This window comes from Mixophyes fleayi, chromosome 4 (assembly GCF_038048845.1).
Source record: "Mixophyes fleayi isolate aMixFle1 chromosome 4, aMixFle1.hap1, whole genome shotgun sequence".
In the NCBI taxonomy this organism is placed as follows: Eukaryota; Metazoa; Chordata; class Amphibia; order Anura; family Limnodynastidae; genus Mixophyes; species Mixophyes fleayi.
The window spans coordinates 122,614,555-122,758,733 of record NC_134405.1 but is presented as its reverse complement, the minus strand read 5'-3'; the positions used below and the strand labels follow the sequence as shown (position 1 = coordinate 122,758,733).

At 40.0% G+C, this 144,179-nt stretch overlaps 1 protein-coding gene across 1 annotated transcript; it reads right to left on the bottom strand.

Annotated features, from left to right (window-relative positions):
- Positions 1-31,213: 31,213 nt before the first annotated feature.
- LOC142150736 (proprotein convertase subtilisin/kexin type 5-like) lies at positions 31,214-141,904 on the bottom strand. Its single transcript, XM_075205931.1, has 16 exons — positions 141,573-141,904; positions 135,876-136,079; positions 123,218-123,286; positions 120,842-120,884; positions 119,283-119,428; positions 118,866-119,060; positions 106,978-107,064; positions 96,768-96,966; positions 94,370-94,593; positions 86,312-86,554; positions 68,694-68,939; positions 65,921-66,116; positions 63,702-63,907; positions 59,167-59,267; positions 49,082-49,253; positions 31,214-33,655 (listed from the first exon to the last, which is right to left on the bottom strand). The coding sequence occupies exons 1-16, from the start codon at positions 141,754-141,756 to the stop codon at positions 33,240-33,242; spliced, it is 2,931 nt and encodes a 976-aa protein (XP_075062032.1). The 5' UTR covers positions 141,757-141,904; the 3' UTR covers positions 31,214-33,239.
- Between the last annotated feature and the right edge of the window lie 2,275 nt (positions 141,905-144,179).

Sequence of the window (144,179 nt, the reverse complement as noted above, 5' to 3'; positions counted from 1 at the left end):
GCAGTCTTTTTGGAATATTTCTGTATTTTTGCAGAAATTTGGGTATACCGATGGGGGTCTCGAGGCCTAATTGTGGTGTATTCGGGAGTTGTAAAAGAATAAAAAAAACAATAAATCTATGCCTACCTAAATTTGAAAACAGACAGGAGTTAGCAGAGATGTGTACTGTTACATTACTTTAAACTGACAGCAATGTCCAATGGGACGCAAAATATGTCAGCATGTTGGCTTAATAGTTAGCACTTAAGCCTCCCAGCCAGAGCCGGATTTAGACCTCATGGGGCCCTAGGCAAGATACTGGTTTGGGGCCCCCTCCCTGAAAAATCCATAGCACTATAGCTTTTTAGCATAACATATACCCCTCTTCAGGGGCTGGTTGACAGACTTTACCCCGGGGGGCAAGTATATAGCACTGGCCCATAAGTAGCGGCCCATTTTTAAAGGGTGGTCTCACAGCTGGCCCTGAGAGGGCCCTCTGGGGACTTCTGGGCCCTAGGCAATTGCCTAGGTTGCATAGTGGTAAATCCGGCCCTGCTCCCAGCATTGGGGCCAGGAGTTTGAATCCCAAACATGCCTTATTGGTTTGGAGTTTGGGCCTCAATCATTACGGAAAGTAAATGTCCCACCATAAAATTATGATACATGTGCCAAAGCATGTCACATTGGAGGGGGAGTTACATTTCTAATCTGGAGTCAGATTGATATTTGGGGTAGGCCACCTCCTTGGCAAACTTTGAAACTATTTATAAAAATAAAGCAAGTATTTGTATTACAGTATTTTATCAGATTAATAGAGAACTCATGTCTTACTATCTTGTCCCTCAGCTCCATCAAAAGCTGGGGCTGGAACTGCGTAGGTTGTTCCAATGTCTCTGAAGTTGCACAGCCATGCGCCGGCAGTTAAATCGCCACCAGATTTAGCAGAGCACCCTCTGGTACTCCCGCACTTTGAGTTCATTTGAAATGTACCGACCAGAGGTCTTGCAATCCATACTCTCGGTCAGCACTCTCAACTCCCGTCTTGTGAACATGCTGGATCACATTTTCTCCTTCTCTCAATCACAATCCAGTACTCTACTCTGTGATTGATTCTTAGAGCACGTGTGGGCAAGCTCACGTCACTCGCGGATCTTTTCTATACCTGTGTGTAAAATGTCTGCCTGTCATTCAACCATAGTATGCAAGCAAGGGGGGTGTGGACATTGTTATGTGCGTATCGTCGCTAACCAATAACGATTGTCGAACCTCGATTTGTGTTTCCAAAGCACAAATATTTATTCGCAATAAGTGGAATAATATGCTCAAGCGAAGTAATAGTAAATACAGCCGTTACTTATCGCAGGCGCTCTGGATCCAGTGCAGTCATTCAATCCTGAAGTCTGGGGACAAGATGTCTGCACTCTGGATCACAAGCTGCTGCTTATATACACAATCAAATACAGTAATACAATGAAGATGGTATAGCTTGCATCTATTGGTCCGGGTCTCAGGAATGTCCAAGGGGTCGTCAATCATTGGCTGGTTCATCCTAAGGAATCCAAAGGAGGGGGTCATCTCTGCAGGGGGTATGCTCTGCTCTTCCCGCCAGGATTCCTTAGTCTTAAGTAGTTCATAATTCCCTATCATTCATAACTTGCGTATACACTCTGCGATTCCCTTGCAGAGTGAACCAAACAGTAGGATATGTAATAAGGTTCATTATGATACCACTCATGATGTTATTCCTTTAACCCGTTCCGTGTATTTCACTAATATGCATGTAACTCTGATATAACATATAAATACTACTATGTTTCGACATAACCGACTATGTGTTGCAACTACCATTAACGTGTACTATTTTATAAGTATGCGTGTTTGTGCGAATGTATGGTAAAAGACCAATTACTGTTGTTGCCACGTTTAGTGGATGCGTACGCCCTTTCACGCCGTAGCGTGCCCTTGTACGTCGATGCGTACCGTACGCATCTTTTCAGACAAAGACAACCAAGTTTGCTAGACTTTATTTGAAATGACTTTATCCAATTTGCTGACTTCGACAGCTCCACCCTTTGATAGTGTAATAAACTATCACCCAATCACCGTTTCAAGTTCAGGATTATACAATACTTCTTCACAGACCATGATCTCAGTATCTGGTACCACCCTATCAGTCTCTTTCTCAGTGTTACTCCCATGAGACCGTTTTCCACACTTCAACACAGTAGGAACACATTTGACAACTAAACCAATTGCTAAGATGACACCCAGTATAAGGAGAAGGAGCTTACCTACACTAGCAACCATTTCCTGTACCCACTCCCCCAGACCGGAGAACCATTTTGCTGGGTTCAACCATGATAACCAACCCGCCACTTTTTCCCCGACCTCATATAACGAAGAATTATGGCTCTTTCGAAATTCCCATTTCAGCTGCAAAATTTCATCCATCTTCCGGTCTATAACCTCTTTAGGGTCATCCGTATTATTAGTAATGTAAGTGCAACATTTGACACCGAACTGGGTGGCCAGTGTCACACAGTACCCACCAGTGATAGAGGTGAGATAATTTAGTACCAGTCTATGTTGCACCAACTCCTTCTTGTACGCTTGTAGCTCCCTTCCAGTATACCTGAAAGTGTCATCATACATCTCGGTGATATTATCTATTAATTTGGCTAGGTCTTGGATATATTAAAAGTTTAATGTTCCCCGAGCGGTCCTGGTGAGATCTAGAGCAACCATAACTTGGAAACCAGTAGTTTCACTAATCAATTTTGTAGCTATGGGTTCCTCACCAGGAATCATATTTCTCTTGCCACGGTGTTCATACTGTGTGTGTATGTATAGTGGTGATGTAGTCTTGTGAATATCAACCATTTCTTCATGAGTAATAGTCATGATTTCAGGAACCAGTTTAGCTAAGAAACACAAGCCCTTGGAACTCGGAGTCACCCAGGAATAAGCTTTTCTTCCACAAACAAAATACACATCCTCAGGGAGAACATAAGGGACGGTATGCCCATGAGTTATGTCACACAGAGTTTTGATAAAACTACCCATGCCTATTGTCTCCATCTGCTCTAGACATGTGTCGGCATTAATGACATTTTCACATTTATCTGTAGAGACTTTTCCAATGGATACCTTCTTATGTTTGGTTATACGCCCTAACTTGTGACTTCCATCAACATTCCTGCCTAGTAGTGACCTTGTGAGTCTCTCTCTAAAATGAGTGTGGCGAGCCATTGTCTGATCTGATAGGTCAGCCTCCCAATTCTCCAGGCGCTTTGCATGAGATATGTTTAGGCACAGCAAAGATCTGCCTATGGAGTATTGTCGAAGCGTCAGACTAGGGGACCTAGTGTTATTGTACCTCCCTTCTATGGGCCTCCCACCCCTTAATTCGAGTACTTCGGATATGTTTAGCGGGAATGGCACTAGTCCTATGTTATGCTGCCCTTGAGGCACGTGAGAGCACACCCAACACTCGGTTTGGTTTAGCACCTTACCCACCAGGGAGTGATAATCCTCCAAAGGATGCCCGCCTATATTCAGAGTACTGGGGGACTGGCATCGTTGGATGCATCTCTCTTCAACTAGGGAGTTGCAGAACTTGCAGATACAATACTCATCAGACAATAGCCCCTCACACTGCCTCCGAGTTCCTGAGCTAGCAGACCTTTTCATAACCCCTGGAGCCCCAAGTTTGATAATGGGCTGCTCAGGATATTCTATTAACTTTTCTTCGGCCTCCATTTCATCCGTATCACTCCCAGAACTCTCCTCCATCCTCCATCCTCCTTCACAAAAATAGAATGTCCTAGAAAAAGTAAAAACAAGGAAAATCCTGGAACAAAAGAAAAACAAAAACCGCCACTCCATCGCTGGAAAGATAGCTCTGAGGCAACGTCTCTGGTTCAGGTGTCTCAACTGCAGGCTTTAGGTCTCCCGGAACAGGCTCACAAGTGACAGCTCTATGTCGTCGGTCTGAGTCTTGTCTTGCACTGTCTCCGGATTATGGACTCTCCTGCAGTGGGTGGAATGGACCCAAGTGTCTCTCTCTGCAACCTTCAGTGATGTAGTACTGGTCAGCAGCACTTGGTACGGGCCTTCCCAACGGTCTGTTAAACAACCTGAACGTAAGAAATTGCGGATCATAACATAGTCTCCAGGTTCAACATCATGACAGTTCGTCTCTGGCATACCAGGTGACAGCATTTTTAGTTTTTGTTGTTGTTGTTTCAGCTGTCTACTCATTCTTATAAGATATTGTACAGTCACTTCATTATTACACTTTAAGTCGTCTTGTGGACTCACGATCAAATGAGGTTGCCGTCCGAACAGTATCTCAAAGGGGGACAGATTAAGAGGAGGTCTAGGAGTGGTTCGAATGCTGTGGAGGACCAACGGCAAAGCCTCAGGCCATGCCAACCCAGTTTCAGCCATTATCTTACCTAGTTTGTTCTTGATAGTACCGTTTACTCTCTCCACCTTACCACTGGCTTGTGGTCGATAAGGGGTGTGAAGTCTTCTACTGATTCCCATGAGTTTACACATATTTTGGAAGATATCACCAGTAAAATGGGTACCCCTATCACTTTCAATGATTCTAGGGATACCGAACCTACACACAAAGTCTTGTACAATTTTCTTTGCAGTGAACACAGCAGTATTAGTGGCTGCCGGATATGCTTCTACCCAACCGGAAAACAAATCAATACACACTAACACATACTTTAGATTCCTGCATGGTGGTAATTGGATATAGTCAATTTGTATTACCTGAAAAGGTCCGTCTGTAGGAGGGATGTGGGATGGCTCAGTTGGAATAGTTTTCCCAACTTTTTCCTCAAACAAGTAAGACATGACATTGCTTTCTTACCAGCTTGAGAGGAAAATCCGGGAGCACACCAGTATGCTCTCACCAGTTTGCACATACCTTCTTTACCCAGGTGAGTCAGGCCGTGTGCTGCTTCAGCCAGGCTTGGATAGTATGTTCGGGGAGCTACAGGCTTACCTTGTCCATCCCTCCAGAGTCCTGAGGACTCTTGACCACATCCCTTCGCCTTCCAGACCGCCTTCTCCTGCAGGGAACACAAATCTTGCATTTCAATTAATTTCTGCGTGTCTAATGTCTGAAAAATCACCATAGTCTCGGTCGATACAGTCATAGGTTGCCCTGCTGCCCATTTAGCCGCTTCGTCTGCCCTGTTGTTGCCCAATGACACTGGGTCTTCTTCAAAGGTATGGGCTTTGCACTTTATGACGGCTACTGTTCTGGGTAACTGTATCGCTGTCAGAAGTCCTTTTATGTGTTGTGAGTGTGCCACTGGTGTACCTGCTGCTGTCGTAAATTTTCTAAGACGCAAAAGGGCTACAAAATCGTGCACTACCCCGAAGGCGTACCAAGAGTCAGTATATATATTGGCTGATTTACCCTCTGCCAGTTCACACGCTCTCCTTAGTGCTACTAGTTCCGCCACCTGGGCTGAGTGAGGTGGACCAAGGGGTTCAGCTTCTACCACATCCTGATCGTCTACAACAGCGTAACAAGTACATAGCTCTCCTGTCTCTGTCTGTCTATGGCAACTTCCGTCTGTATAAAACGTAAAATCTACATTTTCTAAGGGGGTGTCACGTATGTCGGGCCTTGCAGTAAAGGTCTGATTCAGGTGTTCCATACAGTCATGCGTGTCAGTATTCTTGCCTAACTCATCATCAACCAGGGTCTCCTCACCTCCCACCCTTTGTGTCTCTTGAGACACATACGGAAGGTATGTAGCTGGATTTAAGGTGTTACATCATTTGATGGTGATGTTTGAGGGTGCCATCAGGGCTAGTTCCCATTTTGTGAATCTAGCTGAAGAAACATGTCTGGTTTGGGCTGAATTTAACAGAGCTGATACAGCATGGGGTGTATAGATGGTTGAATCATGACCTAATACTACATCCTCGCTCTTACTTACTAAAAGGGCCGTTGCTGCTACACTTCTGAGACATGTTGGGAGTGACCTTGCCACATTGTCTAATTGTGCACTGTAGTATGCTACCGGTCTGCTAGTGTCACCATGTTTCTGTGCGAGGACACCTGCTGCACAACCATCAGCTTCTGTACAAAATAGCTCAAAAGGCTTTTCATAATCAGGTATTCCCAATGCAGGTGCTCTTGTCAGACTATCTTTAAAGAATGCTTGCTCTGACTCTTCTGTGTGTACAACACGTTCTGGTTTTGAGGAAGAGACTAGCTCCTGCAATGGTAATGCCAGAATAGAAAAACCTGGGATCCAGGACCTACAGTATCCACACATCCCCAAGAAAGTACGAATCTGCTTCTGGCTCTGCGGCAGGGTCATGTGTTGTATGGCCTCAATTCTGTCGGTTGTCAGGTGTCTTAGCCCCTTAGTGAGGCAGTGTCCTAAGTATTTGACCTTAGTCTGACATGGCTGTAATTTATCCTTTGCCACCTTGTGCCCTGTTTGTGAAAGATGAAGCAACAACAATTTAGTATCATGCAAACATGACATAAAAGAATCAGAGAACAACAACAAATCGTCCACATATTGAATTAGAACAGACCCATTGTGGGGTTGAAAGGATTGCAAACAGTCATGTAAGGCTTGGGAGAAAATACTGGGGCTGTCAATGAACCCCTGGGGTAGTCTGGTCCATGTGTATTGCACTCCCCTGTAGGAGAATGCAAAAAGGTATTGGCAGTCAGGGTGAAGAGGGACTGAGAAGAAAGCAGAACATAGATCAATGACAGTAAAATGACTGGCAGACGGTGGAATCTGCATGAGGATGACAGCTGGATTCGGCACTACGGGGAATTGGCTCTCAACAACTTTGTTAATTCCCCTTAAGTCCTGGACTAATCTATAGCCCCTCCCCCCACTCTTCTTCACAGGGAAAATGGGACTATTTGCTGTACTGGCTGTACGAATTAAAATCCCTTGTTGTAACAGCCTCTCAATAACAGGATATACCCCTAGTTCCACCTCCGGTTTTAATGGATACTGTGGGATTTTTGGAGCTATCCTACCACTTTTTAGATTGACCATGACAGGGGCTACGTTTGCCATCAGTCCAGTGTCCTGTCCATCTCTGGTCCATAGGGAACCTGGTATTCCCAGCAACATCCCCTTTACTTGAGATGGACTTTGTTCTATAACAGGAGAGTGTAACATTAACCTTTGAGGGGTGTCCAATATGTCCTGTACCTCATGTGCGACCTTCTCCAGTATATCTAAGAACACACCATCAGAAGTACAGTATATGACACATCCCATTTTACATAACAAGTCTCTCCCTAGCAAGTTAGTAGGAGCTGCTGCAGCCAAGAGAAACGAATGCTTAGTATGCAGAGGCCCGATATTAACTTCGGCGGGTTTAGTTAGAGGATAATATAGCACTTTTCCCGTTACCTCCATAGCTGTAATAGTTTTACTGGTCACCTGTAGGTTGAAAGGAGAGGTTATCACAGATCGGGCCGCCCCTGTATCTACAAGAAAAGTTTGTTTCCTACCAGCTATGTCAACTATCATTGTTGGTTCTTCACTCTGACTCTCAGTTAACCTCACTGGCTGTAGACTACAGGTATGACCTGACCCCTACCGCTGACTATTGATTTCCCGCGCAGCATTTGCTGCCGTAATATGCGCGGGTAGATGTGAGTCTTCTAGTCTATGTGAATCCCTCCTTGGAGGATATCTATGTGACCCACCTTTCTGTGTATTGAGTCTTTCCTTTTTACACTCTCTAGCGTAATGTCCTTCCTCGTTACAGTTGAAACACCTGATCACTTTAGTTTTCCTGTTATATGGGTTGTATGCTGGTGGTCGTGTATGCACCCTTTCTAGAGCCTGTATACTTACCATCATTAACCTATCACTTTTCTCCTCCCTTTTTCTAAAAAGGTTTTTGTCATGCTCCACAGCAGACTCCCTAAGAGAGTCTACCGTGACGCCTCTCCAATTAGGTAATGTGGTTTGTACTCTCGTCTTTAAATTTTCTCTAAGGCCATCCATCAGTACCCCTACAGCTACCTCTCTGTGATGTGGGTCCTCACTTATGTTGGATATCCCAGTAAATCGTGCGATCGCTGTTATTGCTCTAGCAAAGTAATCTAAGGCAGTTTCACTATCCTTTTGTTTAATGGTGAAAATCTTACTCCAATTTACTACTACTGGAAAACAGATGGCTAAGTGTTTGACAATTTGTTCTATATTCCGTTGGTTAATCTCATCAGTCAAGGTGTCACCTTCCTCCAACAAACAATCTTCAATAAATTTTTATATGTTAGTATTGGGAGGAAGATACGCCCTCAACACTACCCGCCAATCCTTACTGGTTGGTTCGTGAGCATTTCCTAAGTCATTAACAAATTTCTGACATTTAGCTAACTCCTTTCTAGGGTCCGGGAATTCAGTCATAATGGAACGTAATTCTGATCTAGTCCAGGGACAATGCATTGTAACATTTCTTAAAGGAACTACACCATCCTTATCCGGTTTCCCATTGGGAACTGATATTGTGCGGACCGGGAACGCACCCTCTGGTACACTGACTTCAGGAGACACTACAGGATTTACTGGTCCTAGATTTAGAACGCTTTCACTCCTAGTGATCACGCTACTCTCACCTATCTCAGCCATTTTCTCATACTTGCGCTGAGCCTCTAGTACACTAACAGCATGGGCAATGGCCGAAATCACAGTGGGTTCATCTTCACTTTCAGATACACTTGATTTAAACTGGTTTAAAACAGGATACAACTTAGCAATTTTTCTATTTTCAGTTTTAACAACGGCTGTACTTATCCCTCCCGCCACATAAGGTGCGGGGGCGCGCTTGCGCTGAGTTCGCCACGCTTCGCAACGGTTACATCCGCCTTGCGCGCTTTTCGTCACGCCTACTTCCGGTTTGCATTCGCTGCTCTGCCACGTGTTACTTTCCATTTGCCACAATTTTAAACAATCATTATGTTTATTCCTCACTTTCGTTGAGGTAATCAACCATACTTTATCTTTTACGGTATTTAGTACCTCTGCATTAAAACTTCCTATTGTTGGGAAAGGCCTATCACAAGTTTTGGTCATCTTGACCCACTTGTCACAATACACAGTTGCGTATGCACCATATTTCTTACACATGAGAAACCTCGCTGAACCAATAGGGCCTTCCTTAGGCAGTACACTGACCATCTCTAGCGTATGCTTAGCACCCATGTTGAACAATATACCTTCTACCCGGAACACAGACACACCGCAATGCTCTGTTCCTTCCGGCCAAATGTGAAATACAGACACACCGCAATGCTCTGTTCTTTCCACCTAATAATTTCAACTCTGTTGCTACAATCACACCTAGAGATCTCTAATGCTCGGTGAACGTATTTCCTTTAGCCGCGTTCACTCGCTTTTCTCGCCCCTGGCGAGGGTCCCTAATACAGAAATATCACTGTGGGCCCCAAGGGCTATCAGCTCCTCGATACCCTGGCTCAATCACAAAAATCTGCTGAGTTTATTATCGCTGGGAGCGCAAGTTAATACAATCAACCTGCCTTTCCAGTGTAATTCCTCCTAGCTGCTTCACCAATTCGCACTAACGGTGCGATCGGATCGCACTGCCTACCAATACTAATTATTAGCAAACCTTGCGATCTATTGGTAGCGCTTTGCGAAAACCCGGTTTTCGCATTCGGTATACCTGCCCTATATACCGTCCTTCAGTTGGGCAATCCGCCTCGTCAGACAGCAATTGAGCACAATGAATAATGAACATTGTATCTACGTTACAACATCACACACTATACACCTTTTCTGCGCAGAAAATCAAAAGTTCCCAACAACAGTAATAATATCTCAGAGGCTTTCACAAGTAATTATACTATACATGTACAATAACTATCAAAACGATTGTTTAACCACGTGGCAAGTCTACCGGAAGTTCGCGTACGCACAGCAGGAAATACACATACGCTAAGCAATGTAATGCAGTTAAAACGCACAATGACAGAAAAAAGAAACAGTTTTCTCTTTTGTCCCTAGGTTCTAGTTAGCGTGCCCTAGATAATGCAAAACGGACATTCGGTTTCACAACACAGAGTAAAATTCAGGTTTTGAACACCATGCGTTCTTACCCGTTTATGTCGCGTCTCCACCCTTTGTTGAGGAACCGAAATCCGTTGGTCTTGCGTATCATCGGCAACGAAACCTCCAAAGCTCACGAGCCCCCAAATTGTTATGTGCGTATCGTCGCTAACCAATAACGATTGTCGAACCTCGATTTGTGTTTCCAAAGCACAAATATTTATTCGCAATAAGTGGAATAATATGCTCAAGCGAAGTAATAGTAAATACAGCCGTTACTTATCGCAGGCGCTCTGGATCCAGTGCAGTCATTCAATCCTGAAGTCTGGGGACAAGATGTCTGCACTCTGGATCACAAGCTGCTGCTTATATACACAATCAAATACAGTAATACAATGAAGATGGTATAGCTTGCATCTATTGGTCCGGGTCTCAGGAATGTCCAAGGGGTCGTCAATCATTGGCTGGTTCATCCTAAGGAATCCAAAGGAGGGGGTCATCTCTGCAGGGGGTATGCTCTGCTCTTCCCGCCAGGATTCCTTAGTCTTAAGTAGTTCATAATTCCCTATCATTCATAACTTGCGTATACACTCTGCGATTCCCTTGCAGAGTGAACCAAACAGTAGGATATGTAATAAGGTTCATTATGATACCACTCATGATGTTATTCCTTTAACCCGCTCCGTGTATTCACTAATATGCATGTAACTCTGATATAACATATAAATACTACTATGTTTCGACATAACCGACTATGTGTTGCAACTACCATTAATGTGTACTATTTTATAAGTATGCGTGTTTGTGCGAATGTATGGTAAAAGACCAATTACTGTTGTTGCCACGTGTAGTGGATGCGTACGCCCTTTCACGCCGTAGCGTGCCCTTGTACGTCGATGCGTACCGTACGCATCTTTTCAGACAAAGACAACCAAGTTTGCTAGACTTTAATTGAAATGACTTTATCCAATTTGCTGACTTCGACAACATTAAGCCATTAAGCGATGAGACGTATACTCCATGCTTAGCAATTAGGATGAGAGATGTACACCTGTACTCGCATTTCAATGTGTATTTAGAGGCAGCTGTGCTCTTCATTCAGTCCGGCTATTTGTGAATGTTTTGTTGCAGGGACATATGTTGTTTTTTTATTTCTAAGACTTACAGTGAGTACTCTTCGATATGTCTCACTAGATATTACATAGTTGGTTAGTAATAGGGACATAACTTGTTCTATATAAAGCAATGTTAGTGCTATAGCATTGTTGGCCTGAATCATTGAAATGTATATAGTGACTAACTTTTGACCCCAAAAATCATCACTATCAATAATCCTTATGCCTCTTTTTTGCCCTTTCCATAGATTTTTGGACAAATTATATATTTGTGTTTTGTGTGCTGAGGAACCCGAGTTGGATATTGGTGAGTACTCTGTTCTTTAAACAATGCAGATTAAGTAGCTCTAGAAATGGAAACTGTCCAACTGTCTTTCATTATTCATGTCCTCAGAAAAGGGGTGAGGGTTGTTACAGATGTATGAGAAGTGTTTGCAATTACAGACACCTATATCTATAACGTTAGGAAACTTTCTTGCGGTGAGTTTTTTACTGATTCTGTATAGGTTAGTCATTCCTTTCCTATTTTCTGATGTTGCATTTGGCAGGTTTTGTTTATTAAAACAATCTGGGACTGATTACAATGTAATTTAGTTTGAAATGTGTTTTTGAAGTGCTTGTAAAAAGGTGAATCTCTGACTTAAACTAAGCCTCTTTTTAACATGTTATAAACATTAGAGGTGTAAAATTCTAATGCACAAGCATTGATATACTAATATGCATGTACTTGCAAATTATGTAGGAGCCTGAGGATTGCATTGTTTAGCTTAAGCATGCAATCAATTGTGGGTGATTTTACATTTTTTTCCACTATCTTGATATTATAGATGAAAATGTCAGATGCTGGAACAAGTTCAGCTCATGGAGAAAGAACAAGGCATCGGCCTAATTTCTCAGACAGAGAAATAGAATTTTAGTTGATCTGACTATTGACAAATTTTATTCAGGCACAAGACACCTGACAAATTCAAAGAAATTGAAGCACTGGGAGGAAATAACTGCAGAAGTTAATGACATTGTTCCGTTTCGGAGGGTGCCCAACGAAGTACAGAAACGGTAATATTAATAAGTTTTTCAAACCATCAATTATTTTTTGTTTAGTGTAAACATAGTACAAGTCTGACGACTGTTACCTTGACACATATTTTCTCAGTGTACGTCATTAATATTTGAAGACCAGATTTATAGCTAGGGAATGTCCATTGTGGTGTCAAAGTGTAGTCATACAAATTTACATGTTACTTTCTTACAATTATCCACCAAGGACAAGGCACACACATTTAGCAGTGTGTGTGTGAGTCTGATTTATGTGTGTAAATTGAAAGTTTAAACTATTATGTTATGGGGGTTTTTTAAAAGCATTTTCAAACTAATATATTTTTCACATTTGTACAGCTGGGCTGACTACAAAAAGAAGCTCCAAAAAAAAATAAGTCAGGGAAGAAGTCACACTCAAAGAATGTGAATTGCTATAAACACCACTTGAGGAGCGAGCAAGCATGACCATTTCAGAGGAATTTCTGGTTGGGTTGGGCCGAATTGATACCAGCAGCGACCCACCCCTAACACAGGCATTATCTCCCCTAGGTACATTTTGACTATATACTATTTGTGTCTCTTAATGTTTCTGTTGTGTTCAGGAATATGTGGCACCTCTATCAGTATGCACATCATAGTGACTCTAATTTAAACACTGATTCTCAAATGTGTAAATCTTTTGTTAAAATCGAACCCTAAACATAAATAGGCCTCTTTCATTATTACAAAACAACATATACTTACTTTACATGGGTGTTAGGTTGGAATACCAATGCATGTTTGTTGCTACATTTCCTAGAATCAGACATCTGACATTAATTAATATATACATTTTTGAAATTTAAACCTAAACATCTGCTTTATTTTTATTTTTACAGAGCGGGAGGAGGAGGAGGAGGATAGACATGGTTCACACCATGACATACAACAAGAGGTGGCGGATACCCGTGATGTTGAGTCCCCTCGGAGGGAGTATGCACAACTCTTGAGGCAGCAGACATTTGCGCACATAAGCCAACAATTTGAACCTGCCACTCTGTCAATTGAATCTCACGTTTGTAATATGTCCAATACCCTCATCCGTAAAGGGCACAAATTGGACGAACACATGACCACTTTAAATTCAACCCTCACAAATATGTGCACCCTCGTGTCCCAAATCTTAATGAATCAGAAAACTTCACAACTTCCTCCACTAAAAGTCACTCCTTCACCTACCCCAGACCCTCAGCTCACTAATCCTAATATTTCACCACTTTCTATTTCTCTGCCTCCTTCCTCTTCTCATCCTCCTTCCCCTTCTCATCCTCCTGGCCTTTTTTATCCCCCCACACAACCCTCGGCACACCCCTCGGCACACCCTGCCTATCCCTCTGCCTTTCCCTCTACCTATAATGCTGCCTACCCCCCTGCCCCTTCGTCACGCCTTTGGGCACACCCTGCTGACCAAGAGAGTTCTGATACTTCCTCTGAGCCCTCAACATTACGGGTGACTCGAAGTCAGAGCCATTTAGCCGCCACAAAACGTGTTAAGAAACGGAAAAAAAATATATTTTTTTTGCTATTGGTTTGTGTTGTGAAATTTCTATTTGTTTTATAATTTTCCTGGAGTCTAATGATATATAAATTAGACGTACAATTTAAAATGTTTGTTTGTAGTTTGTGTAAATATTATGCAGAAATGAAAAATGGAAACATGTTGTTTGTGACTACACTGTTAAATCAGTACACTGAGTCAACATAACTTAAAACACTAATATCAAAGCACCAAAATTACAGTTTACTATACAAATGGCCCAGCAATGTGTTTGCTAAGTTGAAGTCAATTCATGATTGCTGTCTAATTATTGGTGAGTGTAAACAAACACATACACAAGCATCCCCCCCCACACACACACACAAAAAATACCAGCAAAATCCAAGGTACATTATAAATGCAAATCACTAATTTAAAATTGTTTGAGGCACAGAGACAAGTGTGTAACGTAAGAGTACACTAGTACTTTGAAAAGTAAGAAGCATGGATGTTTAATGGTGGCTTTTCTTTCAAATAAAGATACATTAAGAGCTGTCTATTCCTTATTGCAGGGTCCATAAATATCATACATGACAAACTTTTGAAGCTGGCTTCCGGGAGCTGGGGTAGGGGGGAGAGGTGGGTGTGTGGGGGCGGGACTTAGAAACGCATAGTTTTAGTCCCTCCACCACTATAAAATGCCAAAATTCATGGCACTAAATAGAGGGAGTGGGGCTTAATCGTGTCATTAACCCCCTGATATTCAATGTTTGTTTATTTTGGCAATTTTTTAGGATCTGGGAGTTGTGCCTATTCTTCTGGTAGAGTAGGCAAGTATGATAAATATGTGTGTACCTCTTAATGTAGAACAAGCAAAGGTTTATTGACCTGGGGTCTGTGTTGTATGTACAGGTTTTTTTTTTGTGCCCTTATGTGGCTAATTAAGGGAAGAAATGATTGATTTAGGCAATACATATTGTATTGGAGTGCGCTTTAAATTTACAATGTGTTGTGTAAATGCTTAAAACATTACGTGAATTGTGAAAAACAGACATACTGTAATTTTTATACAAGATAGAGTACTCATTTAAACCACTTGCAGTGTAGCATGGTTTGATTTTTGAAATTACTTGTAGTAGATTTTTTTTTATAAAGAAAGCCTTAGGTAATCCAGGGAAGATTATGAGTAGGGTTAGGGCTTGTCCTAGTATAACTGAACATATCTTAGTTTGGTGCTTTGGGTGGGCTATTAGCATTGTTTGTTTATTTTCTTTGAAATAACTTATTTTATTCACTCTTGCTTTGTGACATGGTTGTGCAAAGTTTCACATTGTCAAATTGGTAGTGCTTTCCTTTCCTTTACAACTCAGTCCCTCTAGGTCACAGCATGGCCATGCAACCAACGCATATTCCTCACCTAGTACTACTAGTACTACTTAGGTAAAACCTGCTCATCCTGTGTGAGGACACTTTAATTGTTGTATGATTGTTATGTTGATATGACTGTGCAATAATGGTAATCAATTGGCAAGTTGCTTCCAAACTTAAAATTTGAACACATGTTAATGCTGGGTTTGGTATTCCAATGGTAACATGTGGCCATAACTATTATTTACAAACAAAATTTTCAGCTGATGCTTGCAGATATTACCATCCAGATTCTGCATTGTCCCAGGGCCATCTTTTCCATCGGGCACAATGGGCAGGAGCCCAGGGACCCCACAGTCAATGGGGCCCCATTGGCAGGGCTCTTAATTAGAATAAGTAATCCTGCAAAAAAAAAAAGCACCTGTATAAAAAACCTTCAAGGGTCACTGAGCAAGTACATCTATCTATGTATGTATCTCTATCTCTATCTCTAATATATATATGAAAACAGGGATACTCTGCACTCTCCAAACACATAATTAATGCTATATCATGTTCTGTTCTATATTAAAAACAGGGAATGTTAGTTCCACATATTGCAATATATGTTTAAGCTGACCAACTGACGCCAAAGTCTTTAATATATATATATATATATATATATATATATATATATATATATATATATATGGGCCCCGGTGCACTGCTTTGCCCGGGGGCCCATAATGTTGTTAAGATGGCCCTGCATTGTCCAGTGAAATATCAATGCATTACATTAATATTTCACTGAACAATCGCTATGTTAATTTGTAATAAGATCCATTTCCACTACTTGCAAAAATATCCTATATAAGAGCTGTTTTTTTTTACATTCAGCATGTCCTAATAAACTGGTCATGTGATCCGGTTTAAACGTTAACACTGTATATTGTGGATGGTAAAATCCTTTCCACTATTAACTACAAAATAAACAAATACATATAAGGTACACCCAATACAAGCAGACCAGAAAATAATGGGCATTAACCACGTGGATAATCATATCTAATAAGAATTTACTACATGTAAGAGACAAACTGCAGTTTGGCTGTGATTTCATGTGGTTTACCGTGACAATATTCACCAAAATGCTAAGGTTACATGTAGCACAGACTTTTTATCGCCAAAATACAGTTAAACATATGACTGGTGTGTGCAAGCGGTGACAGATTGTGAAGTGTCTACCACCACCATTTAGTATGTTTTGAGGTGTGTATATATGTGTAACTTGAATGGAACATTGCCTGAGCTTCCATAAATCAGTATTGCAGATGTTGAAAAATTCAAAAATGTTAGTTAGTGTCAGTGCTTTACTGGTGGACTCAAGTGGACTGGGAGCAAATCTGGGTGTGAGGAATAAAGCAGAGGGCAGTCTTGCGTATGACATCAAGGTTTGGGACTTGATTGTGTTTAGTTTGTGTTTTGGGTTGGCGTATGCACAAGTTTGTTAGCAAAGTGCTGATTGTAAGAGGAGTTTCAATATTTTTAATATGTCCTGTCATAGGAAGTGTTGCCACATACAATTCTAACATTTAATGACCCTACTTTGTCCACATTTACAGAGGTCAGGTGAAGATAGATAGAAAGATTTGACTAATATCAGCTGACATGTGGGAGTAGAGACAAATTCACCTAATGCATGGCCCAAGAGAAGAGGGGTTAAATATTAACATCCAGAATATACCTACTGCAAGCAAATTTGGAACCACTAAATATAGTGTGAGTTAAAAGGTGGATGTTGCTCAATCCAAAACAATAAAGGATGTGTAAGATAGATAGTAAGTCTAAATATCTCCCAAAGGACTATGGAGTTAATGGTGTGCAGGATCGGACTGGTCCGCCAGGGAGCCGGGGTATTCCCTGGTAGGTCCTGACCCTGATGGCTCCCCTCTTTGAAGGGGGGGGGGGAGCGGGTACCTTAAAAAAATTAGATAACAAAATTAAACAATAAAAAAAAATACTCACGTGATCACTGCGCTGGTGCCCCTCCTTCCTGCTCCGTTCGCACTGAATGTCGGGCTTGATGGCGTCATGCCTGACATTCAGTGAGGAGCGGCACAGAGAAGAGACGGCGAGAAGACAGAAGACAAGAAGAGAAGGATAGAAAAGAAAGAAGCCAATAGAAAAGTAAGTGAAAGAATAGAAGTAATGGGGAGCAAAGGCAGCATGGCAGAGTGTGAAGGAGAAGCAAATGCAGCATGGTAGAGTGTGAAGGGTGCCAAAGGCAGCATGGTAGAGTGTGAAGGGGGGCCAAAGCAGCATGGCAGAGGATGATGAAGAGGGGCCAAAGCAGCATGGCACAGGATGATGAGGGAGGCCAAAGCAGCATGGCACAGAGTGATGAAGGGGGACAAGGAGAAGGGGGGAGCAAAAGCAGCATGACACAGGGTTATGAAGGGGGGACAAAGCAGCAAGGCACATGGTGATGAAGGGGGGCCAAAGCAGCACAGCATAGGGTGATGAAGGGGGGACAAAGCAGCATGGCACAGGAAGATGAGGGGTGGCCAAAGCAGCATGGCACAGGATGATGAAGGGGGGACAAAGCAGCAAGGCACAGGGCGATGAAGGGGGGCCAAAGCAGCAAGGCACATGGTGATGAAGTGGGGCCAAAGCAGCATGGCATAGGGTGATGAAGAGGGGCCAAAGCAACATGGCACAGGATGATGAGGGGGACCAAAGCAGCATGGAACAGGATGATGAAGGGGGGACAAAGCAGCAAGGCACAGGGTGATGAAGGGGGGCCAAAGCGGCATAGCACAGGGTGATGAAGGGGAGCCAGGAGAAGGGGGAGCAAAAACAGCATGGCACAGGGTAAAAAAGGGGGGCCAGGAGAAGAGGGGAGCAAAAGCAGCATGGAGGGCGCAGTGTGATCATAAGGAGGCACAACATGGTAATGAAGGGGCGCAGCAATGTGTGTGGATGATGGCACAGTGGGCTTGTGGCAATGTAATGTGTGTGTGTGTTGTAGGTGGTGGCTAACTAATGGGTGCTATTTTGTTTGTGTGGTGATAGTGGGGCAATTTAGTTTTAAAGTGGGGACTATTAATTTAAGATGGGCTGTTTGGGGGGCTATTATTTTAATGTTAGGGCTGGAGGAAGGCCTAAGTGTTAATCGTGGGTCCTATTGATTTAACGTTGGAATTTTCTAAATGTACCCATTTTTTCTTCCAAATAGGGCCCCAAGTTTCCAGGATCCAGACAAGCTGCAACTAAAGAAACCAGCAGCCACAGGTGGTGAAAGTGACAATAACAGGTAGGAGTTAGCAGGACAGTCTGTCAAATGTTCTAATTCTAGTGGGGCAATCCCGATTTTTGGTGACTGTTCTGCCCAATCTAAGGGGCAGGTCAAGACTGTGTACTTTTTACTATTGTGCTAGCTGTTCTTCGTGGGCTGACCACTCCCCCTCTAGTGTCTGTCTCGCCTCCATTATGGCTGGCCACACCCCCTCTGGTGGGCCCCTAGCGTTGCAGTCCCCCGGTGGGCCCTTCATGCCCCAGTCCGACACTGATGGTGTGTATGAGAAGAGGATGTACAGCAGTGTACTAAGCAGCAGAGAGATCATTAGGAATGGTTGCTGAGACTATTGCATAAAAGTTTTAATATATATGATACACTAGTAAACAATTCAATCACAGTACATAGAAACTAAGACAATGCTATTTGTTATTTCATTCCTTGGGTGATAACAAAGCAATAATGGCTAATTGAAGAAAAACATAGTCAGGATTGTTTGATTTTCAAGGTAGTTCAACGTGTAATAATACAGGATTCCAATACAGGATTCTTTTGCTGTTGGGAAAAAAAAACATTAAATGAGCTCAGAGATTACTTTAAGATTACTTTAAGGTATGTACTTTCTATAACCATTAGTACAGAAGCAGGTGCCCAGTGTAACAACATGTAAAGTGTTGCGTTATGCTCAACACAGTAGTATTCAGAATAGGCTGTTAAAAATGGTCACACATTATTTCTTTGACGAATGTTGCATAGCTCTCATTTACATCGAAACACTATCAATATGTAATTTATTTTGCATTTGTACCACTGTCATCATTGTGTTTGGTAACAAGTGTTAGCAATTAATTTTGAAAACATGTTATTGCCATTGCCTGCAAATAACATTCTGAGATTTAATCAATTGATATTATTAACACAGCATATAGGTCATGAAAGAAGATTTGCAAGCTAAGCCTGAGCTTTTAAACATCAGGCGTTTTTTTTGTTTTTTTTTAAACATTCAACATTGGTGAGATTATAACTTCAAAAAATACACTAAGTTATTTGGTTTGTTTTGCAGTCAAAGTGCTTGCAATAATTAACTAAACTAAACTAAGGAGAAATTGGCAAACATGTTTGAGTTGTGTAGTAAAGTTTGTCTCACCTTACACTCTATTTTTCTAACATTTATTATGGATTCCCTTTCATTTGGACAATAATACATGTATGATTTGCTAAACGTTTGTGTCCAAAATCTGTATTTTTAAAATGTTACTTTTGTCATTTTAAACTTGTAGAGCATTTGTGTATTATACATTTGACATTTGAAAGGGAACACATATGCTAAGTTTTACTTACATTAAAAATATGTGTCAATCACATACTGCCTGAAGTTGGCACCCTCATCCGTCTCCCAAGGTCTGTGTTAAGGCTCCCCCACTTCGTCCATCCCAGCAACCTCATCCTCCACCCCTGGAGCCCCACTCCGGATCGCAATATTGTGAAACACCACACACACAGCTATGATGTTGCATACTTTACTCGGCTCATACATTAGTGCACCACTAGACCGGTCCAGGCATCTGAAACGTGCCTTTAGAAGGCTAAAAGCCCATTCAATGACCGATCTGGTGACTGCATTAGCCGAGTTGTATATACGCTCTGTGTGTGGGCTCATCATCGGAGTGAGGAGCCAAGGGCGCAAGGGATAAGCTTTATATCCTATGTAGATTGAGAAGAAAGACAGAACAACCACACATTAATACACTATTAGACTAACATATGTTCGACCTCCATATACTAACATAGAAATATGTAGCAAGTACATTATAGTAAAGGCACATTGACAGGTAAGTCTTGAATATTTGCTAGAAGAAACAATACATTATTGTTTACTAATGACATTTGCCAACCCTCAAATAATAGGTGGCAGAAGGCTTTTTACAATGTGCTTTCTACGTGATATTGGGGGATGTCATGGGCAAGATGTAACTTACATGTAGAGAATACTTTAAAAATAACCACTTCTTTAATAATGTAACCTACCAACATATTATATAACATTTCGAAAAGACACTAATTTATCAAAATCTTGACTTAGGTATATGGCCTTCTAGAGTTTGATAAGTTTACATTGAGGTTCCAAATTGGCAATTACAAAAAAAATGTAACCTTAGATTTGATTTATCTGTTTACTAAAGATGGGTACACACTACAGAAATTTCGACCAACTTTTTATGCCGAGCGATTTTACATGCGATCGATGGTCCGATTGCTCGGTCCATGGACTGCATACACACTAGCCTTGTTTAGAACGATAAAGGAAAGAGCGGACGTCCCTTTAGCGACTTTTTATAGCCATGTTGTCGTGAGCAATGACTGTAATTTCATACTCACTGTTGTGGATCGGTCGGAAGTTTATACACACTACACAGCGGAAACGAGATTGGAACGAAAATATTAAACGGTAGGACCAACCAAATGAGGCGACAATCGTCCATTTGGGCAGACTTTCGACCATCGTGTCCCTGTACACACTGACCCGATTTTTGAACGAGCGGTCGTATGTCGGCTGATTCAGCCGATTATTGGACGAAAACAGTGTAGTGTGTACCCAGCTTAAATCATGGTGAATTAACTTGGAGAATTTACAAACGTGTTCAAACAAACCAACCAAATGTTTTTACAAAAATTAAAATAATGCCACATGCACTATATGACCCAATGTTGAAATACAACATCCGAGGATTAAGATCACATTCAGAGTAAGGTCACTTTGAACTTAATGATTGTAAAAAAAAGGTTACCAAGAAATTTAGTCAATACATTACTCTAATTACCAAGAAGCCACGGGTCTCCATGTGGCCTTGCACCCCTTTGCCTCTCTTGCAATCGGTGCCACGTCCCTGATTGCCTAAACGCAAAGGAGTCATGAGCCACCCCATTTGGCAACCAGGTCTCGAATCTGGAGAGACGGGTCACATATAGCCTGGAAATGAATCAAGTGAAAATGCTTCCTGTTCAAATACAGAGTAACATCCCCACTCAACAAGAACCAAGGTCTCATGCGTCCCATCTACTGCCCCTATGACATTCAGAAAGCCGGCTATGGTGGCAAATTGACGTTTAATGTGCACAAGGGACTCCTCATCATGAGGCAGATGTATAAATTGCGAGATGCGCGATATGAATGCCCTGAGCACAACCTTCAGAACACGATTGAAGGTGGCCTGGGACATACCTGCCATGACCCCCACTGTGGTCTGGAATGACCCAGTCGCACAGAACTGCAGTACCGCCAACAGTTTGGCCAAAGGCAGTACTGCTGTCGAGATGTTGCGCATTGGCTCAAGGTCTCTCTGCACAATGCTAAGGGTGTCCAAGATTACATGAGGAGTAAGCCGATAGCGACGAACAACCTTAGCAGCTCACATCCCAAAGAGGCTGATATGTGACCTGAAGACACGCTCCCTTGGACGGCGATGTTGTACCAGTGCTGGTTTTGATGGTGTGGAGAATCATCCTCCTCGAGTAACAGATCCTCATCCAACTCCAGAATCTCCTGTATGTGCAGGCGCGGACTGGCAGATTTCAGCCCTGGGGGCGCACATCATTGATGACGCGGCCGCATTGCGTGTCACGTGATGCGGCCACCTGTGCGCTGACACAGTCGCATCCCGTGTTATGGGATGCGGCCGGCCGGTAAAAACAGGAGAAAATTTATCCAGGGGGCGGCCTGCCGACCTATCGCCCGGCCCTATCAGCGGTAAGACTGAGCGGCCAGAGTCATGTACGTTTCTGTGAGTTTACTTGAATGTGTCACTTATAGAAGAGGACACTAGTATTAGTATATGTTTTGGGGCTAGCTCTGTCTCTAGAGTATTGTACCGTTCATGTATATTAATGAATGTGATCTATTAGCCGTTGATTTCGCAAACAAAAATGTGTGTGCAGTACTTTATTGTTTATTCTTAAACTTTAATGTTGCAAGTAGTGCCTGTGTTGTGTTGTATGATTTTTAGGAGCACTATTACCTTGGTTTCTGTTTTTTGTACTCACTTAATAGAACTTTCAGACATCGTGGAAAAACTTTCAGACGCGGTGGTTGTCATTCAAGTCATTGTGTATTCTAAGGTATGTAATGCTCGATCTGCACGTTGGCTTAGTGGTTAAACAATCCACTTTTCATTATTGGGTTTATGAGTTCAATTCTTGACCCATTTTGTGTAATATGTCTAAATTGCATGTTAAAATGTGTGCAGCTACAACACAGACAAGCAGCTGTTCAAAATAACTTCAATCCAAAGAAATAGAAAATATCCACAGATAAAAGCAAAAAAAACACCTACGTGGCAAAAAAAAGAAAAAAATGTCAATCAATTGAAAGTCCAATTATTATTATTATATTACGCATGAATGAATTTCCAAAGCCAAATATTTAAACTGTCCATGCACCAAGGATTTATGACTATAGTATTTCATTGTATAATTATTGACATTAATAAAATGTCACACACCAGACTCTCAGGTTCTGTCACTTACCTCTTTGCTGCCTTTCCAAGTTGTCCCTGCAGTTCTCAGGCTCTGCTGGTTTCAGACCTCTCTGTAAGATGCTGTCCAGTCTGTCTCCACTCCAGAGATCCCTCCAGTATGAGAGTATGGGCGTGGCCATCTTGGATTCAGTCACATGATTCCTCTCAGCCAATTAGGTGATAACACCATCCATTTCAAATTCCCTCCAAGACAAGTTCATGGGAGCTGCCATCTTGAATATAGTCACCTGATCCATCTCAGCAACTCAGAGTGCTGCTTCTGTCCAGCTGACTGCAGTCTCCAATCAGGAATCAACGACATCTATAAAAGGACATCCTGGAGCCTTTACCTGTCCAGCTCCCGAGACACAACCTGGTCTGAGTACAGATAGATCTTCAGGCATGACAGAAATTTTTTAAAAGAAAATAAACTTGTTATGAGAGAAGTTCATGCTCAGCTTTTCCTTCTAGTATATATCATACACATATTGTTTCCACCTGCATGTTGGCTTAGTGGTTAGACAATCCACCTTTTAACAGTGGGCACCTGAGTTTGAATCCTCAATCACAACCTTATCTCTGTGGAGTTTATATATCCTTACCATGTTTGTGTGGTTTTCCTATGTGTCCCATATACAAGCTTTAAGTTCGCACAATTTATCCGGTCAATTTTATCCAATTAACCTGTTATTTCTTTCGCATTATTATTAGCGTATTATTAGTCATTTTTTTACAATATCAATAAAGATATAGACTATTATATATTACACATCAACCACTTTACATTGCAATTTATTACAACTGTAATGTTTATTGTTTGATATTAATATATATTAAAAAAATGAAGTATATTAAGATGTATGTTGTGCGTATTTAATTGTGAGTGTTTTAAACGAACAATGTTTAGTGTTGTTATTCAGCACAGCTGCTATAGCTGCTTTGGACTTAAACATGATCTTGAGCTTCCTTCAGTTTAAGCAAGAAGTTAAGAAAAACTCTAAGCATTTCTTCTTAACTATACAACAGATCTGTAGGTAAATGCCTACTCTTCTAAAGTCAGTACAATCTCCGCCCATTCCCCCTCCCATTCCCAACCTTTTTATCTTTAGTGTTTGGAGAAGTTCTTAAGTGCACTTAAGCAGGATTTTCTTCTTAAGTTAAAAAATTCTTAGCTTACGCAACAGATTTTCCTTCTTATCTCCCTTTTCTGGGCATGCGCAGAGAAGATTTTCATATTAAAACGCCAAATAAGATCAATATTGACTCAGGCCCAGTATATGTAAATAGATGTAGCAATTGAATTCATTTTTTTCTTTTAATCATGAACTTCCCAGATCATAATCATAGCATTATCACTTATAATTATTTCACATTAGTTTATATACTCATATTCAGAGCCGGATTTACACCTCATGGGGCCCTAGGCAAGATATTGGTTTGGGCCCCCCCCTTCACACACACAGTGGCCCCTCACACACACATAATACACACACATAATACACACACACAGTGGCCCCTCACACACACATAATACACGCACGCAGAGGCCCCTCACACACACATAATACCATGCTTGCCAACTCTCCCGGAATGTCCGGGAGACTCCCGCATTTTGCGTGAGTGTGGCAATCTCCCGAATTCTGCCCACTTCACTAGGAAGTGCCCCACTTCCTAGTGAAGTGGGCAGAATTAGGTCCCAAACGCCACGATTCCCGATGGGGCTAAATGACGCAATTTTGGCTGCCCCGCCCCCCTCACGCCCACCTCCCCTGGCAGGCTCCCGGAAGAGAGCTGAAGAAGGTTGGCAAGTATGCATAATACACACACACAGTGGCCCCTCACACGCACACATAATACACGCACACAGTGGCCCCTCACACACACATAAGACCCTTAATGAATCAGGCCCCTGGTGACTTAAATGTAGAGAGTGCTGTAGATGAAATAGTTTGTTCATTTGTTCTGAAAATTTTGTTTCTGGATCACAGAAGCTAACGAAATTCGTAAAGGACATGTGGATAGCCATAACAAGGCGGTTTTAATCATTGTGATAGGAATGAATGAGTGACTATTCTGCTGTTATTCTCTAACTTACTAGAGGACCAGATGAAGAGCACAGATCTGAAGGTAAATTGTGTCAGTGTGAACACATGAATCGCCCGAGCGATCGGACCTTCAGTAGTTGGTAAAATCGTTGTAGATAATACGTCGGTCAGAAAATTCTTCAGTGTGTACCTAGCCTTGGTGAGCCAAATAGTTATGTACACAAACCTCAGCTTTTCATTTCCCCCAAGCTTAGTCCATCCGTCAGTTCCAATACACTTCCGTTTTTTGTGTTTTTCCTTTCAGTATGTCTGTCAATCTCCCAGTCATGTCTGTGAGTTTCTGCAATATTTGTTGCTTTTATGATGCAGAGTGGTAGTCTACCACCAAGCATGGGTATGTAAGTTATGTCAATTATATTTAAATTTTATGTAGTAACTAATATTGACTTACCTGAAACACACTGTATTGTAAACACAGCTGACATAACCTTTTACCCTTTTAAATATGCTACTAGTCTCAATTTTGTTATTATATAACATGGTGTAAATAAGAAAATCTTTGTGACTCAACCATACTTGTTATTAACATGCAGCAACATGACAACAAAAAAAAGTGACCGTTGCTGGCTGATTGTGGCAAGTTTTTTCTTTTTATGCTTTGATCCTAAAATAATGGGTTTGGAAACCCCTATGCAGACATCCTGCATTTGCCCTTGAAATGCATTCTAAAAATTGGAATGCAATACAAGTGAAACCAAGAGTAGTTATGGTACCATTAGAAACAATGGTTGTTATTGTCATAACCATTTACATGCGGTGTACTATCTTCAAAAGTGCTAATAAATCACATGTAATTAAGTGATTGTGGCATATCACATTGTGAAAGTCAATTGGATAAAGTAATTTCAAATAAAACAATAAACATTGAATTAATTGGTTTTATGTGAAAATATGCGAATAGCACGCTACGGCGTGGAAGGGCGTATTATGCAATAAGCACTTGCGAACCCTTCTAAATACATTTACACTCACACATACATTTGTAAATAGTCCACTTTAATAAAGTTCCAGTATATAGTCTTTTATATTCAAATATAAGATTTAATAGTTTAATATAATAATGTTAAAACCACTTTTTTGATATCTAAGGTTCAGGATATAGGAAATGTATCATGTCTAGTGTCCTACTAATCCACCTTTACCATCAGACATCCGCTAAAATTTTCTAAGCGATCGCACCCTGCGTATGCAAGTTATGGATGATAAAGAATTAATGCTCAAAATGATATGTGTTTGGAATGCTAATAGGCTGGTATTTCGGCAGTTTCCTGAAGGAAGACACCTAGGCAACAGTTAGAGAGTTGCCCCCCACCCTTGGAGAGTATCGTTTGAACCGACCTATGACCCTCATTGTACTGGACTGTCCTAAATCCTGAACTTATGGAAATACACTATGACATCATCACTGTTTATTATCTACCACAAACTGTATATAAACCAGGCACTGTGACCATAATTCAGTCTACTTTGACCACAGGCTTCAGGACTGAATGACTGTATGCTGGATCCAGTGCATTCAATGTTGGACTGGGGCATGAACGGCCCACCGGGAGACTGCAATGCTAGGTGCCCACCAGAGGTGGTGTGGCCAGCCATCATAAAGGCTAGACCAGACAATAGAGGGGGAGTGGTCAGCAGACGCAGGACAGCTAGCACCGTAGTTTAGGATATAAAGAATGCAGTGTGTATATAGAGAATACACAGTCTTAACCTGCCCTTTAGATTGGGCGGAACAGTCACAAAAAATCGAGATTGTCCCACTAGAATCAGAACATTTGACAGACTGTCCTACCTGTTCTTGTCACTTTCACCACATGTGGCTGCTGGTTTCTTTAGTTGCAGCTTGTCTGGATCCAGTAATGTTGGGGGCCCTATTTTGAAAAAAAGATGGGTGCATTTAGAAAATTACAACCAGGCCCGGCATTAAATCAATAGGGCCCATGATTAATACTTGTACCTTCATCTTCATCACTCTGTCCTCTTCTGCTGCTCCTCTTCTTCCTCACTCTGTACCTTTGTGCCACCCCTCTTCTTCATCACTCTGTGCCTTCTCCCCTCCTCTTGTTCACAGGGCTGCCAAGAGGAATTCAGGGCCCCGGTACAACAAATTCATGGGGCCCCCCTTATAGTTGAGTATGCAAAACTTTACGGAGGTGTGGTCATGGATTTGGGGGCGTGGAAAATGCGCCATTTGGGCGTGGCTAACACATCAAAATCACTAGGCTCTCAATTTGCCGGAGCGTCACATATGTCCAAGCACCCTTGGCTTTCAGGACATCTAGCACCACAGTGTAGTATAGAAAGAATGTAGTGTGTACACAAAGAGTTCAGTTCCCCACACAAACTGGGGAACAGAAATAAAGTCAGTATTCATTTGCGTACTTATGATGCGTGTGCATGGTTGTTGCTTATTAGCATTTATTGGCTATGTTTTGAAATATATTATTTTTGACTGTAACGAGCAAGATTGTTATAATGTTGTAATGTTAAAATAGTGTGAAATTGTACTATACGCTCTACACACACAATAGCCCCTGTTTATTATGTTCTAGGTATATTCACTAATTACAATTACTCATGAAGATACATTATTCCATCAATATCAACTAATAATTCTCACTACTACAATTTGTTTTGGTCACCCTAGATAACTATTATCAATTATAAAAATGTATCAAATAGTTATAGATAAAGTCTGACAAAATATTGTTTCTATTTATTGCTATACATTCATAGATCTCCACAAGTACCAAGGAACACCAACATTACCAGTTTGTCTAATCCTATAAACCTTACTCAATATTACACATAACTTACAGTCCCAAGGGGCAACCAACAAACCAAATGATTCGTCATGCCATATTCTCTCTACATATTTGAACCATTTTTACAGCCAATGATTTGTAATATGTCAAGTTTCTTGAAAGATAACTAGAGTTAAGTTCAGGTTGTATGTGAACATCCTCTTTTTTATCTTCTGGTCCCCCGTTCTTTAACCCCTCTGCGGCCCCCCCCCCGTTTTCCTCCCTTCACTTACCTTTTCTTCTCTCTTCTTTTTGGTCTTCTCTGCTGCTCTGTGCTCCATTGCTCCAGACTGACTGAATGCTGGGCGTGACATGATGACATCACACCCGGCATTCAGTCAGTCTGGAGCAATGGAGCACAGAGCAGCAGAGAGGAGGGAAGCCAGCGCCGCGATCAGGTGAGTATGGGTTTTTCGTTGTTTTTTAACTACCCTGCTCCCCCCACCAACGTGACCTCCGCCCCCCCGACGCAGGAAAAAAAAAGAAAAGAAAAAATGTAGTTTAAAAAAAAAAAAACCTCGGCGCAAGGGCCCGTGCCAGGCCCCCTGTCATGCCTGGGCTTGGGTAATTAGTACCCGCTCCTCCCCCTCTCTGCGGCCCTGCTTGTTCATCACTCTGTGCCCCCCCTCTTCCTCATCACTCTGTGCCTCCCACCCCCCTCTTCTTCATCACTCTGTGCCTCCCCCCTCTTCTTCACCACTGTGTGCCTCCCCCTCTCTTCTTCATCACTCTGTGTCCCCCCTCTTCTTCATCACTATGTGCCCCCCTCTTCTTCATCACCCTGTGCCCCCCTCTTCTTCATCACTCTGTCCCTTTCTGTTTCCTTCCCCTTGTCTCCATTCTTTTACTTACCTTCCTATTGGCTTCTTTCATCTCTTTTCTTCTCTTCTTGTCTTCTGTCTTCTTTCTTTCGTGCTGGGTCTTCTCTGCGCCATTCCTCAATGCCAGGCGTAACTTGATGATGTTACACCCGACATTCAATGCGAATGGAGCAGAGAGGAGGGAGGAGGGGTGCCGGCGTTGTGACATGGTAAGTATGTATGTTTATATATATATGTATGTATACATATATATGTATGTACATATATATATATATATATATGTATGTACATATATATGTGTGTATATATATATATATATATATATATATATATATATATATATTGTAACAAAAGGAGGCATTTAGCTGGCAATATACAGAGAAAGCAGGGAAGTAGAGTAAAACATTTGTGCAGTAATGCACCTAGAGTGAAGACTTATGTATGAAAAGCAATAGTTTAAATTTGGTTAAACTTACATGATCTGAAATCCTTCCTCTCAACAAACAGACAGGGCGTGTCTGGTTGTGCAAACAGAGGCAGTGATGGGTGTTTTCTTTTAAAGAGAAGGTGGGTGTGTCACCTGTCCATCAAGCTAAGGCTGGGGGAGGAGCATCATGTATAAAAGCTTGTTTGTTTCATTTGTTCAGAGAGACCAATGCTGGGTGAGCTGGCTGGTCCTGATAGAGAGATGGACTATGTATAGCTAGTGTTTAGGGTCTCCATGATTGCTGTACAAGTATACGGTGTCAAACATTTACCATCCTGACAATAAAGCACCATAAAAAGGAAGTTGTTGTTCGCGTGTGCTTCTGCAGTAGCGGGCTCTTGCCACAATATATATATATATATATAAAATAAGTTTAAAAAGAACCTGCTCCCCCACCAACAAAGGGGGCAGAGTTTACAGGGGTCGGGGCCTACCAGGGATAGCCCGGGCTACCCGGAAGGCTAGTCTGACCCTGAGTGCATTGCATATGTATCAGTTGTACTTTATTTTATTTAATTGTTATTTGTTACATCTTGCTATTAAATCTCTTTTGTGCGTTGGAAGCAGCGGACAATATTCATCATCATCATCACCATTTATTTATATATTTATTGATAGCGACTAAATGAACATACCAACACAAGCTGATTCTCAACTAAACTTGGCCCATCTGTACAAGCAGTACAAATCACAAGTGAACATCATCTGTATAAGCACTAAACTCCACTTCCATAGATGCAATGCTTGTCAGGTGGGTATTACTTTCATGAAAGCAGTAGATCTGAGAAGAGATGATAATATAGCAAGTGCCAGTCAGTTTAACAAATATTTCGTATTTTCATATTGAAAAGCAACACACCATAGGGTCTTTTATCTTTCAAATTAAAACTGTGGCATATTAACCCCCCCCCCCTTGATGTAATGATACAAACTTGTAGCAGGGGGAGGGGCTCAAGTGGTACGATTTCCCTGAGAATCGCATCATTCTGGCTCTAATTCTGCCCACGGATGCGGCAGACTGCTATACTCTCCTTGGAGACCTTTCCGGAATTCGGGTCTCCCAGTCATATTCCGGGACAGTTGGAAAGTATATTCTTCATCAAATATCCAAGATTCCCTTTTTTTAAAAAGAGCTACGTCAGTACACTCTTCTAGATATTGTATCTCCTGTAGATAGGTAGATAGTTGAAAGAAAACACGAATGACCTAAAGACACAATAAGCAATCCCAAATTGTCTGCAATGTTACTGCAAGCGATAAGATGGTCTGACATGAACACCAATATCAGTGACATTAAAGGTTTATTATTCCAGGTTAATAATAAAATGTTGCTTCCTTAATGAGTAATATAGTACTCCATGTCAATAATAAAGTATACAAGATTGAGATGACGTTAGATAAGTAGAGTAGAATGTGTTATTTTAAAGATGGAATGTCTGAAAGTGGACAGGCACTTTAATCCTTGACCGCTCCGAAATACTTCTGATAGAACTTGCTGGAGAGTAGCCTAATATTCCCACTGAAGCCAGGTGTATGATTTCTACACATTGGAAAAACATAATTGTCAACTTTAATTAAATCTGCATTATATACATGGATTATTGTATAGTAGTTGCTAATGACAAGTTAAGTTGAGTTACTGTATCTCACTGACATAGTATGAAATGCGGTGCACAACATGCGATAACAGAGGTGTTTGCTGGTGAAAAGAGAAAACTCTGCACTAAGCTCTCAGATATGAATTTTCTAAATGGTAGTTATTTTTAATTATCTTGCAGAATATATTTTGTAACTGAAATGTTTATAAAATAGTAAGAAATAAATTCTGTAAGTGAAAATTTCCTCCACGCGATGTTTGAAGCTTTCTCTAGTTATTAATTATTTCACTACTGGATATTTTTCCCTACTTCATCATTATAGTGACCATTATAATTATAGGTGAATTGAACGATCATTGCAAATATTTTACTGTAACTTAAATACACATTTTGCTAACTCCTCTCAATAATTTCAATAAACTTTACATTTATTGTCAAAGCAATGATCCACGATTATATATTATATAATTCAGAAAAAGAAGGGAACAGCAGGAAAGTCTTTATTTCAAGAATCATACATTTTAAAACTTATTTACATTGGTTAATGAAAACATCAGTCTGTGCATGATTTATGTCATGTGCCTAAACAGAGCAAATAATAGTCAATAACACTAGGGGGTAAATGTATCAAGCTGAGAGTTTTCCGGCGGGTTTGAAAAACCAATCAGATTCTAGCTATCATTTATTTAGTACATTCTACAAAATGATAGCTAGAATCTGATTGGTTGCTATAGGCAACATCTCCACTTTTCAAACCCATCTGAAAACTCTCGGCTTGATACATTTAGCCCTAGATGTTGTTAAAATCTGACCCTTTTTCATAACTAACGAGTTCTGTACAAGCATGCAAAATCAGGAATGTTTTCAAATATCTTCTCCTCTAATTGGTCAATTACTTAATTGCTTAATTACAGTAGATGCTTAATCCAGCTAAAGTATGGTAAAACTTGTAACTATAGCAAAAAAAAATAATAAAAAAAAAATCCCAGGAAAAGATGACACTTTGTCACACAAATCTACATGTGTTGGTGTGGGTGGGGTACGTTTTTCCGGGTAGAGTAATGCCACAAAATTGACACTGACGTAAAAATTCAGATTAATATAAGGGTGACAAGGAGTAAATACTGTATAATGTAGTCCAGACGGCGGGTCCACCCATTGCTGCCTTAAAACCGTCAATCTCACTCTGGCCATTGTAAGTAACGTCATTTGGACTGGAGACATCTTATAGAGTCGCAACTTACATGTTGTGGAAATGAAGCGTCTGGGGAATGTTGTATGTCTGTTATATGGTAAGTCTCTATTTTCTCCTTGTCACTTTTATACTGATCGGAATTTTTACATTGGTGTAAGTTTTGTCAGCATTATTGTAGTCGAAATAATGACTACCACCAGTTGGTGTAAACCAGGGGTGGCCAACCGGTCAGAGATTAAGAGTCAAACAATAACAGAATATAGAAACTGCAAAATATCATGAACCTCGGACCTCTACACATGCCCATCTGATCTTCCCACATTTCCTTTTCATACCCATCAGACCGACTCTCATGCCCCTTACATGCCCATCACATCGTAACAATGCAGCAAATAAGTCAGATTGGGAATAGCTGCCTGGGAATTGCATCTTCTATTCTTCAGAGTGTGCTGCTTGGCTGTGATGTCATCGCCTCACTACACATCTTAAAAAATTACAAACACAAAGGTGGAGCAGCAGCCAGCAGATTCACAAGTAAGAAGCCGTTTGCTGCTGCCGCTCCATGTCAGCGGCCAGCACTCAGAGTGGGGGAGCCAAGCTGACAAGCAAGACACAGAGGGGCTGATGCATAGTAGGACCTTCACCGGTTTTCTTAGCAAGAAATCATTCTGCTCATGCCCATAAAGTGGGCGGTGGCAAATATGCATGTAAAGATTTGCGCATATCTGGCACTGCCCCCTGAGAGGTAGGATGGGGGAGGGAAGGGGCATTCTAACATGGACAGAGTACAGTGAAGGCATGTTTATGCAAATGCAGCTCATGCAGACCTGCAAAACAAGCACATACAACTCTTATGAGGTGCCAGTTTTGCATCTGCTATAGTGCAGCTGCAAAATCGTGCTACTGATGATGATTTGTCATAAACCAGGCACATATGCTGTTGATTCAAAGGCAGACGCATCACAAGATGCATTTGACTCTGCATATGTGCGGAAATACGCTTGTTTTCCATGCCCTTTTTTAAAGAGTAATTTACTCCCTTTATGCGTCCAACTTTGCATCAGCCCCGAAATAAGTAAAATTATGTCAACCATTCAGTGTTTTAAGTGCCCCCTACACACTGGTGCCATAAACAACCGCCTAGTTTCACCTAGTGGTGGCACTGTCCCTGCTTGTGCCATCATTTTGAAAATAAATGACTGTCTCTTATCAGTACATCTCTTTGATCTTGCTTTAAACCTACACCTGTATACTAAGACACCAGAGACTAGCCTGTTGAATGTTGTCTGGCAATCACATACTTATTAGTAAATAGCAGAAGCAGCTTTGTGGTGTTATACTTTGTTTATACAATCCAGATCATGCAGCATTCCTCTGTCAGCTGGGCTTAGCTTGAAGCTAAGCTTTTTGTACACAGTCCCATCTCTAGTGCTATATACTATGTCACATTCATCCAAACTGTCTTCTTCAGTGTCAGATCCCTTCTTGTGAACAATGCTGTCCTTGTGATAGTATGACATATCCTGGGAACTGCCTCTTAGCCTTTCATAGCTCTGTTTCCAGCACAACATCTTCTTGGATTTCACCTTCCAAATGCTAAATATTGCAACTGCCACGATCAACAGCAGCAAAGCCAAAACAGGAGCCACAGTAGAATAATGAGAGACTATTGGAGGGAAGTTGGTTTCAAACTTCAAGTTCTTCAGAGCAACTTGCTCGGCTTCAAGCTGTAGGTGCTTTATGCACAGCACTACAAGACAATGGGTAGAATTAGTGATGAACAGTGTTTTCTTGTATGACCCTTTCTTTACTAACCCATGCGTGCATACTTGTCACAGTAACATAGTTATAGATAGTGGTCAAAGTACATATGCCCCAGACACACTAGGATAGGGCATGCTTAGAAGACATTGGAAGGCTGGCAGATACAACATGTGTGCACCAGACATCGGATTTAGAAAATCAAGCTCAATTTCAGTGGAAAGTGAGACTGTCTAATCTAAGATCTGAATACTTTCACTGTGCTCTGTGATGTGCCAAAAACATTAGTCAGAAAGTTCTCTGCTCTGTGTCTCTGCTCCCTCCACTTTGAATCACTCACATGGGAACAGATACAGTGCGATTTAAGTGTATGCTTGTTCCAGGGGCGGATCTAGAGAATACTGCTACCTGGGGCGATGTAGGGGGGGGGGTGATTTAGGCCCCGCCCCCTTTTTGACATCTGAGGCTGCCGGCGGCTGCATACTATGTGCAGGTCCGTTCAGCAGTGACAGGCAGGGACAGTGTGCTGCCCGGATGCTCTGATTGTGTTTAAAACATAGTCAGAGCGTCCGGGCAGCACGCTGGCCCTGCCTGTCACTGCTGAATGGACCTGCACATAATGTGCAGCCGCCGGCAGCAAGCCCCTGCTAGGGGGGGCGATCGCCCCAATCGCCACCCCTGGATCCGCCACTGGCTTGTTCAGTACTCTGCTCTTCCATGTATTTAATCTAGGGAGCTATGCTGGGTGTTGTGAACTACACTACTATTTTAGTGCAATAAGCACTTTGCCCAGGTTACTCTACACTTCAGTGTGTATGTTATATGCAGTTACATATTTTTCTATATTCTATATAGTGCACTGTATTTCATTACATAAGTATCTGTGTATGTGTTTATATTGTTATATAGTGTTAAAATGACCATTGTTATTATCTTTTATTTATAAGGCACCACAAATATTTTTCGGCGCTGTACAAAGGGGTGAACAGAGTACACAATTACAATATTACACAATCAGCTGTGAATAATACATAATTACAAAATACATTATTATACAGTGAACAGACAGCTACAAATTAACAGAGTATTAATTAATTAATATATTCCCTAGTATTGCAGATTAATCTACTATTTAGATTATGAGCATAAGTGATAGGTAATACTCACGTGATGTAGGCTTGTGTCCAGGAACACAGGCTCGAGAAACAGACCTGGGGAAACAAGCCTAGGTGTGCAAGGAGAGAAGGGCAAGGCCTTTGTCCGCAGAGACTCAGGGAAGGGGGATAAAGTTGTAAGAGTAAAGGGGGTGGATGCAAGTGGGAAGAGAAGAGTGCAGACTTTGCTAGGTAGAGGAAATGGGGACAAGGTTGGAAGACTGGAGGGAAATATTTGAGTGAGGAAGGCCTCAAGGAAGAGATGTTGTGATGTACGGACTAGATTTTGGAGGTGAAATGCATGGCAAAGTCAAGAGCAGAGAGTGTGGAGGGGGACAGGGGATTGGAGGACTGGGAGGAAACGAGAGCCCTAAAGTAGGAGTGTTTAGAGAGTGATGGGGCAGAAGTGTAAGAGGAGAGAATTAAGCTGAAGTGTAGGAATTCAGTGAGAGCACAAATTCCTTGTACTCAGCGGTACATGGGCATTTTTATAGGTAGCGGGTAAGTTTGAAGTGGGGGCCCTCGAAGGCTGATAGTGTCAGTTGGGGTATGAAATTTCACCTTTCACTTTTCTACTTGGTCTAATGTGGCAATTATTTTTCCATGTAATTTACTTCAAGATTTTCTCACGACCACATATTGTGTCACCTGGGCGGATTACATTTCTTACTGTATAAAACTTCCATTAAGGGTACCCGATTTCCCTTTGTGCTCCACCCCCCCCCCTCTAAAGGCAGTACATCTTACACATTCCAATACAACGTCAGTGCAGACAGTTCAACCCTGTCCTTTTTTAAAGATGTAAACCAACCCATATTATCTAGCTCTGGGTTTGGTTTTGGATTTGGGGGAGTGACAGTTTGCTGCCATTTTTTTTCCATTATTTTATTTTATTATATTTTTTCATTTTAAACAGATCACAATACATCATGTTCTATTACAGGTGAGTTGTGCACCTGTAAATACGCTTCTTCCCTGAACGAATCTCATTCAAATTGTAAGCAGACTTTGAGCACTGTAATAAAATCTTCCCACACACAACAGTGACATATGTAATAATAACTCTCCTCATATCCCGTACTCATGATTTCTTTTTAAGCCATAATTAAGGCTAAACCGAATAGTATTTTAGGAGAAAAACTGAAAACTTTATTCAGTTGAAAGAGTAGGTACAAAAGGGGTTAGAAGGCTGAGTTGACATTTATATACTTCTGCAGTGCATCTCTTAAATGTTTTTCTGCCTCACTGCACATTGAGGCGCACTTTTAGTTTGAGGAAGCTGATCCCAGTGCAGAGAGGAGGTGCAGCTGGCAAGTCTGAGAGGCTACCAGCTCAGATGTGAGTGAGAATGGCTTTAGCAGCAGCAGGTAGTCAAAGCTGCAAGAACAGGTAAGAGAGAGCTACTTTTGCCAACTGTTGCGATTCAGGTGGGAAAGTCCCGATTTTGCTAGAATGTCCTGCACAGTCAGGACTTTGTCCTGACTGTCCTAGTTTACACTGCTCTGCTCAATAAGTGGCTTGCTGTTTGCACCTAACAGTAGATCTAGCTGTATTTCCATGGTGTTTGATGGAGAAGGGAAGGGGATAGGGTTCGGTCTAGCACAGAGATCTCCACGCCCATTCATGATATAACAAAGATTGATAAGAAGACACAACATTCAGCATGGACAGCATCCAGGGAGGGAGGTAGCTGGAGAGAGGTCTAGCTCTTGTAAGGGGCTAGGCATGCCCCCATAGTATGACTCCCACAAAGAGTAGAAGGGGAACAAGTATTCACTCTCATCCAGGGCACTAAAACATCTAGTTATGACTGTGAGGAGGCGTGTACTTTTACGTGTACTAGGTAGACAATTAAGTGCAAAATCAAGGTGTTTGGTGGTTATTTACTAAGTGCACCACTAAAATTATAATTTCTTAAAATAAAAGTGTTACTTTTAACATTGTGGTGAAAATGTATAGTAACTCCATGAGGGTATGAACCCCTTAATGCAAAATTATATTTACAAACTTCACATCTGCTGGTGCTGATTAACACCACAATCTATCTCACAATTGTGGATGTCAGTTACAGGTGGTGCGATAGGGCAAGGACCTGTTTCTTTGGTTCTTGGCCAAATGACCTTTATAAGCAGCATAAAAAACACTAGTTGTACAATGTGATAGCACTGGAGTGCTATTTCAATGTCTTAGGAAATCAGCATGTACCATCACTAGGGATTTCCTCCAGGTCAGAAGGTCTGGGCCCTTGATTAGGATTACTGAAAAAGCTGTCCCATGCAAGGCATTACTATTAGATAAATGCCAACATGGATCGAATACTAACTGCCATTGTAGTTACTTAAAGATCCATTTGGCATAGGACCTATTAGTAATAAATATGAGGAGACCTTTTGGATTCTCTGATGACTCCTAAAGGTCTCTCCTAGTTAAAATAAATTAATAAATAAGATTAAATATATCTGTTTGGCATCCATATACTAATGATAAGTAGAAACATGTATTTTAGAGTGATTTTCTGGGTTTGCTCTGAATTTAAGAAAGTAATCCTGGGAAAAATTATGGAAAATATATTTTGTGATTTTTATCTACTTTTCTCTAGCTAATGGACATATTTATCTATATATTTCTACTGCATTATAGTACCAAAATATACCCCTATATGTCTTGAAGAAATATATAAAATTTGTTTGGGTAGAAAGAAAAAAAATTTAAAATTAATTCCTAGCAAAGTAGACGCAACGCAAAATCAAGAAAATGGACCTGGTTGTAGAGGTGTTAATCACCTCAGGTCTTGAAGGGGTTAAAGTATAATTTTTCTTCTACCATATCTAGTATATAGTAATATATCATTATTATGCACTATCTCGTTTGCTGTTTCTGCTCCCTGAACCCAAGGTACAGAAGTATACCAAGCTGTTTAGCAAGGAGAAAGCACTTTTATGCACTGTGTGTCACAAGCCGTGTTTCCCAATGCTTATAAATCCCCTCAAACTGAAGGATTCGATAGATTGTAAGATACAAAACAAGTTAATAGTAACCAAATTTGTTCACTACAGGGCACTCAGTGTAATCAGAGAAGTAATACATTCTGTGTCATCCAGGTACGAACCTGGGTCTGAGAGCCACTGGGCAGGAATAATAACATTGTTTTCACTTTCAACCCTTTAATTGTTTAATATATGAATGTGACTTTATTATTGAACGTCTTCCTGTTCATTTATAATGTAATGCCTTGCATAAAAGGCTATAAAACAATCTCTTTATTTCAGCTTATCATAAATGTCCCAATAAAGGTGGAAGGCTATTAAAGGTTTTTGGAATTTCCCTCACAATATTGCTTGGGAAATTGGAGAATACAAAATAAAAGGTGCTCAAGGAAGTCGCATATAAAACAGTTAGTAGGTGATACTGTCATATTTTTTTTCTCATTCCCAGTTATTAGACTTTTATAGGTTTATACACTTTTACCTTCACTTTTTTCAATTCCTGCTTGTGGAGGTACAGGGAATGAAAAATATTTGGACCCTTGGAGTAACAGCTTTGCCAATCCAACGGTTCCAGTATAATTATAAAGGGTCCAACAAGATCCCTGCCCAATATCGTATAAGTAAGTACATTTAAAAAAAAGAATACATTTTTAATAAAATAAAAACTCACACAAACCCCTCACTGTCCACTTTATATATTGAAAAATACAAAAAAATATTTAACTTATCATAAAAAATATTCTTTATTTATAACCCAATGGGGGGAAAAAACAAACCCATAACTAAATGAATGTGTCCTGACCAGTGTCATTAGCTGTCCAGCTAAATCAGAAGCATTTCCCCACATGTCAACCAATCATATCAGAGCCATCATGGGAAAACGGATGAATGGTTGAGCGGATTTAATTTTATATAAAAGTAGCGAAAAATAGGTGAGTATTTTATTAAATTAAAGTTTATTTTAAAACGTGTATGTGTTTGTCTATTTATCCTGTTTTGTATAATGGTAGAGGTATTGGAAATCCTGTTTATTATACTGGAAATACAACTACTGTGAAGCTACATATTCCAGCATACACTGGCAGCCATTGACAGGCTGGTACTTGTGGTTCAATAAGCACCAGCATAACCTTCCACTAAATGGTTGTCAGTCCATGCTGGAACATGTAGTTCCACAATAGCTGGAAGAGCAAAGCTGCAGAAAAGACAACTTTTATTTTTGCGTCCAAATTTTAAGCAAAGTCTTGATACTAGGCAGTTTAAATAATGGGTACATGGGGCACAATAAGGGGTAATTTGGACGCTAAAAGGTATGCTACATTTTAATCCACAAGCTCCACTTATTGCACCAAATTGATATTGCCACCTGGTATCCCGTTCTTCCTATCTGCCTCCAACTTTGCCTCCTTTTTCTCCTCCAAAATTGAGGCCATCAGACTCGATATCTCCTCCTCGACTTACCCTCCTGCCACCGTCACAGATCCTCTTTCCTCCAACAAACAACTCTGGTGCTCCTTCCACCCTACCTCGTGTGAAGAAGTCCATTCCCTCATCCTTTCCACTGCCCCCTGTCACGGACACTAGGAGTCTTTACCCAAAGATCAACAGATGATAGACTTACAAGAGCAGTATAGGTGGTAATATGATACTCTGGTAGCGGGGTGATCACGGAACAGGAGACAGCAGGTGATAAGAGAATGCTCAAGGAAAGTCTATGACTAGCAGCACTGGTAATAGGTAGATAACTGTACACGAGGAACTGGATGGACAAGGAAATGTGAGGGTAGTCAGTGGTCTGTGTATAGCAAGTTGTACCACTGCTATAGTGAGGAGGAATGTCCAGGAGTAACGAGGAGGTGATGACAGTCAGCGGTCTGCGTATAGCAAGTTGTACCGCTGTCTGGGTGAAGGAATGGAATCCAGGTGAAGGTATCCGGGGAGTCAGTGGTCTGCGTTAGCAAGTTGGACCACTGCTATGTGAAAGGATACTGGAAACTGGTGATTCAGAAAACAGGGAACAGTGGTCTGCCTCTAGCAAGTTGTACCACTGAAATATATAAGTGAGGAGGAGCACGGGGAGATAAATGCAATGCAGAGTATACACGGGCACACTGAACTTGATCCCACGATGATATGCACACAAAAATAATAACTGAGCAGCACTGCACAAATATACAAAGTCACTAGAACTATCCAGGCTAAAAGGTAACACAGTCAAATGATAGCAATAGTCCCAGTGGATAGGAAACTCCGGAGGAGAACAACTCAGTCCAGCTAGATATGCAATACACCAGCACAGTCAATGAGAAGTATGCATACCGTGGTTCAGGCTGTCAGAGAGAGGTGCAGGGATACCTGAACGGCTGGAGGCCGGCAGGATGCGAAGTCCCAGGAGGGTGGAAGCGGTAACCAAGTAGGTGCAGCGCACGGTAGGTAGACCAGCAAGGATGTAAACAATACTCAGGAAGCAGTAGTATATAGAACTGGACACCTGGAGAACACGGGAGAGTTGAAGCGGTCTAGCTGAGATGAAAGCAGCGGAGCGTTCATCCGGTGCAGACAGGTGAGTTGACACAAGCAGGAACGCTGTAGAAGCACGGAGACAGCGGATCGGCTGGCTGCAGACACGATGAGTACTAGAGGGTTGCGATGAGCAGGACACTGCAGATACACGGAGGCAGCGGATAGGAATCAGCTGGTGCAGTCACGATAAAACACGGGAGAGTTGAAGTGGTTTGGAAACTGTAGAAGCACGGAGGCAGCGGATAGGAATCAGCTGGTGCAGTCACGATGAAACACAGTAGAGTTGAAGTGGTTTGGAAACCACAAACGAACAACAGGAATCAGCAGGAGCTGAATACACGAGGAAACACAGAAACACCTTCAGAGGCTCATGGGGAATGAGACTCCAAGATCAGGCAACGAGGTATTGACCACAGGTGCTTTAAATAGGGAGTGTTGCCTGATCAGCCAATTAACTAAAAGGAACATGTACTGAAGGTTTGAAAGGGCTGCACATGCGCAGACCCTCAGGATGGTGGACGGCCACGGTTCCTAAACACACGAGAAGTAGCACTTACAGTCCGGTGAGTGACAGTACCCCCCCTTTTAAAGGTGGGCACAGAACACCTGGAACCGGGTTTGTCCGGAAACTTGGAATAAAACTTCTTAAGAAGAGTTGGAGCGTTGAGATCTTCAGCCTTGATCCATGAACGCTCCTCAGGATCAAAGCCCTTCCAATGAACGAGGAAACGGAGAACTCCTCGCGAAATTTTTGCATCCAATATATGAGTAATCTCAAAGTCTTCCTCTTGATGAATTTGAACTGGCCGAGGTGCTGAAGGAGGGGCCGAGAAACGGTTGATGATGAGAGGCTTGAGTAAGGACACATGGAAGGCGTTGGAAATACGAAGATTCTTAGGAAGTAGAAGTTTGAAACAAACTGGATTTATCACTTGAATGATCCTATATGGACCAATAAAACGAGGAGCGAATTTCATAGATGGGACCTTCAAACGAATATTTTTGGTAGATAACCAGACACGATCTCCAATTTTCAGTGGTGGAATAGCCCGTCTCTTTTTATCTGCAAAAGACTTATATCTGGCAGATGTCTTCTTTAAACAGGTTTTGACCTGAGACCAAATATTTTTGAAAGTTTGACAAACAGTCTCTACAGCAGGAACTTGGGTGGGAGGGAGGGCAGGAAATTCCGGAAAAGACGGATAGTGACCGTAAACCACAAGCACTTGACTTTTTGAAGATGACTCCTGAGGTCCATCTTCAACGTCCGAGGACGTCACGAACGCCCGATGAGGAGGAAGGCGTTCAGACAGAACCTTATCGCATAGATCCGTAGATGAAGGATCCTGTGGAGGGAGACCTGGTGGACCCGGTGAAATAGACGACTGCTGTATTTTGAATGGAACAACTTGAGAGAGACAACGATGATGACATTCAGCTCCCCAAGACGTAACTTGAGGAGTGCGCCAGTCATTCTGGGGAGAGTGACATTGAAGCCATGGAAGGCCTAAAACAATCGGACTTGTAGTAACAGGAAGAATTAAAAACGAAATTTCTTCTTGGTGTAGCACACCAATCTGAAGAGTTACTGGAGACGTACTCTGGGTGATGAGACCATTGATAAGACGTGATCCATCAATAGCAGTCACAGTAATAGGTGTCTTCAGGGTAATCACTGGTAGGGACCATTGATTCACGAGGGATTTAAAAATAAAATTTCCCGCAGCTCCAGAATCAATAAGTGCTTGGGACTCAAAGGATTTGGTAGCGAAGGAAATTGAAACATCAAAAGCACAGACTTTTAATTTCGTAGAACAAGGAGAGGACTCCAGGAACCCTAACCTTATCTCCCCAGTATTGGTTAGAGCCCGGCATTTCCTGGGACAAGAATTGAGCATATGCGTGGAATCAGCACAATAGATACAAAGTCTATTTTTTACTCTTCGGTCCCTCTCCTCTGAAGTTAATTTGGAGCGACCTATCTCTATGGGTATCACCGGAGATGAAGCTGGGCGAAATTGAGGTACCGAGCGAAGAGGCGCTTTGAAGGAAGTTACTTTTTCGGAATCATTCTCACGAAACCTCATGTCTACACGAAGGCAAAGGGAAATCAAATCATCCAAAGAGGAGGGTACTTCTTGTGAGGTCAGTGCGTTTTTAATTTTATCGGAAAGCCCCTGCCAGAAGGCGGCGATCAGTGCCTCAGCGTTCCACTGAAGTTCAGAGGCTAGTATCCGAAATTGAATGACGTACTGAGCTACAGTGCGAGATCCTTGGCGAAGACGGAGAATGCTGGATGCAGCGGAAATAACACGACCTGGTTCATCGAATACACTTCGGAACTTGGAAATAAATTTGGCACTATCCTGTAATAATGGGTCATTTCTTTCCCACAGAGGGGATGCCCATGCGAGAGCTTGTCCGGAAAACAAGGAAATGAGATAGGCCACTCTGGAACGATGAGTAGAGAAATTTTGAGGTTGGAGCTCAAAATGAACTGAGCATTGAGTAAGAAAGCCCCTACAGGTTTTGGGGTCTCCATCATATTTTGACGGAGTAGGCAGGTGTAGCACGGAAGCAGTAGACACCTGAGATGACACAGGAGAAGAAGATGACGACACGGGAGGATCAACAGTGGCTGCTACATTTTGCACAGAAGTTACTTGGGCGACTAAAGTCTGATAACATTGCAGCAACTGTTGTTGACGAACATCTTGTTGTTCCATACGAGTAACCAGATACCGCAGCATCTCTATAGCTGTTGGTTCCGATCCTGGGTCTGTCATGGCCTGATCTTACTGTCACGGGCACTAGGAGTCTTTACCCAGGTATCACCAGATGATAGACTTACCAGAGCAGTATAGTTGGTAATATGGTACTCTGGTAGCAGGGTGATCACGGAACAGGAGACAGCAGGTGATAAGAGAATGCTCGAGGAAAGTCTATGACTAGCAGCACTGGTAATAGGTAGATAACTGTACACGAGGAACTGGATGGACAAAGAAACGTGAGGGTAGTCAGTGGTCTGTGTATAGCAAGTTGTACCACTGCTATAGTGAGGAGGAATATCCAGGAGTAACGAGGGGGTGATGACAGTCAGCGGTCTGCGTATAGCAAGTTGTACCGCTGTCTGGGTGAAGGAATGGAATCCAGGTGAAGGTATCCGGGGAGTCAGTGGTCTGCGTTAGCAAGTTGGACCACTGCTATGTGAAAGGATACTGGAAACTGGTGATTCAGAAAACAGGGAACAGTGGTCTGCCTCTAGAAAGTTGTACCACTGAAATATATAAGTGAGGAGGAGCACGGGGAGATAAATGCAATGCAGAGTATACACGGGCACACTGAACTTGATCCCACGATGATATGCACACAAAAATAATAACTGAGCAGCACTGCACAAATATACAAAGTCACTAGAACTATCCAGGCTAAAAGGTAACACAGTCAAATGATAGCAATAGTCCCAGTGGATAGGAAACTCCGGAGGAGAACAACTCAGTCCAGCTAGATATGCAATACACCAGCACAGTCAATGAGAAGTATGCATACTCAGGAAGCAGTAGTATATAGAACTGGACACCTGGAGAACACGGGAGAGTTGAAGCGGTCTAACTGAGATGAAAGCAGCGGAGCGTTGATCCGATGCAGACAGGCGAGTTGACACAAGCAGGAATGCTGTAGAAGCACCGAGACTGCAGATCTGCTGGCTGCAGACACGATGAGTACTGGAGGGTTGCGATGAGCAGGACACTGCAGATACACGGAGGCAGCGGATAGGAATCAGCTGGTGCAGTCACGATGAAACAGGGGAGAGTTGAGGTGAGCAGGATACTGTAGAAGCACGGAGGCAGCGGATAGGAATCAGCTGGTGCAGTCACGATGAAACACGGGAGAGTTGAAGTGGTTTGGAAACTGTAGAAGCACGGAGTCAGCGGATAGGAATCAGCTGGTGCAGTCACGATGAAACACAGGAGAGTTGAAGTGGTTTGGAGACTGTAGAAGCACGGAGGCAGCGGATAGGAATCAGCTGGTGCAGTCACGATGAAACACAGGAGAGTTGAAGTGGTTTGGAGACTGTAGAAGCACGGAGGCAGCAGATAGGAATCAGCTGGTGCAGTCATGATGAAACACAGGAGAGTTGAAGTGGTTTGGAAACTGTAGAAGCACGGAGGCAGCGGATAGAAATCAGCTGGTGCAGTCACGATGAAACACAGTAGAGTTGAAGTGGTTTGGAAACCACAAACAAACAACAGGAATCAGCAGGAGCTGAATACACGAGGAAACACAGGAACACCTTCAGAGGCTCATGGGGAATGAGACTCCAAGATCAGGCAACGAGGTATTGACCACAGGTGCTTTAAATAGGGAGTGTTGCCTGATCAGCCAATTAACTAAAAGGAACATGTACTGAAGGTTTGAAAGGGCTGCACATGCGCAGACCCTCAGGATGGTGGACGGCCACGGTTCCTAAACACACGAGAAGTAGCACTCACAGTCCGGTGAGTGACACCCCCGCTACTTGCCACCTGAATCCCATGCCTTCTCATCTCCTTTGCTCCCTCTTCCCTACTGCCTGCTCTCACCTTGCACACCTCTTCAATATGTCACTGTCCACTGGCATTGTCCCCTCCTTCTTTAAACATGCCTTTATCTATCCCATTCTTAAGAAACCCAATCTTGACCTCACCTCACTCACTAACTACCATCCCATTTCACTTCTTCCCTATGCCTCTAAACTACTCGAGCAGGTTATCTGCAACCGCCTCACCTCGCATCTCTTGGACAACTCCCTCCTTAACCCTCTCCAATCTGGATTCCGCCCTTCCACTCTGCTGAAACTGTCCTGGCCAAAGTTACTATTGACCTCCTCTCTGCTAAATCAAAGGGCAACTTCTCCCTCCTCAACCTCTTTATGGCTTTTGACACCGTGGACCAACCCCTCCTGCTGCAGACTCTTCTTTCTCTTGGCCTCTCTTACTCCTTCCTTGATTGGTTCACCTCATACCTCGTCCACTGCTACTTCTCTGTTTCCACTCCTGACTCATCCTCACCTGTCTCTGCCCTCCCTGTAGGAGTCTCCCAGGGCTCTGTTCTTGGCCCTCTACTCTTTTCACTGTACAATACATCACAAGGGTGATCTCATCTCTTCATGCGGCCTCCAGTATCTTCTAAACTTCCCCTCCCTCCTCTTTTGTGTATCTGACTGCCTTTACGCCATCTCCTCTTGGATGTCCTCACGTATTCTTAAAATCAACATTGCCAAAATTAATCCCAACGTAATCTCTCTATCACTGTTAACAACATCACCATCTCTTTGTTCCCCAACTCCACTGCCTGGGTGTCACCCTCAACTTCTCCGTCTCTTTTGCCCCCCACATTCAATTTCTTGGCCAATACTGTCGCTTCCAACTACGTAACATCGTCTGCACCCGGGCCTTCTTTTCTTAGGATTGCCCCAAATCCATCATCCATGCACTAATCCCATCTAGATTTTTGTAACCTTCTCCTCATCGGCCTCAACCGCTCTCAACTTGCCCCCCTTCATTCTATACTCAACGCGGCTGCAAGACTTATCTTCCTTTCGCGACACTCTTCCTCTACTTCCCCTCTCTGTCTTCACCCTCACCTACAAGGCCCTCTGCCTCTCCACTGCCCCCTATAGCTCCAATCTCCTCTCCATTTACACTCCCGCCCATTCCCTGCGATCGGCCAATGATCGTCACCTCTCCTCCACTCTGATCACCTCATCCAACGCCAGAATTCTAAATTTCTTCCGGGCTGTCCCCCTCCACTGGAAAAACCTCCCTCGCTCTATCCGATTGTTCCCTAACCTGTGCACCTTCAAAAAGGCTCTTAAAACTCATCTGTTCTTCATAGCCTACCAGCCATCTTCCTAACCTTCTCAATGCTTGTTCTTCTCACCTCCCTTCTCCCCTATCCCTGTACGTGCTTCTCTTGCACTTCAGCCCCTTCACTGATTCCCTTGTGTGCCTGCTGTCTGTTTGCCCTCCCTTTAGTATGTAAGTTCTCGTGAGCAGGGTTCTCTTCCCTCCTGTCTCTACTTCTGCTCCAGCTACAAGGATTCTGGTCTTGCTTGGAGCCTTTGAAATCCAAGTACTACTTGTTTATTGTGCTATGCTCTTTACCCTGTAAGGTCTATTGTTTGTAATATGTGCGGCGCTGCGGATACCTTGTGGTGCCTTATAAATAAATAAATAAATAGAATATTATTATTATATAATAATAATAATAATAATAATAATAATAATATTAATAATAATATGACCCCTTGGAATTTATTTACTTTGGTTTATTACTTTAGTGTTATCAGAGCTGATTTTAGAAGAGTTTGTCTGTGTTATAACCAAAGTATAGTGAACTTTAGTCTATAATAATCATTTTATCTGACTATTACCCAGCAAATTCAATTTGTAAAATGGATGGGAAATTTGGAAAACCAATGAGAAGCCTCAATGTCCACTCACACACACCAGGTTTTCAGCTTGGCAATAAGATGGAGGCGGGTTAACAACAAGTCAGCAGCCAAAGTCTTGAGTCAGGGTCAAACAGAAGCTTTATTGTGAGGGTCCACAGCATTACACAGCAATACATGTGAACAGCAAACCAAAGCAGAAAGTTCAGACGATATAGGTTCCTCCAGTGGAGAGGTGTGAGATTTCCACCCTCCCCAAACACTAGCCAAGATTAAACTGAATTTGAGCCCTTAAATATGCCAAAACACCTCCCCTATGAGGAATGGGTGGGAATTTCTCCTAAATCCCAGGAGGTTAACCCTTTTTTCAGATGTAGCAGTTTCTCACCCTGCCACACAGGTAGAGTAGTTAATTAATTGCATGTAGTAATGCAGCTTTAAATGTTTCTAATGATTAGGTTTTTGTCTCCTATATGTATACCTAGTGCTCAAGTGCATGAGCTAGTCCTGAGGGCCAACAACCTTGTTGTTAGTCTTAGTTTTGTCAATTTACAAATTGCAAAAAATGTGCACCCGCAATGCCTCTTAAAGCGTTCAAGGGTGCTTATTTGTTTTTTATTTTTCTCCTTGAATGTTGAGTTTATCCTCATTTATGTCTCAAATTTATTATGGAAGTGAAGGGACATCAGGACTATATTTATTGCATGTGTCATGTTTGTGTGTTAGGAGCTTTCTATTATATTGAAGGTAGTGTGCCTAGAAATGTGCCTAGAACAGTGCTGGCTAACCTGTGACACTCCAAGTGTTGTGAAACTACAAGTCCCAGCATGCTTTGCCAATATATAGCAGCTTATTGCTGGAAGGGTATGCTGGGACTTCTAGTTTCACAACACTTGGAGTGTCACAGGTTAGCAAACACTGGCCTAGAAGTATAACCAAAAAAGTGCAAGAGGCATCCAATTATAAGTATCCGGATGAGGCTTGATGTCTAGCTCCTCAGATGTGCAGGAACATTGAAGTTATTTCAGAGCAAAAAGTAGGTACCCTTGTGTACCTATTCAATGTGTAGCAGGAAGTGGCAACCCTATCTGAGAGCACCTTGGAAGCTGCAATGGGATAGCCATGTAATCAGCCCAATTTCTCGATTCAGGCAGCGCAAAGTTTTTGCATCCCTGTGGACGACTCCACGGGGACCCTCAAATCCATGCACTTCCCATGAAACAGTCCAATTATGCAAAATTAAACACATGCCACTATACAAACCCATTTACACTGCAGATTTTGTTTTTCTGCAGTTTGTAAGTAACCCTTAATGTTTTTACATATGATTCAGTTTAACTGACTTAATACAAAGGACGTTTTTTTAGGAGGGTATTTCTTTAAATATAAGTGTGTAGCCAAAGTGAATCGTCCAATAAAAGTTTGTGTGTAATTTACAATAATTAGAAATTACCAGTCATTTTCAGAAATGTGCAAAGCTATATGTTCCAAAACATCTATAATTTTGTCAGCAGCAAATTATAACAAAATAACTGTTCCCTCTTGTGCCTCTTATTTTGGAGGAACATTGGTTCAGATCTCCCTGTCTGTCATTTCTTCCTAATGTGCATCTTTTGTGTTTTAGACGCTAATTCACTGACTCACAAAAGTTTATATCTGGTTCCTACATTCAACATAAATGTGTTGGCCCCATGAAATGGCTTATTTGAATAACAGTGCCAGTTCTTGGATGCAGACTTTACAGACCCCTTGGTATGGGGAAAGACGCCCATCAGACCTCCCTCCCATGCACTTTACATGCCCACAAGCCTCTCCCACATGCCCCTCTGACCTTCCCCACATGCTCATCAGACTTCCCTACATGACAATCAGAACTCCCCACACGATATTCAAATCAACCTTATATGCCTATCCGATCTCTCCACATGCCTCTCACACTTCCTCAATGTGCTTCTGCCCCACTTTTACTTACTATACCAGCTGGAGTCTGCAGAAGAGGGAGGGAAAGCATGTGGTGCAGAGCACATTGCAGTCCCTCCTCCTCTGGTATGCTGTGTGACCCTCCCTGTGTTGTGCAATGAAGGTCACGTGAAGCCAAAGTTGGCTGCTCCTGTTTAGTCTTATTCTCTGTCTTGTAACCAAGCAGAGAATAAGTCAGATCAGCAGCAGCTGGCTCGGTACCACAGGTGAAGAAGGCTTGCTGGTCTGTTGGAGCCCTTGGGCCGCCGTTTTCCCACCAATGATTTTTACTATTGCAAATATCAGCAAAATAGTCTATTAAGAGTAGATTGAGATTATTGCATATTATTAGTACATACCAGAATTCACATCGCAAAAGCAGCAGTCATTCTGATCAGTCTGTGAATCACAACAGTTAAAGCACCTCATTTCCTCAGGAGACCAGGCGGTATTGATTTTGCATGATATGCAATGGTTGGCTCCAGGACCAGAGCAGTGCCTGCACGAGGAATCACAAAGCTGGCACACATTCTGCAGCAAAAAAATACAGATGAGCAAATCAGACAACATTGTTTCTAAGAATTATAAAACTAAATATGCATATTTTAGCTCAATTAAAAGCAAGGGTGCCTAGAGGAAGCAGGTATAAAGACAATGGGAGAATCTGGTGTTATTGTCTGTATTCAGACTCTTGCTATCAATTTAAGGTGGGGAGGTGGGACTCAATGAAATTCAATGCTGGGATGGTTTGGGGGGTATTAATGGAATGTGGGGCTGAGTTGGGGGCTGTAGGGTCTATTTATTTAATGATCAGCTGAGTACGAGGGAGGAGCCAAATTTATTAAATGCAAATGCTATTAATTTACTGTTGGGGCTGGTTGGGGGAGGGTGGCTAGAATGTTCACTCATTCTTTGTCTTTTCAGAAGGTGTTTATTATTTTTTTCTCTTTGACAAACATGGCCACAACATTCCAGGATCCAGAAAAGCAGCAATGGAGCTTAAATCACCAGATGCAACAGGTGATCAAGGCTGCAAGAGCAGATAGGAGAAGAGCATATTCTGCAAACTGTTCTGAATTTGGGGGACTGTCCAGCATCTCCACATTTCCCTTTTAGAAGGTTTGATTAATCTATCCCTTTGTCCCTTTGCGTCCCCCAGGTTCACTCCAGATTAGCTTCATGTGCTTTTGCACGCATATGGCTAATCCGACTGCAGCACTCTCTCCTCTGAGCAGAATATGTACCGGATGACAAATTGCTGGTGATTATAAAACTCTATGATAACAAACTTGCTCGCTCACAGCTTAGCACCTATTAAAGTCCATCACATCTAAATTAATTCAATGCTTCCAGTGCAACAAACTGTAACACATACTAAGTTATGAATAGGTAAATGTGTCATCATTGGAATCAATGATTGGTAAGACATCTGCATTTTACAAGCAGATTTAAAATGCTTTGGCTGCGGGTAACACATGTGACTAGCTGTCTAATGTAACCAAACTGTGACAAGAGCAGAGACTTGGGGGCTAATATAATCTTTAGCTTTGGTATCAAAGTACTATGCCCCTAATTATATTTGTGCTGCAAATAAAACAAAGGTTGTGGCCAAATTGCAGTGTTGTAATCAAGGTGCTGTGACATGTGCCCCTGCCCAGCGTGCCTACTATGACACACACCAAAACGTCATTGTGCTCTCTCACACAAGGCATGTTCTGTGTAACTAACATAGTTTTATTTGTAGCAGTGTAGGGTGGAGGCCTAGCACTAGGCTCACCCCCAAAGAGGCGCAGCCACACTCCAATGTGCCATGGCCATGCATCCAAACACAAAGTGACCAGAAACCCTCCAGTGGAACGCCCGCACCAAAACTATGTTCTAAGCATCTAAGGAGGGAGGCCCAAGAAGTTGCTGTATCTAGGCCTCAAAAATGTTTGTCTGCATACTGTCAATCGGCCCTGGTTTCGGTCTCAATCCCCCCCCTTTACCCACCTACTCCCCCCCTTTCTCCTTCCTATCTCTTCCCTACCCACCTTATACATCGTCACACTTCTATACTCTTCTCCACGGCCTTTTTCCAATTCTGTGCTACTATACCCAGTATATATGCTTATATTATGCAAATATCCTAATCGAGTTTGGTCTTTTATTCTTGCCTATACTGTAAGGTATCATTTGTTTCTGCTACCTTTTGACCATGTCAGTTGTTTGTATTTTTATGTGACGAAACTTAATAAAGTCTATAAAAAAAAAGTTTGTCTTTTTTGTCAAATTAAATAAAATTACTCCCATAATTGCACCATGCAAAATGTATTGTAATTATGATAAAGCAGGTATTGTACTGTTTGCATAGCAATTTGCCTAGTATAAATGATAGATATACAATACAAAAAGCATCCTAGTGACATGCAATGCAGAGAGCATCTTGAGAGCATCCTAGTCTCCGATATAAAATACAGAGACCATCCTATGGACTGCCATACAGTTGTTCAAGCATATTTCAAATATTATAACTAATCCAAAAGTGAAATCTCATACTGCAACAGACAACAACAAGAGGATTTTTATACTTACCATAAAATCCATTTATTTGAATCCATTTGGGGGTCACTGCTTCACAATGTGGTATAGAGGGCATTGTGCTAGGAGTAAGGCTCTAATCTACACTAGAATATACGGCTTCCCCACTCTATACCCCTCCACTGGAATTAATCAGTTTTTAACTAAAAAAAGCCCACTGCACTCATGATACAACAAGAACAACAGTCAATTGGAAAAAGAGTGAAAAAGATAGGGGGTGAGACCACAGAATCCCCCACATTCCTGGATTCAGAGAAATGGATTGTATCCTTTATATATACTGCTAAGGGCAGCAGCTAATATCTGGGCATCATGGATTGTAATTCCTCACTGACCTGCTCAGCCCACCTCTCTACCACTGATTACCCAAGCAACTACAAGAATTGGTCTGGGCAATGTATATGCTGCAATAAATATGGATTTCAAAATTCCCTTGCATTTCCTGCCTGGGCTATCTTTTAAGGAAGCAGTGGTTGAAATAGGAATAGTGTTGGAATTTGCAAGATGGTCAACAGAGGCATTCTGGGTAGAATCCCCCATTTTCCTGTATCCTCTTCTGAGAAGGGATAGGTGAACTGGAACCTAAAACCTTCTATCCAATTTCTGCCAGGCCTTCTACAAAGGTTCAGCCAACTGCAGGAAGGAGGAAGGAAATTAAGCTGTCTGTTTCTTTGAACTTTTAACTACTCTCAAGCTTTTCTTCTCCTACTCCTTCTCTCATAGCCCTTTCAGAAACTGCGCTCACAAGGGTCGCCTCTCCTTCACTCACACTCCCTGTCCTGTTGACAGACAGTGTCACCAGATTGCTGGCTCCATGGCTTTGTACCACTTCTTAGGCTCCAATGATGGTCCTCCCTCCTCACTAACAGTGGGTGAACAGCACTTCCAACTTAGAAAACTTTCAGTCATGTGATCACAAGTTCAAGTGCGGGACATTCTAACTTCACTATTTAAACATACACTGAAGACTGATTCAGTGTCAGAGCAATAGGTTTCCCTACCACAGTTTCTGACTTCCTTTTCTCTGTTATACTACTTTCCTGCTTTCTCATTGGAACCCCTGGTTTTATCTTGGCTTGCTGTCTGACTGACTACGCTCTTTGATTCTGATTTGGCACCTCACTAGCCCCTCACTGTAAACTAACAGCTGCAAAGGCCATACCACTTTGTTCATTAGACTCTGTGCCTCCCGACTGCTAGCACAAATTCTGGCTGACAATTGTTATCCACCCTAATAAAAATGGTTCATTACACTGTCATAGTGATTTAGTAGGCATCCTACTGTCTTCTGGCTGTACCTACAGTGTCTTCCCCCTGAACACTCTCTCTCTTTCTCCTCTTTCAAAGATCACTTAATTTGGCTGTTCTTTACTCTTCACATCCTTGTTGCTGTTATCTACGGCCCCCTGGTCCTCTCTCTCAATTTCCAGAAACTTGGATCTCCCTTTTCCTCTCTACTGACCACCCCACTCTTGTTTTCATGGATTTAAGCATCCCCATTGAAACTCCTTTCAGTACTGCTGCCTCTAAACTCCTCACATTCACTTCCCACTGCCTAGTCATCTCCCACATCTCCAACTTATCCAATTTAGTCATCTCCCTTTCTCATCCATCACAATCTCCTTTCCTTCTTCCCTAACTACCGCCTACCCCCCACCTTCACCAACAGCCACACACACTCAGCAACAACTTATTGGCTTCAACCCTATCTTCTTCTCGACCTTTCTAGAGCCCCTCCTTGTTCCCATTTCTTCTCAGTCCTTCCCCAACACTGCATCTCTTTCTATAACACCACATTCTCCAATTCACTTGATACTGTAGCCCCATCCACCCCATTTCGTCTCTGTCACTCCAAACACCAACCCGGGCACTCCCCACAGACTTGCCACCTCCAAAAGTGTTCCCATTCTGCTCTGCAACAATAGAGAAAATCCTGCTGCTATGCTGATTTCATCTACTTTAAATTCATCCGTTCTTCATACTAAACCACTCTCTCCCTTGCCAAACATGCGTACTTCAAATCCCCAATCTGTTGCATGTCCAAAAAGCACCACTGCCTCTTTATTACCATCAATTTGCTTCTCTGTTCTCCATCACATGCCCTCTCTTCCTCACTCACCATTCAAGACTTTACCACCTTGACACTATACACCATGACATCTCCTCCTGCGATCTATCCACCCTCTCTACCTCGTTGCCACCCTCACTCTCTTCCCTCCTGTAACTGAGTCTGGGATCCTCACTATCCTCTCACCCACTTCACCAACAACTTGCCCCCCTGGCCCTAGTTCCCGCCAAGCTTCTCTGTTCCCTCTCCCACAATGCTTGCCTGCACCTCCCTTACCTCTTTAACCTTTCCTTATCTACTGATTTCTTCTATTCTACCTTAAAACATGCACTTTTTTCCCTTATTCTTAAGAAACCATCTTGACACTTCTTCTCATTCCAACTGTTGCCCCATTTCTCTGCTCCTCTTTGCTTACAAAATACTTAAATAACTGGTCTTCAACCATCTAACCCAATCTCCTTTCACTCTTCATTGACCCTCTTCAGTTTGGCTTCTGCACTCGTCACTCTACCGAAACTGCCCTCACCAAACTGACCAATGATCTACTCCTTCAGCGTCTGTACTTTAGACTCTTGCTCCCCTCCTCTTCCTTTCTCTATTGATGTTCCCCAAGGCCCTGTTTTTTCCCTCTTCTCATCTCTATCTACAACATACATTCCTTCGCCCTCCACTACTACCCCCCCCACAACCTTTCACCCTATTAGTACCCCATGTATCCAATTGCCTTTAAACCATCTCCACCTGGATGACCTAATTCTTCCCCAAACTTAACATTCTACTGCTAATGCCACAACTTTACACTCTCCCCTTTTCCCAGATTCAGTGAAATGGATTTTATGGTGACTACAAAAAAACTCTTTTCTCCTACATCCCATTTGGGGGACACTGCTTCACCATGGGAGCAATTAAAAGCTGCACCTAGGGGAGGGTATGTTCAGACACAGCTGTGTTAAAAACTGGAGTTTTTTGGAAACAAAGACTTTGAAGCTGTATCTTGCCACTGACCCAAGAGTTTCAAAGAAAACCTGATCCACTGGTTACAAAAGACCAAGATACAGACCCCGAACAGGGATCTTTCTGGATGGGCAGTTACTGTTTTTCAAAAGGTTTGGAACCAGGACTCCTGCCCTGCAAGTCCTGCTTATGTCTTTGGTGACCCCCATGTGGGGCAAAGTTCCTCTTGTTTTCTCTAAGAAATGAAAGGACTGAAATCTCTGTTCTCTTGCCTTTGTGGCATTAACCAGGATGCCTAGGAGATGATCCTGTCTAATTCAGGACAGAGGAGAACAGTCAACTCAAAGGGTAACACTTCCAAAATCCTTTTGGACTCCATATCTGCCTCCAATGACCTAAGAGATAGAGTGTGTCTGGCTGCTACTGTTAAGCCCAAGGTTCTGGGGATACCTAGCCCGACATCAAAGACAGTATCTCCCAAATACTTTAATGCATTATTTATATGGTCCGTTAAGGACATCAAGTCCGATCTGGGCATCATGGATTGTATGCCCTCACTGACCAGCACAGCCCACTTCTCTACTGCTTTGATTACCCAAGTGACTGCAAGATCTGGCCTCCACTTCTACCTCCCCCAACCTCTAACCCTTTTGCTGTCCTCACTATCCAATTGCCTTTCTGCCATCTCTACCTGGTTGACTTAATTCTTCTTCAAACTTAACATGTCAAAATCTCTACTTAGGTAGCTGGTCCTTGGGGATGGGCCAAACACCAGGATGCAGACTAATCAAATAGCCCGGGGTCAGTCCCAATATATCTGAGCTGACTTGAAACCCCCCAGGTGAAATCTAAATTCATACTTTTTAATAATCCACCACCATGCAGCCATATGAGTCCTCCGAACCACTGTGAAAAGTCCTGGTAAGGTCTCAAAACATTGTCTTTCCCCATTTTCTTGACAGTTCATAATTTGGATTGTGACACTGTGAAGAGCTGGGATTTATTATCCTTGTGTGAGTTATATTACAGAAAATTATTCTTTGTACTTATTTAATCCTTGCTTAATTGCAGAGATGGACAAAACTGCTGTAAAATTTCATGCAAACTAGGTTTTGTGGCTGATTAAGCCATTTCACAAAGGTACAAACTTCCAGAGATACAAACTTCGAGTTCCACTTTCTGCTTTACCAATCCACACTGTATTTGTAAATATGCATTTCATGGAATTTGAAGTCTATGACTAGAGATGGGACAACTTAATTCATTCTGCTGTGTGGTGTAGTTGAGGTAGAACTGAGGAGAATTAAGAACAAATTCTGTTGGCGATACATGCAATATTTTGCAGTTAAATGCAGAATGAAGCCATTAATTTGCAACTTTTAAAATGTTAACTGTCTTCTTCTAATGGCCATACAGAATCCCTGGAGTAAAGTGGTTAGTACACAGGAGGCAGTGTTTACACTTTGTGGGATACCAGACCTACTCTAAATACTTCTGACCATGACCTAAACACTGTTCCTGCTACTGAGGCCATACTTGCCAACTCTCCCGGAATGTCCGGGAGACTCCCGCATTTTGCGAGAGTCTCACGGACTCCCAGGAGAGTGTGGCAATCTCAGGGATCTTCCTAGTGAAGTGGGCAGAATTAGATTCCAAACGCCGCGATTCACCCGCTGTCAAATTTGCATCATTACATCACAGGGAGGGGTCCAAAATGACGCGCATTTTGGAGCCCTGCCCCCCATCACGCCCACCTCCCCCGGCAGGCTCCCAGAAACCAACTTTCTAAAGTTGGTAAGTATGACTGAGGCCATTTATGAAAACTAAAATTTTGGTATATTTGAAAAAAAGAAGAAGCATTAACCCCATAAAAGATAAACTGCCAGCACCAGAATATGCACTAGGCTAATCTCCACCTCTTATAATATCACGACTTTTAGGTGCAGGTGGTGCAAGGAATAGAAGATTCCCAAATAGCTTCTTTATATTAATATAGAGCTTCATTAATGTTACCTGCTAGGCTTAAAAATTAGTAGTCTGAATGAAAATGAAATACAACAATATAGACTGGAATTACAATGCCTTTGAAAAAACTGGTAATACAGAAATACAACTAAAAAACATGTGGCGTATCAGTTAATATAGTGCACCCTCTAGTGGAAAACTGATAGTAGAGATTACTATTGTGTGTATTTTAAAACATACCACTTTAAAGCAATGAGCAAAGACAAGCAGCTTAAAAGTAACATATGTCCTAGATAAGAACTATCATTTGTTTTTGTTTTTTAAATTATTCATTTTAAAGACACACTCACAATTCAACAATCTTTCAAAACAGAACACTATTACTTGAATCACAATCCTTTCTACATGAACAGTAAGGGCTTTACTAAAATTGCTTAGGAGGCAAACTGCCTTTAAAGCAGGGATGTACAAACTCTTTTGGTCTCAGGGTCACATTGGAAGATTGTAGTCATTTGAATGGGCCACAATAAAACTGCATAAAAATTTAAAATATGCTAAGTGTACTACAGGAAAAGAGGAATCTATTTGCAGTCAGCCCATACTTATCATCATTGTTAATAAAATACCTGCAGACATAGAATTATGTGCTCCGCCACTCAGTGGTGGTGCCAGAGGGGGCATAGTCACCTAGCCGCCATCATGTCAAGTAGGTGGTATGGTCACATTAAGCAGATGGGCAGCATGTGGTGTGTCTTTGTGCACGTTAGGGAATAGGGAATTGAAACTGTAAGCTCCAATGGGGCAGGGACTGATGTGATTGACAAATATTCTCTGCAAATATTCGCAGCACAATTAGTGGCATTATATAAATAAATGGTGATGCTGGTGATAGGTAGCATGGTCACGTCATATAGGGGACATTTCCTGTCCCTCCCCTGAAAAATATTTGGCCCCCCTCACTTATATAACATATTTCTTCCCCAACCCTCCCCTGTTACATAACAACCCCCCAGTAGTAACTCCTCCCCCCAGCACCTCTGTAGAAACACATTTCTTCCCCATCAGTCTCCTGTAACACACCCCTAACATTTCCACTTTACCTCTGTAGTAACATTTCTTCCTTAATTTTCCCTCTGAAGTAACACCTCTCATCTCACCTCTGTAGTAACACATTTTTTCCCCATCTCTCCCCTGTAATACACCCCCCTATATTTTCCCCTCACCGCTGTAGTAACATTTCTTTCACATCCAACCCTATAGTAACACATCCAGGGCCGGTGGAATATGGTAAGTTTGGTAAGCGTGGCAGAAAGGCACCGAGATTTTCGGCACCGACAATATACTACTTTATATTCAGAGTCCCTGCTAGGAACTAGTGCACGGGTATGTGGGGGAGGAGGGCAATTTGCTTCACTTTTATAGTAACATATCCACCCTGTATTAACACATCTTTGCAATAACAGATTTCTCCCACATCCCTCCTATGTAACACTGGAATTACAATGCCCTTAAAAAACTGATATAACAGCAGTGTAGTAATACTTTTCTTTACCTTCCCTCCACTAAAAAAACTTTCTCCCCACCCCCATAGGAAGACATCTCTGTAATAACATTTCTTCACGTCCCCACCCTGTAGCTCATTCCACCTCACTCCCTGTAGTAACACATTTGCCCCCTGCACTTTCCCAACCGTTCCCTGTGATGAGGGGGCAGGAATCTGTTTTACGGCCAGACTAATCTCACTGATGAATGGCTGAGTCTCACTGTGCCTGCAGGGGTGTGGACTGGGAGAATCACCACCCCTCAGTGTCAGTGAGACTGAACACAAGACACATACTACTATAGTAGTCCTATATCTGTCCTGCTTCCCACAGCGGGCAGGTCGTACATCAGTGCCAGGGGCTGGCTGGCAATTTTAGCCTGGAGAGCGAGACTTGGCTTAGCAGCCAATTAGGAATACTTTAAAGGAAAAAATTCAGGTAGCCCAGTGACTCAGGCCAAGGTATCCCACTATGGGACTGGCCCAGGGTCAGATTCTCCCAGCCCTGAACAGTGATTTAAGTTGTCTTATGTTCGCAATATCTATTGGATTTCTGATTTAGGAATGACCAAAGTTCAACCATAATGAACTGTACACATAAAACACAGCTTGAAAGGAAAGAAACAGATGTTGATAGCTATGGCATAGTGGTATTGTGCAAAAATCATGTTGTGTATAGTATAGAGTTCTCCAATTATCACCAGTAACATACACAACTACTTGCATAGTTACATGCAGTTATGTGCATACACTAATTTTGTTCATTCCATACTTTTCCTATCTCAATTCTATCATTATTTCAATTTATAACTGTGTCCCTTTTCCCATAATTTTTTAAGCTCAAATGCAACCTGATCCACCCCATCCAAAATACACTACATGGCCAAAAGTATGTGGACACCCAAACATCACATCCATATGTGCTTGTTGAATATTATTCCAAACCATGAATAATAAGAAGTAGTTGGTTCCCCTTTGCTGCTATAACAATCTCCACTCTTCTGGGCAGTTTTCCTCTAGAGTTTGGCATATGGCTGGGGGGATTTGCAACCATTCAGCCACAAGAGCATTAGTGAGGCAGGCACTGATGTTGAGTGATAAGGCTTGAATCGCAGACCATTCAAGTTCTTCCACATCAAACTTGGAAAACCATTTTTTGATGGACTTTGTTTTGCACACAGGGGCATTGTCATGCTGAAACACTGAAAAAATTGTGGTCACAAAGTTGGGAGTATAAAATTCTCTAGAACTTAGTCCAATCCTGTACCAAATAGTTATTAATTTAACTTAAGTAGGTGCTCTGCTCTACAGTTATGAAAATATAGAAGATAACTTACATCATCGTCCAGGTACCGATGCTCCTCACACTGTGGATAACAGACTCCTCCTTTAAGGCTACTTCCTCTGTCACAAGTCTTACATCCTAGAACTGATGAGTCTGTATAGAGCACATTGGATTATGGATTATAGTTCAGAAATTTGAGGTTTCCATAATTATCCATAATTATTATTACTATTATTATTATTATTATTATTATTATTATTATTATCATTGTTATTTATTTATTAACTCTCATGATGCTTGGCATGTAGTCGGTCAGCAACAGTTGTGGAACAATGCGATATTTCCCCAGTGTATAGATGTACTTTGTTTCTGTATTTACATTTCTCAATAAAAACATTTTCTACAATTGGGATCTGGCAGCAAAATATATCTTCTGCAACAGGAAAATATACCACCAGCTGCTGATAATAGATAATATATTTTCATTAGACTGTATAGAGGTTATTCTATAAAAAATAACTTAAACCAAAAGTTAGTAAGTGACTTAAAAAGTTACTTTAGCTACAATTCATATTCAATATAAGAAAATCATGTCAAACTAAACTTCTATGACATGTAAGTTAAAATGTATGGTAAATGTTTACTTTACCTTTACATAGGCTGTTTTTAAATAAATGGATAAAACACTTTAAATGCAATTATTCATATATTACAACTTAAAAAACAAATTCTTTATTATAAAAAAAACATTTTTGTAACCTATCATTATTTTATCATGACCGAATTTCTCTAGCACCAAAAGCTAAGAAAGTCTACCATAAAGAATAATCACTGATCAATTTGCTTTAACCTATTTTTATAGAATAATCTCCCTAGTACTACTGTCTCCCTGGTTACTGAGACACAAAATAACATAGCTTTAATATAAATATTAAGGACTGCAAAATAGTTATAAAACACACATACCGAGCCACCAAGAAAAATATATTGTGTGAAGTTGATAGAATATATTGGACAATGCTTCCTTTGCTGTAAACTAAAAGGATGGTCTCATGACCATACTACGTTTACACTAGTTACCAGTTATCCAAGGAGATTTCTAAAATTATTCTTCAAAGTAGACTGCGTTATTTATTGTAATACATGAGTAAAGAAAAACAATTGATTTATCTGGCTGATATGGACCTGGTAATATAGGTGTTCATCTAAATCTCACATGATTTTAATGAACAACAGAATCGGTGTACTAGGCAACTAAAGTAAAAAAATATTTTATTTTACATGTGGCCAGGATCCCAGAGACAATATATGGCTCCATACAAGCTGTCCAAAAATACCCCACTAGCTACCCCCCCCCCTTTCCCCAAGATGTAGCACAACTGCTAAATACACTATATGGACAACAGTATTTAGACACTTGACCATTACACCAACAGGGACTGTAATGACATTGTATTCAAATACATATATTTTAATATGGAGTTGATCCTCCTGTTTCAGAGATAACAGCTTCCACTCTACTTGGAAGGCTTTCCACAAGTTGTTGGAGTGTTTCTGTGGGAATTTGTGCCCATTCATTCTGTAGAGCATTTATGAATTCAGGCACTGATGTTGGCCTGCAATCTCCATTCCAGTTCAAGCCAATGGTTTTTGATGGGGTAGAGGTCAGGGCTCTGTGTGGGCCAGTCAAGTTCTTCCACACCAAACTCATCAAACCATGTATTTGTTGTCCTTGCTTTGTGCACTGGGGCACAGTCATGTTGGAATAGAAAAGGGCCATCCACAAACTGCTGCCACAAAGTTGGAAGCATAGCATTGTCCAAAATGACTTGAAAAACAGCCCCATATCGTATTCCTCCTCCACCAAACTTCACAGTTGGCATAATGCAGTCAGGTAGGTAACCTTTTCCCGGCAACCGCCAAACCCAGACTCGCCCATCTGACTGCCAAACAGAGAAGCGTGATTTGTCACTCCACAGAACACGTTTGCACTACTTCACAGTCAAGTGTTAGTGTGCTTTACACAACTCCATTCGATGCTAGGCATTGGACTTGGTGATGTGATGCTTGCATGCAGCTGCCCGGCCATGGAAACCCATTCCATTAAGCACCCGCCGCACAGTTTTTGTGCTTACATTAATGCCAGTGGAAGATCGGAACTCTTTAGCTATGGAATCAGCAAAGCGCTGGTGTCACGGGCACTAGGAGTCTTGCCCAGGATTTCACCAGTTGACAATACTTACCAGAGAGGCGGAGTTTGCACAGCGGTCCTCTGGCAGCAGGGTGAATAGTGGAACGTATATAACAGCAGATGGAGAGAGGATGCCAATGGAAATGATGATAGTCAGTGACTTGCAGCTATACTGGTAAATGAATCAGCGACTTGCAGCTATATTGGTAGATGAGTCAGCGACTTGCATCTATAGTGGAAAGACAGGTTTGAACCATGGAGACCAGGTTGGATGTGAGCAGGTGAAGGAAGGTAACAGGAGAGTCAGTGGTCTGCGTACAGCAAGTTGTACCACTGCTATGGTGAGAAGACTTGTCCAGGTGCAGGTAGGTAGCAGGGAAGTCAGTGGTCTGCGTACAGCAAGTTGTACCACTGCTATGGTGAGAAGACTTGTCCAGGTGCAGGTAGGTAGCGGGGAAGTCAGTGGTCTGCGTACAGCAAGTTGTACCACTGCTATGATGAGGAGTAGTTCAGGTGTGGATGAGTGGAGGCATGCAAAGAGTCAATAACGGTATGAAGACACTGAGAGCACAGAGGAACTTGTTCCAGACAGATATGCAGCGATTACAGCTAATAGTCTATAACGGTATGTATACCGCTGCTGAGTAGAGAGGCTTGCACAGAGTGGATATGCGGGATAATAACTGATAGTCAATCACAAGTATGCATATCACTGCTGAGTAGAGAAGCTTGTTCCAAACAGATATGCAGCGTAACAACAAATAGTCTATAGTGGGTATGGATACCGCTGCAGGGTAGAGAAGCTTGTCCTAGGCGGATATGCAAGGTAACAATTGATAGTCAATAACAAGTAAGCATACCGCTGATGAGTAGAGAAGCTTGTCCACGAGAATATGCAGGCACAGCAGGGACGCTGAATGGCTGTAGCGGGTATGGGAACTGCAGGTGAGCAGGGCAGGCAATCAGAAGCCAGCTGAGGACCCAAGCAGGATACAGGAGACTGTAGCGGGTATGAGAACCGCTGATGAGCAGAGCAGGTAATCCAGTAGCCAGCTGAGGACACGAGTAGGATACAGGACTCAGTAGCGGGTATGGAAACCACCGATGAGTAGCACAGGTAATCAACAGGAAGCTGACGACACTAGCAGGACACAGGAGATACCTTCAGAGACTCACAGGGAATGAGACTCAAGATCAGGCAATGAGGTAATGAGCACAGGTGCCTTAAATAGGGAGAGGTGCCTGATCCACCAATGAGATTAAAAGCAAAGGTCATAAGTTCTTGGATGCTGCGCATGCGCAGTGCATCAAGATGGCGGGCGGCCGCGGCTCAGGACAGACGCCGGCAGGAAGGCTAGGGAACCACGCACCAGCGCAGAGGCACTCACGGTCCGGTGAGTGACAGCTGGCAACTTTTGCGCACCATGCACCTTCGGAGTCGTTGACCCCGCTCTGTGATTTTATGTGGTCTACCGCTTCGTGACTGAGTTGCTGTTTTTCCTAAACGCTTCCATTTATTAATACTATCACTTACAATTTGACCGTGGAATATCCAGCAAAGATGAAGTTTCACAAACTGGCATCCTATCACAGTACCATGCTTGAGATCACTGAGCTCTTCAGAATCACCCATTTAGTATTACAAATGTTTGCAAATGTTGACTGCATGGCTAGGTGCTTGATTTTATACACCTCTGGCAATGAGTCTCATTGAAACACCTTCATTCAATAATTAACAGGTGTGGCCAAATACTTTTGTCCATATAGTGTATATTATCTTTCACAAGGTCTGACAAGACTACTCATGTATCATATTTACATTAGAACTGTTGTGGCTATAGATGCAAATACAGCCATAAATAGCTACATTTAAAAGGTTCAGATTGATTTGGATAACATGTTACCTGACATCCCTAATAGATGGATGACTTAAACACCATAACAACCACAGAGATGAATAATTCTTGGAGTTTTTTCTTTCAAAGACTGACCATAATTTAGCTGTGAACTCTTATCACCCAGAGAATCATAATTACTTTTCAGAGAGTGTTCTCTTTACTTCTTGTAATAAAAATTTGCAGACAATAGATCATCTCACCTCTCTAGGGATTTAAATGACACCATTCTGTTCCAACTATCATTTAACAGATTCATACCAATATATTTTTCAGAGTATCATCCCAAAGCAGAACTACTTTTCATCCATTAGTATCTTTATTTCTGCAAACATTTTCTTGCAGAAATTGAGTCCCCATCTGTTCACTTTTAGTTAAGTTTGCAATATATTAGAATATAATACATAGCAGTAATTTAAGGAAGAACCATAGCAAGTTATTATCAAAAGCCAAAACATGTCTGGCTAGGGACTAGCAGTAACAATTGCATGAATTACTTACCATTACAGGTTCTACAGCTTGGGTGACACTTCATGCACTTATTTCCATGCAAGTAGAACCTCTCAGGACACACACTGACACAATGTGTGGTACCCTCTACCTGCAGAGTGTTTAAAGGACATTCTAGGCAGGAATCTAACCCAGGACCTGCACAAAGCTGGCAGCGAGAATCACACTTTTCACACTGATTGTTTCTTTTGTAATATCTGGCAAAATGAAAGTTACAGAGAATCATTTTATGGAAATTAATAAAAAAAATAGATTAGGTTACAGCAGAGACATAATGGCTTTTCACATCTCTATGACTGGGCAACCAATTTGAAAGTTAAGAAAGTGTACCTCTCTTTCTGATGTGCTTAGTGATGTAACTGGTTCCTACTGAATTCATAGGTGTCATTCCCATGTATATTGGTTTATAATGCAAAACAGCTAGTCCTACAGTATGTAGAAAACAGGTCCACTGTAAAGCTTTGAAGGTAAAGGAACATTCTGATGGAGTAAGGTAGAATATTTAAGAGTAGAAACTTAGAGGTGGTAATAAGGTTATCCTCCTAAGTGTATACAATGCTGATTGATTCCTGGATTTGGACCTCAGCTTTGTCTCCTGGCTTAGGTAATTATCTATCTTCCTGACCTTGCTTTTACCTTAATAGTATGTCTGCCTGCTTCTAGCCTTTGGCTGTTTTCTGGATATCAGCTAGTCTTGAGCTATGGAGCTCATTTTATTTGTTTGTCAGCAGCCTCCTGGTAAGACTGCTATGTGGCCACAATCTCTGATCATTCTGTAGCATAGTTCTATTCCCCTTGTATAATCCTCTGCTAAAAAACAGAGAAGACATTCGGCTCTACGATCTGATCATATCAGAATTTGTCTGGCAGGTGGAAAATCAAGCTGGGTGATCGGGATAGCAGCTCCACCAACAGGGCAGGTGTATCAGACACGTGGCCTAGATAGGTTGGGGCGAAGGCTCATGTGTCTAATAAATTGGTAATGTTAAGAGGTGTGAAATAGATATTATAATAGAATGGCTAAAAGGAAAGGCAAATCGGGAAGCACAAAATCCTGAAAATGGAAAAGTAGTAATACATGGAGATAGAAATGAAGAAATATATACATGTATGAATTAATAATAATATATGTATTTCGGATCCATGTTTTATATCAAATAGGTTTATTGCTACATTAAATTGGCAATAAGTGGCAAGAAATTTTACTTTATGCAGCTTTAAGAAACATTATTGTACTTGTAGACACCTCTCAATGAATACAATGTTTTTTGATACCGATGTAGTTTTATCCTTGTTGGTAAGGGCTGACCTTGTGAATTAAAGTTGGAAGACCAGAGATCTAGAGAAATCCGTAAGTGAAACTGTAGAAAACACAGTTCTTTATGTAGGAAAGACAAGCCCACTTCAATAAAAAACTTGTGGAATTTGTGAGAAACTGAGAAGGATGCAAGTAGGGTATCATGGTAGAGCACATGTTAGTTTCATGAAAAAGGGCACCTGAACCTGACCTTAGTGAGAATTGGTCATCAAGAAGGTGGGGGCATAATCTGAGGGGCTTGAGTGAGAGCTATTAGAGAGAATTTAGTCATCCTAGTCATTGGGAACACACAGGCAGTTAAAATAAATTACAAAGAGTTATTTAATATTTACTACATAAATAAATGCCAAATAATGTATTCACCTCAGAAGATGACCTGATGCTACACTACATCTGCCTCGCCTATGTCTCATTAATATTATCTGATAGCCCACATTAACAAACATACCATATGGTGAGAGAGGCTGAGCTATAACTGGATGGTCAACCTAATGGCATTACCAGGTAGGTGTCATGGAGGACACACTATCACATCACATGCAAACAGGGGTTACATATTATATTCTTCAAGGTGTACCTGCTGATTACATATAGTGTAGGCTGGACAAATGTTTACAAATATACAGGCTATGAATTCATTAGGAAACAGTGCCTCATGTATATTTCTTATTAGTTCCTAAGTGATGTCATTTTTTTTATTGAATTGTTAGGCAACATTCTCATGTTTGCCAATAAAATATTAGTGATAATATTATGTAGCACAAAAACAAAATGGTAGCATCAGATACTACACTGTATTTAAACAAGAAATAGTTATAATAAAAAATAATAATTAACAAGCATGACAACGCACTTGGTGAGTGCCTGCATGGAAGCACACAAATATATTTACCCAGGCGGACAATGTAGAATGCAAAGGTGAAGCAGTTTGTAGTACCCAGATGCACACATAATGCAGTCTTTAGCTGAACCACCATGACATGTTGAACATACTTGGTGGCAAACTGAGCAGAAACCAAGTGTCATCCCATCTGCGTCTTCACTAGTATTGTAAGTCCCACTGGGGCATTGCTTTACACAAGTTTTTCCTGCAAGATACAAAATAAAGTAAAACTATTTATATATTGAGATAAATGCTTGAATTATAATATGTGTTTTCAATTCATTTTTCATAAGTTACCAGGATAACACTGGCTTAGACTAATCTCCCAGCTTGTTTAGCTAGCGTCATTCAAGTTTTGAGTTAAGATGTGTTTGCTAATCAATACATGAAAGACAATATTTTAAATGGAGATCTTAAATGTTCTTATTTAGTGTTGTGCCACTGTATATCACCCACAGTTATCCACAGCATTTATTGAGTTTAACAGTGCTGTCATTTCAAAGGTGGGAAGTATGGATCTATTTTCTATATTGAACAAATAATCTGCTCAAATAAATCCTATATACTGCCTGACGATGGAGAAATGAGAGAGTACTGTTGGCTTTAGAGAAGGAGCTGGGCTTTAGAGGGCAGTACAAAAAATGGGTCTACTGATAAATACGGACCTGCACATGGACACTTTGTGTACCTTCATATTTTAGCACTTTTCCTATCCTATACTTTACCTATCACATGGTCACTGGTACCCACTCTGAATGATGCCAGCAGCATTTACAAAGCTTATCAGCCCTAATGTGACTGCAGCTCTGCATTCTCACTGAGAGCTATGTTCTGGAAATATAAGTGCTGATTTTCAACGCTACTGACCCAAGACAAATGTGTAGATACAATGCAACAAACAGGGAAACATTTACAAATATATACATTTCTATATTTTAATACAGATCAAAATATAACAATATATTAATATAGTTATAAAACAAAATATTATTGATGCTTGCTTTTTTTTCAATTAGAAAAAATATTTTCTATCTATATTTATAGTTTTGATATAATCAACAACTTTTAAATACTGATTAAACATCTCTACAGATAATGACTAGAAACAGTGGCACTTGCAGGATTGGCTGATCTGTTGCAAATCTGGCAGCTCCCACCACTTAAACTTTCCCCCACGCACACATTTTAGAGTAACTTAAATATGCCATTTTTAATGTTATCATTTGTTGTCAATGTATCTACTTTTTGTAATTTTGCAATGTCCAAGTGTCTTCTTTTTTATTTCTGCTTTCAACTAGCTCCATTACTTGGCATGTCAAAAGGGAAACTCTAAATAAACACACTATATAGTATATATATTTGCAATGAATACACTACACTCAAAAAAATAAAGAAGAACAGAACACATTACAAGCAGGACTTTTGGAATTACAAATGTATTTGGGACATGGTCAAGCAAGGACTTTTGGAAGTACAAATGTATTTGGGACATGGTCAAGCATGGACTTTGGATACAAATTTATTTTGGACTTTGGTGACATTTTGGTATTAAAAGCTGCTGACAACAGAGGAAAACTTAATTGGTGAGTATAGGGGATTTATTATTTTTAATAAAAAATATGTGGTGTAAATGAGGATATTTACTCTCTTTATTGTGGGTTTATTATTTTTAATAAACATTACTGGCTTTAACCAGGGTGTTGTGATTTTGTTAACATTTAATTTTGTGGAACTACAAGTCCCAGCCAGCCCTAGGTGTCAGGGCTTGTTGGCACTTGTGGTTCTCCAAGTGCCAACATGCCCTGACTGCCGTGGGTATGCTGGTTCTTGTAGTTATACAAGTAGCAGCATGCCCACACTATTTAGGGCAACCTGGCTGGCTGGGACTTATAGTTCCACAAAACAAAATGGCGTCTGTTTGTTTTTTTATCACTTACATCGCCGTTATTACCCTAAACCCACCGCCCATGGATGTAGGAAGAGCCCTAGTGCTATCAGCACTGGGCTGGGTGTCTCTAGGGGGGGGCCCTCATTTTTTTTCGTCAGACCACACTCCCTAGGGAATCCAGCCCAGTGCTGAACAGCCTGGGGTTGGTTAGTCATTATGGCAGGGGGACCCCTGCCGCGTGTCCCCCTGCTATAGTGCCTCCAACCTTGGCTGGTTTGCCTAGTGCTGGTTCCGTGAAAATAGGGGGGACCCCTTGCAAACTTTTTCCCCGATTTTCACGGAACCAGCAGTGGGCTGGCAGCACTAAGGTTAAGACTAAATAGATGGGGGACCCCACACTTTTTTTTTTTAACTTTGATCTATTTTTAACACTTTTGACAGCTGCCGGAGCTACGGAAGCTGTATGAAATTTAAAGCGGCAATGCCTTGTAAAGGGAAGTTTCCCTTTACAAGGTAGCGCCGCTTTAAATTTAAGCGCCAAAGACGCCGAACTCGCGGGAGTTAAAGAATCCGGAGATTAATACATTTACCCTTTAGTGTCCAAAACTGGTCTGCAGACTTACAGGAATTTGCTTATAGTATCTCACTGAAGTGGCACAAAACCATGTTCAACAAAGTGCATTAAATCACTTTCAAATAAATAGCTTAATTGTTTAGGCACTCACAGTTTTTATTTGATCTTGATATGTGTTAGTTAACTTATTTAGCTTGCTGAAGACATACAATTAATGGGAGACAAAAAATACCCACACAAGTTTGTGTTCACGAATGATTACATGGTATATAACAAAACACTGTATTAAATGCATTAGCAGCTTTTTAATTGGTACTTACTGTATAGGAAGAAAGGCACAGAGCAGGTTATGCAATTTCCAGGGGAAGGGCCATCACATAATTCACATGTCTGATCACAAGAACTACATGTGAATAAGTCATCTTCTAGAAAAGTTTTTGGAGGGCAGTTTGCATCTCCTTTTACCCCACACATCCTGCTTTCCTGGTCCAGCATTAGTTGGTTTTCGCACTGGGTGCAGTCTCTTGGCTCTGGGCCAGAACATTTTGCACATGTTCTATGACACTCTAACAAGTACACAAAAAAATCACATAAATGGACATTTTAGAAGGTTAGAACTTTTAACTTGAAATGGAAAAGCATAAACACTTATTGTCTGTGGGGTCATTTACATACAGTTAAAATTGCCATATTGCACCCCATTCCATTTTTTTATGTGCGTACAGACAATTTGCCTGGCTTTTTACAAAATAACTGTCATAAGAGTGCAAGCTATGGGTACTATCAATTTTGGACCATCTTCATAACTATGTCTAACTTTTCCTCCCCTTTACCCTCATAACTACTTCTAACTCCTATCTAGAGCATCATTCATTACTATATTAAGATCTAATAAGATGTATAAGTCAGGGGCTGTATTTCTTTCATGTGCCATAATGGTATATTTTAATGGTTTACTTGCAATGGATTATGTGGGTGTGTAAATACAAGTCACTGTATAAACTGCAACCAGATTACTAGCATTCTCTCACTGCTATCAAATTACTTTTGCACATCCAAGTAGTCTCTACCGGCACCTGATAAATCATGTACTCCTCCCAATATGCATGTTTTCCTCTCCTTGGAGTTTGAAGGAATAACTCATTCAGAAACTGAAAGCTTGTCATTATGCTTGGGAGTAAAATCAAGCCCACTACTGTGGCTCACCCACCTGCAGCAAAGAGTGCCACAATCTATCCCAGTTTAGCAAGCTCTTCCCATTCAAATAAGAAAAGTCTCCTGGCCCCCACCTACCAACATGCCTGTCAGCTTAGACAGGGGATTTTAGGTTCTTTTCCCTCAAAGAAGGCCCAGTTTTGAAACACTGGTAACCAGCTGACTTATAAAATGTTATCAAAATTACACACACTGCCCTGGGAGTACAAAACTCTCTGTGTAGTACCGTCCTTGGTTTCTAACAAGAATTCCAATTCAGGGTTACCTCTGGGTAGATACACCTGGTTGGACACCATATAGTCAGATCTCACTCAGATATTGTTATCATTCAAAGCACTAGGTTGAAAATATCTAGCTTGACCAACCAAACAATACTTGTCAGCAAGGTCATCGGGGCCCGGAAGGTGACTGGATGCCCGTAGCTGCCGCACTCCATGTAACAGTGATAGTTAACCACTACCTGTACTGACTATGATCAGAGAGTAGATGCAGTGTGCATGCTCAGAAGAATCGAACGGGGGCCGCAAGAGGACTGATTGCATCGCACACACCAAAAATGTTTCTATGGGGCTCAGTGATGTAGTGTTCTGTCCCTGCTTTTCAGGATTAATCTTTAGGAGAACCTCATGGTCTGCATTGCCCATTTTCTCCATCAATGATACTCAGCATGGCATGTTAAGTGTCTGATTATAGGAGAAATGAACATACTTCTTGGATTAAAATGGGAGAAAAAAACACCTAAACATAGTACTATGTATCACAGGACTCCTTTAGGGCTGTAATATTTTGGGGTTATTATAGAGATGCTCAGGCTCGGTTTTCCGAAAACCAAACACCCCCGAACATCACCAATCCAAGTGCCGAGCCAACCTGGCTTCCTCACATGTGAATCGAGGCAAAACATCATTGTTGCGTCGTCATATCTCGCTGGGTTTTGGATTTTTCAAGTACCTCCCTCCCCAGCAGATCCAGCACCTTTGCTCACACAGAAACTGTGTTCTTGTCACTCTCCATTCTCGAGTGACATTGCTCAGTGTCATTGCTCATACAGAAACATGGGTAGCAGTGTTCTTGTCACTCTCCAGTCTCCAGTGACATCGCTCAGTGCCATTGCTCATACAGAAACAGGAGGGGTAGCAGGGTTCTTGTCACTTGACAAAAAATGACTGGAAATTAATGTTATTGAGGTTAATAATAATGTAGCAACAAAAAAGAGCCAAATTATGTGATTTTAGCATATTTTAGCAATTTTTAAAAAAAATACGGATCCAAAACCAAAACACATGTGGGCAACTTTGACAAAACCAAAACACGAATGTAATACAGATCCAATACCAAAACCAAAACACGGGGGTCAGTGAACATCCCTAGTTATTTATGCATGTTTGATGGCATTGCAGTAATTTGAGGAATATCTGATATGTAGTGGAAAACATACATAACACTCTCTTTTACCATATATGCATAGACCTGCTGCAGACTCTGTTAGAAGCATTAAATAAGAATCTTGTCCAGTTTTTGTAATTAACATATTTCATGTGGTTATTTTACTTTGAAGAACAGTGAGGGTGAAATAATTTTTATGTTCAAACTTCATCAGTTACGGCTCTCTTTACAATACTAGGCCATTGAAATACAAAGAATATTATAGCAAAGAATGTATTTGTTAACTGTTATTTATATAGTGCTTACATAATATGTGGATATAGAGAATATTCAATATTGAGAATATTCAATCATTCACATCAGTCCCTGCCCCAGTGTAGTTCTAATCTATAATCCTTGCAACACGGATACACATGCACACTAGGGTTAATAAACAGGGCCATCTTAACAACATTATGGGCCCCCAGGCAAAGCAGTGCACCGGGGCCCCTAGATATAGATATAGATATAGATATAGATATAGATATAGATATATAGATGTATACAGATATAGATATATAGAGATAGAGATAGATAGATGTACTTGCTCAGTGACCCTTGAAGGTTTTTTTTGCAGGTTTTTTTCTTTTGCAGGATTATTTATTCTCATTAAGAGCCGTGCCTATGGGGCCCCCTTGCCCGTGGGGCCCCCGGGCAGCTGCCCATCGTGCCCAATGGAAAAGATGGCCCTGTTAATAAACCTAACAGTGTGTCTTTGGAGTGTGGGATAAACCCATGCAAACACGAGAAGAACATATGAACTCCTCACAGTTAAGTGCGCTTGTTGTTATTGAGTGTGGCAGCAATACAAATCACTATGCCACCATGCAGCCCTAGAAGTTAGTTATCTGCCTCTGTGTTTTATTATTATTACTGTTATTGTTTATTTATATATAACATTATCACATATAAAAAGTCCCCATGTAATCACGTAATCATTTTTAATTATTGTTAGATTTCCAAAAAATAATAATATATATATATATATATATATATATATATATATATATATATATATAATATAAAGGAGCTGGATTGAAAATAAAGAATAATCTATCTACTTGAAGATGTGAGTGCAGTTTTTTTCCAATTATATATATATATATATATATATATATATATATATATATGTGCAAAATTGCTAGTTCTTACAACTTTATCCAGCCCACTTTGACCACTGTATACATATACACATGTTATATATATATATATATATATATATATATATATATATATATATATATGTAGTTGTATTCATTGATTTCTATAACATATTGAACCGAATAATCCATATTTAAATATTAACCACTTACATTGCCTGTAAATGACCTCAAAGTGTCTTTAATGTGGGACGGTGACCTAAATTTTACATTACCAATAAACCGCCAGCAGCTGGGAGATTTATCTGTACACTGAATTCATTTGTTTTTCCAAAGTTCTATTTACTAAGTAACAGCTCAGCTTTTTTGCTGTGGCCAGGTGCCTCTTGTGAGAAGGTGGCATTTTATGTGCTACAGTAGAACCTGTTATTATTTCCCTCTTGCTGCCCACTCATGCTAGTTCCTCTTCAGCGAAACTCATAAAAGAGCCATTCATTGAGAAGCTATGAATGACTGCACATTTTAACTTGCAACTTGGTTTTCTGGCCACCAATCTATAGATGTACTATGTGCCAGACAAGCAGTGCAAGGAAGTGTGAATTTCCTTCCGAGACCCTATTATTATTCTTTCCGTCAAAAGACTTTTTGACCTTCTTAATTATATATTTTCTGTGCTCTTTGCCGGTTTCTCACCATGTTTTTAAACACGGAAATGAAATGTATTTGCCAGCTAAATGTTAAGTGGATGGGCAGTACATTACAAGCATCGCTCCTTTATGGACTAAATGCTAAGGCATGATAAAAAAATATGCCTTATTTTTAGTTTTAGAAACCACAGTCACTAATGCAAGTGAACTGATGACTGGATAATATTAGGATAAAAGTACATTAGTTACTTACATAAATCAATGTTTTGGAAGTTTATAAAATATTTACATCCTCTATGCCCTAGTACCAATTATGATCTACACCTTACTTTGTCTTTTTCAATTATAAAACCATTTAGCTACAGTACTAATCTGTCAAATTGCTATCCAAAATTTAAGACACATATATTCCTGCCTCTTCATTCACGTGTGGATAGTATTATTGTGCTTGGTTTGTATCTGTATGTGTCAGTCTGTATTTACATCCATAGTGGAATTAGTCTGGTGTAAATAATGTATACATAGCTTTAGCAGCCCATTTGACTAATATAGAGTTTGCAGCATAACTAACCCAGGATCACAGGCATGTAGCTAAAATCCTATGTCGTACATATATTTTTGAAAACAGCAATCAGATTTAGCAGCTATTGACAAAGAAAGGAATGGATGTACTGTTATGTCAGATTACGTAAGATATATTTATTGTGTTTTGCATTGTTGAGTATTGTTTTAGAATGTAGTGGCTCTTGGTTGCTGGGTGTGCCATAGCAAAGCTGATCCAATGGCTGTTAGGGGCAGGAACCCTGTGAAATATTGCCATGTCTTGTGCTTAAGAAAGTAATCATTGTACAAGATGTGCGGGAGCATGACAGCAGGTTGCTTGGAAGTCATGGGTCATTTCTATGCCACATACTGCTACATAAACAAAAGTAATTCTTTAATAACCGCCCTCATTGCAATTACAAGATAAAAACAAACTGTATAAAGACAGGACGTGTAGGCAATGATTTTAGCAAGTACTTATAAAGCTTTACATCCCAGTAAGAGCCATATTGTTTACTAAGCATATCCAGGATGTCCGGTACACAAATGGATTTTGGAAAAATGTTACAATTTTCTATAGGAGATACCTGAGAAACCTTCATGGGAAGACTACATATATAAGGGAAGTCTACATATCTAAGGGAACTACACATGAAAGGTAAGACTATATATGAAAAGGAAGAATACATAATAAAACATTGCAACAGAACTATAACAATAAGACAACCACATTTGCTATACAAAGACATGGATATTGTTTATGTCAAATTAGAAATACACCAATAGAAGCAGAGACCAGAATCAAACTGAAATGTCTTCAACTCCTTCTGTACAGTATATGGAGAGATTAGATGCTGGGGAGCATAAGAAATGTGGTATTGCCAAAAATTGTTTTATGATTAATTTTCTTAACAGGTAACAGTAATTGAATAAGTTTGTTCTTTTTGTGTGCGTTCTTTTGTGAGTTTATATTCCACCTATGTACTGGACGTATCCTGCAGGGTCCTATCTAGTAGAGCAGAGCAGACCTACACCTGTATTCATCACCACACGTATCTTAACATCCGCTCCTGTCCGGATTCGGACGTGCGTATACCCGATTTACGTGCATTTTTAAACAAAACAAAACAAACGCACATTACGTTCAGTATGCATCCTTTAATGATGTATTTATCTTATTGTGTATTTACTGGGATAATGGTCCTCACAGGTATTTGTGTCCAGTGAATGGGGTACATACACACTATGCAGTCAACATGCCTGTCCTAGATGGCCTCCTTAAATTTGACATACCTAGAGCCTAAACTATAAAACTCGCATACTGTACTTGTAAGACATAAGTAATAAAATCCTGTTGCCAGATAGAAGAGTCTTCAAATTCAGTGTCATTTAGTTCACTGTGGCCTTGAGAAGCATTGCCCTTTTAACTTTTAACACAGCAGAAAGTCTAATGTCTTGCCAAAATAAATGGCATTAGAACATTTTAGCTGTCTTTAGCTTCCAAATGTCTATAATCACATGCAATCAGCAGCTAAGTAGAGCACTTTAAACTCTGCTACAAGAAGAGAGTGATTATAGTGTAAGGTTTAGGTCTCATTTTTATGTTTTTCTGGAAGCTATTGTGCTGTCTTTTGGGCATAAGCTAATGTACAAAACAGGTGTCAATGCAAACCTCTGTTTAACTACATATGAAAAACACCTACAACGTGTCTTAAAAAGAGTCCAAATGAGATTCTTAACTAATGCAATTTCATGAATAATAATGTACATGGATGATCAGTGCTGCTTAATATGTGCTTTGAAAAGTAAAATGCTCATAACCTGTAAACCTGTACCTGGTGACACAATGGGCTGTCAGAATAAATTCAGAGGGGGACATTAAAGGCAGATTGGCATTGCATGGCACAAAAGAGGTTTTATTTGTCTGATGACATAAAAGACATCTCTGCATTTACTTTTGCACATCTACTTTCTCAGATTTGCAAGTCAAGATAGCAGCTTTTCAGAAGGCACATAGATGGCTCTAGATGCTGGGTAGATTGGAGTGTTTCATATGCAAAGTGAGCCAGGTACATTTCTGCACGATATGCAGCACAAATTTTTTTTTTTTTGTGTTTGCACCTGATGTTTAAAGGAATAGCCCATATTTGTATTTTCTTAAATCTGGTATGTATTACACAAAATGTCACTTTACTGGTCTATCCTTTATAGTTTGTTGGATGCATTATCTAGGAAAAATGCATTAACTATTAACTGCTACATTACCTACTCCAAGTTGAAGGGCTTATATTATACAGTGTGAATATCCTGGTGACAGCAACAGATGACATGGAGGTTGGCGCAGCATAGATTCAGATATATATCTGACTCTAATGAATGAAGATTCTTACAGGTAATTTTAGGATATGTTGAAGAGTGTATCTATTAAATTAAAAAAATAGGTATGTAATTTCACTATTTATTATAAATTGTTATTTAAAAATATCCATGGAAAACTATTCCTTTAAATGAGCTTCAATGGAAGGAGATTGGGCAAATCTGAAGGTGCAACGGGCCTAGTTTTTAAACCAGTTTTGACTTAGTGTGAACCCCATTTTAGTGGGGTGGCATTTACACATCCCAGGTGTACAAGATGTACCTATCCCGCAGTTCAGCAGAAATAAACAACATATTTAATAATAAAAACTCACATATATAACAGTTGAAGTCAAACCCAATGCCCCACTGTTTTCAAGTAATGTTTAATAATTTAACAAAAAGTCAAATGAACAGTACATGAGTATAAATCAATGAGAAGCACCCAAACCATGCCACAAGAATGCCTTCACTGTTAAAGACAAGCACTCAAACCACACACATCTAATAGCAATCAGACATATAGTTTAATAAAAGCATGCCTACATAGCATACTTTCACAGTTCAGTGCTAGACCGATATACATTTGTCACTGTGTTCGTTCATAAAATGGATGTCTGGTCACTTTAGTCAAGACCCATCCTTCAAAAACAAAAGTAAACCCATGTGTCTAGCATTTCATATATCTCACAATAAGAATGTAATGAAAGGAGATTGCACAATGGCATGCATCTATAATATAAATGCCTAGTGACGTGTGTTAGTCTGTGTGTGTGTGTGTGTGTGTGTGTGTGTGTGTGTGTGTGTGTGTGTGTGTGTGTAAAAAATAAAACCAAGCTGCAGCGCCACCTGCTGGGCGGAGTTATACACTGACCTACTAAATTCTTAGTGTGTGGAAAAAAAACCTCAAAGGGCTGAAATTTGGTATACTAAGATGTTTTTAATTTGTTAATTTAATTGGTTAATTGTTAAAAGTGTTTATAAAGATTTAAAAATATATATATATGTTTCTTGAAGGAGAAGTGACAGTGGGGAGTGGTTGGTGATTGCCGGGGGTGACAGTGGGGAGTGGTTGGTGGTTGCCGGGGGTGACAGAGCGAGAGGAGTGTGATACTCAGGACCACTGAGAGAGATCCCTGTGTCTGGATAGACATCTGGATAGATGTGGCGATGAAAATGAAGGATGAGGTGATGGAGAAGAATGATGAGGTGGTGACATGTGGACAAAACCACGTTAAAAAAGGGCGCTTGCGTCGGGAAGTAACGCTCTTCCCCTGAGGAGGCCTGGGCTAGGGCCCAAATGCATGACAAGAACCTTTTTAACACCTTAAGTAGCTTGATTTGACTAGAATGCATGAGTATCATGCACGGGTTAACTTGTATTATTACAAGTGGTGAATTCATTAATTCAATCATATATCCATAATAGTACTATCTACATATATTTGCAGTAGCAAGACACTATAAAACTACTGCATTGTTGTGTTATATGTTTTACTAATTAATAAAATCATAACTAAAAAGTCACCAGGTTTAACTAAGGATTCCTTTAATAGTACAGTCTGCATTTCACCAAACACAGTCCCCAGAAATAATTTTATGGTTAAAAGTTAACTTTCCCCTTTGTAAGGAATAAATTATTGTTGCATGTTATTACAAGAGAAGAATACATAGTACATATAGTGATTTTGATGATTAAATAACATTTTACAGACAGTTGCTAAATATAGCCATATTGTGCACAACAGTCTCCTATTTATGTATATGCTGACACATAGTAATTTATATATTTTTGCTCAGACTATATTTTCTTTTGCTCTCACAACACTGCCGTTTTTTGCTCAGATAATTATGCCATTCTAAAGTGCCATTAATGTGGTCATATGATCGAGAACAAGTGCTTGATGGAAACCTTTGTGTGCTGTCTGCATATCCTTCTCATACTCCAGTTTTCTGAATTGTCTTGCAGCCTAATTTTCCCCTGTCAGTCTTACACTTAGTTATATCCCTCCACTAAACTCTATTTGGAAACCTAGGCAGGTTCCACTTTGACGTGTTTTTGTTGTAATTTGGAGTGAATGGGAGATGTTTGCAATAATATTTCATACTCCACTGCAGTCAACAAATCTGAGTAAAACATCCATGTAAATGTAGCTTAAGTCTCATGCAATATAAACACTAAATCAAAGGCCTATCACTCCATTACTGAGCCCCACAGCAATTTTTGGGGCAGGAGGGCCATGCTGGTCCATACACTTCGTTGCACTTGTTCTGCTCTTGATCATTGGGTCCCCCTAACCACTGATATTCTCAAATCAATAATAGATGAAAGAGCAGCTTATATGTAGATTACATTGTATTCTGCAGTGACTGCAGTAGGTAATCCAGTTAAAATGGTAATTTAGAGAGGAATTCCATAGTAACATAGTTGATGAGGTTGAAAAAAGACACCAGTCCATCAAGTTCAACCTATTATGGATCTCCTGCGATCCTGCACTTATATTTGAAATTGATCAAGAGTAAGCAACCGCCAATCTGTATCAATGGTGAAAATCCCCCCAGATATAATATTGCAGTCAAATTCCAGGCTTCTATATTTTTTTAGGACTACTCCTCTCCCCAATTCATTTGTCATGTTTTACAAGTAAATGGAAGTTCAGCCAAGTGATAAATATATAAGGAGCCCCCTTGTGGTAAAATATGGTAAGGATGTTGGCAATAATGTTTATGTATACGAACGGGGATATCTTTCATAAAAATGTCTGCATTGGTGCATAATGATGTATAATCGCAATAAAAGAGACATTGGGCCTGATTCATCAAGGCACGCTTTCTGAGCACAACCCACATTCAGCATTATGCGTACGTATTTAGGCTTTGCACATCCAGAATTCTTTAAGGCATGGATCTTTACATATATGCCCTTTTGAATTCGGGTGCAGGGCTACTGTACTAGATCTACTACACAGGACACTGCAGGTATATATTGTTAAAAGAAAGATTTTTTTTTAAAAAAAACAATGTATGGCATCGCCCCTTCCCAAAAATATTAACCCTTGTGCCAGTGAAGTGCATAGGAGCGTGGAGTGCCCCCGATTTTATGAAAACCAGCTCTAGGAAAGCCAGCCGGGGCTGGTGGCACTATAGCAGGACATAGTAAGGCTGTTCATCACGGGGCTGAAATCCGATATAACAGACATGCTTTACTGTAAAGACTGTAAGCGGTGAACGGACTCCATTGCAGAGTGTCAATTATGAAGCATACTCAGCTAATCAACTTCAGTCCATAAAACAAATGGATAGTCTATACTAGCCATCCAATACCTAATAGATAGCATAAATATGATATGCTTAGTTTTAAAGAAGAATATATCCTACATCTGTTTAGCCAACTGACATGCATATGAATTATATGGGGTGTTATGGACAACATATATAAGTAATGTGCTCTGTAAAATGCCAAAGGGAACAAGGCTGTCTTAACGCATGGGCACACTGGGCAGTTGCCCTGGGGCCCCACAAGCATAGATAGGGGCCCCAAAGGCTTGCCAACTTTTCAGTATATTATTCCAGGAGATTCAGAACCTTCAAACTCTCATTATTAAAATGTTTAGGTGGACTGATCACCTCAGTATCAGCTGTTATCTGTGATCTTGCTGTTGCAAATGCATATCTTGGCCTGGACAAAAACATGTACACGTACTTTTGTACGTACAATTGTACATAAGTGGGTGAGTGGTTGTGTAGGTAGGGCCCTAATGCGCTGTTAAGACGGCCCTGAAAGGGAGCCATCATAATGTTGTTGCTAAACGTAAAGAAGTAAAAAATATAGTTGGATGGACATGTATAAATAATGCACTTGTTATATGTAAAACCGAAGTAGATAAATTAGATATAACAATTATATCTCCAATATATAGTGGAGATGCAAACTGCAAACAAGCAACGGTCTTCTTAATAAAATTAAACTAATGGTGCAGATACATCACAGATATCAGACGGATAGAATAATATTACCAAGCCATCCGCTAGCTAATAGTTACCGTAATGAGTAGTATTAAGTTTTGTAACAAGAAACATATTCCATTCATACTTTGGAATCATGTGGCATTTGTCACTAACTTAAAGCTGAACTGAAATTTAAAAGATTAAATAAAAATTATGGTTTTGAGATTTGAACCTCACTTTTATAGACAATACATAATAGTAATTTACTGTAACACATACATCTAGTAAATAATATATTGTAAACATAGTATCTTATAATTCACAATTCACTAATAATATTATAGTACCTGTAGACACTTGCATCAAATAAACTCTCTTATAGTGAATTTTACAATGAGGGAGCATGCCAATTATAATTTTGACCACAATGAGTCAAACAAATATATCAAATGGCATAGCAATCCTATCTCTAAAGAAAACTTAAAATATGGTCTTCAATAGAAAATAGAAATCATATCTATTTAAAGATGAATTTAGTAACTAACTTCATATATGAAAGAGCTATATAACTAATCCTTTTAAGATGAAAAAAGACTCATGATGAGTCAAGGTTAAGTGCAAGAAAATATATTATAGTAATCCAAAATGTAAAATTGGTTTCATTATAAAAAAAAACCCACTTGATTTCAAAATCCAGATTTAGACCATTTGGAATAAAAGTATCAAATAAATATATTAATTCCATTTCACATCTTCTTTCATATCCTTCTGCATCCAATCACCCTCAACCAATTTAATCCCACAAAAATCAATAATAGTTTGGATATTACATTGATGTTCTTTCTTACAATGACTAAAAAGGGAATGTAGATTGTATGTCATTGTCATTTTATAATACTACGAATATGTTCGTGCCATCTTTCTTTTCATTTTATGGAGGTAAGTCCTATATATTATTTGTTACATGTACATTTGTTAAGATGTATACAACTTTTTGTACTACAGGTGCTAAATTGATTGATCTTCATTTTTTTCCAGCAGTTGTAGATATTACTTTCTTTATTTGAGATACTTTAGTTTTACAGGTCTTACATATGATGCAATTTACACATCAGAAAAAAAAACATTTTTTGTTGTAATTGAAGTGAATTTGTTAGGTTTAAAGAACTGCCTTTAACTAATTCGCCCTACGATTGATAAATTTTGGATTATTAGAGAAGATATTAGTCAATGATATATCTATACTTAATAGAGACCAATGTTTGCGGACATTCTGTTCTAACTGTTTGTATTGTGAATTGAAACGGGTAATACAGTCTACACTTTGAAATTCATTTCTACTAGACTTATCTTTAGTGTTTATCAAATATTATATTATTATATATATATAATTCATGCTTTTACGTCATTAATTACAGTCTGTTTCCTTATCTTTGAGATATATTTGTGAACGTTACAATAAACAGAAATTACTAAAGGAAATCTTGTGACGAGACTTTTTTGGGGAATTTACAATGCAAAGACTATTTTGGGCTTTGTAGCACCCCTCGTCTTCCACCCCAGGCTAGTACGTGATAGATAGCAATAGACTAATCCTTAGTTTAAAATTCAGGCTCCTTCACCCCACCCACCAATATATATGTTCCTGTGTTTTTTTCCTGTCGCAATCCTTGTCTCTCTTACTCACTTATCCTCAGCTTTTACCATAGGAATACATCAAGAATAAAACCTCACTACAGTTCTCTTTCATTTTTCCTTTTTTACTTTGGAGGACAAGTATTCTCTTATATTTTTAAAGTAATTTCATTTTATATCTTTCCCTGTCATAATTTTGCACCCCCAGAAATGTTGCACACCTCTCCCTCCCAAAAAAAGGCTTGCAGCCTAGTCAGCCTATTGGGTTAATCGTCAAACAATCTATTTTGCACAAAGCAGCTAGAAGCACCTAGATTGATTTTCCTTGGAAATCGCTCTTCTACTGCAGATCCATTCCGTCAGCCTCTAAATTGGTTGCCTGTCTGAATCCAATATAAAATATTAACATACAAGGCCATCAACAAAACTGCATCAACATATATCTGTTCACTTGTCTCAAAATATCTCCCAATTTGACATTTCTGTTTTCCACAAGATCTGCCTCTCTCATCCACATTCATTTTCCTGCTCCCACTCCCAGTTACAGGACTTTTTCGGGCTGCACCCACTTTGTGGAAAGTTCTCCCTTGCACAATGATACTTTCCTCTAGTCTTTAAACATTCAAGCATTTTCTGAAAATCCACCTCTTCAGGCAAGCTTATCAAATTCATCACCTTCTTAACCTCCCTAGGATCCCTATTTTTACCCACTACACAATTCGCATAAGAATTGCATGTGTTGTGTACAATTTGCATGTGTTGTTACTCAATCAAACATCTGACCCCAGTCCTCCTGAGTAACTTTGATGTGTGACTGGATCATATAGCCCACTAAGCACTTTCTACCTTTGCAATCTGGCTGGACCAATATGCAATTTGTAGAACTTAACAACATATATCACACTCCCATTGTCCTATAAATTGCAAGCTTGTGAGCAGGGCCCTCCTACCTCTGTCTGTCTGTAATACCTAGTCTTGCTTTATTACTGTGCTGTTCCCAATTCTACATCACTACAGAATATGCTAGCGCTATATAGATAAATGATAATAATAATAATAATAATAATAATAATAAAAATAAAAATAACAGCACCACATGGTTTGGCCCAAGTGTAAAATTGTACCTTCTAGCTGTATTTTTCCTAACTCTAAATGGGGCCCTTTGTGCAAATTATCAATATTTTTCTTGCAAAACTATAGACAAATTGCCTTGAATGATGCTAATAATACATTTTATATAGTCTTACAATGTTAAAAAAAAATGCAATGACCTATACAAATCCTAGATTGCGTAGCTCTATAATTGCAACTCAAATAATGGTGTAGAGTAAATCAGTATGTCTCAAATTGAGGCATACTGATAAAGGAGAGTATATTGAGGACACTGCAGCAGTCTATGTGTCCAGATATACAGTCTCAGCCATTCGGTTTCAGTCATTCAACTCATGCTCTTCTGTACAAAGTGTGATCTTGTTAATCTTATTTTTGTCTCCAATGTCAGACAGCAGAGCAACTCCAGAACGGCTTCTGTTCGTTAATGAATAACATTCCATTCCACCCATTCACTTTCTCAAGACCAAAGCAACCAAACCTATGGCACAAGTGTGAGCTGAAAGAATGTGCTGCTATGTCACATAAGCAATAGCCAGAGAAATAAAAGCAGAGTTATGCAGTCAGTTTCAAAACAGACATTCAATTAAAATGCATTTTACAAGTAAAGAACATTTTTAATTGCAGTAATAGAAAGTTCCTATTTAGAATGGTAATGGATACTTCCATTTATGTAACTAGCCATTCATGATAATACATTCAGATGTCGGCATGTCACCACCATGGACTAAAAATACTGCAGAAATTGAAAAAAGATTGCAAATAAAAATTGATAATAATATTTTAATTGAAACAAATTGCTATCCAAAGCGCTTACTTTATATTATATTTATTTCCTTCAGGAGAAGATTAGCAAAAGTAGACCATAAACTATAAACAAGAAATCATTCAACTCAGCAAAAGCTATTGTTTTAAGTGGCATCAGATGTTAATCATTGCACATAAGAGATCATTTAAATATGAGAGGAATGGAAATTACACACATGGTTATTGCTTTTTAAATGAAGTTTGTCATGTTTAGTACAGAATATACTGTACTATATTGACAATCTATCCATCTCATAGGAGAACAGGAAGAGGACCAGTCCCCTGAAGGGCAACGTGCTACATTCTGAGTACCAATCAAAGGCAGACACAAAATTAATGACTGCTAAAATGTGTTTACTTATTGAAATTACGCTGTTATAAATAACTGAAAACTGTATATGATCCTTACTTTATGCATTCTGTATTTACATTGTTTAATACAGTATCTTTGCTTATCCAATTAAAAAACAAATATAATAAAAGAATATTAGGAAAGTATATGTGCTTATTTCCAAAACTGCATCATCAGCCTAGGCAGTCAGAAGGGATTCTACAAGACCACTCACCATCACTGACTTCTTCCCCATTGTAATCCTTGCAATAGTGGTGCAAGTAACAGGAGTGGAGTTACATTCAGTATATACAGAAGCAGCAGGTTAAAACAAATTCTGAAGTTTTTCTTGATTTTGATTATAAGACCTCTGTCAGGGAGCAGCTGGAACATTGCAATGTTCTTCAGAGCTACAGTAATGGCCAAACGTTTTGAGAATGACACAAATATTGTTTTTCACAAAGTCTGCTGCCTCAGTTTTTTAATGTTGGCAACTTGCATATACTCCAGAATGTTATGAAGATGATCAGATGAATTGCAATTAATTTCAAAGTCCCTCTTTGCCATGACAATTAATTTTATCCCAAAAACAACATTTCCACTGCATTTGAGCCCTGACACAAAAGGACCAGCCAACATCAGGTCAGTGATTCTCTCGTTAACACAGGAGAGAGTGTTGACAAGGACAAGGCTGGAGATCACTCTGTCATGCTGATTGAGTTACAATAACAGACTGGAAGCTTAAAAAGGTGGGTGGTGCATGAAATCAGTGTTCATCCTCTGTTAACCATGGTTATCTGCAAGGAAACACGTGCAGTCATCATTGCCTCACACAAAAAGGGCTTCACAGGCAAGGATATTGCTGTTAGTAAGATTGCACCTAAATCAACCATTTATCAGATCATCTAGAACTTCAAGGAGAGAGTTTCAATAGTGGTGAAGAAGGATTCAGGGTGCCCGAGAACGTCAAAGGAAGAGGCAGGACCGTCTCCTAAAGTTGATTCAGCTGCGGGATCGGGGCACCACCAGTGCAGAGCTTGCTCAGGAATGGCATCAGGCAGGTGTAAATGGATCTGCACGCACAGTGAGGCGAAGACGTTTGGAGGATGGTCTGGTGTCAAGAAGGCCAGAAAAGGAGCCACTCCTCTCCAGTAAAAAACATCAGGGACAGACTGATATTCTGCAAAACGTACAGGGATTGGATTGCTGAGGACTGGGGTAAAGTCATTTTCTCTAATGAATCCCCTTTCAGGTTGTTTGGGGCATCTGGAAAACGCTTGTCCGGAGAAGGAAAGGTGAGCGCTACCATCAGTCCTGTCTAATATCAACAGTAAAGCATCCTGAGACCATTCATGTGAAGGGTTGCTTCTTATCCAAGGGAGTGGGTTCACTCACAATTTTTCCTAAGAGCACAGCCATGAATAAAAAATGGTACCAAAACATCCTCCAAGAGCAACTTCTCCCAACCATCCAAGAACAGTTTGGTGACAAACAATGCCTTTTCCAGCATGATGGTGCACCTTGCCATAAGACAAAATTGATAACTAAGTGGCTCGGGGACCAAAACATTGAAATTTTGGGTGCATGGCCAGGTAACTCCCCAGACCTTAATCCCATTGAGAACTTGTGGTCAATCCTCAAGAGGCGGGTGGACAAACAAAAACCCACAAGTTCTAACAAACGCAAAGCATTGGTTACGCAAAAATGGAAGGCCATCAGTGAGTATGTGGCCCAGAAGTTGATTAACAGCATGGCAGGGCGAATTGCAGAGGTCTTCAAAAAGAAGGGTCAACACTGCAAATATTGACTCTTTGCATAAACTTAATGTAATTGTCAATAAAAACCTTTGACACTTATGAAATGCTTGTAATTTTACTTCAGTATCCCATAGCAACATCTGACAAAAAGGTCTAAAAACACTGAAGCAGTAAACTTTGTGAAAACCAATACTTATGTAATTCTCAAAACTTTTGGCCATGACTATAGAGAAAAGTTTTGGAGGGCAGAAAGAAGAATACAAGTTTGCTGGGGCAGCTGAATATCGTTTAGCTGTCCAAGCAAAATTTTGGTAAGGGAATTTTTATTGACATTTTTATTTTTATACTATTTGCTAAAATAGCCAAACTTTTAATTGGTAAACACATTACTTCACACAGGTGCTAGGTACACACTGAAGGTTTTTCAACCGATTATTGGACCAATCACCCGATAAACGATTGCTCGGCCATATATTGCATTAGTGTGTATAATCACACAATGAACGACAATCATTTCAAAGTGCCAATTGTCATTTAATTTGGTTGGTCATACTTAATAATCTCGTTCCAATCATCTTCCGATTACTTCCAATCACTTAGTGTGTATGCACTCACGATCATGATCTCCATAGCGCTTACAGAGTCATGGTCTTTTCAGCCAATACCAGGAATGAACATGTCCTGGTGACTTAAATGCAGAGAGTGCTGTAGATGGAATAGATTGCTCGTTTGTTCTGAGACTGAAAATTTTGTTTCAGAGTAACAGAAGCTAACGAAATTCATAAGCACTTGTAGATAGCTATAACAAGGTGGTTTTAAATCAGTGTGATAGGAATGAATGAATGAGCGACTATTGTGCTGTCATTCTCTAAACGACTAGAGCACAGATCTGAAGATAAATCGTGTCAGTGTGTACACATGAATCACCTGAGCGATTTGACCTTGAAGTCAGTGTGTACCTAGCCTTAGATGGTGAGAATGTTATAGCAATCATTAATAATACAAATGACAAAATGGAAAATAAATATGTTATCTTTGTTTTGTAATTGGAGACAGATTTCATACCTTGGCATTCCCTGAGTACATAGTTATAAAAGGTTCCAGTGGGACAGCTGACTAGACACCTCCCCTGGTATAGCTTGGGGTTAGCAGAAGGACAGGTCTCACAGTCATCATCCAATGTTCCTGAGCATGTTTCACAGCTGAAGTGGCAGGGAACACATCTTCCAGCATCAAGATCCTCATAATAGCCATCAGGACATGTAGCCTTGCAGGTGCCATTGAAGAGAAGATATAAGTAACTGCATTCTTTCAAGAGGAAACAGAGAAAACATTCAGTACATTGCCTACTTAGCAGTTCTTCATGAATAATTCAGCCCCTTTGGGTTTTGCCTTCAGTCTGCTTTATACACTGTGTCTGCTCTGTGTAAGCTGATCTTACACTGTGTGAAACAAAAGTTTGCTCAAGAATGATTTCTTATGTGTTTCCATGACACATCTTAAAAGACCAGCAAAATATTAAACATTTGCATATATAACCATGAAATGCCACTAATATTGTTATTTTGTACATGATCTATTCTTTGCACAACCAATTAGACTTACAGAAAGATGTTGTCAATGGCAACTGACACTAATTTTTTTTTTTAAATGATAAATATATAAACCCAAATATTATTTAGGTGCCCTGCCCCCCTTGGCGCTGGTTGTAGTAGAGACCCCACTGATTTTCAGTACTACAACTTCAACTACAACTTCACTTGAACAAAGAATATAGAATCTCCTGAATAGAAAGAAGCAAACTGGTAAAGTTTTGTTTTATTGAAAGCCTATTTTTTTACTAAAGAAAATCTCACATTTCATTATAAATGAACTGTAATTTTATATTGTTTGTAATGTTAAAATAAAAGTTTTATGTTCGCGCAGGACAGGAAATGGAACTCTCATTATGAACACCACTCTTCCCCTCCGTCACCCTTGGAATATTAACACAGTGGCAGAGATGGGAGCAATCAAATCACCCTTAGCTTATGGGCCTCATTATTCTGCATGCCTCTGTTTTAACAAGAACATATTATTATTGGCTTTATCCACTTTTAGTACACAATATTCTACAACTTTGTTCTGTCTCTCATTTTCAACTGCCCCTAAAATTGCAAGTTTCTCATTTTGTTCTGCATCACTCTCAGAGTCTGTCTCCTCTAAATGTATTACAAATTAAACTGCAAATACAAAGTAGATAAGGTGTACTTCACATTGTAAGTATAACAATATGACAATTACCAAAAAAATTTAACTTTGTGAAAACAAAACAGGTATCTGTAATATAAAGAAATTAACATTACAAACATAGAATTTGACAAAAGATGAGAACCGCTTGGCACATGTAGTCTGCCCAATTTTTAACCAATTGTAACCTGAAACCCTATTTGATCCTTTAATCTTTGTAAGGATATACTTATGTCTATCCCAAGCATGTTTACATGGCTCTTCTGTATTACCTCTGATGGGAGGCTATTCCACTTATCCACTACCCTTTCTGTGAAGTAGTTTTTCCTCAAATGTCCTCTGAATCTACTTCCCTCCAGTTTCACTGCATGTTCTTGTGTTCTACTATTTATCTTCCTTTGAAGAATGTTTCCCTCCTATACCTTATTAAAACCCTTCATATTTTTGAAAGTTTCTATCATTTCCCCCAGTTCCCTTCTCTGCTCCAATGTATACATATTAACATCTTTTAGTCTTTCCGGGTAAGTTTTGTGCTGTAGGCCATGCACTATTTTAGTTTCCCTTCTTTGTACAATCTCTAATTTATTTATATCCTTCTGGAAATATGGCCTCCAGAATTGAGCACAGTATTGTAGATGAGGCCGTACCAATGACCTATACAGTGGCATTATTACTTCTTTCTTTCTGCTACTGATTCCTCTCCCTATGCAACCAAGCATCTGACTTGCCTTCCTCATTGTTTTCTTACATTGCTTACCTGCCTTTAAGTCACCTGATATAGTGACTCCTAGATCCCTTTCCTCCTCAGTAGTTTCCATTATAATGCCATTGACTATATTAAGACTTTGGGCTTTTGAGACCCAAGTGCATGATTTTGCATTCTTGGCATTAAACTGTAGTTGCCACTCTATTGAAAATTCCTCTAATCTACCTAGATCATCGATCATTTGTTTTACCCCTCCTGGTGTGCTTACCCTGTTGCATATCTTCGTGTCATCTACAAAAATGCATACCTTTCCTTCAATACCATTTGCAATGTCACCAATAATGATATTAAAAAGCACTGGTCCAAGTACAGATCCTTATGGTACTCCACTGGCAACCTTTCCCTCCTGTGAATACACTCCATTTAATATATCTCTCTGTTTTCTCTCCTGCAGTCAAGATCTTATTAATTAAACCATATTAGAATCCAATCCCAAGCTTTCGAGTTTATTTAACAGTCTGCTATGTGGGACAGTGTCAAAAGCCTTACTAAAATCTAGATAAGCCACATATACAGCCCCCACCCCCCTCGATCTTTTACTATAGTCACCCAGTCAAAAAAAGTCAATAAGATTTGTTTGACCTGATTTTCCCCCCAGTAAATCCATGCTGTTTGGGATCCTGTAAGGTACTGGATTAGAGGTATTCCACAACTATTTATTTTATCACTGTTTCCATAAATTTCCCTACTACAGATGTAAGACTTACTGGCCGGTAGTTGCTCGCTTCTTTCTTGCTTCCACTTTTATGCAGTGGGACTACAATTACTACAGTCTACATTACAGTAGAATCCAACAAATCTGCTGAGATTTCACACTAACACAGAAAACAATAAGCAAAGAGGATAGAAGAAAGGGTGTGTGGAGAAAGGGAAAGGGTGACCTAGGCTTGTCAAAAACACATTTGTCAATAATGAAGTAGGAAGGACTGTAAAATTATAACGGGGTTATCAAGCAATTCAGAGTGAAGAATGTGATTTGTAATGTATTAACTAAGAGCTTTAAGTGGCATTGAACTATTTCTCAGTTCCTCACAATATGCTCGTCATGTACTCCATTGTGTGAAAATACCATATTTTGTTGATCAAAGAAGATAACTCAATGGAACAAAAAGGACCCCATTTTGAATTAGAACTAGAATTAGGCAAAAACTTACATTTACAAGGGGCTACTGTAAAAAAATGTTTGGGTGAACTGCTTTCCAATAAATGTTGTGAGTGGACACCTGTTGGAGGACTATGTCTGCCTTTAGTTTTTTAAAACAGGACAGGGTCATTGTACGCTTATTGGGTGAATCCAGCCCATTGACATAAAGGTGACTGAAAAGGTGTCTGTCTAAAAGTAAATTGCCGCCAAGCTTCTCTGACAACCCATAACATGATGTTGTGGGGTCAGGGAGCAGTTGTAAATAGAAAAAAGGGGGGGAACTAAGTGTGCCGAACAGGGAATTAGGTAGGAATTAAATATGATAAAATGTAAGAGAGCCAGGTTGAAAAATATCAAGAGAATGACTTAGAAATTTTGAAAATAGGAACGCTCAATTATGTAAAGATAGAGATCTGTGTGCCCCCAAGGGAAGCATAATTCGGTGTGTAAGATTGCATATACTAAAGTTTGCTGTGAAACACAATGATGTAAGGATATTTGACGTAGGCTTATCCCATTAGAAGCTAGGAGACCTTGTTCCAGATAGAGGAGGAATGAGCCCTTTCTACTTTCAACTGACAGATTGCGACACAAGATTTTTAATGCTCCCTCTAGGTTGCAATAAAATTTTTTATAGTAGCTTGCTCTACTACTCCTTGTATTTAGTCTTAATTCATTTCTGATCTCTAATGATATTTTCTATGGATTTTTGAACAGCTCTTTGAATCAGTTTTAGCTGATTTAAACACTCATCTATTAACTTGTTTTTCATAAAACATGTTAAGCTGTATAAGAAGTTTTTGCATATATGTATGTATTTTGAATTTTGACTCTAGATCAATTTGTCTGCATCATAACTTGCAATTAATGGCGTCAGTAGTCCCTTCCATCTTACCCACCTCTCTGAAATGTTTCCTGTGTCTGGATTCAATAGAGCAATGTGTTTACCTTGCACTTCCATGCTTGCCAGTGATATTGTGTGGATAACCCTCTTTCTGGTACCATATATTGATTATTGAATACTCACAGACAGGTGCAAAACCAAAAGCGCTCAATTCTAGGACAAATACAAAATAAGATCAACAATAAAGTAAATGTTGATATATATATATAGATGTATAATGATCCACTCTTGAAAAAGTTCTTTTTAGAATGAAACGCGTTGAGTTATATTGCTATTTTACCCTTTTTATTATTCTACATTCTGTTGTGCTTGCTAGATCATTTGGAACGCTTGTAGTATGTTGATGCCGCAATGTTCCTCACTTATGTGTAAGTACTACATTGTTTGTTGTATAATAAAGTTTGAAGAATAGTTTGTACAAAAGACTGTCTATCAAATATGAGTCACATACATTTTATGCATTGGATTACAGGCTGGTAAATAGAAGCAACAGGAGTAGTGTGAATAGTGATGGACATGGTCTGCACCTACCAGAAGTCTGCAATAGAGTGATGGGTCGCAGAGGAAATGCACCTATAAGTAACCGGCAACATGAGTTTGCAGTTGCCAGATTATGGAGTCTCATTAGGCCAGTAGCTAACATACCAGACTGTGTGTGTCCTATAAACCAGACCTAGGCTATATCTCTGAGGCTATATCTCTGACCACCATTATCCACCACTTGTGTACCAGACCTTGGATATACCTCAGACCACAGCTTATTTGCTACTTGTGTAGAAGACCTACACTAAACAGATGAACAATCGCTCATCCATTACCTGTGCATTGGTCTTTGTCTATACCTCTCACCATCGCTTGTCTCACCTCTCACCATCACTTATCTGTGTACCAGACCATGGCCTTTAATTCTGACCACCCCTTGTTCGCTATGTACCAGCCCCTATCTTTTAATTTGACTACTGGTGATCTACAACCCGTGCATCTGACCTGAGACTGCAACCTGACCTCAGCCTGTACACTTACTGCCACTGCCATTATAATATCTGTGTGATCACAGCATTAAATCAGCTCCATTCTACTGACCAGGTCTGCATTTTATTCTTTGCACATATTATCTCTAGTGAGATTGGCACAGAGATTTATTGCTGTCAGTTGCGACCACCCACGGGGATCTGTCTACCGTGACGAACACTTAGTTGTGACATAAAGGCTTAAATACAAACTACAGAAGCTGTAAAGGGACAAAGTTAGTAACAAAACATTATGTTAATGAACATAATAGTCTTTATATACCACAATTTGTCAGCAAAAAGCTGTATAGTACAACACAAATATAAATGCTCAAAATGTATAGAAACTTTAGTTTTTATAAATGTTTCTTTCATACATGTTTTTTGATCATAGTTTGTGAATCCACTCCCTCTGATGTTGTCATTGGATGATACAAAGCACGACATGAACATTTTTGTTTTTAAAGTTTTCTGTTTATGACTATTTAAGTCCTAAATTTTATAAATGCCCAAAGATGAATGCAAAAATCTTGTATCACATCATTGTGACACAAGATACAATATAGCATATTTATTATATATTTCTAAACCTATAAAATGCTACAATGTACATTCACACTCATGTAGACTTAGCAAATATATATTGATTTAATAGCAAAATGCAAATTGTGTAAATGTGCTGTAACCTATAGCAATCAATCTGTTTCCAGCTGCAAGCAGTATATTGTCATGGTTAAAATCAAGAAAGCCAATATATTGTTGTCACAGTAGTTTTGCAACTTACCCTGTTTTATTAAATAGCTATTTTTGTGAATAAGACGTGTTATTATACAAACCAGTTTTGTCAAATTACGAGGGCTTACTTTATTCAATTTACATAGTTAAATGATAACTTCACCCAAAGCTGAAATTTTGAGTTTTTGGTGGAATATACCACAGTACAAACCCATCCTAAAAGTTTATTTTCCTCCTATAGCTTTGTTTTTAATGGCTTGTGTAGTAATTTATTGTGTTGCCTATTACTTGAATGATTTGTTTACTCACTGGTATAGTTTTTGTAGTGTTTTCTTTAATTGGAAATATCTCCATTTAGGGCTACCCCATGCACTTCTTCTCTAGCGTTTAAGAGTGTATAGCAGCACAGTGGCCTAGTGGTTAGCACTTCTGCCTCACAGCACTGGGGTCATGAGTGCGATTCCCAACCATGGCCTTATCTGTGTGGAGTTTGCATGTTCTCCCTGTGTTTGCGTGGGTTTCCTCCGGGTGCTCCGGTTTCCTCCCACACTACAAAAGCATACTGGTAGGTTAATTGGCTGCTATCAAAATTGACCCTAGTCTCTCCCTGTCTGTTTCCCTCTCTGTCTCTGTGTGTGTGTCTATATTAGGGAATTTAGACTGTAAGCTCCAATGGGGCAGGGACTGATGTGAATGAGTTCTCTGTACAGCGCTGCGGAATTAGTGGCGCTATATAAATAAATGATGATGATGATGATGTATTAGAGGAAGAAAAGTTGAGTCAAATTCAGCAATGCAAAGAAGGGTGCAGGAAGAAACACAGAACTTGTCTGAGGTTTAGAAATAGATAGTGGAAATAAGAGAGCTCTGTCTTTCAGAGTGAAAAAAAATACAGTAGTGAGAGTAAATGGACACGAGAGAGTGAGAGAAAGAGCAAGGGAAAGAACAAAAGAGCTTGAATCGGCAGATAGCACCAATCAAACTGGAGTAGCAGTCATAAAATACACAGCATTGGTGTTTCTCAGGTGGTTTACTGGTGTCTGGAATCCCCCCATGTCAAGAAATATTGACCAAAAAATTGTAAGGGAGTTATTAAAAAAATGAAAATACAGTACTACTTATAAACACCAGATGGCAGAGAAAAACCAATCCATTCACAACAAAGAGCCAGAGTACACAAGGTTCATAGAGCCAGAGTGCTCTGTTTTTGGAACAGAACAACATCATATGTAAATTGATTTGAAGCGGAGTAGAGTTGACAAATTGACCTCCTCCACCTCAGAGGTGACAGTGATTTGAGCGCAAGTAGGAAGGAAAGAAATGGCGCTACAGGCCATTTGGGAGGATTAACATTATTACCATGCATGCGTGCCTTCACTCCTCCCCGACTCCTTGTATGGTCATACACCTTGATGATGGCCATCCAAAGAGTGAAAATGCTCTTTCCTGCATAACTGCCTTAATACATGGACCCCAGATAAATATTTGTACAATGAGGTTTGTAGACTAATGAAGGGCAAGATATTTATGTGCCATACATTTTGTGTATTTTATGTATGCTATGCTGAAAATGTGTGATAGGTCACAAAAAGTAAGGGCATAATGGCCTCCATGAACATTCTGTTATTGCCACTGTCGTTCTTATTCAACTATAGATTTTATGTTTTGAATCCCACCAAAATCCGTGCTTCCCCTGCATAGGAGATAGCAGCACAGGATCCTATTGTATGAGTGCTGTTTGTGTGTAATTTGTTTGTAAGTGGGATAGACATTAAAGAATTTAAAAGCAAATGGTTTGGATGTGGAGATTATAGTGACAGCTACCTATCACGATAATCATTGCTAATCACTGCCTTGGGCAAACTTAATACACTGCTGAGATCTTCAGGGCGCAAGTTCCCAACTATTTACTAATTTTAAATAAGATAATTTCAGATCAAATATCTGTGGTGTTACAAAGCACAGTGGCTGTGCATCACATAACGCCAGCATTATTAGTCGCATGCTTGCTCTCCATTCTCCGGAGACACCTTCAGAAACTAGACGTGTGCCTAGCGTTGAAGCAATCAACATACCACATCCAAGTAGAACCTCCTACGGCTTCAGAACCAACACCTTTATTAAATCAAACTTTAATTTTAGCATCATTTATGTGTTATTTAGACTTTAGTGTGTTTGAAGCTTTTATGTTTTACATTTTGCAAAGTTCTTCTAGAAAGGGCCTTTTTTTTTTTTTAGGGGAGTGAAAACTCTCCTAACATTTGTGTCTGAAATTATTCACATTAATACAATAAACCTCGCATGAATGAAATACTGTAGTAAAGTTGAGTAATACCAAGACACGTTCTTTCTTCTGCACAGATAGTGCAGTGGGCAGGACAGTGCTTGCAGAAGCCATCATCATCTGGATAATACCTCAAGGAGCAGTTAAGAAGACACTTGCTGTTCTCTAGATACAGGCCATCCACACAGGACAAACATTTTGTTTTGCTTTCATCACAGGTCCAGCAGGAACCATCACAAGCTTCACACAAACCTTCAGAGTTTTCAAAGTAAGCTCTGCATGAAAGAAAAATACATTTATAAGACTGCTACCATATGTAGCTAAAATCTCTGAAGAAAGTAGGACATACATTAGAAGTGGTTTACAACTTTTTAATATTTGGAAACTGATCCAAGATGTGTAACTGGGAGTAAATGCAATCTGTCCACAATTTATTACAAGATTTGTGCAAGTAAGAGTATGATGTGTGTAAAGTGCATGTTCTTTGTGTTTACAAATATTAATCTAAAGCTTGTTGTTTACACCTTTCTGTGTCCTACACACAAACGGGGTATATTTCTGAAAACTGGTTCAAAGGAAAAAGTTGGTGTTGCCCATAGTAACTAATAAGATGCTTGCTTTTATTTTCTTAATTGCTCTAGAACAATGGCAGTTAAAATATGACTAGTTGCTATGGGCAACCCCACCTTTATTCTTTGCACCAGTTTTAATAAATGTCCAGTTTACAAAAACTTACTTTCCTTGGGAAATTCCTGCTGAAATAATTTGGCCCAAGTATATGTATTTAAAGCATGTGCTACCTTGTTAAAGACACGTAAAGCTACACCATGCATTGCTTCTTTATCCATGCCCTAAATTACATACATTTTTTAACACTGGTTGATTATTTCAAATCTAAATTAATATTTTTGCTACCAAATAAATAGCTCGAGTTTCCCTTATGTGATCATTAAAAAAAATTCTGGTTAATTTATTCTGCAGCCACTACTGCCCCCATAGGCCGGCTCATAACGAAGCATGTATGTGACGAACGTGTGGTGCTGGGGTTTGCGATTATCTCTAATATATTCAAAAACTTGTCATGAACAGTACATTTGTCTGTTTGGCCGACCTCATTTTTGTTGTCTCTTTATTTGTATATCTTTTACTTCTTATACATATTTTAGTGTTATTATTTTGTGTTATTAGATTTTCATACCCTTTCTTATTATTATTAACAAATATTTCCTTTATGATAGCACATTAACAATTTAACAGCCTGAGTCTTCATCTTGCAACCATATTTATCTTTGTTGTTCTAAGCTGACCATGATGATTTGTATCTGATTATACAGTTTAACTTTAATATAACTTGTCAATTATGCTCCTCTCTTTACATTAATGTATTATTTGCCTTTCTATACAAATAATACCTATTAAGGATCTAGTTCAGCTTGGAGATGTCCTTCATTATAATTGAGTATTACAAAGGCTATGATGTCAGTAGGGTTAATCAGAGATGGCCTTGAAGGCAATCATTATTTTTCCAAATTAAAATAAAAATTACAGTATCAAATATGACCAACAGGTGGTGATCTCGATGCCTTTCATCAAAATCATATTTATTCAGCAGGCATTTAAATAAAGCTATAACAAAGAAATCTGGCATTAAAGTAAGATGGTGCTGAGGGCCACATATAAAGGCTCAGAGGGCAGCTAGTTACCCAGCACTGATGTATCTTATATAGTATACTAGAAGTATAAATTGTACAGGATCCATATATTACATCTAATGTGGTTTTGATAGTTGTAATGCTTTGTCCTATTATTGTTGCTATTATCATTATCCTTTATTTATAAAACACCGACATATTACATCCCATAGATTGCAAGCAGGGCCCTCTTACCTCTCTGTCTGTCTGTACTATCCCGTATTGTTTTATTAATGTTTGTTAACAATTGTAAAGTGCTACAGAATTTGCTAGCGCTATATAAATAAATTATGATGATGATGATAGCACTATACATTGAGTGGTCATGATGCAAATAAATAACATACAGTGACATGAAACAGACTGTACTATCCTTGGGAACATTTGATACAAAAGGGAATAACAAGTGTAGCTGGTAGATGGGAAAGTATGTGTGGCTACTGTAAAGGAGAAACATTGTCAGCCACCAATGTTAAAGCAGCCACTGGCAATTGCCATTTTTTTGCAGTTACCGGTGATGTTGTAGGAATGGAATGAGGAGAGATGAAGACATGACATTTCCCTAGACAGATATATAGTCAAAAACATACTTTAGAACTAATCTCAGTATATGTCATATTCTTCTACATTTGTTACATGTAATTATTTTTTTAAATTATATAATGTCCAATTATTTATTTATTTTTATTATTATTATTATTATTATTATTATTATTATTATTATTATTATTATTATTATTTACTACTCCATTACTTACTCTGGACAGTTAGAAAGACATCTTCCTTCATGAAGGACCAAGTTATGATCTTGGGTATTACATTTTAGGCAGTTATCAGTGCTACCTGCACAGCTTTCACATGTCACTGAACACTTTTCACAGGTTTGACTAAACGTGTCTCCAAAGAATCCTTGTGGACAGTTTGAGATACACTGATTTTCTTCATCCAGAAAATAACCTAGAACAAAGGAATGTTGTTAGATGTGCATCTTGGGATGCTCTGTCATAGAATGAAGGTCACATTACATGTGATGAATCTGTTCAATGATAAAATGTATTATTACACATACGGTACCCATGCACAATTTGATTCTGACAGCTAATGATGTTTTAATTTGCTCCATATGTGAGCTTAAAATTACTTCTGATCCCAATCAACATCTCGTTGGGAGGTTTCAAATGTCCATCAGGAGTGGCAGAAAATCTGGTGTAGACAATCCTATCATCTGACCATAGGTGCGCTCAATGTCCAAGCTGACTAGTTGCGTGAGGATCCAGTCATTTGGCACAGATCGAATGGATGGACCTGGTGATGTGAGCAGCACTCTTTATACTTATGTTGCAATGTTTATTGTGTTAGATGTACTTTTCCTGTACTTTTCATGTTTCCTCTTCAAATAAAGAAACAAGAAACAGGCAAATGTATTGGTGATGTAACTGATGATGTATTGTCCCTCTGCAAATGTGTCTTTCCTATTGTTTGTATATGCACATGTGTGTGTTTGCAAATGTGCTGGTTTATTTCTATTTTAATTGTGTATGTGAGCAAGCATGAAAATATGTATTACTGCTCAATATTCTATGTTTAACCCCCCAGACCCAGCACTGTGTCCCAGGAGGTTAGAAACATTGGCGGAGGAGCAGCTGGCAGGGGCAGTCCCACGCTTTCTAAGGCACTGTAAAGGTCACGTTCCAGCAGCCCTGAGGAGCGGAGAAGGAAGTTACGCTAGAATGTGCCAGATGCATAGGGATTCGTAACAGTTGGTGTGGCCATTGCTGGGACTGCAGGTTCACAAAGCTGATGGAGAGAGGAATGCAGCGCAACTGAATCCCCCAATACTGATAAGGAGTCACTGGACCTGGTAGAGAAGCACTACAGGGAGAAGCAAAGTGTCACTCACCGGACCGTGAGTGCCTCTACTCTGGTGCGAGGTCCTCCATCTTTTCTCCCTACACCTGTGTGGAATCGTGGCCGCTCGCTATCCTGCCATCTGCGCATGCGCAGGTCTCGCTAGTAGCTTCACCTGTCCATGGAGGTGATTGACAGATCAATCACCTCACCCTATTTCAGGCACCTGCAACCCTAGGTAGGGGCCTGATCTTGAAGTCTCATTCCCAGTGAACTTCTATAGGTGTGTGCAGATCCCAAACTGCTTCCAGCTTTACTCGTTGTACAGTTTCCAAACTGTGTGCAGATTGTTCTTACTACAGCTTCCACGCTGCTCCCTTGTTCAACTCAGCGGCGGTTCCCATACCGCTACAACACTATCATCCCGCTGATCGTGTCACAGCTTCCACGCTGCTCCTGGCTCCACTCAGCAGCGGTCCTCTGACCGTTCCAACGCTGACACCCTGCTGATCGTGTTACAGCTTCCACGCTGCTTCCCTGCTCAACTCAGCGGTGGTTCCCATACCGCTACAACGCTTTACCTCTCAGCTGATTCCGGATATACACAACTGGGTATGCGTTACTAACTATTGACTATTATCTATTCTACTCACATACCAGTTGCATCCATTGTTGTTTGTTGCGCAGGGTACAGGTACCCATATAGACTGTGTTTCCGCATTGCTCCAGTTTGGACTAGCTGTCACTCAAGCTCGTTATCTACTCACGCTACTACTTGGCGTCATTGTGCAAACCTGCTGTGATCAGCTTCTCCCCACTGCAAGGCACCAACTATTTATACAGACTATTCATTGTGTCTTCCAAGACATTGCTCTACTTGCGCTGTTCCCATACAGCCACAGTTTGCCTTTCAACTTCACTCTCCTGCACCTGGACAAGTCCTCACTCCCTCTACAGCAGTGGTACAACTTGCTGCACGCAGACCACTGACTTCCCTGCTACATACCTGCACCTGGACAAGTCCTCCTATCACAGCGGTGGTACAACTTGCTACTCGCAGACCACTGACTTTCCTATTACCTACCTACACCTGGACCCGTTTCCTCCCCATAGCGGTGGTACAACTTGCTGCACGCAGACCACCGACTACCCTGCTACCTACCTGCACCAATCCTATTCTTCCCATCAGAGCAGTGGTACAACTTGCTGTACGCAGACCACTGACTCCTCCTCTACCTATCATCACCGATTCACGTCCACTCCTCGTGTCTACCTTATCTCCAGTTTCCAGTTTACAACTCCAAGTCGTTGATTGCCTCAGACCATCTCTACTCTCCTGCTGTTGTGTCGCTCCAATCATTCACCTGCCTGCTTTGAGGTGCGTGCCATATCCCCGCCTCTCCAGCAGAGTACCATCTGGTGAAACTCGGGTAGCAACTCCTAGTGCCCGTGACACAAAGACAGAGAAGCCAATGCCATAACAATGAAACTAGAGACAATAGGAAAGGCTACAACCCTCGAAAAAAGCTGCAAGTCTTACAGAGAATAGTGCATAGTTGACAGAGAGAGCTGACAATCTTGTTAAAAGAGCTGTCAGTCTAACATGGAGTATGACTAAGTTACTTAAAGGCTGCAGAGTAAACTGTCAATCGCAGGGGAATCTGCCATTGTCAGAGTAAGCTGTCACAGGTCCATTGTAAGCTGCCAGAAGGTTCAGTCTGGAAGTCCAGTAGAAGGCCAAGTCCTGACCAGAGGTCCAGGAGATGGCCACATCCTGTCCAATTTTTCTTGGTGTCTGTTATTACTACTACATCTCTATTTTTTCATTACTATTGATTAGAGCGCATACATGCCTTTGATCCTCATTTGAAATGTCCACCTGGTTTCCTGAACTGGTCAATGTCCATGGCAAGTTTGAGTAACCTGTTACATACTGCACAGCACCATACACAGGGCTAACCAAAAGTAGTGCGGCCCATCCAAGCTCGAGGTCTGGACCTGAACTGCCCTATACTACCAGGACCACTCCTCCCTGCATCATCTGCTCGTATAAGGATCTATTTTTGTTTAAGGGGTTACTACCCAAATCATGTAATAGACAGATGTGAGTGCTGTGTGAGTGCTGCCCACTTAAGTCCAAGCCCAAGTGTAGCAACAGGCCTGCAGAGGCTAACTGTGCACTTAACATGCTAGTAATTCATGTGGTAGAAATTTTTTGGGGAGTGGCACAAATGAGGGATTTAATCAGTAAAATGAAGGACAATATGTTACTGTTATTGGTACTGATACGTAAAAGTGTGGATCAGTCTGATGGTAATAGGGAAGTAGTCATCATGCATAGTCAAATATAAAGTGAACAACCATGTTTTTTTAATATAGACATGATGCATTTAACAGATCTGGATATATGGGGCCTGATTCAAATTGGCACGAAAGTTACGTTTTAAAAAGGAATACAGATCATGAGTAGTAGTTCCGACCATATTCAAATTCAACCGGATCTCAAAATGTGTCTCGTTTTGAATCTGGGTGTATGTATGCTCTGCCTTAATGGTACTTGCCATATGTTGACAGAACAGAGTGCAGTGTAAGCACAAACATGCATGCAGTATAAGGTCACATCAGAGCGCATACAAAACATTTATAATATAAAATAAATAAACAACTCTAAACCATATAATCATTAATAAATATATTGTTGGTTTAAATAAATATATTTTTTTATAATATTTTTATTAAAATTAAATACTTAAATCAAGATGGGTACTGTACATATAATGAGCCTGCAGTTCATAGCTCTTTGAAAAGTCACCAGGCATAACACCTGTGATGGACGAAGGGTAATCCAGAAGCAGGTCAGCAAGCCGAGGACTGGTACACTGGTGGTAGCAAGGTACCGAATCTGTATGCAGAAGGGAAGTCAAATAGCAAGCCTAGAACTGGTACACAGGCACTAGTGCAGTACAAAATCAGGATCCGAGAGAGAGTGGTCAAATGCAAGCAACGACTGGTACATGAGGTGTTAATAGGCAGATAAGCAATCCAAGGAAGAAGCACAGGAAAACTCAGCTTCTACAGCACAACAGGGAGTCAGACCGGTGTGGAAACCTATTGCTTTGACTCAACTGCAGTGTCAGATTGAGCTTTATATACTCTGCGTATCTGAATATGTTGCCTCCCAGCCATGATTATGTGACCGGTCAAACCAGGAAGTGCTGACTACTACTCTCTACAGAGAGACAGAGGAAATCAGCAGCACAAGAATGTAGAGCAGATAAGTTTTGTGACAAGCAGGCTCTCGGAGGGTAGATCAATATCAGACATTTTAGCGCTCTGGGCAAGAGGCAATACTGGTGCCCTCCTATGTTAATGATCAATATTAGGCCGGAAGAGACATGGCCAAACAACTGATGTGGTATGTCTAGCCCATGGAGTTAGCGCTTTCAAAGCACTATAGCACCCTACAAATCTCTCCATTCTGACAGTGAGAACTGTCAATCAGAGTAGCTTTGAGACACTCATCACTCAGTACACTAATCAATGAGATAATCCCAGTTCATCTATACTGACTGAGAATGGTCTCAGAGCTGTTCTGGCTATCAATACAGACACAGGGAAATACAGACCTCAGACAACACAACACGCTCTGATGTCCATTATACAATGCACAACCCCACTTTATGTCCACTGCACAATGCAAAGCCCCCTATCAGATCTCCATTACACATTGCAAGAGCTCGCATTCTGTACAGCTGACTCTCTGAATCCAAGTCCTAAGATCCACAAAGGCACAAAGGTTTGATGGCTAGAGGTATAAGAGCATTAGTAGAGGTACTTGTGGTGCCGCCTGTATAACGGCATCCAAGGGCAGCACTAGCACTCTTCATCATTACATCCTGGACAGTGGCACCTATCACATATCCCTAGTAACCGATGTGTTGGAAGGTATTGGTTTATGTAAATTACCCCTTCATTGGTACATGAACCCTATTATATGTAAAAGTTAAATCCCAAGGCAAGGTCTGAAGGGATGATGGTGTTTTGTGAGGCTGTCCTTTGCAGCTGACATATAGTGGTTGGCAGGCAGTTAATGGCAATGGACCTCCATACTTGAGGCCTTTTGATGGTGAGATAGAACAATATTGCAGTAAAATTAAGCTATAATGGGGTTTATGTAAATTGTTTAGATCCGGTAGCGATGGTTATATATAGATATATATTTGCAAATATAAGGATGAGATGTAAAATGCTTCCTCCATTTATGTAATCAATAAATGCTGCTGCTAATTTGCAACCACGCAAGTGTTGGTGTCATCTCTAAATGAGTTATAGCTATGTCATCATGTGAGTGTTAACAGAACTTAAACCATAAACCAGAGCTTAACTTGCATAAAAAAACACATTTTAAATGTAAAATTTTGCATCTAAAATCTAGTGTGTATGTAGCCTAAGGCAGAAGACATATACGTTTCTAACAGCAGTCCCTGACAGACTGAAAATTAGGAGTGCTTTCTGAAGCCTGCTTGCATGCTATATCTCTGTTAGATCAGAGAACATAGCTCAAGGGAAAGAACTGTAAGACCTGCATGTTCTCCTGGTAACATGGTATTCTTCTGGGAAAAATGTGTCACTTTAAGACATAGTAAATGGGAAGCGTGGTATCTAGAGATCTACACATGCTTGTTTGGACAGTTGCAGTAAGTTGTGTATTATGTATATGTAACCCTTCACTCTGTGGTGCATGTTACACAATATATATTTCCTGGTTTGCACATCTCATTTGTTACATTTTAAAAATTGTAGTAAAATTCTACATTAAGTGGCATATTCAATTAGCTTGGCTTGATTACACGCCGGAACGGCCGGCGACAGTAATACACGGTACCGCAATAAGGCGGATTTTCCTTCTTATCCATAGGGCTGCAAAGGGAAATCCGCTGAATTGTGGTACCATATTACTTTGAGTAAAGCGCAATGGGTGCGTAATCGCGGACTGCCAAGCTAATTGAATATGCCCCTAAAAAAATTACACCCTTTGACGTATATGAAGGTGAATCATCTTTTTTAGCTAGAGAGCACACAGTATGTGTCCATTATATTAGCATCAGGTTACAATAGTCTAGGGCTCCCCATTTTAAAAAAAGGATGGACTTTTGACACATATTGACACACCCTTTTGGATCCTAATGGCTGTAAAAATGTAAGTATCCCTGTGAGAGGTTCCCTGGAGACCGTGAAGAGGGAGAAGACAGGAAGGCTCAAAAAGAGGATAAGATTGCACTTAACTATCCGGGGATCCAGTGCAGGTAGGTCCAACTTTTTCTTCTTTGCAGGTCCCGGCGCTGGCAACAGTTGACAGGTGAGCCAATGAGGGCTCACCTCCCACTGTCCGCCAATCAGTGGCTGGGAATGTGAGCCAACTCAGGCTCACCTCTGGCCGTTTGTATTTTTGGCGCCACGGCAAGCAGATCAGAGCTGTCACAAAGGGATGTTGACATGACGGCAGCTATTTAAGGCACTGTGTCTGGCACCATTTAGTAATTCGGCTGCAGAGGCTGAAGGAGAAAGACATCGTCAGATGTCCAGAGCTACGGGCCTGGAGAGATGCCAACGAATCAAGAAAAGAAGACGACCACGGGCGCAGTGATCCCTTGAAATAGGGGTTACCAGGGGGATTAATATCCCTGAAGGGGCAAAGCACCAGGCTATAGGCCTGAGGAGAGTCAGACACTAGGTCTGTGGGGAAGCATAGATAAGCCTAAGGCCTGTGGGTAAGGCAGGCATGAGGCCTGTAGGGTTTGAAGTAGAGATGCTCACTGACCCCCGTGTTTTGATTTCGGTTTTGGTTTTGGATCTGGATTACCTTCATGTTTTGGTTTTGGTTTTGGTTTTGCAAAACCGCCCTTGCCTGTTTTGGTTTTGGTTTTGTTTGGTTTTGTTTTGCTATTTTCATTAAAAATCAATGTTTTTGGCCCTAAAATAACCAAATTTAGTGCTCCACCTGTTTCTAGGATAAGTAATGTAATTGTAAAGCTAATAAATTATCCAAAAAAACAGTTTATTTCCTGGTAGGCCTTCATTAATTCTACACACGAACCAGATAGTCTTTCTCTCCATCTATGAATATTGGCAATGCAGCCATCGTCTTTGGATGTATATTACACCCTACACTTATACTTAAATATGTAAAGAAATGGACAAAGGCAGTTTGGTTTCTGTCTCTCTAGGCCCCCCTCCAGTTGTTGTAAATACAAAAAAATTCAGCCGTTATAGACTGTACAATATTAATAGAAATGGACAAAGGCAGTTTGGTTTCTGTCTCTATAGGTCCCCCTACATTTGTAGAAAATACTAAAATATTCAGCGTTGTAGACTGTACAATATTAATTGAAATGGAGAAAGTCAGTTTGGTTTCTGTCTCTCTAGGCCCCCCTCCACTTGTATAAAATACCCAAAAATTCAAACCCGCCCAGGGGGTAAATATATCAAAGTGCGATTTTGCAACTCCAGCGATTTTCTCGGGAGAGTTGAAACTAGCCGATGTATGAAGCTGAGTTTTCATACGAAATCGCCAGAGTTCTGCTTCTGTCAAAATCGCTACTTGCAAAATCGCCAGAGATCAAACTCACCACTGTTTGCCACTGCAGCTATACAAGTCTACAATGTATGAAGCTGCGAGTTAGCAAACTCAGTAGAGTTTGCATCAAAACACGCCAGATACAACACGCTGCTTGATAGCAGCGTGTTGTACAAACACATCACTGTTACACTGCCCCGGCAGTGTTAAAACTGTAAAGAATAGATTAAAGTTGGAAAAAAAAAAAGCGTGGGGTCCCCCCGCTATTGATGCTTAACCCTAGTGCTGCCTGACTAGTGCTGGTCCCGTGAAAATCGGGGAAAAATTTTGTGTGGGGTCCCCCCGATTTTCACTTTACCAGCACTAGGCAAATCAGCCAGGGTTGGCGGCACTATAGCAGGGGGATGCGCGGCAGGGGTCCCCCTGCCATAATGACTAACCAACCCTAGACTGTTCAGCGCTGGACTGGATTCCCTAGGGAGTGGGGTCCGCCGAAAAAAATTAGCGGGCCCCCCCCCTAGAAAGAACCAGCCCAGTGCTGATAGCACTAGGGCTCTTCCTACTACCCCTGGGCTGTGGGTAGTAGGGTAATACGGCGGTAAATAGTGAAAAAAACAAACTGACACCAATTTTGTTTGTGGAACTACAAGTCCCAGCCAGCCAGTTGCCCAAAAAACTGTGGCCATGCTGTTGCTTGTATAACTACAAGCACCAGCATACCCACGGCAGCCAGGGCATGTTGGCACTTGGAGAACCACAAGTGCCAACATGCCCTGACATCCCTGGCTTGCTGGGACCTGTAGTTCCACAAAGAAAAAAGTTAAATAAATAACAACACCCTCATAAGCACCACATATATTTATTAAAAATAAAAAACCCACAATAAATACACTACCCACCCTCTTTTTTACCACATCTATTTAATAAAAATAAAAAAAAACAAATACTTACCAATGATGTCTTCTTTCTTCTTCCAAAGGTTCTGGCTTGCCCCAGTCCCTTAATATTTATACTTCCATCTTGACGGCTTGCCCCAGTCCCATCCATTTTATACCTCCATAAACGATTCTTGAAAAACTGGAACACTTCGCCCAGAAGGGGCCCATATTTGTACATCCAGAATCTGTGTGCTTGCTTGAAGAAAAATAAAAAAATTCTTGAGACGCCGCAAACACCTCCTAATTAGTAGGAGGTCCGTTTCGCAATGATCTTACGTTGTTTGCGTAAGAGCAAAGTACAGTATTATGGCATTTTCCCACGCTAGTAGGGGAATCACCTAATACTGTAGCTAGCGCTTACGCAAGCAACGTAGCTCATTGCGCATGCGCAACGCTACTTGCATAAGCTGTAATACAGTAAATACAGCAATAGAGTTGCACAGCGTCCAATCAGAAGCTGCTTATTTGCTGTTATTCTTAACATGTAGAATAATGTGAGTATGGGAGACACATTAGAGATAGACAGCTAGCTCTGAGGGGTGGTTGTTGTTATGTCGCCCCTTTCTCTAGGTTCCAGATGGCTATCAAGAAGAGGCGGCCGTTTTCCCTGGCGAGTACCATTCCATACGATTTTGTCTCTATCTTGGTAGGGCCCTCACCTGTATCACAGTGAATTGGTTATTCGGGCGGCATTCTTCTCTGTCCCAAATATCCATAGTCCCGCACCAGGCCTAGAGCAAATCGAGGCGTTGGCAAACGAAGTTGAGTGAAAAGACACCTCCTCTCCGTTCAACTGCACCATTGTCTTCCAGTAATTTGTCTGCTTTCCCCCTTAGGCTGAAGTGCTGAGGGGTGTGAACACGAGGTGGGACAGCGGATCGCTGGTGAGGGGAGGGTATGGTGCGCCTCACAGCCATCCCTCAGGATCAGGCAGGGGCGGATCTAGAAAAATGCTGTACCCGGGGCGATTTAGGGGGTGGGCGATTTAGGCCCCGCCCCTTTCTAACATCTTAGGCTGCCGACGGCTGCACACTATGTGCAGGTCCGTCCAGCCGTGACAGGCAGGGACAGTGTGCTGCCCGGCTGCTCTGATTGTGTTTTAAACACAGTCAGAGCAGCCGGGCAGCACACTGTCCCTGCCTGTCACGGCTGGACGGACCTGCACATACTGTGCAGCCGTCAGCAGCAAGTGTCTGCTAGGGGGGGGGGGGGCGATCGCCCAGATCGCCCCCCCCTGGATCCGCCACTGGGATCAGGTAAGTACATTGTTTGCCAGGAGGAATTTACATTGAGTGTTGCCCTTGTCCCCTAGGCACCTTTACATCCCTACAGAGACTGAATTCAGGTTCAAGCAGTTATACCTGAATAGTATTCACTCTGAATTCATGCTGAATCTTTTATTACCCAAATTAATGTATGCAAAAATTCACAGCGTATCCTCATTAGTTATCAAACACAATAAAGAGAGTTATTAATAGATTTTAAATATGATGAAATTATAGATAATGACATAAATAACAAATTGTTTACCAAAGGGAATTAAAAATTATGTGCGATTGTCTGATTTGCTCTAGCTTTAGTACAGAGAAGATTTTGGTACTATACCAGAATGGCAGGAAAAGCAGTCCTGTGGTTGTGGGCCAAAGCACGTCTGACAGGTCGGGTCACAGGCGTAGCACTTGCCATCTGCCACTTGGGAATAAAAACAAACAACAATATTATCATTTAATCTAGTGTCCTTAAATTAAATGGATTGCATCAACTTCATACATATACTCTCACTCTTTCTATATGCAGGTTTGAGATCCATTATTCAAAATGTTGCAGACTTGTCTGTGTGTGTAATTATTCAATGATTTGGGGAATAATGCCCAAAATATACAAAATTACATTTAAAAGTTACTCTTTCACCTCATTGCCCTGGCCTGTTTCTCGCAGTCACTGGAGGAGGAGGCAAAATCTGATCATGTTTTGTGTATACTGTATACAGTAATATCACGTTGCTCTCTATTTTCAGAACTGTGTGGATAATATGTTCCTCAATTACAGATTACAGACTTATTCATATTCCAAGAACATCTACCTGCAGTTTTGTATTATCCCTGGAATTGAAAATCAATTTATATAAATATCTCTGAATAAAATAAATTGAGTGGTCAAAGCAAAAGATCTAAAATAGCACATAGTTAATGCCAGCATATACAATAAGGAGTTCCCTGGTAGCAGTGACGAGCTGCCAAGTTGCAAGTATACAAAGGTATACCCAAGGCTCAACCTCTTAGTGGTCTGGAGAATTTCCCATTCACATGTTGATATTTTCCTCTTAAAACACAAGTCTACTTATGAGATCCCTTGGATCCAAATATCAATACTGTGGTGGTGTTCATACCCACCTTTCTACTTGCATGGGCAGAGTACTTAAAAATGGCATAATTAAAAGAACTTAGTTTCCATTGTTACTTACAGAATATGCACATGAAAGATTCCAGCTTTGCTTTTAATCATGATGTTCATATTCTATGTATATACATAATTAACAAATATCAAGCATTATATATGCCCTAAATATACAAACTGCAGTGCCCACCATGCAAATACCCAGTGAAGCGGCTCCTTCAGTGCTAAAAATAATGAGTGTTCTTGGTTTCTCCAAACATTTACAAATGATGTACTGTGAAAGGGCGTCCAGTGCCTGTGTCCTCTATGCACTTCACTGAGCTTAATCTAATACCACAAGGAACACTTTGAACTACAGCTTCTTGTCAAGTCCCTTTAAGCAAAGCTTGAAGCTTGGTCCAAGCTGAGTATAGAGGGACAAGCTGATAGATTGTAATTCACTCTTGCTACATCTTGCTTCTCTAAGGCAAGCTTCACCAAATACACAGTCATCTGCATTTGAAAGGGAGGTTGGTGCAGCAGGGGATAAATACTCTTATTATCCTATATATTTCCTTCACATAATACATAGGTAATTTTTACGTTTGGATTAATCATATTTTAAATAGTATTTTGGGTCTAGCTAAGGACAATAGGTTTTCGAGCTGGAGATTGCAAAACAACTGATATTGTCAGATGATACAGCACTGGGGGCAGTATGAATATGGAGAACTGCATAGGATTTTCCTCTCTTCTAAAAAGAGATTCATGAGCTGCAGGTAGCATTAGATACCTTAGAAAATGTTAGAGAAATACATGAATTTGTAAAACTGATCTCTTCCATCAATTAATGCTTGTTTAGTTTATACTCCACAAAGTTGAACTTATCTGCTAAGTTCTTCATTCTGTGGTTGTAATTACGATTGTAATAAATTAGCAACAATAAGATCTTGTAAATATATTATTCTGTAAAGAGAGAAAGGTATCCGCACTAGGCAAATCTCACACCAAGGTCTATTGATAGGCTCTCTAATATATTATAGCCTATCAAAAACAGGATGTTTATAATATAGTAAGCAACATCCTGAACGGTGCACCCATACACCTGAAATATAGTGTATATCAAAAGGAAAGGAGAAAAGCAGATGACTGAGGGGCACTCAGAACAATGGATGAGTATATTTATTTAAATAAAATTCAAATTTATTGATATGCATTAAAATTTATTTGATAAATCATCCTATACCCAAAAGCTGGTGAAATATTAAAACCAAAAACAAAAACAAAAATGAATAAAATTGCAGATCCACTGCAAACTTAGCTCGGTGGTACTATAATGGTTAATAAGTTCTAAATAGAAGGTACCGCTAATGTAGGTTGATATATAGATGTATTGGTAACAAGGAAGAGATATATATATATATCTTGGCTAAGGGTTCCCTAGTAGCAAATAAATTTCCTATATTGTCTCCAATGATACATTGAATCTCTAACAAGATGTCTGTGTAATTGAGAGAAACCCCTAGTGGTGACTTATAAATAGCTATCTAATGAGCTATAGGGTTAATGTATCTCTGAGAGAGTATAATATATGTACATAAATCGTTTCAAGGAGTTGCGTGGACACCCTAGTATAAGAAAGCTGAGTAGGAACAATATGAAACTCCCTAAATGCCCTCTATTTATATAAAGAGAAATCTCTAAATCATGGGGTAGGGAAGATGGTCTCAGCGCTTCCTAAACAATTATAGGTAACAAGGAAAATGGTATATAAGTTTCCTTTCTAAGGGTTCCTAGTAGCAAATGAATCTCCTATATTATCTCCAATGATAAGTTATATCTCTAACAAGATATCTATGTAATTGAGAGAAACCCCTAGTGATGACTTATAAATAGCTTTCTAATAAGTTATGGGGTTGATATATCTCTGAGTGAATGTGATATATAAACATAGAGTCAATGCAAGGAGTTGCGTGGACACCCTGATATGAGAGCGCTAAATAAACCAATATAGGTCTCCCTAAATAACCTCTATTACTTGTAAAGAGAAATCCCTATATCATGGGGTAGGGGAGATGGTCTTAGCGTTTCCTACTAAATTAGCATGTTGACACACAGAGCTAAGAAACGCCAATGCGTGTTTCGCTTATCAGCTTTATCAAGGCTAACCAGAGCCTTGTTCCTATGTGTCTTAAATAATCAATGTCAGGGCAGCCCCTGATGACGTGAGCAAATTCAGCCAATCACGCCACGGAGTGAGTGACTTAGATGGACATACTTGTCAGCCAATAGAAAGGATTGAGGACGATTAGGCTCCGCCTCCATATCGCCGTGATAGGGCGACAGTCAAGAGGCAGGAAAGAGATCATGACTGTTCAAGAAAATAACAGGTGAAGTCCAAAAATAAAACATAAATAGGGAGAAGGTTCCACAATGTTGTTCCAGACGATCAGCTAATACTAATGGGATATATCTCACAGTAATAGTCATATATACTTTATTCATCTACAATCCTCCCCGTTATAATGGGGGATAAATTGTGATTCACATTCCTCAAAATGGAAATGTACTCATATATATGTGAGTGAAAGGTTATATATCAAATATGATTATTGAATCAATAAATATGTAGCTATGTATAGCTATGATGCAAAATTATAAATATAAATATAAATATAGGTATAAAGGTATCAATGTAAAGATTGACGGTGGTAAGTCATAATACTGTGTTACTTTATATATGATGCGATGGTTATGTATATTTTACCCCTATGACATCGTGTTAAATCATTATAACATAAAAATTGGACGAGTGAAAGAGGAAGAAAGAATCAAAAAGTTATGGTGATCCATAATGATCACATATAAAAGGTGAAGGTAAGTATTATTAATGTATTAAGATAGGAATGGCGTAATAAATGCTGGGAAGACCTGAAACAGGAAAATAACATTGAAAGTGACATTTAAAGACAGAAAATAGGATACGTGCAAAAATATAGTGATATACAGTGTTATAAGGGGTATAAACCCATAAAAATGTGAATAGAGAAGACCTATTCCAAATACTACCGGTCATAAATCAAATATGCAAAAACTATTAATTATAGAAAGGCAGAATAACTGTTATAGTCATTCAATCCATTTGGAAACATACAACCCATCAAAAAAATTTTTTTAGTCTCTTTCCTCAATAGTTGTGATTGTAAATCACCCCACCTTAAATTTAAAGTAGTTTTCTCCATAGCAAAGGCTTTTATGTGTTTTGGATCGCAATAATGATGGCTCATAAAGTGTTTGGCTACAGTTGTCAATTTCTTAAAGTTCTTCTGGTCTTTCAAAGCATTTTTGATATTGCCAATGTGTTCCAGGAGACGTTTCTTAAACGGACGACTCGTCATCCCTATGTATTTTAATCCACAGGGGCAGGTAAGACAATAGATGACTCCATGGGAGTTACAATTTAAGAATTCAGTAATATGCCAGATCTTTCCATATTTGTCTGTATATTGTTTTGTTGTAATAGTGAATTGGCAAGCCTTACACGTACCACAATTAAAGAAACCTTTCGGTCTGTTATCTTCTCTTTTTGGGGCTTGCAGATGGCTGTGAACCAATTTATCTCTTAAATTTTTGGATCTCCTCCAACTAAAAGCAATATTTTCATCCAGCTCTTTCTTAAGGTCTTCGTCAGATAGTAGTATGTGCCAGTGCTTTTGAAAAATGGTTGCTAAATCTCGCCATTCTGCACAAAAAGTGCCTACTATTCTGACTGGAGCTTTGTCCTTAATGGGATTCAGAGATGGATATATGAGTATGTCTATCTCTCTGGTCTGCTGAAATTTTGGCTTTCTGGATGATTTTATTTCCATAGCCTCTCTTCTTTAGGCGATTAGTAAGTTCTGCCGATCTGGTTTGATATGTTTTAGTGTCTGAACAATTACGTCTCATGCGCAAAAATTCCCCTTTCGGAACACCCTTAAGAACTGGTGAAAAATGGGCACTTGAGTGATGGAGAATACTATTTGTAGATGTGGGTTTTCTAAAGATGTCAGTCTCAAGGGAGCCATTTGAATTCTTATAGATAGTAAGATCTAAAAAATTGATAGTCGTATGATTGATTTCCGATGTTAATTTTAAGTTGAGATTATTAATATTTAGAATTCTTGTGAATTCCTCGAAGAGGTCTTTCTCCCCCTCCCACAAGATAAAAACATCATCGATATATCTCAACCATAATATGACGTGTTTAGTGAAGTTCTCATATCTTTCACTAAAAACCACCTCTCTCTCCCACCAGCCTAGAAAAAGACCAGCATAAGTAGGGGCACAATATGTCCCCATAGCCGTGCCCCTCACCTGTAAATAAAATCTATCATCAAAAACAAAATAGTTTTTAGTGAGAATAAAACGTAATAATGCCAGAAGAAAATTACTGAAATCCGTTTGTCTATCCATTTCTAAGAAATATCTGACTGCAGCCAGACCCTGATTATGATCAATATTCGTATATAACGATTCAACATCGTATGATGCTAGCCATGTATCTTCATTTGTCACAATGTCTTGAATCTTGGACAATACATCCAAAGTGTCCCTTGTATATGAGGGTAGACTGAACACAAACTTACGTAGATATGAGTCCACATAAACACTCGCGTTCTCGGTGAGTCCTCCAATCCAGGAGACTATAGGCCTCCCTGGGGGATTGCGTTCACATTTATGTATCTTTGGCAAGATGCATAGCGTAGGTGTCTTTGGATTTTCAACACAAAGATACTCATAATCCTGTCTAGATATAGTACCCTCATTCAATGCCGAATTAATCAAATTCTTATATAAAGATGTAAAGTTAGCCGTGGGATTAAAGATGAGTCGTTGGTAACAGGTACTATCACCTAATTGGCGAAAAACTTCCTTGACGTATTTTTCCCTTGGTAATAAAACAATATTGCCCCCCTTATCTGAGGGTTTTATGATGGTATCCTCCCATCCCTCAATGTCCTTAAGAGCCTGAATCTTGTCTTTATCCAGATTAGATGACAATCTAGTATGTCTCATATTTTTGACATATAGTTTCCTTGCATTGACTCTATGTTTATATATCACATTCACTCAGAGATATATCAACCCCATAACTTATTAGAAAGCTATTTATAAGTCATCACTAGGGGTTTCTCTCAATTACATAGATATCTTGTTAGAGATATAACTTATCATTGGAGATAATATAGGAGATTCATTTGCTACTAGGAACCCTTAGAAAGGAAACTTATATACCATTTTCCTTGTTACCTATAATTGTTTAGGAAACGCTGAGACCATCTTCCCTACCCCATGATTTAGAGATTTCTCTTTATATAAATAGAGGGCATTTAGGGAGTTTCATATTTTTCCTACTCAACTTTCTTATACTAGGGTGTCCACGCAACTCCTTGAAACGATTTATGTACATATATTATACTCTCTCAGAGATACATTAACCCTATAGCTCATTAGATAGCTATTTATAAGTCACGACTAGGGGTTTCTCTCAATTACACAGACATCTTGTTAGAGATTCAAATATATTATTCTGCATGGGGTGCACGTATTATTCTTAAGAAGACTTTTTATTTTATTATTTACAATTGATTGCTTTTAGGTTTTTGTAGCCCTTCTGATCTGATTAGCTATCATCCACCACAGAGGCCATTGACCATAGCTTATGCGAATTGGAACTAATAAAATTAGTGTACGCCTGTTGGATTTATGGCTCTTCGACTCTGCTTTTACCTCTATTGTTACAATGGTGGTTATATCATATTTAACCAATGGGTAACTGATGGGTGACTTGTAAGTTGAATACATGGGATTAAATCTCTCATTGCCTGGTTATGTTGGACAATGCTGGTTGCTATAAAGTACATAGGAACTTATCAGTAACTCTTGCTCTGAAAGAAAGTATTTACGGTATTAATGACACTGTTGTAGTATTTAGAAGTATGGGGTGGATTTCATGATCTGAACAAACTTCATGTCACATGGCTACTTTTCAAACATCACAAATTTCCCAGAACCATCAGTTGCATTAGTCCCCATTTTTACTGAAAAAAATATTGTGCCCACCAGCTATCAGAGCCTTAATTATCATTGTCTGAGTGGGCTCCCTTTATGGTACTACAGTGAACTCCAGCAACCAACAGTGTTTACTTTCAGCCAATAAGGAATCTGCTGAGAGCTTTTAGTTCCTGACAGCTGTGCCCACCAAGAGAGGGAGAGGCTGCATAGAGATTACAGGAACTCTGTGCAAGTATAGATCCAGCTGAGAGTCAGGAGGAGAGAAGGATAAGAGTCTGAGAAGGATTAGAGAGAGATAAACCACAGAGAGAAGTGAGCTTTGACTGAGCCGTGTATATGGCAGAACCCAGGGAAGCTGAGAACTCCAGTATGCCTGGCACTGAGTAACTAGAGAGACCATTAGAACCATGATGTAGAGAGATCCTGGGATCCTAGAGAATTGCAACCCATTTACAACTGTCCTATAAGAACTGTACAGGAGTGGTAATTTGAAATATATATATTTAAGTAAATGTGCTGGAGGAGTGAAGAAGATAGGTGTCAAGATTCTCTTGTGCCATCATTGTAACGTCACACTGAAACAATGATTACAGTGAAATAAGGTGATATTTATTGATTATAACACGCAAGGTAAGGATCTTAATGGCCAGAGGCCAGGCAAAGACAGATAAAAGCCATATGATGGATATACTGGTGTGAGTGTGTGCATATGTGCAAACATTTCTTCCACCCTTTATAATCAATGACAGCAGGTTGGAGAAAGCAATTAAGTGTAGAACTGTGAAAAAAGCTTGTCTAGCACCTCTGTGAATTGCTTAAAGCTTGGAATAGTGACTAGTTCAGCAGATACCAAATTCACAGCATCTGGAGCATAGTAAGGATTAATCATATTACATGCAGCTATCTTGCGTCACTACACAATGTTGTGTTTTTATACAAGTTTTTAAGTATTAAAATAAATTGTGACTACAGCGATGAACAAGCATGTCTACATTATTAAATTCAGTAAGTAGTTTAGTGTGAAATGGTACTAATTGAGATTGCCCTGAATACAATAAGTTATGTGTATATATATAGATTATGGTTATATGAATCACTTTTTAATAGACTGTACTGTATAAAGTAAATAATTCTAACTCATACACACAATGTTGTTGTGTGCAAATATGATGAATACATTATTATTTCAAGGCATATGACTAATGCATTCAAAAGATGACACATATCTCGGGTACAATAAGAGGTGCAAATTAATACTCAAAGCAGCCCAGATTTACTTTGAAACAAAGACAACTTCCATAGTATGTGTAGTCCTGATCCTTCTATGCCCAAACTAGATCATCAACTATCACACTTTCACATCCAATTGCTATACCTGAAGTGTATATTACATTTCACTAAGAGGGTGAAAAAAGGTAGTCTGCTGGTTAACAATTTATTTACTATACTGAAGGACAAGTGCCAGTGTGATACCCAGAAACCGTGGGGCACTAGGATCCTATGGAACAGAACTGTGTCACAGGAGAGACTCTAGGACCAAAGGAAACCAAGGTTGCTGGAAAGTTCCAGGGTTTTTGAGAGTGAGAGGAGGAGTCTCAGAGAGTGAGTGAGTACCTAGAAGACATTTTGTGAAAAGAGACACATTTTTCTGCTATGCTGTTGTAAGGAAAAGTGAGGCACCTATTGTTGCTGAGAATAAGACTGCTGCAGAGGGCCGAGGTGTGTTGCCAGTCAGAATTCTGCATGTGCAAAGACTTCATTAAAGTGGCTACAGAGAGGCTGTCACTAAAGAAAAGAGGTGATACCAGTGATAGTGTAGATGGAGCTGAAAACTATCTACACAACAGGAAACAGGTCTGTGTAATCAAACAGACTGTATTCTTACACACTACATAGTATATCCTACATTTTAAGAGCTCAAATATTCCAGAGTTAGAGTATTATGGCTGCAGCGCAGAACGCTGTTGAGTCTCTGGTCACGTGACGGTTATCAAAAGATACTCAGAGTACTGTGAATCATAGTTGTAACCATGCTGTTTATATTATAGAATATTGACATATAGGTATATTGTTATTGCCTTTGTTAGTCTGAAAGTAAGACCCATAGCAATGGGCAAGTTAAATGCATTAACTGACACTATTAGCTCAGGCCTGTGAACAGCATATTCACATTGTATGTGTTGCTAATCATTCTTTGCCCAGAAATATTTTAGTGATATATTGTTCCTGCATAATAACTCTGACGTCACTTCATTCATTGGTGTCCTACTTATATTAGGGACTTGGGGTTCTCTGTTCCACTGCCGTGCCATGACTGAAAGAAGAACATCCAGGGACCAGGTACGATCCTCTCAACACCCACCTCTAGGGGTGTCACACTAGTGTATCCAGATCACTGCTTAGTAAGGGTTTTTACACTAGTGTATTTATCACATGTGTCATCTATTGCATTCTGCATGTGGTGCACGCAGATCAAGCACAATTAAAATTCAGTGTATCTGTACCAAAGCAAAATACTTTTTCTGTACAGAAAAACTATATAGGGAAATGGATCATAGAGCATACATCTGTACCATTTTTTTGTGATCCACTTCCCAAAGCACATTGCAGATGTACAAATGATTCATAGCTACTGTACATTTTCTTTAAGCCTGATCCATATATACTATGGGCAGGGCTGCCAAGAGGAATTCAGGGCCCGGGTACAACAAATTCATGGGGCCCCCTTATAGTCGAGCATGCATTTTTTAGGGGGTGTGGTCATGCATTTGGGGGCGTGGCAAATGCACAATTGGGGCGTGGCTAACATCAAAATCACTAGGCTCTCAATTCGCCGGAGTGTCACATATGTCCAAGCACTCCTGACTTTCAGGACATCTAGCACCACAGTGTAGTATAGAAACAATGCAGTGTGTACACATAGAGTTCAGTCTTGGCCTGCACCTTACATTGGGCACAACACTCACCAAAAATTGTTATTGTCCCTACTAGAATCACAACATTTCACACACTGTGCCCTCTCTCCTACCTGTTCTTCTCACTTTCTCTACCTGTGGCTTTCTTTAGTTGCGGCTTGTCCGGATCCTGGAATGTTGAAGGACCTATTTTGAAAAAAAATGGCTACATTTAGAAAATTACAGCCAGCCCCGGCGTTAAATCAATAGCACCCACAATTAATAATTAGGCCTTCCTCCAGTCCCAACATTAAAATAATAGTATTCACATTTAATAAATAAACCTATTCTCTTCCTGCAAACAGCAATACCTATTTCCCGCAATCATCACTGCCATTAAATAACTCATACTCTCATTTAATAAATAGACCTCATTCTCCCCAAACTCACCCCCATATTCAATAGCCCCCAAACCACCCCATCTTAAATGAATAGTCCCCACTATTAAATTGCCCCACCATCACCCTACAAACAAAATAGCGCCCATTAATTAGCCACCACCTACCTACCACACACAGTACATTGTAACAAGCCCCCTGTGCCATCACACACACAATACTGTGCCCCTTCATCACAACTACACTGTGCCCCCTTATGCTCACACTGCGCCCTCCATGCTGCTTTCCCCCCTTCTTTTTCACTCTGCCTCTCCCCTTTTTTTTTTAATTAGTGCTTCTCTCCCTTTTTTTTTTAATTAGTGCTTCTCTCCCCTTTTTTTTTAATTAGTGCTTCTCTCCCCTTTTTTTAATAAGTGCCTCTCTCCCCTTTTTTTATTTAGTGCTTCTCTCCCCTTTTTTTTAAAATTAGTGCTTCTCTCCCCTTTTTTTTTTTAAATTAGTGCTTCTCTCCCCTTTTTTTTAATTAGTGCTTCTCTCCCATTTTTTTTTAATTAGTGCTTCTCTCCCCTTTTTTTAAATTAGTGCTTCTCTCCCCTTTTTTTTAACTCTCAGCCTCTCTCCCCTGTATTTTTACTCCCTCTTCTTTATAGCACTGTCCCTTTCTGTTTCCCTCCCCTTGCCTCTCCGTTTCTTTACTTACCTTTTGTTAGCTTCTTTCTTTTCTTTTCTTCTCTTCTCTTCTTTCCTCTGTCTTCTCTTCTTTCTTCTGGTCTTGTCTGGCGCTCCTCACTGACTGACGGGCGTGACTTGATGACGTCACGCCCTGCAGTCAGTGTGAATGTAGAAGAGAGGAAGGAGGGACGCGGCGCCGATCACGTGAATATAATTCTTTTTTTTTTTTTTCGTTCCAGCTCCCCCCACCGACGACGGATCAAGCCCCCCCGCAGACGGAGATTTTTTTTAAAAAAATTTGCAGTGAGGGGCCGGGTAAAATGTACCCGCTCCCCCCCCTCTCGGCGGCCCTGACTATGGGACAGTGGTCAAAGTGGGTGTGTATATGATGGTATGCCATACTGACACATCTCTGACTGCCTTCAATGTAAAACTATATTCTATGTACTTACATTTTTCATACCATCACTTCTAGATTTTCATACCACCACTATTAAATTTCCACTACAACCACTGCTATGTGGTCTATTTATTATTAAACAGTGATACCATTCATTATGTATTGCTGCAAATCGCAGTGATACATAAAGCATTAATGCTGGTATTTACCATGCCTAGGCTGCTCTGGGAGCCCCGGCACATATCATTGTCATCTGGAGGGATACAGCGTAGTCAGAGATGCTTCAGCGGATTCAATTGAAAATTACTCAAGATGGCGATACCTTGCTGTGAAAAGCTTTGCTTAATAAATTAGATAACTTTGCAGTTCCCATATATATGGGGTCTGCGTTAAGCACCGTTAAATGGGTTAATCTATAAATTATGTGATGCACATTTTTCTGAGGAAACGGCTGTTTTCTGCTTTTTTATGGCTGATCGCACCTTAGTATATAGACTACTATATCTGAAATGCAACAGATCACACACACACACACACACACGAGAAATATGTTCGTAAGAGGGTTGCGTGAAATTTAGCTGGTGAATTTAGTATTCATATCTTAAGTATCAATACACCATAATATGAGAGTTTGAATATAACATTTTAAATGTAATTTGATCATTGTGTTGCCAGATTATTATTTTGTTTACATACCATTAAAATACTGTTCATCCAAGCATGTCACAAGATGACACATTCCATAAGAAGGAAGCTTCTCCTCTGGACACAAGTCACAGTCTCGAGGTGATGGCCCATGGCAGGTCTGGCAGGATTTATGACAAGCTTCACACTGCCAGTTCTTAGCATCTTGAAATGTGCCATCTGGGCATTTCAGTACACAGCCATCATCTGTAATAGAATGTTTATTGTCATTACCTATAATATAATACGTATGTTCACATAGCAACATAATGATATATAGAAAAAAAGTGCGTAGGTGAAGCAATATATGCAGGGTGTGTATTGTCCTTTTATCTCGCTGAGTGTTGAGCCATTCACCACTGAACAAATAAGGACAAGAAACTGATATGTAGAAATGTGGCTGATAAGCTTTCACTGCTCTTTTCTTACCATGTAAATAATATCCATTTTGGCAGGAATAGCAATTTATGGCATTGTGGCATTGAAGGCACCATAAAGGACAAGAAAGACACATTTTCCTGCCATTGTCCTCGTATGTTTTCTGGGGGCAGTGTTTTCGGCATTGTAGGCGATACCTAAAATCAAATGCAGTGTTAAAAAGAAATGTTCACAATTCATATAAAATAGACTTGTTAGAGTGAAGTAACTAATGTTGGGACTATAGTGTTCCCTGTGCTGACATATCACTGAATACATGTGTGCTGCTGACTGAATGCTTGAATGTTTGTATTCATTTACACCCAGAGATATGCAATTGCTTACAGCAAGCAAAACATCTGTCAAATAATTTGGCCATGAAGTGATGAAGCTTTTGAACGAAGAAGAGTAAGAAAACATTGCTGTAATCATATACACACTTATACTCAATAAATGCCATTAAGCTCCTAATCCTTGTGGTAATAGACAATATTTATACATTGAGATGTTGCTATGTTGTCCACCTAAGCTATTTCAATTGGTGACACCTTCCAATAACAATTGTCTGGCTAGACTGTATAAATCCAGGATATCTGCGATTGGGCTGAACAGTGAATGGAAGAGGACCTCACACAAGGCAAAAACTGGCCATCTGCCATAATCATTTTTACTGCAAATGATAAATTACTTCTCCATTGGACATTGCACTCTTTTTGAGATCACATAGAGGGGTTGAGGCAGCATTGTTGACAAATTGGATGAAAATTGCTCTACTTGGCAGGATATGCGTATGGCTTATGGCAAGTCACCATCATCGACTCTCCCCCAACCTTCAGTTCTTCAAACACTCACTCAAAACTCACCTTTTCAAGCTCGCTATCCTACCACCTCCTAACCATTCTATCCATCACCTCCTCTTCCTCACCACCCCACCCTCTAGAATGTAAGATCTTGCGGGCAGGGTCCTCTCTACCCATTGTCGCACTTCAGTCTACTGTCTGTCTTCCTGGTTTGTCCTATCACGTCTTTTGCTGCTCTCTGTGTGAGTCCTCATAGCATTACTCACACTCATCTGTGCTACTGATATGTATTACCTCGTCTATTTGTTACTTGCTTCTGTATCAAGCACTAAGGATGCCTTGCAAATAAATAATAAGCTTTGTAGAGGGTGCAAAAGATACACTTCCTTTGTTTACATTTCATCTACATTTGGGTAAACATGCCTTTCTTGTACTTAGCCTACAACCCTTCCCTCCCCTGTCCTGCCTCAAGAGAGGCATTTGGTCATAACTCCCCAGAATCATGCAAGACTTCATGGGCACATGTGTGTGCACCCATTTTCTGAGCATGCGCAGAGCGATTTCACTCAAGGTATGTCACACAAACTGCATCAGCCCCATAGTACTTATGCATGTATGCCTCGTATAACAGTATGCGCACATCTGCATTTCTCAATTAGGTTATGTACTACTTATATATTTATTGTGATAACATTTATTAGTTTCCTTCTTTCATTTACAAATTACACTACTTTCTACTTACACTAAAAATTAAATACATTGGTGACTTACAGAAAATAACCTTGTAGACAGCTGAGGCAGATTTCAGGATCATCTATATAGAGAGATATATATTAAGTAAATTACAAATAATTTGAAATATATATAGGAACTTTAAGTTATATACTGTATAAGCATGCAGTTAGCTAACACAATAAAATAAATGAAACACTTGAGCAAATGAGGGATACAGAAACAAAAGACTGCCAGCTCTGAGTCAATACAAGCTTCAAGTCTTCTTGCAGAGTGGGAATAGCAGTGCGCTGCAAGGTACATCCCTGAAAAATGCACTCTCTCCACCACTTTATCTCATTAGAATAATATTACTCTGCAATTTGAAATCTGGACTCTGCACTGTTTCCCAAAATAAGGTGCACTGATGCACTTAATCCATAGTTCTCTGGGAACTACTTCATACTTACAAATCCTCCTTGTACCTCCACAAATGCGCCCATCTTTCTCTGTAAATCTATGCTCCATAGAGGATGTCTAGGCATATTTGTGTAGATTGAGACAGTGAGTTGAAAGCTGCATATGTGCTGCCAAGTGGCCGGTTTTCGCTTCATGAATTACCTACTGTGTGAAGTTAATTTTACCGGTTAGCAGGGGCGCCGAGAGAGGGGGGGAGTGGCTACAAATTACCGGGGCCCGGTCTGTCTGCGGGGCCCTAGAAGCAAACACTGGATTTCTATAGGGGTGTGTGTATGTGTATATATGTATGTATATATATATATATATATATATATATATAATATATAAAAGCCTAGCGGCGTGTGTGTGTGGAAAAAAACTACCGGGTAACAGAGTGTTCAAGCTGCAGCGCCACCTGCTGGGTGGAGTTATATACTACACTGACCTACTAAATTCTTAGCATTATCTAATATATAAATGCTTAGTGGCGTCTGTCTGTCTGTGTGTGTGTGGAAAAAAAAAACAAGTTGCAGCGCCACCTGCTGGGCAGAGTTATACACTGACCTACTAAATTCTTAGTGTGTGTGGGGAAAAAAATTCAAAAAGGGCTGAAATTTGGTAGGGCTCACACTCATTTTCGTGAAGTAATTTTACCCCATGAACACACATGTGTAGAGGCATGCGTTAGTGTGTGTGTGTGTGTGTGTGTGTGTGTGTGTGTGTGTGTGGAAAAAACTATTTTCTCAGAAAGGGCTCATCCAATTGACCTGAAATTTGGTATACTGACATTATTTGACAAAAAATTAGAATAGTCAAGTCAGTTAATTTCCATCATCCCCCCTTCCCCCCGTGGGAGGGGTAGTAAAGGCTAAATTTACGAGTTGAGGGCTCAAACTCATTTTCGTGAGGTAATTTTACCTCATGAACACACATGCTGTGTTAGTGTGTGTGTGTGTGTGTGTGTAAAAAACTACCCGGTGACAGAGTGCTCAAGCTGCAGTGCCACCTGCTGGGCGGAGTTATATACTACACTGACCTACTAAATTCTTAGCATTATCTAATATATAAAAGCCTAGCGGCGTGTGTGTGTGGCAATGAAGATGACAAGAACCTTTTTAACACCTTAAGTAGCTTGATTTGACTAGAATACATGAGTATCATGCAAGGGTTAACTTGTATGTATATATATATATATATATATATATATATATATATATATGCACACACACACACACACACACACACACGACAGTCTTTGTACTTTTAGTCCAAGAAAGTTCATAGTGGAGTGAGGGGGATAAATAAGGCCACATAAAAGGCTAAGATACTTCACAGACTTGTAATCCAGAGCCAAGGAGTCACAAGGCATGAGAGTTGCCATTCAGGGTGAGGTCATACGCAGAGGTAGTCCTATAGTGTGGCAGTTGCTTAATTCCAGGAGGCTGGATAAATAGAGCTGACCCTCTGGTAATAGGTTGCAGGTGCTAGCAATTCATTATCAGCAGCAGATCATTAAGACATTTCCTAATGCAGGTCATATAGCTGGAAATGTAAAGGAAAGCAGCAAAGTCCAGCATGAAATTGTAGGTAACGTATGGGACCCAATTTACGCTTATGTTGTAAGCATAAATTGCATTTAACTCTACATGAGGCCCTTTGTGTCTTCAGCAGCAAAGTGATTGCAGCATTTTGGAAAATAGCTTCTATCCTACAGTGTGGGAACAGGATGAGTAGAGAGAGGCTCTGGTGGTGAAAGAGATAAGGGCTGTGTTAGCAAGGGATATAAACCTTATGTTTCCCTTTATTTACTATATATTGTCCATGATAGAATTTAATGTACAGTATTTTAAATTGTATACATTCTTGTGAATTCAAGCAAGTGTAATGTTCTACAGAAGAGAGGATGTCCTACCTTAATTTTTAACAATATGAATGTTACAGCATTTAGTTGTATATTGTATTGATTTAGCTTCTCACCTACTGAACAAGTTTTGCAGCCAGACTCACAGTCAACACACTCTCCCGACTCAGAGTCTTCCACTTGGCCTGTGTTATGGGGTAAAAACACAAAATAAATATTTTCAGCCCACTACCACAACACACACAATGTGGACAGTTATGTAAACTGTTCCATAGATAGCTGACATTTTAATTCATGTTTTAAACTGTACCACAAACTTAAGAGTCTGATTGGTTGTCTTGGGAAGATGTTACAAGGGAACAATACCCACAAGTACGTTAGGCTTATTTGTTGGTTTTTTTTTTAACATATATAGTGTAAAATTTATTTTGCTATCAATATGTGATCTCCTACTTCTTAGCTACGTAGAAAAAGACCAATAGTCGATAACATAAAACAATTTTCCATGGTACTACAAAAAATGTAGAATGAGACATTATTTGTGTGTATGTTTTTAGCCATTGTGGTATAATGGACAGGTGCCTAAGGGACCTCGCTCCATTACACTGGGTCTAAATCTTTTTCATTACCCTTACCGCCATGGCTGGGAGGAGAGAATATCCCCAGTGCTTTTGAGCTCTGGGTGGGTAGGGAGACACACTGTTTTTTCTTTCTCCTCCCCCAATAATGACTGCAACTCCGCTAAGTCCAAGCTGGTGCAGGTTCTTTCTATAACAGGAGGACCCCATGGTGCAAGGTTCTCTGTTAGAGTCTGAATGTTCCAGTTCTGGTTATGGATTTTAGGGGACAAATGCTCTATTTTGCAATTTATATTTTATTCATTTAAAATAAAATATGAATTATTTATGAATTTCAGTGGAATTCGAGAAACATTGTGCTTGAATTCCACTGTCTGAATGTAAATAGACCTGAAGTAAAATATTGCTTGAAAAGTATTAAATAGGACTTTCCACACCTGGAGGTATATGTACTAAACTGCAGGTTTGAAAAAGTGGAGATGTTGCCTATAGCAACCAATCAGATTGTAGTTATCATTTATTTAGTACATTCTACAAAATGATAGCTAGAATCTGATTGGTTGCTCTAGACAATATCTCCACTTTTTCAAACACACAGTTTAGCAAACATACCCTCTGACCTATGATTTAAATGGGGAAATAACATAGGCAAGAAAATTCCTAAAAATGTATCACGTTCTTGTACATGAAGTATTATAACATGTAAGAATGGGGAATTACAGTGGTCCCTAAGAAAAATAAAATTTCTGGTATCATTCGCCAAAATGTGTAAATATAAATATTATCTGCTAATAATATTAGACTTAAAAATAACAACAAAGAATACACTTATTTGTTTATTCAAGTATCAGTCTGTTCTATAGAGACACATCCTAGAAATCCCCAATTACCAATAAAATGAATTGCATTTATTTTCACAGTGGTGGTAACAGAGAAATAACAGTGTCTCAATTATCTGCACTGTTCATTTTTAAAACAGGCACCAGGGAGATCCCAGGTGATTAAACGTAATAACATTAAATATACATTTGCTATGCAGTCTGAGATCCCTCCATTGTTTGTAATGCAGTATTTCATGTAATAAAATGTGCAGAATCAACATGTTTCTGATGTATTCAATGTCCCTGCTGCATGTATTCCTCAGATAACAAGCAGACGTGCTTATACAACCCTCTTCACCTTTACTATCTTATCTGACCAGTACAGCACACTGAAAAATATGTGTTTCTTTTAAAAAGGTCACACCTTTGTAGAGGAAAATTTATATCCTCAGATTTGAGTAGTAAATTTGAAGTGCTTGTTTGGTTTATTGATTGCCAGTCTTAATTTGAGTAAAAGTCTCCCCTCAATTTATGATGTGATATGTCAAGTCATATACACCATGTTCCTCATAATTCAGATGTCCTCTGTTTAACAGATATTACATAGGGGCATTGTAAACTGTGAGATGCTGCTGAAGCCTTAAGTATCTAGTTGCATGCAGTTATCTGGGGAAAGTGAAGGATTATGGAGGGGAGCTTTCAAATGTAAAAGGCAAGTAGAATAGAAAGTAAAACAGGGTTAGCTGTAGGAGTTTCCCTTATACATAATACCAAGAATTTAAAGAAAATAGTACGTGTCAGGAATAGCCACCTCTAGCCACTCCCTGATTTAATATTCTCATATATTCACATTGTCAAACAATAGATCACCTCTATTTTGTCAGGAAATCTCTGCTAACTACCTTTACCAGACACAAACCGCCCTCTGCGCACTCGTGACTTAGAAGCTTACTGTAAGGAAACACACAGGATTCCAGCCTAAACCTCACACTCGCCTCTCTCTCAGGCTACAGATTTAGCTGGTCCTTTCCCAACACAGACACACGCTTCTACACTTCTCTGCAACTGCCACCAGCTACGTATAATGCCCGTAGAAAACCTATGACTTAATTACCCAATTGCGCACACTCTGGTAGCTAAACAGTTAACACTTCACACACTGGTATCTAAAGGGTTAATACAGCCAAGCAATCTCTCTCTTCTAAACTGGCAGTGAATTCATTTAGAGCAATAAGGGCAGCATTAATTAAATTTTTTTATTTAATCTACAGAAGGTACAATGCTTACAGATAATAAAAAAATTAAGATGACATGACAAATATACACAAAACAGATTTAAAATAAAGGGATTACATTCATAGTATAATTTACAGACAAGTGGTATATTCTGCGCCAAGGGAAATTAGCTTGAAGATGGACAACTTATTCATGATGATTGATTTCCCAAAAGATTGACAATTTCTTGCAACTGGTCTCAGCTTTTTAAAGACATCCTTACACCTTACCCCACCTCCAGGGGGTGTTGTGCTCTGTGACACTGTTTACAATCACTATATGCATGTTGCCTGATTTACTACCCAATTCTACTGTGTGACCTGACTTTTGTGTATAGTGACACACAGACTCAATTTTTTTTATTAATAGATCCACTATGAATTTACTAATTTATTGATACCAAAAAGACCTATGTCCAGTGTATTAGTTGAGCTTAAACTCATTTTCTAAACTTCTCTGAGTGAAAGAATACTTTATTTATTATTTTATTTGACGTATGGGATGCCCTTCATCATGCTATTGATGAATATGTGGTTGATCCCTACCTTTATTGTTTTAAGTGTTATTATGGAAACTGAAATAGATAAAATATTATAATCATTATAAAAAAGAAACCACTTAAAAACTCTCATTTAACCCATAAGGGGACAACGTATTGAGTTCATAAATCCAATACATCTCCCGCTGTGCCAATTTTTTACCCAGGTCACCGCCCCTATGTCCTAACTGTACGTGTTCAATCGCCATGAACTTCAGATATTTAGGGTCTGATTGGTGAACTTCTAAAAAATGTTTTGAGACAGAATGACTAAGTATTTTGTTCTTGATATTCCTTATGTGCTCCTGGATACGGAGCTTAAGCATCCTTTTTGTTTTACCAATGTATCCAAGGCCACATGAACATGTCAATAGATATATCACTGATGAGGAAACACAATTCATCAAACTTTTTATGGCGAAGCTTTTACTTCCATCTGAATTAAAGAAAGTTTTGTTACTCACGTCGGTATATTTGCAAACACTGCAATAATTGCACTTTATACTTCCTTTGAAATCTATAAATGTGGAAGTGGAAGTTTTGCTTCTGGGGTCCTTAAGCAAGCTGGGCGCTAATAAATCTTTCAAATTTCTGCCCTTTTTAAAGATTACATTAGGTTTATCTGGTAATATGCCCCTCAGGACTGGATCCCTCTTGAGGATAATCCAATGTTTAGTAAGTACAGATATAATTTTATTCTCACCATTACTATAGCTTGTGATAAATGATACTCGGTCTGAGAAACCCTCTTGGTCTTTCTTCTTATATTCTAATAAACAGGATCTTTCAGTATTGGCTATTTTATTCAAAGCTCCAGCAAGGAGACATTTCGGATATCCTCTTTCCAGAAATCTATTCTCATAAATAGCTAATTGTGTTTGACATGTCTCAGGCTCGCTACAATTCCTCTTTATACAATTGAACTGCGAGAATGGAATGTTCGTCTTCCATTTCTTGATAACTCTTTTATCCTGTCCCATTAGAATAAGATCTAAAAATTCAATCTGTAAAGGATCATACTTCGCTTTGAACTTCAAGTTATATATATATATATATATATATATATATATAATGTGTGTGTGTGTATATATATATATAATATATGTATATGTGTGTGTGTGTGTGTGTGTATATATATATATATATATATATATATAATGTGCATATATATATATGTGTATATACATGTATGTATATGTATATATATATTGTGACAAAGGGAGGCATTTATCTGACAATATGCAAAGAAAACATACAAGCAGAGTAAGACATTGACGCAGTTATGCACCTAGATTCAGGTTAAACCAAGTAAAGACTTATGTGTAGTTTAAAGTTGGTTAACTTACATGATTTAAAAGCTGCTTCCTCTCAGCAAACAGACAGGGTGTGTCTGTTAGTTGAAACAGAGCCAGTGATGGGCGTTTTCTCTTAAAGAGAAGCTGGGTGTGTCACCTGTCCATCAAGCTAGGGCTGGGGGAGGAGTAACATGTATAAAAGCTTGTTTGTGACATTTGTACACTGAGACCAACGCTGGTTTTGAGAGAGAGCTGGTCTATGTATAGCAAGTGTTTAGGGTCTCCATAATTGCTGTGAAAGTATACAGTGTCACAACATTTATCATCCTGACAATAAAGCCACATAAAAAGGAAGAAGTTGTTCGCATGTTCTTCTGCAGTAGCGGGCTCTTGACACAAGTGGTGTCAGAAGTGGGATGCAAGTTTCCGCTACCCAACCCGCGCAGATGTCAACATGGAGGAAGTACAGAGAACCCTCGTGAATGTGGCCGCTGCGCAGCAAGAACAGCAAGCTAAGATGCTACAAGTTGCCGAGGCACAGGTGGAAAACACAAGGCTCTTAAGAGAAGAGTTAAGCAAGGTGAGGCATGACAAAAATGAACCACTTGGTCCTGTTCTCCAGAAAATGTCGCCAGGTGATGACATAGAAGCATATCTGGTGTCCTTTGAGAGACTTGCAAAAAGGGCAAAATGGCCTCCTAAAGATTGGACTGAGAGGCTGGCGCCATATCTGACTGGTGAAGCTCCGCGAGCTTATATGGATCTAGATGAGGAACGGGCCTCTGACTATCTGTGCCGGAATTCTGAGATATTGGCTCGCATTGGAGTTTCCGGGCCAGGCCGAGCCCAGCGCTATCACCAATGGCGCTATGATAAAGAAAAACCGGTCAGAGCGCAAGTGGCTGAGCTTTCTAAAATTTTAAAGAAATGGCTGCAGCCTGAGGAGAATTCGCCTTCTCGGATTATTGAAGTTCTGGCGATAGAGCACTGCATCCGGGGGCTGAACCGCGATTTGCAAAGGTGGGTTCTGCAATCAGACCCACAAACTTATGAAGAGCTTGCCACCATGGTAGAAAGGTTTTGTGCGCTACAGCAAATGACTAAAGAACCTGCATTTGTGCCAAAGCCGCTGCCACGCCAAAAGCCAGGTTTGACAATCCTTGCTACAGGGCCCAATGGCAAAACTGCTACGGACAGAGGGCCAGGTGCAAAGCTGTCTAATCTGAAGTGTTTTGAATGTGGTGAGCCAGGCCACTTTAAGGCAGAGTGTCCTAAACTACCGGAACCCATGGACTGTTCCGTGGCACATATTGGGCCTGCTTTTCCAAGCTGTTTTACCATGAGTCCCACATCTGGAAGTCTTTGTTTGTTCCGGGTGACTGTGCTAATCAACCAAAACCTTGTTCTGGCCTTGGTTGACTTGGGGAGTGAACTCTCATTGGTTTCCAGCTCTGCCTTGCCCGAAACTATAACTTCTCGGTTGCCCAAGGTGAAGGTTCTTTGCGTACATGGCACGACAGAGGAGTATGAAAGAAAAATACTACCAGTCACACTCAAAGACAAAACTGTTATGGTGGTAGCTGCCATAGCACCTAAACTCCCATATCCACTGTTTAATGATGTCCTCGGTGAGCGGATCTGGCCGGACACGCCGGCAACTGATGCAATGGTTGGAAGCCCGGTCTTAAAGGAACCGCCTGAGAATCCACAGCATCTGGACATCTATCTTTGGGAACTGCCGAACCGGAATGCCATACTGGGAGTCACAGCAGGAGTTCCATAAAAGCATCCACCTGCGGGGAAACATGGACAGTCCAAACTAGCATTGGTCGGTGATGTCGCAGATGAGCCCACCCCGCCTGTCAGTGAGGATATGGACTGGTCCGCAATACCAATTTTGTTTCCTCTGCAGGACTTTGCTCGAGACCAACTTAATGATGCCACTTTGGAACATGCCTTTAAAAGTGTGACTGAGGTAAATGAGGTAGCGAAAGCCCCCCAGCCTGCAGAAGGTATACCATATTTTATTGTTAAAAATAATTTCCTGTATAGAGTTGCTACTGTACAGGGGGATAAAATAGAACAATTAATGGTTCCTCAGGTCCATGTAACCCTAGTGTTAAAAGCAGCACATACACATGTCTGTGGGGGACACCTAGGGGAGGATAAAACACTGGAACGAGTTCTGCTTAAGTTTTACTGGCCCGGTGTACACATGGCAGTGAAAAAGTATTGCCGGTCCTGTCCCATTTGTCAGAGAACCTGTCCCAAACCCATGTACAGGGCACCTCTCATTCCGATACCAATAGTACAAGTTCCCTTTGAACGGATAGCTATGGACCTTGTGGGGCCACTGGAAAAATCCGCACGTGGGCACCAATATATACTAGTGGTGCTTGACTATGCAACCAGATATCCAGAGGCAATTCCCCTACGAAATATAAAGTCCAGCACCATAGCTAAGGAACTTGTATTGATGTTTACACGATTGGGAATACCCAAAGAAATTCTCACAGATCAGGGTACTCCTTTCATGTCTAAACTGATGAAGGACATGTGCCAGTTGCTAGGGGTTACGGCGCTTCACACCTCTGTATACCACCCACAAATAGATGGCTTGGTGGAACGCTTTAACCGCACATTAAAGCACATGCTCAGGAAAGCAGTGGCTCAAGAGAAAAAAGATTGGGATACTCTTATTCCCTATTTGATGTTTGCCATCAGTGAGGTACCTCAACTTCAACAGGGTTTAGTCCCTTTGAGTTATTGTTTGGGAGACAGCCCAGGGGTATCTTGGATATGTTAAAAGAAGGGTGGGAGCAGCAATGTCCCAGGGAGCCAAATCTGGTACAATTTGTGTCACAAATGTATGAGAGGCTAGGAAAGATAGGGCCCATTGTGCAGCAACATGTAAAAGAGGCTCAGGAACGACAGAGAAAAAGTTATGATAAAAGTGCTGTTGTTCGATCTTTCAAGCCTGGGGACAAGGTCCTTGTCCTGGTTCCCACCCAGGAAAGCAAACTTTTTGCCCATTGGCAGGGTCCATATGAAGTTCTAGAGGCTGTTGGTCCTGTCAATTACAGAGTCCGCCAATTAGGTAGGAGAAGGGAGGAGCAAATATATCATGTCAACCTCCTTAAACCTTGGCATGATGAGGAATCCTCTCCTCAGGTAGTGAGTACTGTCATTGAAAAGTCTGAAGTGCCCATAGAGCCAGCTTTGTCCATTCAGCAGAGACAACAGACTGAAGATATGGTTAGTCGGAACAGGGATGTCTTCTCTTCCTTTCCTGGGCGCACTACCTTAATCAAAAACGACATTGTCACTGCGCCAGCAGTCATTGTAAAGCAGAAACCGTATCGTATTCCAGAAGCCAGACGGGTGGACGTGAGAAAGGAGGTTGAGAAGATGCTCCAGTTAGATGTGATTGAAGAGTCCACTAGTGAATGGAATAGTCCCATTGTGCTTGTCCCGAAACCCAATGGGACAATTAGGTTCTGTAATGACTTTAGGCGCCTAAACAGTATGCCGCAGTTTGATGCCTATCCGATGCCACGTGTGGATGAACTAGTGGAAAATCTTGCTGGTAGCAATTATTTAACAACCCTTGATCTAACAAAGGGTTAATGGCAAGTTCCCCTGACTTCCACGGCCAAGTCAAAGACTGCATTTTCCACCCCTGATGGTCTCTATCAATATAAAGTCCTACCCTTTGGGTTGCATGGGGCACCTGCCACCTTCCAAAGGGCCATGAATAAATTGCTACGACCTCACACAGCTTATGCAGCTGCTTACTTGGACGATATAGTGATTTATACCCCAGACTGGGGATCACATTTAGCCTAAGTTGAGGTGGTCTTAGCTTCATTAAGGTCAGCAGGGTTAACAGCTAACCCAGAGAAATGTGCCATAGCCTTGAGAGAAGCCAAATATCTGGGGTACATTGTTGGTCGAGGGCATGTAAAACCCCAGCTAGACAAAGTGGAGGCAGTCAAAAATTGGGCAAGACCAGAAAAAAAGTTGCAGTTAAGAACCTTTTTAGGCTTAGTAGGTTACTACAGACGGTTTGCAAGCCACTTCACCACTAGAGCTGCTCCACTTACGGACATGTTAAAAAAAAAGTTGTCCAGATAGATTAACCTGGTCTGATTCTGCAGAAACCGCCTGGTCTGATCTTCGGTTAGCTCTTTGTTCCTCCCCAGTTCTACAAGCACCGGATTTTACCCGGAGGTTCTTCCTCCAACTGATGCTTCTGGTGTTGGTTTAGGTGCAGTCTTGTCACAGGAGAAGAATGGAGTAGAAAATCCTGTCCTGTACCTAAGTCGTAAGTTGCTTCCAAGGGAACAAAAATATGCCACTGTGGAGAAAGAATGTCTCGCCATAAAATGGGCTACAGAAGCTCTGTGCTATTATCTCCTAGGCAGAGAGTTCACCTTAATAACAGACCATGCACCATTGAGATGGATGCAGAGCAACCGGGAGGTAAATGCCAAAGTAACCCGCTGGTTCTTGGCACTACAACCTTTCAAGTTCTCAGTAGAACATAGACCTGGGATTCTGCACATGAATGCAGATGCCTTGTCACGAAAATATGCGATCCTTGCGAAGTCCGCGTCCTTCGACTTGGAGACGCTAGGGGGAGGGATATGTAACAAAAGGAGGCATTTAGCTGGCAATATACAGAGAAAGCAGGGACGTAGAGTAAAACATTTGTGCAGTAATGCACCTAAAGTAAAGACTTATGTATGAAAAGCAATAGTTTAAATTTGGTTAAACTTATATGATCTGAAATCCTTCCTCTCAGCAAACAGACAGGGCGTGTCTGGTTGTGCAAACAGAGGCAGTGATGGGTGTTTTCTTTTAAAGAGTAGGTGGGTATGTCACCTGTCCATCAAGCTAAGGCTGGGGGAGGAGCAGCATGTATAAAAGCTTGTTTGTTTTATTTGTTCAGGGAGACCAATGCTGGGTGAGCTGGCTGGTCCTGAGAGAGAGCTGGACTATGTATAGCTAGTGTTTAGGGTCTCCATGATTGCTGTACAAGTATACGGTGTCAAACATTTACCATCCTGACAATAAAGCACCATAAAAAGGAAGTTGTTGTTCGCGTGTGCTTTTGCAGTAGCGGGCTCTTGCCACAATATACACACACAAATATACATGTGTATATATATATTGTCGAAGTCAGCAAATTGGATAAAGTCATTTCAATTAATATCGAGCAAACTTGATTGTCTTTGTCTGAAATTATGCGTAGAGCACGCTACGGCGTGGAAGGGCGTATCCAGCCACAACACGTGGCAATAACAGTTTTACACCTTTATGTACATTCGCATATACACACACGTTTGTAAATAGTACACATTAATTATAGTTGCAACACATAGTTATTTATGTCGAAATATAGTAGTGTTTATGTGTAATATTATAAGTTATGTGCATATTAGTAATACAAACGGTACAGGTTAAAGGAAAAGTGATGAGCAGATAGTATTCGGTTTATTATTAGTTTATATAATATGATTATATGTACACTTCAGTGATATTTAAGGTTCAGCTTATGGAAAGGTATCATGTCTAATATCATATTAATCCCCTTTACATCAGCAGCTGTCCGGTGCATTCGGCGAAGAGATCGCACATTGTATACTCTAGTTATTGATGTTAGGGAATAAACCTTTAATATGATGCAGACTATAATATGCTTATGGACTGGTTGTAACTCGAGTTTTGGTGGGAAGAACAGAGCACATCCCCTGGAGAGATGACCCCCACCTTTGGATTCCTTAGATTGAACCAGCCAATGATCTACAACCCCCTGGACCTTCCTTAAACCTGGACCAATAGGAGCAAGCCACACCATCTGCATTGTTTTACTGTATTTCTGTTTGCATATAAGCAGGAGCTTTTCATCCAGTGATCAGACATCCTGTCCACAGACTTCAGGACTGAATGACTGTTCGCTGGATCCAGAGCGCCTGCGATAAGTAACGGCTGTACTTATTATTATTTCGCTTGAATTATTCTGCTACTTTTTGAAAGTAAATATTTGTGCGTTGGAAACACAAATCGAGATTCGACAATCGTTATTGGATAGCGACAAAAAGCGCATAACAATATATATATATATATATATATATATATATATATATATATATATGCAATGTATATTCAGAAGTTGTATATGAATCCATAGTGATCATTGTGCAAAAACAGTGTTACTGTTTTTGAGCTGTTACTGTTTTTCTATAATTTCTTAGCATATCTGTTTTACACTAATTCTTGACTTTCTTGGTGTGAGTCTAGCCATCTCTAGCACCTCCTCATGATCACCTCTAAACACACAAGTGGTTAGTGTCTCTTATACAAATGGTCGGACCCTAGAGTGGTTGCCTGATTCAGCTCCTGCCTATTCATTATCAATTAGTGTTCTATTATGCATAATTGTTGTTCAAGGTCTTGCTAATCTATTTACAGTGATCTCTACCTGACAAATAAAAGAGAGAAATTGAACAAAAATGTCAATATAGTGGCCTAATTGCTTTTACTACTTGCATATATTCAGCACAGTATCATTCACTTTCCATAAGTCATCAGGCAGCACCCAGTGTCATTATTCCTTTCAATGGCATACATAGATGCCTCTTATATAGAGTTTTAAAATTTGTTTATTGTACTCATGATTTAGTAGCGAGCTAGAATTGTCTTCACTATATCACACATTATTATTTTTTATTTCTGTGATACAAATACATATTTACCTAATAGATCACCTAAATCTGATTTAAAATATCTCACATCTGAGTATGCCAGATACAAATTATATTTGATTAATTAATACTAGAATAATTATTTAAATATTAAACAGAAAGAAGAGAACACAAAGGCCTTCCAGTAAACTCTATTTGTGCATATGTTTGAGTATTAATATGGTCACAGAGAAAATTAATATAAAATAATATTTTACGGTTGTTTATGATTTCCATATGCAAATATTTTTAGCCCTTTGTGAAAAATGAACCTCGGTTACTGTTACTGCAATGTGTTCTGAATAACATAGCAAAGCAACTCCACAAAACACAATCAATAGTATCATCAGCAAAAGTGTAACAAAAACTTACATTTAATAAAACAAGACAACTTTGTAATGTTGTCCTTCTAATTTGCTATTTCAGTAGGAATGTGTTTTAATAATAACAATGCATATGCATTATAGCAATTATCTCATCAACTTTGTACAATTAACATGCAACCAAGCAAAATGGTTGCTTTCAGTTGCAATCATTTTTATGCATTCATTTGCTAATAATCAATTTTGGACACATTTTAAAGTATGTCATTGAAGATATTAAAAGTGACATTTGATTTGACCAATGAGAGTCTCCAGAGATGGTTACTAAAGTGTGTTGTAGACATCTCTTCATCGTTCCATGACTACTGCCCAAACTTTTGATGTATCGACCTAATCAGCCAACTTATTAGTATACACATCATGTGGATATTTTGGTGTACCCCTAAATAAGATAAAATGTAATGTATGAGTCATGTGAAGATATCCATATAAACATTTGTGGAAGATATTGTTATTTGTGCCAATCTCAGGAATCATTGGTCCTCAAAGATATCAATTTCTTTTACTACCACAGCCACTTAAGGACATAACTCGTTCATTCCATTAGAATGCCAAATATATTTCTCAGTTGTTCATACACTTAAAGCTCACAGTTCGGTTCTTCTCTACCTCCTTCCAAGTTTCCTCAGCCAGACACTACAATGCCTACAATACACTGTGCAGAAGCCCAGATCCAGCTCTTACCCCTGCAGCAATCTGTCACAGAATCTGTGAAATATTAAAATATAATGCTAGAGTGATTAATGTATTTGTCAGAAACGACTGTTCATAGATTATAAAGAATAATACAACCCCTACTGTTCATTATAATAATATAAGAAGTCCCCCTGGTATCTGACTTTTATATTAGCACTTAACTCCTCCGTAACTTGTCATTTAATTTATTTCATAGTAATGTGCACATTATTTCATATGTGTCTTAGCTTTACAAACTATTGGTGTTAATTATATCACAGATTGTAATGTGGAAGAAATGTATTCAGTAGAAATAATGTAATTATAGATCACTTTTATCACGTTCAAATGTATGAATATACACCTGTTCTTACCTTTGGTCTTAATCTAAATTGTTAAATAGATGGTAGACTGTAAATAGGACTTTTAAACTAGACAGTATTTAAGCAGTTTGGTACAATACCTGGTAAGCACTGTGTTAAATAGCAGTCTCCATTCAGAAGCTTGTAGCTGCTCTTGCATTTCTGACAGTTATTGGCATTGGTGCAAAGGTCGCAGTTCAGCGAACATGATTCACAAGTGTAGGTGTCACGCTCTTGGTAAAAGCCACGTGGGCAGTGTACCTTACAGTGACTACGATGAAGAAAGCGTTCAGTTCCATCTTGATCTTCAAAACCAAAACATAAAATATTATAATTACCCAAAAGCATGAACATGTTTTCAATGCATCCAATTTTATTCCATTGATACATGTATATATTATACTATATATTTTATGGTTCCTGATTAGAAATCTATTCAAAAAAGAGATGTCTAAACAGTGGATGTGATAATCAAACTGACATAGAATAGTGCAGGCTAAGGGAATATATTGCACATTGTCAGGGCCGCCATCAGGGGGGTATGGGGGGTACTGTTGTACCGGGCCCGGGCTCACCAGGGGGCCCGGCGACGGCACAACACAAACTTACCAGGGGGCCCGCTGTTTTCCAGTCTCTGTTGGTCTCCACTGCGTCTCCGCTGGTCTGCGCTGCTCTCCGCTGCTGTCTGTTGCTGTCTTCAGCCTGGCTGTCAGCGTGACAACCAGGCAGCAGAATGCGATTGCAGGGGTGGAGGAATCATTCCCCTGCGATCATGTGATCTGCCTGTGACAGCCAGGCAGCTGCCAATCATGATCGCAGGGGAATCATTGCTCCGCCCTTGCTATCATGTGATCTTCCTTTCTCACCGATTGTGTGGTTCGACCTGACGTCACACCACTGTTCCCGCCACTGCAGAAGCAGAGGGAGCAGCCAGCAGCAGCTGCAAACATCTCAAACTGTAAGTATATTTTAAAGTTATTTTTTTTCAGGTTTTTCTGTTTGGGGGGGGGCGCTCATCAGAGGGGGTACTCATCAGGGGGGGGCTCATCGGGGAGGCCCAATCCGCGTCATTTGTACTGGGCCCCATGATTTCTGATGGCGGCCCTGCACATTGTGTATAGAAATGTAAGCTGTTATCAATTCTTTTACTGCCTAGATTGTGAGCATTATAAGAATGATATATACACAACCTTAGGATAAGTGGCAGACATTCTACTGTGTAAAACTAGAAAAAAACCTTTTAACTTTTTTTTCAGTGTAATGGAATTTAATAATTCATACACGGGCAATTTTGACATTCCAGCAAACCGATTAATAAACTGATCATTTTATAGGCACCTAATGAGTGAAGATATTTTGTCACTCAAGCAGGACACCCTGGGATCTGGCTGCTTCAAGGTTTGTAGCTGCTGAGATTGTCACACCTTTGCAACTTCCCCCTCTTTTCTCCCTACCACTGTACCCCACCCTGTCTTATAACTATTATTATTATTATTATTATTATTATCATTTATTTGTTAGGTGCCACAAGGTATCCGCAGCGTTGCACACAGTACTAACAGTAGACTATACAGGGTGAAACCATACAGAACAATGAACAAAAAGTACCAATACTTCAGAATCTCCGGCTAGTCATATGCAGTAAAAACGGAGCGGAAGAACAGGTATGGAGACAGGAGGGGAGGGGGCCCTGCTCATACGAGCTTACATCCTAAGGGAGAGTAAACAGACCAGGCACAAGAGGAGCCAGTTGAGGCAAGAGGAGAGAAGGGAGGACGAGCAAAGGGAGGAGATGGGGGTTAAGTAGATGGTTGGTAGGCTTTGAGGAAGAGGTGAGTTTTGAGTGCACGTTTGAAGGAGCACAGAGTAGGAGAGAGACGGATGGAACGAGGGAGGTTGTTCCAGAGAAGGGGGCCTGCATGGGAAAAGTCTTGGATTCTGGAGTGAGAAGAGGTGATAAGGATGGAGGAGAGGCAGCGGTCGTTGGCCGAGCGCAGGGAGAAGGCAGGAGTGTGAATGGAGAGAAGGTTAGAGATATAAGGGGCAGTAGAGTTGGAGAGAGCCTTGTAAGTGGTGGTGAGGAGTTTGAAAAGGATTCTGTAGGAGAAGGGGAGCCAGTGTAAGGCAAGGCAGAGAGGGGAGGCAGAGGAGGAGCGGCGTGAGAAGAAGATGAGTCTTGCGGCCGCATTGAGTATAGAGCGGAGGGGGGAGAGACGGGAGTGGGGGAGGCCAGTGAGGAGGAGGTTACAATAATCAAGTCTTAACCTTTTGTATTTTATTTTTTTGCCTTTACATTTTATTGTTTTACAATTTTTTTTATATCTATTTCTTTTTTTCTTTCTTCATCATTGATTTTCAGTATTTATTGTTTTGTTTCTATGATGTAATATTTTCACCTAGCCATTGTAACAACAGTCATATCAAATAACAACTTATTGAAACATAAAGAACAAGCTATGTGCTCACAAACCTGGGGTCAAAGAAATTGAATTTAAATGTCTAAATAAAGAAAAGAGGGAGGCAGCCATATGGAAACTTCAGCCAACAAATAATTTAAATACAACAAGAAAGAAACACAAAAAATATCAATGAAGAAAATAAAAAGAATAATATAAACTTTAATGAATACATAAATACATTTAAGGGATAATGTTAATAAAGGGGGAAAAAGAATCTCGTGATAAGTTCTGATACTATCACTTATACAATAGATGCAACAAATTTATCCTGACCAAAAATTATATTTAATGCCTTTCTATTAGTGACTGATAAAGTAAAATTAAAATAACTATATAAATCTGTTCCCATCTATTACTTGGAATAAAAAGACTGTCCAAGGAACAACAGTGCACATAAAAGCCCTATTCAATTATTACTATTAACTTATTTATGCACCTAACACTGAGTAGCGATAAGGAAATTACATTTTGTCAATCATACCAAAATGTACTTTACAACCGCTTAGCAGCATTGTAATGAACACTGTGCAGTACAGTCTGCATACATTTGTTTAACTTTCAACTTGGATACAGCAGTGTAACAAAATCTTTAGGTGTTTTAAATGCATTATTGTGGAGTTATCTCTTTCTAAACTTTGGAGTCCTGATAGCTTTGAGAACATTTGGAATAACGTTTTTACAAACTATTTATTTTATTAAATTCTGACTTACAAAGTATTCTAAATAATCATGCTTCCTATTACACTTTCAATGAATTTCATATGTTTTCTTGATTTAGGTTACCTATAATGACCCATTTACCATGTTATAGGTTTACATTTTAATGTTTATACATTTACTAAGGCTTCATGACTGGATGATGTTTTCTATCTTCATGACCAATTTTCATATTTTGCCAATCTGCTTGTTTTCACTGGGAATAACCTTTTTGACATAAGTCAATTTTCAACTAGTTTATGTAACAGATGAGACTTCCTTTTTGGTAGAATAGTGGAATAAATATATTTTTTATGGACATTATATACAAACCAGGAAAAAGTAGGGAATTATTCCCCAAGTTAATGTTGCATAAATAGTGCAAACCCAGCAAATAATGTAGTCAACTAGTTCGCTATAGGGATATCAAATATGTGCAGCTGATACAAGGCCTGGCAGCATTAGAGCGTCCAGGGACAAAGGACAGCATTTTAGTTCTAAATAGATATTTGTTTTACTCTCATGCTAAGTTATCAGTACAAAAGTCTGGGAGCTGACACCAGTTGTGAATTGTTGGGGTGACCATTGTTTCCTATAACATTCATGTAACATGAGTGATTTTATTAAGCAGGGGAGGAGGTTAGGCAATAATCAATTTTATTTATACGGTACTTTTTCTAATCAATTTTGTACTATTGTTTAGATTTTTACTTTTTATTATTTAATTGCACTGGATCTTATATGTTTGGTATCAATAGAGATATGATCTGCAACTCCCCTGCACGTTTTAAGGGCGCCTTGCTTATTTCAAAGATTCTTGGTGATGTCAGAGTAGCAAAATTGGATTTCATAGCTACCTCCCTGCACTGAATATGGAAGTGATCAGTGACAACAAATCTGTATTCAAGTGTTCTGAAGCCCTGGAATGAAAGAATTGGTCGCTGTCCACTCACTGGACTCATGGGGTGAAAGCAAGAGCCCAGATATGTTTTTGTTGCTGTAGTTAGTGCACATTTATCTAATTTGGCTCAGAGTAGTGTTGACATAGTTACCTTCAGGCAGTCATAGACTGGTTAACATGTAATTTATGGCTTTTTTTATTGTTTATAGCATATTTATAGAAGACAAGCAGGTAACTGACTCCTTTTTTCAATACTAACTTTAACCTTTATGTGCATATCCAATAAACACACACATATACACTGTGTACATGTGTGTGAAAACACACCTCTGTATTACAGTCTACTCTACTCACACTGGTACATCCTGGCTGTTATCCCAATTTCTCCTCTTAGTCATAATCTTCTTGTCTTAACTCTAAACTTTTCCACTAGATTGCAAGCTCACAAGCAGGGCCCTCCTACCCTTTGTCTTCACATCTGCACTGATTTTGTCAAGTCATTGTATGTCCCTGTGTTTTGTATGCTCTGTTTTCTTCACTGTAGCATTGTGTAGCACTGCGAGCACTATCAATAATAATACATTTTTCTTCCTTCGTCTTCACAATATCTAGTTTGTTCTGTTTTATATAGGTTTCTGAACATTCTAAAGTTATTAGAAGTCTCAAAGGAATTCTGTGACAATATAAAGGCCCAAGACTACAGGCCGAGTGCTTTCACATAAGTAACAAACATTCTGAGGTTACTTGTTCTCATGTTTAATTTTTATCGGGAAAAATGGGATACTTTTCTAATTTCACAACTGATGATGTCGATATGATGTGTGACAGTCTACTCAAACACATATTTTTTATACGGAGAGTGTTTTTATTGAACACTTTAGACACTTGTCCAAACTGCTGCTGCCAGTGTTTTAAAAGTGATTAAAAAGTTTGTGAGATATCATCTTCATTTTACTCATATAAATTAATGCTTTAAAAGTGAATACATTCTATGTTTTAAATATGAATTGAAAATGTGTGACAACACTCTTAAATCATTAATAATTTACAGCAGTGGTATACTATTCCTTATAATATACACATTTTCCTATTGAACACTGACATAATGACATAGGATTAAAACTTAGTCATGATAAGCAGTGTCACCAGAACTCACCATTAATAGAGATATTGTTTAAATAAGTTTTTATATATACATTAGCAAATGAGTGTATACATTAAAAATAATATTTCATTGGTATGACATAAAACAGAATAAAAAAAATGTATGTTTGTTGTTGTTTTATTAAAAAAAAATTAGTACTAATAATCAAATTAAAACTTTTACATGCTGACATCCTTAAATTTGCCAAATTATGTTATAATGTGTATTATTTAAAGGAGTTTAAACTAATTACAAAGAAAATGTTATATGCTATATAATTATATTTTTTACCTGTTATCAGTGTTTGTAGAGTTCGATTTAATTTTTTTATGTTTTAGTGTTACATGTTCAGTAGATTGATGCTCCCTAATAATATTCTAGTATTTAGTTTTGGAATACATTTATATTTGTTGAGAATGACTGACTAATTTAAAAATAAGCACTATTGAGGGAGTTATTAGCAATATCATTTAATTCCAATACCCATATTAGATAAGTAAAACTCAGCCATGTTTTAATGCTAATCAGGTCTATAATACATTTGGTTATGGTTAATGAATTAACATTACAAATCACATGCACTTCACAGGTCACTTACCTATGCCACACTCCGTGCATTCATATAGCTCCTGCCCATTGCATTCCTCACAGGTAGGATGGCAGTTCACACACTGAGCATTAAGAACGAACTGACCATTGGGGCACAACATGGCTGATAATGAACCACATCCATGGAAAAGAAGCAGCACAAAGTTGCATATTATTGCTGTTGTTATCTCCATTTTACCTTGCAGACTTCCACTGCAAGGTGTCTACTGAGTGCCGACCAACTGGTGCACTGTTACATTGGCCTCGGAGTGAGGTTTTTCTTGAAAAAAATGCAGTATGAAATAGGAGCACAAACTGGTCAAACTGGTTTCTGTCTACTTCCCTGAACTGTTCAGATCAAATTCCAGAGTTATTCAGGGAAAGCCAGGATAAAAAGGTTCACATTTTGGTACACTGACTATTTGTATTAGTGGAAGGGTTGTACCTGCTGTATCTATTTGTTCTAGAGGTGGCTGATACAGATTAAATACTTATCAAGAAGCTATTACTCCCTTGTTCAGCTTTTCATACAGATTTACATCGTAATAATCTCTACTAATGGTCTCGTTTGGCAGTTCTATTTTTACATGTTAGGGTTCTATATATTATTGCTTGTACAGGCCAAGTTATTAATGAGGATCCTGTCTGCCAACCCATTTATATGGTTAAAAAGCCACAGTGCTGTGTTGAAAATGCATCAGTGCCCTTACTTTACCTCATTCCAAATGCTCCGTATAATTTGTTGTGTAGCTGTTGGAATAAGTTTGTTAAAAGTCCTCCTATGATTATAGCTTTTATAGGTATTTTAGAAGAATTTACAGTTTCCATGTGACAGTCACCACCCATGCTATTTGTTAGGATATCACAGGAATAACAGAATTATGTTGTTTAAAAAAAAAACATTCTGGAGTTTACTACAGTATCAAGAGCAGAGAGGAAAAGAAAAGCACAAACTTTGAGGTAACGTAGGGGGGCCTGATTCATTAAGGCTCTTAACTTGAGAAACTTCTTATTTCAGTCTCCTGGACAAAACCATGTACACAATGCAAGGGGTGGAAATTAGTATTCTGTTTTGCATGTAGCACACAAATACTTGATAGCTTATTTGTACACTGAAATTTAAAGTTGATATTTGTGTGCTACATGAAAAAACAGTCAGTATTTAGCTTATGTGCAAAACAGAATACTAATTTGCACCCCTTGCCTTGTCACATGGTTTTGTCCAGGAGATTGAAATAAGAAGTTTCTCAAGTTAAGATCCTTAATGAATCAAGCCCGGGATGAGTAATTGGCCATAATGTAATGCTGGGATCTTGCAGAAGTATTCTTTTAAGGAACATAAACACAACATTTTTTCCCCCAGCACACTGCTATAGCCAGCAACAGATCTGCCATTTCTACTGTAGATAAAAATGCAAAAGTCTTTGTTGCACACATTTGCAAATGTATGTTTAAGCCATCCGCCACGCCAAGGCGCTTTTGCTAATAGGATGGTCCTACTCTAAACAATGAGAGTCCCATATATTTGGGCCATACATATGTGTTTTTAAATTGAGAGCCAACTTACCAAAGAGGTACCCCAGAAGCCTCTTTGGTAAGTTGGCTCTCAATTTAAAAACACATATGTATGGCCCAAATATATGGGACTCTCATTGTTTAGAGTAGGACCATCCTATTAGCAAAAGCGCCTTGGCGTGGCGGATGGCTTAAACATACATTTGCAAATGTGTGCAACAAAGACTTTTGCATTTTTATCTACAGTAGAAATGGCAGATCTGTTGCTGGCTATAGCAGTGTGCTGGGGGAAAAAATGTTGTGTTTATGTTCCTTGCAGGATAACCCCACCCTTTCAAGCACCTGTTATGGCCTATAAATTGATTTGAGCAGCTTCCACTTTTGTAGAAGTATTCTTTTGTTGCAACACGGTTATCAACAAAATCTCTGAAGAAATACTTTTGCAAGTTAATACAGTCTGAGGCAATGCAAGATATGAATAAAATCTCTGAAGAAATACTGGTGCAGGTTTATACAGTCTGAGGCAATGCAAGATAATAAACAACATCTCTGAAGTAAAAATTATGTAGATTTATACAGAGTCCAGTAATCACCGTGAAGCCCCACAACAGAGCAATAGATAGGTACCACAGTCCATGCTTGGGGATTCTGAGTAGAGCTATAGATCAATAATGTGTAGATGCAGACAGTAAACAGGAGCCAGAAGTCAAATATAAGCCAGGGACATATATGATGTAATCCAGGTTTTAGGAGTCCAATATAAGCAGAGCCAGGGACCAGCAGACTTGTATGATGCAATCTAGATATAAGGATATAAATGAATGCAGAGCCAGCAATAACATATGCAAGGTCTGGAACATATAGAACACAGGTACAGGAACCAGGAAGGTTGCGTGTCCAACTCTATCAGTGGCAATCGCTGCATGACAGATGAAGGTTCAAATAGTGGAGTTTTCCAATCCGCTCATAGAGGAAGACACAGCTGAAGGGCATAGCAGATGTGACTATCCAGCATGTTGCAACACAGATTTAATCCTAACATTCTTACTGAATTTCCCACCTCTCCGGTTTTTCTGTAATGGAGTGCTACCTGACAATGGCT

What these genes read in the sequence shown, in the direction of transcription:
- LOC142150736 (XM_075205931.1), bottom strand. Translation starts at nt 141,756, where the DNA reads ATGGAGATAACAACAGCAATAATATGCAACTTTGTGCTGCTTCTTTTC. An exon ending in AAATGGATATTATTTACATG is followed by an intron (nt 119,061 to 119,282) that starts GTAAGAAAAGAG and finishes ATTCTATTACAG; the next exon opens with ATGATGGCTGTGTACTGAAA. An exon ending in TGTCTTTCTAACTGTCCAGA is followed by an intron (nt 94,594 to 96,767) that starts GTAAGTAATGGA and finishes TCTTTCATGCAG; the next exon opens with AGCTTACTTTGAAAACTCTG.